This window comes from Zea mays, chromosome 5 (assembly GCF_902167145.1).
Source record: "Zea mays cultivar B73 chromosome 5, Zm-B73-REFERENCE-NAM-5.0, whole genome shotgun sequence".
Taxonomy (NCBI): Eukaryota; Viridiplantae; Streptophyta; class Magnoliopsida; order Poales; family Poaceae; genus Zea; species Zea mays.
In genome coordinates this window covers 100,693,134-100,837,312 of record NC_050100.1, presented here as the reverse complement: position 1 = coordinate 100,837,312, position 144,179 = coordinate 100,693,134, and the positions used below count along the sequence as shown (strand labels likewise).

Sequence of the window (144,179 nt, the reverse complement as noted above, 5' to 3'; positions counted from 1 at the left end):
TGTAAGAACTATATGGACGTCTCAGACGTATGATGTAATCGACTATTATTTCCCCTTTTAATACTATTTGAGCACTGTGTGATGATGTCCATGTTATGTAACTGCTGTGTACGTGAATAACTGATCCTGGCACGTACATGGTTCGCATTCGGTTTACCTTCTAAAAACCGGGTGTGACAGATATGGGAGCATCATCACCATCCTTCACAACATGGAGGACTTGAGCAACATGACCCCGACCATTGTGATTGGGAAAATCGTGGCTTTTGAGATGTCGCGAAAAATGAGTCGGGGAGAGGAGCCAACATCCTCAAGACCATATGCTTTTGCATGTGATGAAAGGAAGGGCAAAAAGAAGGCTCCCACTCCAAGTTCCTCAAGCGAAGAAGAGGAAGAAGAAGAAAGGGATGATGATGAAGATAATCAGCCATGCACATCATCCTCCGAGGACGAAGAAACAATCCGACGCGTCGGAAAGGTAATGAGGATGATCCGCAAGATTAATCTAATGGGTGTGCCCCTGCAGGTCGAGGATCTTCTCTTTAACATTGACAGGAAAAAGCAAAGGAAGAGAGGATGCTTCGCATGTGGGGAGAAGGGCCACTTCAGGGACAACTGTCCAAATATGGCCAAACCCAAAAAGGAGAGGAGCAAAGGCAAGGCGCTAACAAGTGTTAGAACTTGGGATGATTCTTCAAGTGAAGATGAACCTCCAAGGACGCGTAGCCACCGGTCCTCATCACGCTCATCACGGTCATCACACAAATGCCTTATGGCAAGAGGTAACAAAAGCATTCCATCCTCTAGTGATGAAAGTAGTAGTGATGATGAAGGTGAGGGAAAGCCCTCTGTAGATGAGCTTGCGGAAGCCGTAGAATTTTTCCAGGATGTTTGCACTAAGCAAAAAGCTCAACTTAAAACTTTGAAAAATAAGTTGATTAGCTCCCAAAATGATTATAAAGGTTTGCTAGAAAAATTTGAAACTTTTGCAAACTCAAATAGTGAGCTGTCAACTAAAATTGAGCTATTAGAATCTAGTGCTCCATCCACTGCTACCGATGATAGCCTTATTAAAAAGAATGAAAAACTTAAGGCTAAGTTAGCTAGCTCCCAAGAAGCTATTGAAAATTTGCTAGAGAAAATGGAAATTCTTAGCATACACAATAATGAGCTAACTACTAAGCTAGAAAACATTGGTAGCACCCCAGCAGCATCTTTAGTTGAAATACCTGAAATAATTAAGAAAGATGCTTCTACTTCTTGCTTTGATTTAATTGATGATTCTAACTCCTGCAACCAAGTCGTTGTTGAGAATATTGTTGTAGAGAAATGTTCGGATGAGGTTGCAAAGGAAAATGAACAATTAAAGCAAGAAGTGGCTCGCCTTGGAAAGGCTTTGGATGACAAGAAAGACAAAGCCAAACAAATCCGACCTCCACAGGATAACACCACTGCGGGAGTGAACAAGCCTGTAGAGGGAGAAACCGTGATTTGTAGGCTATGCCACATGGAAGGCCACAAGTCTTTCCAATGCAAGGTGATGACCAGGGATAATCAAAGGCAAAAGCTCAAGCAAAAGCCATCAAGCAAAATCTCCAGCACCTACATCAAAAAGGTGAACAAAAAGGATGCTACACCATATTTGATCAAGAAGAAAAAGAATGGAAAGGTGATAGCAATCAAGGCCAACAAGCAAGGCAACAAAGGAAAGGGGGCCAAACGCATCTGGGTGCCAAAGGAAATAATTTCAACCATGAAAAGCACCAAGAAGGTTTGGATCCCAAAAGGGAAGTGAGTGGACCGAAGGTCTGCGGGAAATTTGGAGACTTGGCAAAGTTGGGATGTATATCATGGGATACATCATATTGGATCAAGTTTATTGCCAAGTGGGTTAGTGAAAATTTTGGACCCAAATTTCCCACCCATGACTAAGGTAACTAGATTTATTGTATCTCTTGTTTTTAGATATGCGTATCTATTTACCTTGTATCTAGTTTACCTTTCTTGCCTAGTATTACATTTGTTATTTCCCTTTGTTTAAAATTATGCATACTAGGTGAATCATATGGTAGGATTGCTTGTTTTAAATTCATACATTTAAGCAAACCTACATGGCTTAAAATATTTATTTAAGCACAACACATAGCTTCTATATCACTCCATAGTAAATGATGCATCAATTGAAAATTTTGATTTCTACAAGTTGTATCATTTAACTTATATGTGCCAAAGTTCGGATTATAGATAATTTGCCCCTCTTGATATCAAATCAAAGTGCATGTCTCCAACAAGTATTCAAAACTTGTATGCACATCTTCAGGGGGAGGTTACTCTATAATCTAATACTTTGAGACTAACACCTTTTCAAGTCTATTTCATGTGATAGTCTCATTGTAAGGAAAATGAGGTCCCCGGAGAAAGACAACAATCTTCCACTGCAAAATCTCCAAGAACTCTCATGTCTCTCAAGCTCGCCATTGAATTTCAATCGGTATCTTTTGAGACTACATCTAGTATCATTTACACGTCTTCTCCAATATTTGATTAGACTATATTTCATATCATATACTTCCATGTTGCTAAAAATGCATAAGTGGTTAACTCATATTCTGTTACCTATGCATAAGGGAAGTTAGTCTTTTCAAATCATGTCTTGCACCTCTAATTTTCACATGCTTTTTCCTAAGATCTCTACCAGGGGGAGCTTTTCTTCATCTCTAAAGGGGGAGAAAAACTCTTTCTAAAGGAGAATACTCATTTAGGGGGAGTAATCTTTTGAGGCCAAGCTCTTATTTGCTTCCTATATGCTTTTAATGTCTTCCTTTTCGGTGGTTGATGCCAAAGGGGGAAAAGTTGTAGGGACCAAAGCAATGAAAATGTTATCAAACACCAAACACCACCAAATTAAAATTTTGATCTTTCAAGTGGTTTTTGCATTTTGGTCTAAAATAGGAAGTAAGTGAATTATGGAGTTAGGGGGAGGCTTAAGTCCATAATCTCACATTACGGGGACAAACATGCATCCTAGCAAGTAGATTGTATATTTATATTCAAATGTTTGTAATATTTGCTTGCTTTGGTTGTGTTGTCATCAATCACCAAAAAGGGGGAGATTGTAAGGAAAATGGACCCCGGGCCATTTGGCTTAATAGATTTTGGTGTTTGATGATTAACACAACCTGTGATCTAATGTATTTTCCAAGTGTTTGTGTGTTGTAGTCCACAGGATGCAAAATGGATTGGACTGAGGCTCTGAGGATGCAACACCTCAAAGAAGACATTATAATACCCATATAAGACATTACAAAGTCATATTGAAGACAATTTATATATGCTAAGAGTCCAACACATCAAGAAGTAGAAGTGAGATACAAAGATGCAAAACAAAAGTGAACTTGACAAAGTTGAGAGGAAGGGCTGACTGAATTGGAAGTGTTTCACAAAATCAAATCTACTCAAACTGACATGGATTCAACTCTGAGATGTAGATAATTTTATAAGCTTTCCAAAAAGTCCAAGATCATCAAAATCGGTGTTCGGAGCTAAAAGTTATGGCCACAATACGAAGTCGGAATTGCTGAAAAAAAACAAGAGCAACATATGGGATGTCCGGTGCACACCGGACTGTCCGGTGTGCCAAATTTGCTCAAACTGGTATGGCTTCAACTCTGGGATGTAGAGAATTTCATAAGCTTTCCAAAAAGTACAAGATCATCGAAATCGGAGTTCGGAGCTAAAAGTTACGGCCAAAATACGACAAGCGGACATGGGCTGTCCGGTGCACACCGGACCGTCCGGTGCGCCATGTCCGGTGCGCCATCTTCGGAAGCTCAAACGGCTACTTTTAACGGCTAGTACACGTGGGATGTCCGGTGCACCACCGGACAGTCCGGTGCACCTGTCCGGTGCGCCGCAGAAAGCTGCAGAACTGCTTTCTAACGACTATATTTGAGTTGGGGCCTATATATACTTCACCCAACCGGCCATTTGGAGGTGTGGGAGCCCAAGCAACATACCAAGGCATATTGTAGACATTTCTAAGTGCTCAAACACCCAAGTGCTTAATAGAATCACTCGGTGATTAGCATAGGTGCTTTGCGAAGTGCTTAGGTTAGTTAGACCGCTTTAGCGCTTGCTCTAGGTGAACCCTAGATTGTTGAGTGAGTTTAGATAAACCTCACAACCCCTCGGCTCTTGCGTGAGCCATTGTAACTGTACCGAGTGGGGCGAGAGTCTTGCGAGACCGTGACAACCGCGTTTGTGTCACGGCCGCCACTGTGTACCGGAGGGAACGAGGCCCGCGGCGTTTCGGCCGGAAGCTCGATAGTGGAGACGGCGGGGAGCGTCCGAGAGGAGCCGGAAGCGGAGCACCACTTGCGTGTGGAGAAGGCCCGCGGCTCTCTACGGAGTTACTCGACCGAGGTGCTTGGCCCTCGCGTGGGCTTCCCTTCGCGTAGGGGCACCAACGAGGATTAGTCGGGACCTTGCACGGTTCCGGATACCTCGGTAAAAATACCGGCGTCATCCACGAGAGTTTGCTTCTCTACTTTGCTCTTTAAGTTTCCGCATTTATATTAAGCATTTAAGTTTCAATCTTGTATTCATACATATCTAGTGTAGATTGAAACTTAGCCTTTGTGGTAGAGATATCAACACTTAGACAAAACCTAGTTTGCACATTCTAGTTTGACTATTTGCATAGGTTTTGCTCTAGGGATTTAATTGTGGCCTAGTTTAGCGAAAGTTTTAGAAGTCCTAATTCACCCCCCTCTTAGGCGTCACCCGTTTCCTACATTGTTGATATGATTACTCTATTAATTCTATTAAGCCTTGGGCCAGGGTATCCCATACCAGGGGCTAGGATATCACAATCCACCCCCCTTAGAAAACCGACGTCCTCGTCGGTCAACCTCAATCCAGGAATCTCCCCTCTTAGCCACGTCTGTGTGTCTAGTGTCGTCATATGCCATGCCATGTGACCACTCCAGGCCAACATGCGCCATGCGCCATATACCCGAACCCCCTAGCCCACACACGCCCGTGAAACCTCGAGGGTCGGCTCTGATACCACTTGTAACACCACGTCCAATCCCTGGCCCAGCGATACTTACTCCCGGCAGCTCACTAGGATCATATATTGTCCCCACAGACCAACACGAGTCTTTGTGCGCACTTTGTCCTCACTCATGCGCACCCAAGAAAACTTCCCGGTTGGTCACCCCCTAGCCCACACACACTTAACTTGGAGGTTCTTTCGAGATAGGCTTCCGAAAAAGAAGATGCACCTTGTTGATATGATTACTCTATTTGTTCTATTAAGCCTTGGGCCAGGATATCCCATCCCAGGGGCCAGGATATCACATCTTACAAGTTCTAACTTAACCATCTCACACTAATCAAAGAAAGGGAAATGACCAAACCCAAAGCCCACCCCTTAAAAAGAAAATGGAGTACCCAAAAAGAAGTGATTAATAAAATTAATCAAATCACCTCATCATGAAATAGACCATTAATAAAAGTCATATATCACTAATTAACTAACAAAAGTTGTTAAAGGTTAGGCCCCAAAAAGGTTAAGCAACATCCTTAAACATGCAACAAATGTGTGAAGAGAAAAAGGAAAATCAGGTTTTCCATTAAACTTGAAAACAACCCTTACAAAGATAATAAGTGTTCTCTGTGATGCAAACCTCAAAACTAATGACTCCAATTAGCAAACCCATGCCAAATTACCTCAAGAACAACCTGCAAAAGTTTGAACCTGAGGCGCCACCTTTTGACATATCAAAACACCAGATTTCTCTCGGTTTTGGTAAGAGAGACAAACCGGTTTTGGCACTTTGATTTCTCCTAGTCCTGTGCATATATTCACTTGGGACTTGTACAAAGATGATAGAGCATCACATGGTGAAGAGACATTACACAAGATTTCTGCTGTGATAAGCATGTTAGGGCTGCCTAATGAGCACTTAGACAAGAACAAAAGCAAACAACCACGTGTTTGACCCCGGCAAGCTTCCAGAGCGTGCAACAGCCCGCACCCATGCGCACCCCCACGCACCCAGTCAACCACCGCCACATCACACCCGTGCTATAAAAGGGAACCCAGGCCTCAATGGTTGCCTCCGCACATTGCTAAGCCCCACCTCGTTCGAGCTCGTCTGTAACACCCCGTCCAATCCTAGACCGATGATACTTACTCCTGGTAGCCCTCTAGGATCATAGACCATCCGTACAAACCAACATGAGTCCTTTGTGCACTTTGTCCTCACTCATGCGCACCCGAGAAAACTTCCCAATCGGTTGTTGGGACCATGCTTCGTCGCCGAAGGTCCTGCAGAAAGAGATAGCTTCGGCTGAAGTTGCTCGTATGTGACGCCGAAGGCAACATTCATGAAGTTTCGGTATTACAGCATATCCGAAGATGAAGGGTCGAACTGACTTAAAGATAGAATGACCTTTTAGTCCATAAGGGTCTGACTCATTGTTGTAAATTTTTATGAGGGGCATGATTGTAATTTCTCACAGGCTGTGTCCTGTGCCTATAAATAGTGAACAATATTCCTTTACTGTTCACGCATTCCTGTAATTGCTAACGCATCACTCGGGAATTATTTGTCAAGGCAAAGGTATAAATGTACTTAATCGTTCTATTCAAATATCTTAAATTCATATAATAAAATATGCGAATTGGGTCATTTGTTTTTAATATACTTACTTTTAATGTTTCATGTTCTAACTTCACTTTGTATTAATCTTTATATGTTTAATTACGAAGGTAAAACCTTCGTAATATTTATGCTCGTGATCTTCGTCCGAAGTTCATTAAATCCTTGTGGAGATAATGTTTTGGCGGATGAAGGGCATTGATATTTAACATTTTATGTTGCCTTGTTCTTAATTCATAGCATTTGAGAACAAGTCCTCAACATTGGCGCCCACCTCCGGTGAACTCACTTCAACTTTTTTGAGCTGATGGCCTCGTTCAACATTCAAGTTGGAGCTGCTTCGGCTCCGAAGCTGGTACTCCCGATAACAGGCGGTTCATGCTTAGAGCCAGTCAACAAGAAACAGAAGAAGGAGGCACAGAGAAGGGTACATCATGTCGGGGTGTAGGGACCCTTCATCAAGTCAAGATGGTCTCACATTCCAATTACCTTCTCTCAGGAGGATCTTCAACTCAAGGATTACCCACACAACGATGCTATGGTTATCTCTTGTGTGATCAAAGGATTCCTGGTCCATAATGTTTTGGTTGATACAGGCAGCACAGCTGATATTATATTTGCTAAGGCCTTCAGACAAATGCAAGAGCCCGAAGACAAAATTCATGATGCCACGCACCCCCTTTGTGGCTTCGGAGGGAGGCAGATTGTAGCACTCGGAAAAATCACAATGCCAGTGACCTTCGGATTTGTCAACAACACAAGGACTGAACAAGTTGTGTTTGATATTGTTGACATGGAATACCCTTACAATGCAATTATTGGTCGAGGCACTCTCAATGCCTTCAAAGCAATTCTTCATCCAGCTTATCTTTGCATGAAGATACCTTCGGACCAAGGGCCCATTGCTATTCATGGAAGTCAGGAAGCTGCCAGAAGGGCCGAAGGAAATTGGACAGACTCAAAAGCAATCCATAATATAGATGGAGCTGAAGCTTGTAAGCAATACAAGTTCAGAAGGAAAAAAGCTGCTTCGGCTGATCAGCCGAAGCCCATGCTCTTATGTGAGGACATAGCAGAGCAGAAGGTGCTATTGGGATCTCAATTGTCCGAAGAACAGGAGAAAACCTTGATAAGGTTTTTGTTCAACAACAAAGATGTTTTTGCTTGGTCAGCTAATGATCTTTGTGGAGTTAACAGGGATGTTATTGAGCACTCGCTCAATGTTGATCCATCCTTCAGACCAAGAAAGCAAAGGCTTCGGAAGATGTCTGATGACAAGGCCGAAGGTGCTCGGAACAAAGTGAAAAGACTCCTTAGTACCGGAGTTATCAGAGAAGTAAAATATCCAGAATGGTTGGCTAACACTATTATGGTAAAGAAGGCCAATGGTAAATGGAGAATGTGTATCGATTTTACTGATCTCAACAAGGCCTGTCCGAAGGACGAGTTTCCATTGCCAAGGATAGATTCCTTAGTCGATGCAGCAGCTTCATCAGAGCTTATGAGTTTGCTGGATTGCTATTTAGGCTATCACCAAATCTGGATGAAGAAGGAGGATGAACCGAAAACCAGCTTCATAACCCCCAGTGGAACATATTGTTACCTTCGAATGCCTGAGGGGCTTAAGAATGCCGGAGGAAGTTTCAGCAGAATGACAGCGAAGGTCCTCCATTCTCAGATAGGCACGAATGTGCTAACTTATGTTGATGATATCATTGTAAAAAGAACAAAGCAAGATAATCACATTGCTGATCTGCAGGAGACCTTCGCTAATTTTAGACAGACTGGTTTAAAGCTGAATCCGGAAAAATGTGTCTTCGGAGTGAAGAAGGGGAAATTTCTTGGTTGCCTAGTTTCAACAAAGGGAATTAAGGCTAATCCAAGCAAAATCGAAGCTATACTTCGAATGGAACCACCAAGTACAAAGAAGGAGGCTCAAAGATTGACAGGAAGGCTGACATCTCTCAACAGATTCATATCTACATCAGCAGAGAGAAATTTACCATTTTTCGAAGTGCTGAAGTCAGCCGAAGTTTTTCAATGGGGACCAGTCCAGCAGAAAGCCTTCGAAGAACTGAAGCAATATTTGATAGATCTAACAACATTAACTCCACCAACGCCAGGGGCTCCTTTGTTATTATATGTGGCAGCTTCGCACTCAGCGGTAAGTGCAACACTTGTCCAGGAGAAGCTTGAAGGCCAAGTCAAGAAGCAGGCCCCAATATATTTTGTATCCGAAGTTCTTAGTTTATCAAAGAAAAATTATACAGAATTGGAGAAAGTACTGTATGCTGTTTTGATGGCCTCCAGGAAGCTTCGGCATTATTTTCAAGCTTATAACATAATTGTTCCTTCTTCACAACCTTTGAAGGATATTATGAGAAACCGAGAAGCTACTGGAAGGATTAGAAAATGGGCTGCAGAGCTCAATGAATTTTGTATTGATTATGTCCACAGATCTTCGATTCAGTCCCGAGCGTTGGCAGACTTCATTGCTGACTGGACGCCAGGGGCTCAGGAGGAAGAAATGAATAAAGATGCCGAAGCATGGACAGTGTTTTGCGATGGGTCTTGGGGAACCTTCAGAGCAGGAGCAGCTGTTGTGTTGGTTTCACCTTCCAAAGTTAAAACTTGTTATGCGGCAAGACTTGATTTCAGTTGTACAAACAATATTGCTGAATACGAAGCTCTGCTCTTGGGTCTTCGGAAGTTAAAGACAATGGGGATCAGAAGGGCCATTCTTAAAACTGATTCCCAAGTTATTTCTGGTCATGTTGACAAGAGTTATAAAGCAAGAGATCCGAAGCTTGAAAAATATCTAGATACAGTCCGAAGGATCGAGGCTTCCTTTGAAGGATTCTCTGTTAAAAATACTCCTCGTGGAGAAAATGAATATGCTGATCTATTGGCCAAGTCAGCAGCACAGGGGCTGCCTTTACCTTCGGAAGTATTTTTCGAAACAGTAAAAGCACCTTCGGTCGAGCTTCTTGAAAGAGCGGTCCTCAATATATCCCCTGTCTATAGTGAAGATTGGAGAACTGAAATCATCTCTTTCCTTCAGGGTAATTTTCTTTCAGACGACGAAGCTTACAACAAAAGAATAGAAGCAAGAGCTCGACCATATGTCATAATAGAAGGGGAGCTGTACAAGCGTGGGGTCTGTTCCCCGTTGCTCAAGTGCTTATCCAGATCCGAAGGTATAGAATTAATGAAGGAAATACACGCAGGCCTGTGTGGATCTCACATTGGATCTAGGCCTTTGCTTGGGAAAGTTTTTCGTCAAGGATTTTATTGGCCAAAGGCAGCTTCGGATGCAGCGAATTTAGTCCAAAAGTGCGAAGGTTGTCAGAAATGTGCAAGAGATCAAAAACAACCTTCGTCTTTAACTCAATTAATACAACCCACTTGGCCGTTGCAAAGGTGGGGCCTTGATTTACTAGGTCCATTACCACCAGCACAGGGAAACTTAAGATACGTTGTAGTGGCAGTGGAATATTTTTCCAAGTGGATTGAGGCAAAGCCGCTAGCCACAATAACTTCGGTTACCATTCAAAAGTTCTTTTGGCAAAATATTGTTTGTCGCTTCGGAGTGCCGAAGGCCATTACTGTGGATAATGGGACACAGTTTGATTCTGAAGCTTTCAGAGAATTTTGTGATCAAATTGGCACGAAGATCCATTTTGCATCAATTCGACATCCGGAGTCAAACGGACTTGTCGAACCAGCTAACGGGATCATAATGGCAGGAATAATGAAGTCAATCTTCAATCAGCCCAGGGGAAAGTGGCCAGACGAGTTAATCAAAGTGGTGTGGAGCCATAACACAACCATGTCAAGATCAACAGGCTTTACGCCTTTCAAACTATTGTTTGGGGATGAAGGAATAACCCCGGAAGAAGCCAAAGAAGGATCAATAAGAACGGTAACTTCGGCAGAAGGTGAAGACGAAGCTGATTGCTCTGTGGAAAAAGATGCTATAGAAGGGATCAGACTTCAGGCTGTGGAAAACATCAATAAATATCAAGCCGAACAATAAAATGGCGTGATAGAAAGGTTAAGCTGAAGAACATTGAACCAGGACATCTGGTGCTTCGAAGAGTAGCCAACCCTGAAACAGTAGGCAAATTACAGCTGAAGTGGGAAGGACCCTTTTTGGTAGTATCTTCGTCAAGACCCGGATCCTATAGATTGAAGGATATGGACGACAACGACATTCCTAGATCATGGAATGCGGATGAGCTTCGGCGATATTATGTTTAGTTTGATGTAATTTTTTCTATTCTTTTTGTGGCACCCTTTTCCTTTCCAAAGGGGGAGAAAGGTTTTTAATGGGGCCACAACATGTAATTTTCCTTATTTCCATTCTATAAAAGTGATATCCCCCAAAGAATGTAAATGTAAATGCCAAGGGAAAAGAAAAGAAAACAGGAAGAAGCTCAGAAGTCGTTCCTAAGGGAATGCAGAGCTTATAGCGAAAAGTCAACGCTGATTCCGCTGAAAGTAAAAGGCGAAGAAGCTCCTAAGGGAGGCTTACAGCGAAAAGTCAACGCTAATTCCGCTGAAAGTAAAAGGCGAAGAAGCTCCTAAGGGAGGCTTACAGCGAAAAGTCAACGCTGATATATCAAAAAGTAAATGATGAAGTTGAAAAGTAAAAAGATTTGAATCATTCCCAAGGGGATGAAGGACTATGATTATGGTTTTTGAGCATGTGTCCCCATATTCATTTACACAATGCATTTCATCATGTCATTTGCATTCATAAACATTCATTTAGACATATATAGAATCATCATCATACCACACAAAAAGATAGGTGCTTCGGCAATGAGAAAAGACTTCGAAGAAGGGAATTTTTATGCTTCGTTGTGTATGAAAAGAAGGGAAGGTGTTTTTCGCCTTCGGCTCAAAAAAGAAGTTTCGTCCACAGCAAAGCGGTATGTACACAGTTAGCGGGAATAAAATATATTACAAGGTATGTACAAATTTACATAAGTTTTTCCATAATGATATTACAAAAGTCTCTCCAGAATTTTTGCAGGAAAGAATATTGTAGCAACTATCAAGCTTCAGGTCGTCATATTTTAGCTTCGTCATACTTCAGCTTCGTCATCCTATGTATATTGAAGAACAGAATAAGGTGCAAATTTTAAGAAGAAGGTAAAAGTAATAAATATAAGTTTCTTACCGGCTTAAGATGACTTCGAGCTTCGTCACCTGCCATTTTCCGCCCGCCATTTACCCAAATCTGGGTCATAAATCTATTTCCGATACTTCGGGCTAGGCTTGGAATATCTATCAGATCTGATGATGATAAGCTGAAGTTTGGTCTATTACCAATTTTTCCATGCATGCAACCAGCCTTGAGAAAAGCGGTAGCTGTGCCCCGAGAAGCTACCAGGGCGCAGAAGTCAGCATGACCACCAATAACTTCGTCAAGAGCGTCAACCTCGCCTTCGATATATTCTAATGTGCTGAGCAGGTTTTCAGCTGAAGGTGTAAATTTTTCAGAGCTGGCTCCGATAGAATGAAACACATCCTTCAGCCGCTGCACGCATTGACTGCCGAAGCCTAGACATTTCTCTTGAAGCTCCTTCAAGGATTTTTGCAAATTTGAATTCTTCTCCATCTCAGTTTTAAGACTTGCTTCAAGGTGTTTCTTTTCCTGCTCAAATTTTTCTGATTGTTTGAGCAATTCATTCTTTAAAATGTTATTCTCGGCTTGGACCTCAGCCAAGGAGCCTTCCATAGACTGAATAACAAAGTCTTTCTTCTCTAATGCACCTTCATGTTCTTTAACCATGATTTCAAGGTCCTGGATGGCAAAGTCCTTCTTTTTCAGAGCAGCTTCGTAATTTTCAACTTTTTCTTCCAAATCTTTGATGATAGTTTTGTTCCTCTCCTCTTCGAGATCTTGTTGCATTTTCAGAACCTTACTTAATAGTATACTCTGCCAAAACAATCTTCGTCAGTAAATGACCTAAAAAATAAATAAAATAATAATAATAAAATTTGTTACCTTAAAATTAGCATAGAGCAGGCTTCCGGCGATATGGTGTCGTTGATATCTGCAGAGGTCAGCTTCTAGTTTCGGTAGGCCAACGCTTTTGGAGAGGGTTCTAACAACTTTGGCCTCGGTGCGGTTCCGAAGGCATCTTAGCTTCCCTTCGTTGACCCCACCAAATAGCGTAGCCCCTGGCTTATACCCGCAAGATATGGCATATTTTTTCAGCTCTTCTTTTTCGGCGCCTGTTAGCTCTTGTCCAAGCAAATCTTGAAAGTTAAAATTTTCTTCTTCTAAAATGTCATTGATCTGCTCTTTTCCCTTTTCAGTTGCCGTGTTTACCGTAGCCACAACAGCTTCTTCTTCAGCCATTTTCAGTAGAATATTGTCAATAACTTCAAGAGTGGTTTCCAGATTCGAACCTTCCGTGGTCCCGGCTTCGGCCCCAGCAGCTTCGGCTTCGCCGGTTTCAGCTTCGGCGGTTTCCACTCTGGAAGCTTCGGCTGCGGCGCCTTCGACCTCTGCGGTCTCGGCAAAAACAATTTTTGACACTGTCGCCGGTGGCGGCGTCTGATGAATCACATCTGCTATTTGAATAATTCTTCGTTTTTTCGGCAGTGCAGGACTTTCTGCTGCCGAAGCTTCTTTGTCCTTCTGAAAAAATTTCGTCAGTTCCGGTGCCAGCGGACTTAGCTTGACAGGCAAGGATTCAGTCATTACCTTCAGTATCTCTTCTACTTCGGCATCAGAAGGTGTCGCAGGAGTGTCTTCTTCTTGAACCAACGTTTTTGGTTCTGGGGATGCAGTTTTCCTTTTTCTTGCAGCAACCACCTTCGGCTCAGGGCTCAACTTTTCAGGGTTCAGCTTTTCAGAAATCTCCTTTTTCTTTTTTTGTCACTTTGGTGCTCTCTTCGTCAACGGCGCTGGCAATTCTTTTTCTCTTCGGGCCTCCAGCATCTCCGCCCAGTCGCCCATAATCAGGATATTCAAAGCCTATAGCATCAAGTACTCTGTTTAGCCTTCGTTTCGGCCGGGTGCTGAAGGCTGCTGTCATCAATTGGTCCTCTTTTTTAGAGTAATTTCCAAGAATTTCAGTACTCATTATTTCGATTGTTTCGAGCCATTCTTGGCAGGGTGCCTTGAAATATTTCTTGAATTTATAATAATAGGGCAGTCGGATAAGCTCCCCCTCTTTCTTCTCTCCTTTAAGCTTCGGCATAGCCCATTCCTTCATGGTGGGAAATACTTTGAAAGCCAGAAATTCTTGCACCAAATCCCTAGTGCCAATGTGCTCCGCAATAATTCTGAATTCAGCCAACGCCGTTTGGGTTGGACCGTCTGGTGTCATGCGGCACTGGGGTCGGGTTTCTCCGAAGATTAGTTCAAGAGGGCTCTGTACAAGCTTCTCCTTGTCGTCATCAACTTTGACGTAGAACCATTCCGATTTCCAGCCTGCCGACCACTTGCTTCAATAGCTGATCACAGGAAATTTTGTAGTTTTCCGATATGCAAAGTTGTAACAACCAAAATTTTCATGTAGCCCATCCTTTCTGGCCTTAGTTTGGTAGTGTAGCTCGTGTACTCGGCAGAAACCTTCGGCAAATGGCTCCACTGCTTGGCTTCGGAGAGCCCAAATATAAACACTAAGCCTAACAATAGCGTTAGGAGTTAGTTGGTGAAAATAGATCCCAAATTTCTTCAGCACATCGGCAATCATCCTATTCAAAGGAAATCTCAAACCAGCTTTGAGGAAACTCTTAAAAATCACTATTTCATCTTTTTCTGGCTTCGGGGTAATCTCTTCTCCACCAAAGCGAATCACCTTCTTCTCATCTTCGCTGAAGTAGCCCGACTTCACCGTCTTTGGGAAATCAGCCTTCGAGATAGTCGACTTCCCGAAGTCCAGATGACTAGGCTTGCTCGGTACTACGATATTGTAATCATCGTCAGTACCATCCTCCTCAATATCTGCTTGTTCTGCTTCAGCAGCAGGGGTATCTTCTGATGTCATCAATCCAGATCGCTTCATTGCTTCAGAGATAAGGAACAGTTTCTGCACCTTCGGCTTCGTCCCCCTCGCGCTCAACTCTGGCAGTAGAGCGCACTCTGGCCATTTAATTTTGAATTTCTTGAAAAATTTCTTGGAAAATAATAACCTTCTCTTCCGAAGCTATTTTTCTGACGAAGCAAACACCAAATTGGAGCTTCGTTTGAATGCGAAAATCAAGCTTCGGCTATGGTTAGAAATTTTGGCAGCAAAACAGTGCAATATCAATGAATGCTGTGGTAACTTCACACCTACCCGTCTGTTTATATAGTGCTGCAGGTAAGAAAGTGAATCGTCAGGATTTTTACACCAGGCAAACAATTGCTCGCACCCGCTGAACGGTGGGCCGCAAAAATCAGAACAGTGAACCTGCATGGTGGGACCGCTACACGCTCGAAAACTGTATCGTTTCTCGACAACGAGCTCAGGGAAGGTGTTTTCGGACCTTCGGCTTCCTGAAGCCTAAGAGACTTTTTTCACGGATCAAGCTCGTTACGAAAAACGATCTAGCACCGCGAAGGGGCTACTGTTGGGACCATGCTTCGTCGCCGATGGTCCTGCAGAAAGAGACAGCTTCGACTGAAGTTGCTCGTATGTGACGCCGAAGGCAACATTCATGAAGCTTCGGTATTACAGCATATCCAAAGATGAAGGGTCGAACCGACTTAAAGATATAATGACCTTTTAGTCCATAAGGGTCTGACTCATTGTTGTAAATTTTTATGAGGGGCATGATTGTAATTTCTCACAGGCTATGTGCTGTGCCTATAAATAGTGAACATTATTCCTTTACTGTTCACGCATTCCTGTAATTGCTAACGCATCACTAGGGAATTATTTGTCAAGGCAAAGGTATAAATGTACTTAATCGTTGTATTCAAATATCTTAAATTCATATAATAAATTTGCGAATGGGGTCATTTGTTTTTAATATACTTACTTTTAATGTTTCATGTTCTAACTTCACTTTGTATTAATCTTTATATGTTTAATTACGAAGGTAAAACCTTCGTAATATTTATGCTCGTGATCTTTGTCCGAAGTTCATTAAATCCTCGTGGAGATAATGTTTCGGCGGACGAAGGGCATTGATATTTAACATTTTATGTTGCCTTGTTCTTAATTCATAGCATTTGAGAACATGTCCCCAACATCGGTCACCCATCCCGAAATTGTTCTAGGCCAAGCACGCTTAACCTAGAGATACTTTCGAGACAGGCTTTCAAAAAAGAAGACGCACCTTGTTGGTATGAGTACTCTATTAATTCTATTAAGCCTTGTGTTGATTACTTGTTCTTGAAAGCTATAAATCAAGAACAAGGCAACACAAATGTTAATGGATAAAGACTTTCGTCCTTCAAAATATTATCTCCCTTAGGATATAATGATCTTTGGGCGAAGGTCACGAAGGACGTACCTTCATCATTTTAATGTGCAAAAATATGAACAAGGACATACAAAGCACATAAAGAATATGAATAATCATTTTAAATCATTAGATTATTCACATTATCATTATATAATTATGAACAAACATTAATGATACTTAAATAACATTTGATACCTTCGACTTGACAGAAGGCAATAATCCAGGAGTGACGTGCGAGTGATTACAAATTAGCGTGAACAGTACTGGGGTACTGTTCATCTATTTATAGGCACGGGACATAGCCCGGACAAAATTACATTCATGTCCTTGATAACTAATCATAACCATGACACAAACTATCAGGGACTATGCGGTCTTTTCCTCTTTAAGTCGGTGCCACCCTTCGTCTCAAGCGTGTCATCATGCCGAAGCTCTTTCGATTGTAGCTTCGGCATATATCATCATGTCATGCCTGCTTGCATATCATCTTGCCGAAGGTGTTTTTGCTTAGAGGACCTTCGGCGGAGAAGAAGCCCCCCAACAGTAGTCCCTTCACGGTGCTAGATCATTTTTCATAATGAGCTCGATCCACGAAAAACTCGAAGGCTTCAGAATGTCGAAGGTCTGAAAAACACCTTCCCTGAGCTTGTTGCCGAGAAATGATTATAATATTCCAAGCGTCGAGCGGTCCACCGTTCAGCGAGTGCAGGCGACCTGGCAGTTCGCCTTCCCACCTGCAGCACTATATAAATAGACGGGTTGGTGAAGAGTTACCACAACATTCATTGCCATTGCACTGGTGTGCTGTTAAAAAATTTAACCATAGCTGAAGCTTTCTGCACTGTGCTTTCAAGCGAACACTTCATCGTTTAAGGTTAACTTCGTTAGACGGGTTAGCTTCGTCAAACTGTAAAAATCCATCAAAATGGCCAGAGTGCGATCAACTGCAAGGGTGTCTCGTGAGGGGTACGAAACCGAGGCCACTGAAACGACACCAATTTCAGAAGTAATGAAACGATCAGGTCTGGTTGTGGCTGACGAAGGTACTTCTAATGTCGAAGCTGAGCAGACTGTGATTGAGGGTGAAGATGTTGAGAGTGAAGAAGACTACAATATTCTGATCCCAATGAATCCTAGTCAGCTAGATTTTGAAAAATCTACTGTGTCTGAAGATGACATGCCTATGATGATGAAACTGGGCTATTTTGGAGAGGCTGAAAGCAAACTTATTCGATTTGCTAGAGAAGAGACTACCCTAGAGCCGAAGAAGGATGAAGCTGTGGTTTTCAAGAGCTTCTTCAGAGCGGGGCTGCGATTTCCCCTGAATGAGATGATAGTGGTAGTCCTAAAGAACTTCAAAATATATCTTCATCAGCTGACTCCTAACGCTATTGTTAGGCTTAGCGTCTTTATCTGGGCCCTTCGAAGCCAAGGGATGAGCCCAGATGCTGAAGCTTTCTGCCGAGTGCATGAGCTGCACTATCAGACGAAGGCCAGAGCAGATGGCCTTCACGAAAATTTTGGTTGTTATAATTTTGCGTATCGAAAGGATACGAAGGCACGGGTCCTCAGCTACCGCACAAAGTAGCCAACCGGCTGGAAAAATGAATGGTTTTATATGAAGGCTGACGAGAAAAATAGGGAGAAGCTGATGACCATGGTCATGAGTCCACTGAGTTTGAGCTTAGGAATGACCAGGCCTTTATGCAATATGCAACTAGGGTCACCCTGTCAGCTGGCCGAAGTAGAATTTAGAGTGGTAGCTGAGCAAATCAGTACCAGGGACTTGGTGCAAGAATACTTGGCGAATAGAACATATGCGACGTCAAGTGGCTGGGTAATGCCGAAGAAGAAAGAAGTGGGGAAAATGCATGAACTTGTTCGTCTTGCTTACCGTTTCAAATTTGAAAAGCAATTCAAGAAACCTTGCAAAGAATGGCTGGACATGATCGAGACCATGTGCAACGAAATACTTGGGAATTATACCAAAAAGGAAGATCAACTGATGACCACAGCCTTCGGCACCCGGCCAAAACGAAGGTTGAACTGGGTAATGGACACCTTGAAATTTGAATACCCTGATTATGAAAAGCTTGACAAAGGTACCGAAGGGGTGAAAAGAAAAAGAATTGTCAGCATTCTGAGCAGGCAAGCTGCTAGAATGGTAAAGGAGGATGAGAAGGCTTCAAAGAGGAGAAAGTCCACTCCTGAGCCGAAGACTACAGCTTCGAAGAAGAGAAAGGCTGAAACTCCGGATCCGAAGATAACTGAGGCAACAGAGGAGACTCCTTCGACGCCTCCTGCTACCGAAATAGTAGAAATTTTAAAGGTAATGACTGAATCTTTACCCATCAAGCTGCTAAGTCCTCTGGGGCCAGAACTGACAAAACTTTTATAGAAGAAAGGTGAGCCTTCGGCTACAAAGGAGAAGGCTGACGGTCACAAAAAACGAAAAATTGTTAATTTCATGCAAGCCATCAAGCGGACACCACCGCTGGCCTCGGCATCGAAAATAGCACCTATTGCAAGTGCCGAGGCTACTGCCGAAGCTGATACCTCCGCCGAAGCTGCAGATGCTACCGGAGCTGCCAATCTTGAAAGTACACTGTTAGGAATTGATAAAATTCTCTCGGATATGGCTGCGGAAGAGACAGCTATGGCTGCAGAGAAGGTCATGGCCACAGTGCCTGACAAAGGGAAAAAGATTGTTGCTGCTGCTTTGGAAGAAAGGGACTTTGACCTTCGGAACCTGGTAGGTCAAGAATTATCCGAGGCCGAAAAGAAGGAGCTACAGGAATATGGGATATCCTATGGCTACCAGCCAGGAGCTATGCTCTTTGGTGGAATTGACGAAGGAGCCTTAGGATGTATTCGCGATCGCGCCGGGGCAAAGATAATCGGCACTCTATCGAAGAGTGTCGGTTTCCCGAAGCTTGAGGCCGACATTAGCGGCTACCAGCGACAACATATCGTCAGCAGTTTGTTTTATTCAAATTTCAAGGTAAAATTCTTTTTGCCTAAGTTTCTGTTATATTTGTGATAAATCAAGATTTTCTGATGTCAGTTTATTTTGACAGAGTATGCTGCTAACTAAGGCACTGAGGATGCAACAAGACCTCGAAGACAAGAAAAATGAAATCATAATCGAGGGCTTGGAGAGTAAGATCAAGGATTTCGAAGCTTCTCTAGAGAAGAAGGACTTCCTACTTCAAGCAATAGAGGGCTCGCTTGCAGAAATTCAAGCTGAAAATGCTAGATTAAGCGAGGAGTTTCTCCAAAGTCAAACAGCCTTAAAAGAAAAATCAGAGAACTTCGAACAAGAGAAGAAAGATCTGTAAGCCAAATACGAAGCCGAAGCTAACAAAAATACGAAGCTGCAGAAATCTTTGAAAGACCTTCGGGATATGTGTTTGAATTTTGGTGGCCGCTGCGTGCAACGCTTGAAAGAGGTCTTCAGCTCGGTTAGGGCCAGCTCTGAAGATATTACCCCTTCGTCTGAAGACATACCAAACACCTTCAAGCATATTGAAAATGAAGTTGATGCACTTGATGAATTGATAGTTGGGCATGGTGACTTCTGTGCCTTGCTAGCTTCTCGCGGCACAACTGCCACATTCTTGAAGGCCGGTTGCACGCATCCGAAGACAGTAAACAGACCAACCTTCAGTTTGTCGCCATCAGATTTGATTGATATTCCCAGTGAAGCCCGAAGCATCGGAAACATATTCATAACTCAGATTTGGGCTAAGGGTGGATGAGAGTTGGCTGGGGATGAAGCCCGAAACTTGCTTAAACCGGTACGGAACTTATACTTGTTGCTTGCCTTGATTCTTGTAATTACTTTTTACCTTATACCGTTGTTTGTCTACAGGATGATGGTGCCAAAGGTTGATGACCCAAAGCACATTACGAAGGTTGCTGAAGCTTCTCTTTAGGCCTGCCTGTATAGAGCTTAGGAACATTTGTATTATCTTTGCAAAAAATTGTAATCGAGAATTGAATAATACTATGTATATTTGTCCATACCTTGTAATATATTTTTACCTTTTCATCCATGTACGAATTGCTTTGCTGTGGACAAAACTTGTATCTTTTGAGCCAAAGGCGAAAAACACCTTCCCTTCTTTTCATATACATCGAAGCATTTCCTTGCATAAAATATGCTTGAAACGAAGCTAAGCTTCTTCGTTTTCATCGAAGCACCTTGTCGTCAAAGCCAGAGTATCTCTGTTCGTGCCTTATGTCATGATAATGATGATCCTATGAATGTCTAAATGAATGTCTGTATGAATGCAATGCATGATGTGATGTAATATGCAAATGAATGTCCCAAACGCACATGAAGCCACACCAGACTCTGCATCCCCTTAGGAACGACTTTGGAGTCTTTAAGCTCTGCATTCCCTTAGGAACGACTTTGGAGCTTCTTCACCTTTTATTTTGGTGGCATTTAAGCTCGGCATCCCCTTAGGAATGACTTTGGAGCTTCTTCACCTTCTATTTCGGTGGTATTTAAGCTCTGCATCCCCTTAGGAACGACTTTGGAGCTTCTTCACCTTATATTTCGGTGGTATTTGGCTCTGCATTCCCTTAGGAACGACTTCTGAGCTTCGGAACTTACGCTGCGCTCCCTTAGGAACGACTTCTGTAGCTTCGGAACTTACACTGCGCTCCCTTAGGAACGACTTTTTGTAGCTTCGTCATCCTTTGTGGTGATTACAGCTCTACATCCCCTTAGGGACGTCTTTTGAGCTTCTCCCTGTTTTCTTTTGCACTCGATGGTGCAGACTCTGATTTTACATATTACATTTTTGGGGGATTTTGGCCCTTGTATTGCATGGGGCTAAATAAGAATGAAAATTACAAACTATGGCCCCATTAAAAACCTTTCTCCCCTCATGAAAGGAAAATGGTGCCATAGGAAAAATGAAAAAGATTACATCGATTACACATAGTACCGTCGAAGCTCATCCGCATTCCAAGATCTGGGTATGTCGTTGCTGTCCATATTCTTCAATCTATAAGAACCGGGTCTTGACGAAGATACTACCAGAAAAGGACCTTCCCACTTCAGTTGTAACTTGCCCACTGTATCTGGGTTGGCCACTCTCCGAAGCACCAAATGACCTGGCTTGATGTTTTTCAATCGAACTTTCCTATCACGCCATCTTATTGTTTCATTTGGATACTTATTAATGTGTTCTATGGCCTGAAGTTTGGTACCTTCTATAGTGTCTTTTGTTATTTGATAATCAGCTTCGTCCTCCGCTGAAGCTGTTGTTCTTATTGATCCTGTCTTTGCTTCTTCTGGTGTTATTGCCTCATCACCGAACAGAAGCTTGAAAGGTGTAAAACCTATTGACCTTGACACAGTTGTGTTGTGACTCCACACCACTTTAATCAACTCATCTGGCCACTTTTCTCTGGGCTAGTTGAAGATTAACTTCATTATTCCTATCATTATAATTCCATTTGCTCTTTCTACCAACCCATTTGATTATGGATGCCTTACTGATGCAAAATGAATTTTTGTACCAATTAGGTCACAGAAATCTTTGAATGTTTCGGCATCAAATGGAGTTCTATTGTCCACGGTTATTGCCTTCGGCACGCCGAAGTGACAAACAATGTTTTACCAAAAGAATTTCTATACTGTGGCCAAAGTTATTGTGGCTAAAGGCTTTGCTTCGATCCACTTAGAGAAATATTCCACTCCTACAACGACATATTTCAAATTTCTTTGTGCTGGTGGAAGTGGACCTAACAAATCCAAACCCCACCTTTGCAGTGGTCATGTTGGCTGTATTAACTGGGTTAGAGACGAAGGTTGTTTCTGGTCTTTTGCACATCTTTGGCAATTTTCACATTTTTAAACCAGATCTGCTGCATCCGAAGCTGCCTTCGGCTAATAAAATCCTTGTCTGAAAACCTTCCCCAGCAAAGGCCTAGACCCAATATGAGACCCACATAAACCTGCATGTATTTCCTTCATGAGTTCTTGACCTTCGGTTCTGGATAAACATTTGAGTAGTGGAGAGCAGACTCCATGTTTATATAACTCCCCTTCTATGATCACATATGGCGTTGTTCTTGCTTCCATTCTTTTATTATAAACTTTGTCATTCGAAAGACAGTTACCTTAGAGGAAGGATATAATCTCAGTCCTCCAATCTTCACTATGTACAGGTGATATTGCAAGCACTGCTCTCTCCATAAGTTCGACTGAAGGTGCTTTTATTGTCTCAAAGAACACTTCCGAAGGCAAAGGGAGCCCCTGTGCCACTGATTTAGCTAACAAATCTGCATGCTCATTTCCCCCCCTGGAATATTTTTTACAGAAAATCCTTCGAAAGAAGCCTCCAATCTTCGGACTGCATCCAAATATTTTTCAAGCTTTGGATCCCTTGCCTTGCTGCTTTTGTCTACATGGTCAGAAATAACTTGGGAATCAGTTTTAAGGATCGCCCTTCTTATTCCCATTGCCTTTAGCTTCCAAAGCCCTAACAGAAGAGCTTCGTATTCGGCAATATTATTTGTACAACTAAAGTCCAGCTTTACTGCATAGCTTGTCCTGACTTTAGAGGGCGCTACTAGAACAACAGCCGCTCCAGCGCCGAAGGTTCCCTAAGAACCATCATAGAATACCGTCCAGGCTTCAACATCTTTTGTTGCTTCTTCTCCTTGAGCCCCTGGCGTCCAATCAGCAATGAAATCTGCTAATGTCTTAGATTGAATTGAGGATCTATGTACATAATTAATGGTGAATTCATTGAGTTCCGCAGCCCATTTTCCAATTCTTCCTGTAGCTTCTCTGTTTCTCATTATATCCTTCAGAGGTTGTGATGAAGGGACTATTATATGATATGCTTGAAAGTAATGCCAAAGCTTTCTGGAGGCCATTAACACAACATACAATACCTTCTCCAATTCTATATAATTTTTCTTTGATAGATTGAGTACTTCGGAGATGAAGTATATTGGTGCTTGTCTTTTTACTTAGCCATCTTGCTTCTCCTGTACAAGTGCTGCACTGACTACAGAATGGGAGGCAGCCAAATACAGAAGTAACAGAGTTCCTGATGAAGGTGGAGTTAGAGTTGTCAAGTCTATCAGATATTGCTTTAACTCTTCGAAAGCCTTCTGTTGAGCCAGACCCCATTGAAAAACTTTGGTTGACTTTAGTATTTCAAAGAATGGTAGATTCCTCTCTGCTGATCTTGATATAAATCTATTCAGCTATGCTAGCCTTCCTGCCAATCGTTGAGCCCCCTTCTTTGAATTTGGCGGCTCCATCCGAAGGATAGCTTCGATCTTACTTGGGTTCGCTTTGATACCCTTTGTTGATACCAGACAGCCAAGGAACTTGCCCTTCTTTACTCCAAAAACACACTTTTCTAGATTTAACTTGAGATCAGCTTGTCTAAAATTGGCAAACGTCTCTTGCAAATCGGCAATGTGATTTTCTTGTTTCGTGCTTTTTACTATGATGTCATCAACATAAGTTAGCACATTCCTACCTATTTGAGAGTGAAGAACCTTGGCTGTCATTCTGCTGAAGCTTCCTCCAGCATTCTTGAGCCCCTTGGGTATCCGAAGGTAGCAATAAGTACCACTGGGAGTTATGAAGCTTGTCTTTGGCTCATCCTCTTTCTTCATCCAAATTTGGTGATAGCCCGAGTAGCAATCCAATAAGCTCATGAGTTCCAAAGAAGCTGCTGCATCTACAAGGGAGTCTATTCTTAGTAAAGGGAACTCATCCTTCGGACATGCCTTGTTGAGATCTGTGAAATCAATATACATTTTCCATTTCCCCATTAGCCTTCTTCACCATAACAGTGTTAGCTAGCCACTCTGGATATGTTACTTCTCTGATGACACCAGCACTGAGAAGTCTCTTTACTTCATTCCGAGCACCTTCGGCTTTATCCTCAGGCATTTTCTGAAGTCTTTGCTTTCTTGGCCTGAAAGCTGGAACCACATTGAGTGAATGCTCAATGACATCTCTATTAACACCACAAAGATCATTAGCTGTCCAAGCGAAGACATCTTTGTTGTTGAACAAAAATCTTAGCAGAGTCTTTTCTTGTTCACCAGATAACTGAGATCCCAGCAGTACCCTTTGGTCTGCTATATCTTCACACAGGAGCATAGGCTTCGGTTGATCTGCCGAAGCAGCCTTCTCTCTTTTGTGCTTATATTGCTGACAAGCTTCGGCTCCATCTATGTTATGGATCGCCTTTGAATCCGTCCAACTCCCTTCAGTCCTCCTGGCAGCTTCTTGACTCCCATGAATAGCAATGGGCCCTTGTTCCAAAGGTATCTTCATGCATAAGTATGCTGGATGGAGTATTGCTTCGAAGGCATTAAGCGTCCCTCGACCAATGATTGCGTTGTATGGGTACTCCATGTCAAGAATGTCAAAGACAACTTGTTCAGTTCTTGTGTTGTGGATGTAACCTAAGGTAACTGACATTTTTATTTTGCCGAGTGCCACAATTTGTCTTCCTCCGAAGCCACAAAGAGGGTGTGTTGCATCATGTATCTTGTCTTCCTTCTGGTTCTTGCATCTGTCTGAAGGCCTTTGCAAACATGATGTCTGCTGCACTGCCTGTGTCAACCAGAACATTGTGGACCAGAAATCCCTTGAGGAAAACTGCACGCAAGTCCACTGGACCTATTGGTGTGCCTCGTCATCAGTTGGCTCCAAGACATGAAGTAGTAGCGGCAACAATGATCCAATCGGAGACTTGGAAGCCCAAGTGGAACAGCTTCGGACGGAGCTACGTCACCGAAACAGGGTGTGGGCACAAGACAGTCAGCGTATTGCTGAGTTGGCAGCTGACGTGAGACGCCTGCAAGATGAGCTTGCTGAACGGGATTTGGCGGTCGATTGGGCCGTCAACTCACGTTCGGTTGCTTGGGACCGTGAAGCCAAAGCTCGTGCTCGTGTGGCAGAGCTTAGTGTGGCCCTCGACAACTTGTAGGTGTACTACAATACTTTACATGAGGAAGTACATGTACTGTATGCGCGGCTGCACCCGAACGTGCCTGCTGACCCTGTTGCAATGGGAGCCAGACCATCAGGGACAACAGATGAAGGATCTGATGGGGAGTTGGACCTTTTTAGGCCTCCTCCTTCCATGAATCTAGCTGACGATCGGTCTCCAGCAGCAGGAAATGAAGAACCAAGGATGACGAAGACTAGAATAGTATAGTTTAGATATTATACTTATGTAAAATAAGTAATGAAGTCATGTTGTACGCTTGAGTCTGTATAATTACATTTTGGTAATGTAAAATGATGGTGTGTATTGGCATGTTATATTTTTCCTAAATATTTCTTTGCCTCAGATGCCATCACGAACTCATGCGCACGACGGCGCGGGGACCTCCTTTGGTCAGGAAGATACACCCAACCCACTGCCTGTACCACCAACACTGGCCGAGGCCATCGCTGCCTTGGTCAATGCTACTGCAGATAATACCCGCTTCTTGCGTGAGATGGCGGGTAATCAATTCCAGCAGCATGGCGGGAGAGTTCCTCCACAAGGACCGCATGAAACCTCGTGCCTAGAATTCTCTGAGACGCGTCCTCCACTCTTTATTAAAGCAGAAGACCCTCTTGAAGCTGATGAGTGGATAAGGATAATAGAGCAAAAGTTAGGATTAGTCCGTTGCACAGAAACACAAAAGCCGTTATTTGCTGCCCAACAACTGAGAGGCCCTGCCAGTACATGGTGGGAGAATTTTGTAGCAGTTCAACCAGCCGAACACCAGATCACTTGGGAAGAATTCAAGATAGCATTCCGTGAACACTATGTTCCAGAGGGAGTGCTTCACATGAAACAAGAGGAGTTTATTCAACTAAAGCAAGGAGGAGATACTGTAATGCAGTATCTCAACAAGTTTAACCATTTATCCCAATATGCTATAGACCAAGTGAACACTGACCTGAAGAAAAAGAATTGCTTCATGAGGGGACTCAATGACCGGCTCCAATGGAAAATGGCCACCTGTCTGGATCTTACTTATAGCAGAGCTATCAGCACGGCGCTGGCAGTAGAAGCCAAGAACATAGGCCAGGAAAAATCAAAGGGTTTTGGAGGTGAGAGGTCTAATCAGGGACCTGAGAAGCGACCCAGGTTGGTAATTCGACCTTTTAACCAAAACCGTTCTTCGCCTCGTCCGCCCTCCTATCCGTTTAAACAGCCTGTTTTCATTCGTCTTGCCCCTACCCCCACTTCTACAAATCAGCCAAGTGCCCCTGGTGCTCGTTTCCCCGCTCTCCCTAGTTCTTCAACTGGCTGCTTCAACTATGGAAAGTCTGGTCATTTTATAAAAGACTATCCATATTCGAAGCAGAATAAGTTCAACAATCAACAGAACTCTAGGAGCTCCAATCAAGGTAAAGGAAACATGGCTAATAATTCAGCGGGCAAAAATGTCAAGAAAACTGGGCGAATTTATTATACTCAAGTGGCCACTACACCGGAAGAAGAGCCGGTAATGATGGGTACGTTCCTTGTGTCCAATCACCCAGCAGTTATTCTCTTTGATTCTGGTGCTTCACATACATTCATAAGCAAGAATTTTGTGGAAAAGCATTGCATTCCTTACACTGAATCAAGGGAAGGATTTATTATCCATTCACCTAGGGCAAATATTTACTAAGGAAGTAGCCTTCCATGTGCCAGTAACATTGGCTGAGTGGGAATTTCCCACCAACATGATTGTTTTAAAGGGCCAAGACATAGATGTAATTCTGGGCATGAATTGGTTAGCCCAGCATAAAGCTATCCTTAACACTGACTTAAGGACTATCAAGTTGAGCCATGGCCATGAAGAGGTTCTCCTGTCCATCCCTGTAGCTATTCCAGCCAAACCATTTGGACGGGTCTATGAAGCTGTCGTGCCAGAACTCCAGGATATCCCGGTAGTATGTGAATTCCCGAATGTCTTTCCTGAAGATTTGCCTGGATTACCTCCAGAAAGGGATGTAGAGTTTGTGATCGAACTGAAGCCCGGTATAGCTCCTATTTCTAGAAGGTCGTACCGGATGCCACCAAATGAATCAGCAGAGCTCAAGACTCAATTACAAGACTTGCTTGAGAAGGGATTCATTCGGCCTAGTTCATCACCTTGGGAATGTCCCACAATTTTTGTCAAGAAGAAGGATCAAACACTTTGAATGTGCATGGACTACAGGCCCCTTAATGAGGTCACTATTAAGAACAAGTACCCTCTTCCCCGGATCGGTATCTTATTCGATCAACTTACTGGAGCTCGGGTATTCTCCAAGATTGACCTCAGATTGGGTTATCATCAGATCCGTATTCGACCCGAAGATATACCCAAAACCGCATTTACTACGCGGTATGGATTATTTGAATATTTGGTTATGTTCTTCAGATTGACAAATGCTCTAGCCCACTTCACGTATCTAATGAACTTGGTATTTATGCCTGAGTTGGATAAATTTGTGGTGGTCTTCATTGACGATATTTTGATCTATTCCCAGATTGAAGAGGAGCATGCTAAACATTTACAGATCGTATTAATGCGCCTAAGGGAACACCAATTATATGCTAAATTCAGCAAATGCGCGTTTTGGTTGGAGGAAATCCAATTTTTGGGGCATGTATTGTCTGCAGATGGGATTGCGGTTGATCCCAGCTAGGTCAAGGATATTCTAGAGTGGAAACCACCAACCACTGTACATCAAGTTCGAAGTTTTCTTGGACTGGCTGGCTATTACCGCAGATTTATTCTGGATTTCTCCAAGATTGTGAAACCAATCACAAGTCTGTTGAAGAATGATACAAAATTTAACTGGTCCTCAAGATGCAATGAAGCCTTCAATCAGCTGAAGGTATTGTTGACCACCGCTCCGGTATTGGCTCAACCGGACATTGAAAAGCCTTTTGGTGTGTACTGTGACACATCGGGCAGTGGCCTCGGATGTGTCTTAATGCAGGAGGGCCGAGTTATAGCATATGCTTCAAGACAGTTGCGCTGGCATGAGGAGCATTATCCAACTCATGACTTTGAATTAGCTGTTATGGTTCATGCCCTTAAAATATGGCGTCGTTATCTGCTGCAAAATATCTGCCATATATATACAGATCATAAAAGTCTGAAGTATATTTTTACCTAGTCAGAACTAAACTTGAGGTAGAGAAGATGGCTTGAGCTGATAAAGGATTACGATTTAGAAATCCACTATCACCCATGAAGGGGCCAATGTGGTGGCAGATGCGCTAAGTCGCAAAGCTTCTTGCCATTGTCTTACAGTCAAAACCCCTGACATCACATTATGTCAAGAAATGGAGAATTTAAATCTAGGAATGATACAATATGGAACCTTGACCCAATTAAAGCTTGAGTCAGTTCTTTTGCAAAAGACTGTTGATGCCCAAAGAAATGACAAGGGTATGAAACATATTCCTGAGAAGATAGAAGCCGGCAAAGCTAATTGCTTTAGAAAGGATGATCAAGGCATAGTATGGTTTAATGATTGCATAGTTGTGCCTAAGGATGTGGAAGTCCGCCAGCAAATTTTGGATGAAGCTCATCTTAGTCAATATTCCATTCATCCTGGAAGCACTAAGATGTATCAAGATTTAAAGCAACATTATTGGTGAACAAAAATGAAGATTGAAATTGCACGTTATGTGGCGAGATGTGACACCTGTAGACGTGTCAAAGCCATACATATGAAGACTGCTGGTCCACTGCAATCCTTACCCATCCCAACATGGAAATGGGAGGACATTAGCATGGACTTCATTGTGGGATTACCCAGGACGGCTAAAGGTTTTGACTCTATCTGGGTTATAATTGACCGACTTACAAAAATAGCCCATTTTCTACTGGTCAAGACATCCTATCCAGTCCTTACCTATGCCCAGATATATATTGCCCGTATTCTTAGTTTGCACAGAATTCCAAAGACCATAGTGTCGGACCGTGGACCGCAATTCATATCCAAGTTTTGGGAAGAACTACATAAGTTCCTGGGTACTAAGTTGCTCCACAGTTCGGCATATCATCCTCAAACAAGTGGACAGACTGAGAGAGTGAATCAAATACTTGAAGACATGTTGCGAGCATGCGTTCTGGAATTCCCACAAAAATGGGATGAATGTTTACCATTGGCAAAGTTTTCGTATAACAATAGTTATCAAGAAAGTATTAAGATGGCACCATTTGAAGCATTGTATGGACGACGGTGTCGTACCCCCTTGAATTGGTCTGAACCAGGAGAACTTTTCTCCCTTTTCTTGATTATTTACTCGTTTCCAAACATTCAAGTTGTTCTTTAATTCTCAAATGAGTTCATTGCACATACAAATAAAAGCCAACATGATGCACAATTTAGTAATAGGTCCTTTATTAATTATTTGTTTTCAAATGAGGTGTTCACATGTGATGATAAATAGAGATAACACAAAAGTATAAAGGAAATGATTTATCCTTTTATTTTCTTACAAATTGGGTATTACAAATAGTTGTTGGGGCTATAAATACCCTGCAACTACCACCATTCAAGCCATCCAAGCTTTCCAACCTTCTCATTCAATACTAGAGCCAAAGAATACACTCCAAGACACAATCAAAGCATCAAATCCTCTCCAAGCTCCAAAATCAAATCAAGTGCTTAGTGACTTGAGACAGGGTGATTTGTGTTTCTTTTGTTGCTCTTGTTGCTTGGTTGCTTTTTTTCTTCTCACTCTAAACTTCTCAAGTGTTTTGTAAAGCAAACGGGTGACACCTACTTTTGTGGTGATCCTTGCGTGGTCTTAGTGACCCGTGTGATTAAGAAGAAGCACTCGACCGGTCTAAGTGACCGATTTAGAGAGGGAAAGGGTTGGAATAGATCCGGCCTTTGTGGCTTCCTCAAAGGGGAGTAAGTTCTTTGGAACCGAACCTCGAAAACAAATCACCATGTTCATTTGTTTTGATCTTCATCAATCGATTTGTTTCTCCCCTCTTCTCTCTCTCTAAAGTTCCCTTGCTCATATTGTTTTGAGTTTGCTCCTAAAGTTATCCGCATGGATTAAGAAACTCATAGCAAGAGGAACGATCTTCCACATTCCGAATTTATTTCTAACCCTAACCCCAAGTGTAGTGTGTGTTCAAAGTTTATAATTTTTAGGTTTCGCATATTCACCCCCTTTATGCGACTTTCAGTTGGTATCAGAGCCCGGTACTTCATTATAGTCTAACAAATCGAAGTGATGTCGGGAGAACACGCCAAGAGGGAAAGAAAAATGACGAAAGGACTCCATCGAAGGAGGCCGGCGACAAGCACAAGAAGGAATCCGCTGGCGCCGTCAAGTCACATAGGAAGGGTGACAAGAAGAAAAAGAAAATGAAGAAGGTGGTCTACTACGAGACCGACTCTTCATCACCTTCCACCTCCGGCGCCGAGTCTACATCTTCGAAGCGCCAAGAGCGTAAGAAGTATAGTAAGATGCCCCTTCGCTATCCTCGCATTCCTAAACACGCTCCTTTACTTTTAGTACCCCTAGGCAAACCACTGTATTTTGATGGTGAAGATTATTGTATGTGGAGTGATAAAATGAGGCACCATCTAACCTCGCTCCACGAAAGCATACGGGATATTGTTGAGTTTGGAGCACAAGCACCAAAGGTGGGCGACAAGGACTATAACTCCATTGAGGCCGCTCAAATAAGGCACTTTAATTCCCAAGCCAGCTCTATACTCCTCGCTTCCTTATGTCGAGAGGAGTATAACAAGGTGCAAGGGTTGAAAAGTGCCGAAGAAATTTGGGACGTCCTCAAGATGGCACATGAAAGGGACGAGGTGACCAAGATCACCAAGCACGAAATGATCGAGGGAGAACTCAGTCGATTCGTCCTCAACAAAGGAGAGGAGTCGCAAGCAATGTACAACCGGCTCAAGACAATGGTCAACCAAGTCCGCAACCTCGAGAGCACCAAGTGGAATGACCATGAAATGGTCAAGGTTATTCTTAGATCTCTTGTTTTTCGTAATCCCGCTCAAGTGCAACTAATCTGTGGAGATCCTAGATATAAACAGATGTCTCCCAAGGAGGTTATTTGACAAGTTTGTGAGCTTTGAACTTATGATCAAAGACTCCAAACACATTGTCAACTTGGAGCAAGGCGCCACCCCCACACCCGAGGTGCAACCAATTGCATTCAAAGCAACAGAAGAAAAGAAGGAAGAGTCTACACCAAGTAGACTCCCAATCGACGCCTTCAAGCTCAACAACGAGGAGATGGCTCTTACAATCAAGAGCTTTCGACAAATCCTCAAGCAAAGGAAGGGGAAGGACTACAAACCCCGTTCCAAAAGGGTGTGCTACAGGTGTGGTAAGTCCGGTCACTTTATAGTGAAATGTCCATATACAAGTGACAGTGACAGGGACAACAAGAAGAAAGGGAAGAAGAAGATGGAAAAGAAAAGATATTACAACAAGAAGGGTGGCGAGGCGCACATGGGGCGGGAATGGGACTCCAACGAGAGCTCCACCGACTCCTCCGACGAGGACACCACCAACATCGCCATCAACAAAGGCCTTCTCTTCCCAAACATCGACCACAAATGCCTCATGGCTAAGTATGGCAAAAAGAAGAAGATACATTCTAGAGATACCCCAAATACACTACTTCCGATGATGAGGGTAGCTCTAGTGATGATAATAATGATTGAACTTCTCTTTTTGCAAACCTTACCAAGGATCAAAAGAAGAAAATAAATGAATTGATAGAAACCATTAACGAGAAGGATGATATCTTTGAATGCCAAGAGGACTTGCTCGTTAAGGAAAATAAAAGGTTTGTTAAGCTAACAGAAGCTTATGCTCTTGAAGTAGAAAAATGCAAAAACTTGTCTAAAGAGCTTAATGTTTGCAATGATTCAATTTCTTATCTTAGAACTGAAAATGCTAGTTTAATTGCTAAGATTGAAGAATTGAATGCTTGAAATGTTTCTACATCTACTGTTGAGCATGTCACTATTTGCACTAGATGTAGAGATGTTAACATTGATGCTATGAATGATCACCTTGCTATGATTAAAGAACAAAATGATCACATAGCTAATTTAAATGCAAAAATTGCAGAGCATGAGTTAGAGAATGAAAATTTTAAATTTGCTCGTAGCATGCTTTATAATGGGAGATGCCCTGGCATTAAGGATGGCATTGGCTTCCAACAAGGGAGCCAAAGTAACAAGCTTAATGCCCCTAAGAAGAGACTATCTAACTTTGTTAAGGGCAAGGCTCCCATGGTTCAAGATAGGGAAGGTTACATTTTATACCCTGAGAACTATCCTGAGCACAAAATTAGAAAAACTCATGCTAGGAAATCTCATACTGTTTCTCATCATGCTTATATGTATAGTAATGAGGCTTCTAGCTCTAGGCATTCAACTCATATTAAAATGCCTAAAAGGAATATTGTTAATGCATCCAATGAGCATAGTATTTCATTCAAAACTTTTGATGCATCATTTGTGCTTACTAACAAATCAGGCAAGGTAGTTGCCAAATATGTTGGGGACAAACAAAAGAGTCCCAAGACTTGTTTTTGGGTACCCAAGGTGCTTATTTCTAATGTGAAAGGACTCAAGACAGTTTGGTTACCTAAGAACAAGACCTAAATTTGTTTTGTAGGTTTATGCATTCGGCGGGACAAGTTGGATAATCGATAGCGGGTGCACAAACCACATGACTAGAGAGAAAAGGATGTTCTCCTCATATGAGAAAAATGATGATCCCCAAAGAGCAATCACATTCGGGGATGGAAATCAAGGTTTGGTCAAAGGTTTGGGTAAAATTGTTATATCTCCTGACCATTCTATTTCTAATGGTTTCCTTGTAGATTCTTTAGATTACAACTTGCTTTCTGTTTCTCAATTATGCAAAATGAGCTACAACTGTCTATCTACTAATGTTGGTGTTACCGTATTTAGAGGAAGTGATGATTCAATAGCTTTTAAGGGAGTGTTAGATGATCAGCTATATTTAGTTGATTTCATTGATAACATGTCACACCTGGATTTCAGGGGCACCAAGACCTGGGCGCGAACATAATCACCAGGTGTGCTGGGACCAAGTCTCACACATATGATGAATCATGGCACATGATCGAATGTCACATCTTTACTATATAATAGGAGTTCTATACAAAATAAATAATTACATTATAAGGAGACAACGGTCCAGCAACCCAAAGTTGACTGGGAGACGATGGCCTAGACCTCTCACGAACATATCGCAGCATCCTCCATACGCCTCATCCTGTGGTACCTGTTCTTGACCTGTGGGGGGTGTGAGACAGCAAGAGTGAACTCACATACGTTCATTGCTCAACAAGTTGTGGGGAATAATGTGCATGAACTCGCCAAAGATGGGAGCTCATGTGAAGTTTAAGGCTTACCAACGGAGATGGTTGAAGCTGAGCATTGCTTTTAAAGTTGGTCAAAATTTTATTAGCAATTACTAAGTATAAGTAAATACCAACCCAATTAAGTAGTAGAACAGAAGTAACAACATCACCTGCGATGCAATGCATATGACAAATTGAATTTAAGTTCCATAAATTAATCATGTGAGGGTCCGAGCTGCTCATGACCGTGAGCACGGCTAGTATACTAGTTTTACACTCTGTAGAGGTTGCGCATCTTTACCCACAAGTCATGTTACCCATTTGCCACGGGGTTGTATAGGCCCCATACACCTCTACCAAGGAAGCGAGGCAGGGTAACACTACGAGGCCTTTACAAAGTTCCACTAGCTTCAGAAAAGCCGCTACAGTTTATAGGAAGCTCCAATGCAGGGATCTCTCGCCTGACCGCCATCGCAGCAAAATCAACCAAGGACCTCCCCACACTGACCACTCCCCTACTGCCCTTGCCCCTTTCAGGTGAGGTAGTCTTCCACTAGCTTTCCTAATTAATCAGCCAAGGGCGTCCCATTAAACCCTTGTGGTAGCACTGTTTTCTCGGGTGGTCGCTCTATGTTCCAATTAACATAATGATCTTATCATGAACAGTAAATAACAACTGATAACAAAGTATAATCATGAATAATGTTTATCTCAATGCCCAAAACCACATATAGCACTAGCAAGCACTACCCAAAAAGTTTAGAGGTAAACAAGGCATAAAGATAGACAAACTAAGGTAACCTATTAGGTCCCATCAAAATTAACCTATGCAGATCATTATGATTAATTAGAACATGAGTGGGTAAACAAAGTGATCAAGGGCACAACTTGCCTGGGACTTGAGATTCCAGGTACCAGGATGATCTTCAGGTGACTTGTGACCTCACGCTAGTCTTAGCAATACAAACAAACAGTGTATAGGCAAAATTAACATCACACCAAACATATATGTAAAATACATATTAATAATCTACCTATTGATATAAGATCACAGGAACATGAATTATTAATTTTGGAGTTATAGATTTTAAGTTATGGATTTCCAAAGATTCTATGTGTTTTGTACAAGATTAATTAGGATATAAATTTTAATGTAGATTTCATGTAAAACAGTGGAACTAATTGATAAACAATATTATTACAAAATTATAGGAACTGGAATGGACTAATTTGGACTTAATATGAATTTTCTATGAATTATACAAGTTTTATAATTATTTTTATACTCAAAATCAATTTCTAACTCTCTTTTTCCTATTTTCTTTAATTCCTGGACTGGGCGCACTAATACAGAGAAGGTCGGGGTTTATTATATAAAATCTACCGACACAACCATGACCCGAGGTGGACGACGGGTTCATTTCGGTGAAACCCATGGGCTCTTTAGCAAGATGCATCCGCGAAGGGGTACGGGGCTGCCTGGGCCGTCAGATTAGATTCGGACGGCCACGAGCAGATCTAACCAGTATCTAATTGGAGCCGCAAGTAGTTAAATCGACGGGCTAGATGTCATGGTCTGGGATCTAATCATGACCCATAGATTATGATCGGACGAGCCCCCATGGTTTTGGCTGAGTCGCTATGCTTGAGTCGATCCTGGTCGCATATTTCCGATCCGACGGCCCAAAAATCATCACACCGACCCAATACACCACACGGCGGCGCAACAATCCTCCACGGCGGAGAGATGGCCGGAGGTCGGCGAAGCTACACAAACAAGCCCTAAATCCTAATCCACGGTGTGCGATATGTAATAAGGGACATGGCGAACACAAGGACATGCATATTACCGGTGATGGCAAGGGAGTGAAACGGGTCTGCAGCAGTGGTCCCGCCCGTGGTGGAGCCATTGCACCGATGAGCAATTGGTCGAGCTCGGAAGGCTATCTCTGTCCAATAAGGCCACACACATGTGAGGGGTGAGCCAAAGAAGCTTCGCGACCACCGAGCACCACCAAATCGTTGAAGCGGTTGAAGATTCCTGACAACGGCCAACTGATTCGCTCGCAGCGGCACATGTTCAATCCCCGACACCGGTGGGGAGCTAGGGACGTCACGATTGATGTCCGACCCCGCAACACCGCGCCCAGCTGAAGCTCCCTGGGCGACCGACGTGACCCGCGCGCCCGAGCAGACGGAGAACCCCAGCAGCGGCACCGGCGGCTCCCAATCTAGTGAAGTGCGCGCGTAGAGACCGGAACACCCAATGCCTATGGGTGCGGCTGGATGAGGGTATGGTTATATATAGCTTGGAGTCGGACTCTGAAGACTTGATCCCGCCGCGAAGCTCGGATTCTGTTGCGCTGTCCACGCGAGAACGACGGAATCCAATTGAGACGAGTCCAAGCAAGGAGATGGCTATGATAGGTAGGGCCCACCGTGAAGCGTCTGCGCACGCACCCGGCCAAATCGCTGTGAGACGGATGGAGTACGCGGAGGGTGCTGCGTGGGAGATGGGCTAGCCGATTAGTGGGCTGGCGCGGGGGCTAAAAGTGGAGGTGGGCCGCAGGTGGGGGAGAATCGGCCCAGGCGAGGTTGCCATGCTCTTTTTTTGTTTAATTTCTGTTTTTCCATTTCTTTTTCAAACTGAATTCAAACAAGATCTAAATTATCAAACTCAATTATAATGCCCATTCAAAGGAATCCAGCATGCACAATATAATTTATGATAGTGATTTATCTAACATTTTATTTATTTATGCAAATGTTTTCAATATGCACTCAAAATCAATCATTATACAATATTTATTTTAATTACTTTATTTGTTTGGTAGATGTTTGAAACACACTCATATTATTACTTTCTTTTTAGGAAAATAGAATTTTGGATGTGGGATAACAATTAGAGGTTACTTCAAGAATAAATGTTCATTATCTATTTATTTTGAAAGAAGTTATGTTATATTCTCATTTAAGGGTTTTCAACAATTCTCAAAACACTATCATAAATATATTTGTTTATTTATTTTATTTATTATTATTATTATTATTATTATTATTTTCTACCCAATTCGGGTTTTACAAAACCTACCCCCTTAACAGAAATCTTGTCCTCGAGATTTGTAAGAAAAAGGGATGCAACCAGTTTGGTTTGAAATTTAGTTTAGGAATCAAAAGTTTTGTTTGAAGTTATTTTATACACGTTAGTAGATGATTTGGAAAATATGGATATACATCTGTCTAGCCATTTATTATGTCAGATGAGGTACGGTTATGGCAAGTATAGGTTGTGGCAAGGAAGAGTATAATAAGGAAAGACTTCATCCAGAACTGTGGATCTTGATTTTGCTGGCGATTCAACTTGATCTTTGAAGACTAGAGTTGATGCTTATCCTTCTTTGATGTGGTTGGTCTTCTTTGGCCTTTCTTCTTGGAGTTGCCATCCGAGTTAAGGACATATAGTTAGGATAGCCGGGGTACACGAGGTAGGTAAGTTTGAACAGAGTTTTACTTTGCGTTTTGGAACAAATGGACTATGTAGCCTGTGACGTAGGTTATGTTGTTGTTTACGGACGGGTTGGTATAAGACATTAATTTAGGTTAAGATATGTTTGTAGAGACAGTGTCTAACCTATATCACCAACTTAACTAACCTGTTAATAACGCACTTTAGATTGGACCATATTAGATTACATAGAATCTAGATTAGGTTGGATATAACTAGATTAGACTAATTTAAGTTAGGTGGATCTACTAAGGTAATAGAGTATCTTTTAAGGTAAGATGGATCTATAAGTGTAGGGTAGAGTCTTTTAAGACGAGATGGATATAGTTAGGCTAGATATTTTAATGAGAGATAATCTAGTTATTTTGATGAGCATTTTTTTCCTATATGTATATGCAGATGTAATTGTGGACATTACTCCACAACTCATCACACTCAATCAAAGATCCAAATCAGACAAGTATCATAAGAACAAACATTGCAGCACATAGATACTAAAAAAATTTGTTTTTATTCCTAAGAGTAGGTCTCCTATTCCTAAAGTCACTTTAGGCACAAGATTTCAAAGTGTGAAATCCACATTTGTCTTTTGAAAGAAAAGGTAAGAGTAATCAGAGTAAAGCAGAAATAGATGAGAAAAGATTAAGAAAAGTTTAGAAAAGATTAAGAGCAGCAAAGGTAAGTAGGCAATGGTTGTCCAATTCTATCTAGGTTTCGTCCTACAGTCAATATTCCTCTGATACCACTTCTGTCACACCCGGATTTCAGGGGCACCAAGACCCGGGCGCGAACATAATCACCAGGTGTGCTGGGACCAAGTCTCACACATATGATGAATCATGGCACAGGATCGAATGTCACATCTTTACTATATAATAGGAGTTATATACAAAATAAATAATTACATTATAAGGAGACAACGGTCCAGCAACCCAAAGTTGACTGGGAGACGACGGCCTAGACCTCTCACGAACATATCGCAGCATCCTCCATGCGCCTCATCCTGTGGTACCTGTTCTTGACCTGTGGGGGTGTGAGACAGCAAGAGTGAGCTCACATACGTTCATTGCTCAACAAGTTGTGGGGAATAATGTGCATGAACTCGCCAAAGATGGGAGCTCATGTGAAGTGTAAGCTTACCAACGGAGATGGTTGAAGCTGAGCATTGCTTTTAAAGTTGGTCAAAATTTTATTAGCAATTACTAAGTATAAGTAAATACCAACCCAATTAAGTAGTAGAACAGAAGTAACAACATCACCTGCGATGCAATGCATATGACAAATTGAATTTAAGTTCCATAAATTAATCATGTGAGGGTCCGAGCTGCTCATGACCGTGAGCATGGCTAGTATACCAGTTTTACACTCTGCAGAGGTTGCGCATCTTTACCCACAAGTCATGTTACCCATTTGCCACGGGGTTGTACGGGCCCCATACACCTCTACAAAGGAAGCGAGGCAGGGTAACACTACGAGGCCTTTACAAAGTTCCACTAGCTTTAGAAAAGCCGCTACAGTTTATAGGAAGCTCCAATGCAGGGATCCCTCGCCTGACCGCCATCGCAGCAAAATCAACCAAGGACCTCCCCACACTGACCACTCCCCTACTGCCCTTGCCCCTTTCAGGTGAGGTAGTCTTCCACTAGCTTTCCTAATTAATCAGCCAAGGGCGTCCCATTAAACCCTTGTGGTAGCACTGTTTTCTCGGGTGGTCGCTCCATGTTCCAATTAACATAATAATCTTATCATGAACAGTAAATAACAACTGATAACAAAGTATAATCATGAATAATGTTTATCTCAATGCCCAAAACCACATATATCACTAGCAAGCACTACCCAAAAAGTTTAGAGGTAAACAAGGCATAAAGATAGACAAACTAAGGTAACCTATTAGGTCCCATCAAAATTAACCTATGTAGATCATTATGATTTATTAGAACATGAGTGGGTAAACGAAGTGATCAAGGGCACAACTTGCCTGGGACTTGAGATTCCAGGTACCAGGATGATCTTCAGGTGACTCGTGACCTCACGCTAGTCGTAGCAATACAAACAAACAGTGTATAGGCAAAATTAACATCACACCAAACATATATGTAAAATACATATTAATAATCTACCTATTGATATAAGATCACAGGAACATGAATTATTAATTTTGGAGTTATAGATTTTAAGTTATGGATTTCCAAAGATTCTATGTGTTTTGTACAAGATTAATTAGGATATAAATTTTAATGTAGATTTCATGTAAAAACAGTGGCACTAACTGATAAACAATATTATTACAAAATTATAGGAACTGGAATGGACTAATTTGGACTTAATATGAATTTTCTATGAATTATACAAGTTTTATAATTATTTTTATACTCAAAATCAATTTCTAACTCTCTTTTTCCTATTTTCTTTAATTCCTAGACTGGGCGCACTAATACAGAAAAGGTCGGGGTTTATTCTATAAAATCTACCGACACAGCCATGACCCGAGGTGGACGGCGGGTTCATTTCGGTGAAACCCTGGGGCTCTTTAGCAAGATGCATCCGCGAAGGGGTACGGGGCTGCCTGGGCCGTCAGATTAGATTCGGACGGCCACGAGCAGATCTAACCAGTATCTAATCGGAGCCGCAGGTGGTTAAATCGACGGGCTAGATGTCATGGCCTGGGATCTAATCGTGACCCATAGATTCTGATCGGACGAGCCCCCATGGTTTTGGCTGAGTCGCTATGCTTGAGTCGATCCTGATCGCATATTTCCGATCCGACGGCCCAAAAATCATCACACCGACCCAATACACCACACGGCGGCGTAGCAATCCTCCATGGCGGAGAGATGGCCAGAGGTCGGCGAAGCTACACAAACAAGCCCTAAATCCTAATCCACGGTGTGCGATATGTAATAAGGGACATGACGAACACAAGGACATGCATATTACCGGTGATGGCAAGGGAGTGAAATGGGTCTGCAGCAGTGGTCCCGCCCGCGGTGGAGCCATTGCACCGATGAGCAATTGGTCGAGCTCGGAAGGCTATCTTTGTCCAATAAGGCCACACACATGTGAGGGGTGAGCCAGAGAAGCTTCCCGACCACCGAGCACCACCAAATCGTTGAAGCGGTTGAAGATTCCTGACAGCGGCCAACTGATTCGCTCGCAGCGGCACATGTTCAATCCCCGACACCGGCGGGGAGCTAGGGACGTCGCGATTGATGTCCGACCCTGCAACACCGTGCCCTGGTGAAGCTCCCTGGGCGACCGACGTGACCCGCGCGCCCGAGCAGACGGAGAACCCCAGCAGCGGCACCGGCGGCTCCCAATCTGGTGATGTGCGCGCGCAGAGACCGGAACACCCAATGCCTATGGGTGCGGCTGCATGAGGGTATGGTTATATATAGCTTGGAGTCGGACTCCGAAGACTTGATCCCGCCGCGAAGCTCGGATTCTGTTGCGCTGTCCACGCGAGAACGACGGAATCCAATTGAGACGAGTCCAAGCAAGGAGATGGCTATGATAGGTAGGGCCCACAGTGAAGCGTCTGCGCACGCACCCGGCCAAATCGCCGTGAGACGGATGGAGTACGCGGAGGGTGCTGCGTGGGAGATGGGCTAGCCGATTAGTGGGCTGGCACGGGGGCTAAAAGTGGAGGTGGGCCGCAGGTGGGGGAGAATCGGCCCAGGCGAGGTTGCCATGCTCTTTTTTTTGTTTAATTTCTGTTTTTCCATTTCTTTTTCAAACTGAATTCAAACAAGATCTAAATTATCAAACTCAATTATAATGCCCATTCAAAGGAATCCAGCATGCACAATATAATTTATGATAGTGATTTATCTACCATTTTATTTATTTATGCAAATGTTTTCAATATGCACTCAAAATCAATCATGATACAATATTTATTTTAATTACTTTATTTGTTTGGTAGATGTTTGAAACACACTCATATTATTACTTTCTTTTTAGGAAAATAGAATTTTGGATGTGGGATAACAATTAGAGGTTACTTCAAGAATAAATGTTCATTATCTATTTATTTTGAAAGAAGTTATGTTATATTCTCATTTAAGGGTTTTCAACAATTCTCAAAACACTATCATAAATATATTTGTTTATTTATTATTATTATTATTATTATTATTATTATTATTATTATTATTATTATTATTATTATTTTCTACCCAATTCGGGCTTTACATAACAATGCTGAACTAGTCACTTGCTTAATTGCTAAGACTAATATGGGCTAGCCCTGGCATCGCCGACTTGCTCATGTTAGAATGAAGAATCTTTACAAGTTTCTAAAGGAGAACACATTTTGGGACTAACAAATATTCATTTTGAGGAAGACAGGGTTTGTAGCGCATGTCAAGCAGGAAAGCAGGTTGGAGCACATCATCCACATAAGAAGATTATGACAACTGAGAGGCCACTTGAGCTACTCCACATGGATCTATTCAGCCCTTTCGCTTACATAAGCATCGACGGGAACAAGTATTGTATTTTTATTGTGGATGATTATTCTCGCTTCACTTAGATATTCTTTTTGTAGGAAAAATCTCAAACCAAGAGACCTTGAAAAGATTCTTGAGACGGACTCAAAACAAGTTCGGATTGAGAATCAAGAAGATTAGTAGCGACAATGGAACGGAGTTCAAGAACTCCCAAATTGAAGGATTTCTTGAGGAGGAGGGCATCAAGCATGAGTTCTCTTCTCCATACACACCTCAACAAAACGGTGTTGTGGAGAGGAAGGATATAACTCTCTTGGATATGGCAAGGACCATGCTAGATGAGTACAAGACACCAGATCAGTTTTGGGCGGAGGCGATTAACACTGCTTGCTACTCCATCAACCGACTCTACCTTCACCAAATCCTCAAGAAAACATCTTATGAACTCCTCACCATTAAAAGCCCAATGTTTCCTATTTTAGAGTTTTTGGGAGCAAATGCTTTATTCTTATTAAGAGAGGTAGAAATTCTAAATTTGCTCCTAAAGCAGTAGAAGGCTTTTTACTTGGTTATGACTCAAACACAAGGGCATATAGAGTCTTCAACAAGTCCACAGGATTAGTTAAAGTTTCTTGTGACATTGTGTTTGATGAGACTAATGGCTCCCAAGTGGAGCAAGTTGATCTTGATGAATTAGATAATGAAGAGGCTCTATGCGTCGCGCTAAGGAACATGTCCATTGGGGATGTGTGTTCAAAAGAATCCGAAGAGCCTTCACAAGCACAAGATCAACCATCATCTTCCATACAAGCATCTCCACCAACTCAAGATGAGGAAATGGCTCAAGAAGAAGAGGATGAAGACCAAGACGATGAGCCACCTCAAGAGGAAGACATTGATCAAGGGGGAGATGAAGATGATCAAGACAAGGAAGATGATCAAGAGATTCAGGATCAAAGACCACCACACCCAAGAGTCCACCAAGCAATTCAAAGAGATCACCCTGTCAACTCCATTCTTGGTGACATCCACAAGGGGTAACCACTAGATCTTGAGTACCTCATTTTTGTGAACATTACTCTTTTGTGTCTTCTATTGAGCCATATAGGATAGAGGACACACTAAGAGATCCGGATTGGGTGGTGGCAATGTAAGAGGAGCTCAACAACTTCACAAGGAATGAGGTATGGCATTTAGTTCTATGTCCTAACCAAAATGTTGTAGGTACCAAATGGGTATTCCGCAACAAACAAGATGAGCATGGTGTGGTGACTAGGAACAAAGCCCGACTTGTTGCCAAGGGATATTCACAAGTCGAAGGTTTGGATTTTGATGAAACCTATGCACCCGTAGCTAGGCTTGAGTCAATTCGTATATTACTTGCCTATGCTACTTACCATGGCTTTAAGTTGTATCAAATGAACGTGAAAAGTGCCTTCCTCAATGGCCCTATCAAGGAAGAGGTATATGTTGAGCAACCTCCCGGCTTTGAAGATAGTGAGTATCCTTCACATGTGTATAAGCTCTCAAAGGCGCTTTATGGGCTCAAACAAGCCCAAGAACATGGTATGAATGCCTGAGAAACATTCTTATCACTAATGGTTTCAAAGTTGGTAAAGCTGATTCTACTCTCTTCACTAAAACAATTGCTAAAGACTTGTTTATATGCCAAATTTATGTTGATGCTATTATTTTTGGGGCTACTAACAAGTCATCTTGTGAAGATTTTAGTAGGATTATGATACAGAAACTCGAGATGTCTATGATGGGGGAGTTGAAGTATTTCCTTGGATTCCAAATCAAGCAACTCCAAGAAGGCACCTTCATCTGTCAAACAAAGTATATTCAAGACATTCTCAAGAAGTTTGGAATGAAGAATGCCAAACCCATCAAGACACCCATGGGAACAAATGTCATCTTGACCTCAACACAGGAGGTAAATCCGTAGATCAAAAGGTATAACAGTCGATGATAGGTTCTTTACTCTATTTATGTGCTTCTCGACCGAATATTATGCTTTTAGTATGTATGTGTGCAAGGTTCCAGACAAATCCTAAGGAAGTTCACCTTAGGGTCGTGAAAAGAATCATGAGATATTTAGTTTACACTCCTAAGTTTGGGCTATGGTACCCTTAGGGATCTACCTTTGATCTAATTGGGTATTCTAATGCCAATTATGTCGGATGTAAAATTGATAGGAAGAGCACATTAGGGACTTATCAGTTTCTGGGAATATCCCTAGTGCCTTGGGCTTCAAAGAAACAAAAATCAGTAGCTCTATTCACCGCCGAAGCCGAGTATATTGCTGCAGGACATTGCTGTGCACAATTACTCTGGATGAGTCCCTCTCCTATGTGATAATGAGAGTGCAATCCACATGGAGGATAATCCCGTTAAATACAGCCGCACTAAGCACATAGACATCCGGTATCACTTTTTGAGAGATCACCAACAAAAGGGGGATATCGAAATTGCTTATGTTAGCACCCACAACCAATTAGTCGATATCTTTACCAAGCTCCTAGATGAAAAGACCTTTAGCAAGCTTAGGAATGAACTCAATATCCTCGGTTCTTGGAACTTTGATTGAAATCTTGCACACATAGCTCATGTATATACCTTTGATCATATCTCTTTCATATGGCACAAATGCATATTTCTTATTCTTCTTGTGCTAAGGCTAAGACTAATGTGCTTCTAAGTGTATTTCTATCCTTAGTCTTAGATTGAAAGGGAAATGGAGTATTCAGCAAAGGCAAGGCTTCCACTACGACTCTGTCTGTATCATTTATCCTTTGCCCTACTCATGAACTTTCATTCATATTTTTTGGGAGAGAGTAATAGGCATCTCGTTCTCTTTGTTTTTGGCGCTTAATGCCAAAGGGGAGAGAATATTAGGCCCAAAGCAAAAGGACCGCACCACCACCCTGTTTTCTAAAAACCTTACACTGTTTTCTAAAAACCTTTTCGAAAAGGGGGAGAGATTATTCAAATTGCAAAAACCCTCTTGACAGCTAAGGGAAGAACTTCTACAGGGGAGCTTTTATTTAGCCAAAGGAAAAACATTTGAAAAAGGGGGAGAATTTTCAAAAACTTGAAATGCCTTTTGAAATCATATTCTTATACCATTGGCTATTTTCAAAAGAATTTTAAAAAACATTTCCAAAGGATTTGCAAAAACAACCTAAGTGGTGTAAATGTGGTCCAAAATGATAAACTAGACCAAAGCAACCATATATGTCTAAAATTTCATTTCAAAGTAACTTATGCACATCTATCAAAATTGCAAACTAGTTACATTTCTACACTTTACATTTGCTTTGGTTTGTGTTGGCATCAATCACCAAAAAGGGGGAGAATGAAAGCGAAATGGGCATAACCATTTCCTATAATCGATTTTGGTGTTTGACGTCCATCACAAACCATATGGACTAACTAGTTTGCCAAGTGAATGTTTCTCTCAGGTTTGGAGCATACAAGATTTGGTGTAGCCTATGGCGCACCGGACAATGTCCGGTGTGCACCGGACACTGTCCGGTGCCCAGGCCCGAGCACCTCGCGAAATGGCCACTCTTGGGTTTTCTTAGCGCGTGTCCGCTATAATTCACCGGACCGTTCGGTGTGCCACCGGACTGTCCAGAGAGCCAATGGAGCAACAATCAACTTTGCCTAACGGTCGACTACGCTGACTGCAGCACAGTCAACATAGCAGAAGTCAGTCTGCAAAGTCAGAACACACCGGACTATCCGGTGCCGCAAGAAGACAGAAGACTTCAATGGTCAACAGCTCCAAACCCCAACGGTCGGCTGATGTGGCACGCAAGGGACAGTGAACAGTGTTGTGTCCGGTGCACCACCGGACTGTCCGGTGTGCCCATCGACAACAACGACTGGAATAGTGGTTGGGGCTATAAATATCCCCAACCACCACCAGTCAAGCCATCCAAGCTTTCCAACCTTCTCATTCAATACTAGAGCAAAAGAATACACTCCAAGACACAATCAAAGCATCAAATCCTCTCCAAGCTCCAAAATCAAATCATGTGCTTAGTGACTTCAGAGAGGGTGATTTGTGTTTCTTTTGTTGCTCTTGTTGCTTGGTTGCTTTTTTTCTTCTCACTCTAAATTTCTCAAGTGTTTTGTAAGGCAAGCGAGAGACACCTACTTTTGTGGTGATCCTTGCGGGGTCTTAGTGACCCATATGATTAAGAAGAAGCACTCGACCGGTCTAAGTGACCGATTGAGAGAGGGAAAGGGTTGGAATAGACCCGACCTTTGTGGCCTCCTCAATAGGGAGTCGGTTCTTTGGAACTGAACCTCGGGAAACAGATCACCGTGTTCATTTGTGTTGATCTTCATCACTCAATTTGTTTCTCCCCTCTTCTCTCTCTCTCTAAAGTTCCGTTGCTCATATTGTTGAGTTTCCTCCCAAAGTTATCCGCATTGATTGAGAAACTCATAGCAAGAGGAACGATCTTCCACACTCAGAATTTATTTCTAACCCTAACCCCAAATGTAGTGCGTGTTCAAAGTTTATAATTTTTAGGTTTCGCCTATTCACCCCCTCTAGGTGACTTTCAGTTAGGATGCACACGACGTGTGGCAGCGAGTCAAACCATGTGACCGCCCATCCCTCGTCAATAAGTGATAGGCCTTCCTTGAGGTACTACGCGCCCGCGCCGAGACGACGAGAATTAGCATTCTTAAGGACCACAGTCCAGGCTGCATCGCACCTGATCAAAGCAAGGAATGGATGACACGAAGGGTGGGTTGGGGACTTAAAGATTTGTTGGCAGGGATGGGAAGGCCATCAAAGATATCACGCGAGGCCTAATGTGGCTCATCATGCAGGAGGACACCAACGGAGACGGAGAAACAGGGTCGCCAACACGTGGTCATGATGTCACCTCCTAGAAGATCCAATTGGCGTCGGGGAGCGGTTGACGACCCCGTCAGCGCTGCGGAAGAGGGGATAAGGGGAGGGAGTTGGGACGTGGAGGGTTTGACCACGAGTTAATTACAAAGAAATATAAGTGTTTTTTTGCAAAAGTGATAACGCACAACGACGGTGGAAACTGGCATTTTATAGTAGTAGAGAAGAGATTATATAGAAGTATAACAAATGATTTATTTTGGCTCTTATGACAGCCAGACCAATGCTAGGTTGATCTCTAGCAAGAAAATGCATTTTTAGAGAGATATTAAACTATTTGCATAGTGAACAATATATGTGTATGAGATGTAAACTTTTGTTTCTCCAACAAATAATGTCTATGCAAATTTATGCATTGGGGAGAGAGAGAGGACATGCAAATTTGTATAACCTATTTGTTCATAGGTACTTTATCTCTTACGAATGTATAGGCCGTTGAAGACACATACCCTATAGTGGACATATTTTTTAGGGGGTGTTTGTTTTGGATTATAATCTATCTAAATTTTTTAATCTAACTTATTTTGAGCTACCATTTAGTTCAAAATAAATTAGATTATACTACCTTCATTCTCAAATATTTATCGTTCACTAGTTTATTTTTGAACTAAACTGCAACAAACAAATAAGACAATTAAATAAGAACGGAGAAAGTATAATCTAAAGTTTGAAATAAATTACCTTATATAATATGGAGAAATAGATTCTTGTTTGAATGCCCTTTTTGTGCGGTCACAATATATGATGCACGTGCCCGTTCATCCTTCCATCTGATGGCTGCCAATCCGTACCACAGTGCTCCACATAGAGATGACAATGTGTACATGTACGCGTAAATAATCGTAGATAATTATCCGTTGGATACGAATATGCTGAAATTTTGCTATCTACGGATACGAATATGAATATAATAAAATATCTATAGATAATTTTTCGCATGTATGGATATCCAGTATCCATATTCGTGACCTAACGAATATTTGACATATGGGTCATCCAAATTTAATATATTATCCTAAATTTCTATTTTTTAATTTTTATCCATGACAAATTGTTTGGTGCTGAAATTATGGTTTGATGTTGCTAAATAATATTCTTTAAATGTAATAAAATTGTTGTTTAATGTTGAATGTTAAAACTGCAGTGCATGGACGGGTCGTAGGGTAAAAGATACCTGGCAGGTGTAGTCGTAGGGTAAGAGATATCTGGCAGGTGTAGGTATGGTATAGATCCATACACACGAACCTACATGTGTGGTTTATGTGTTTGTCTCAGGGTACGGAATCATGGACCATATATTCGTGTCATAACCGTCTGATTGCCATTTTGCCATCCCTAGCTCCACAGCACCACTTGCTCCTGCCTCCTGCTGCTTCTTCCCGAGTTCCCGTGCCGCCGCGAGCGCTCCCAACCAAGCAACGAGACAACAACAACAACCCTGCACCGCCGCAGCACTTGCGCCGTCCGGTCCTGTCCTCCCGCGGTCTCGACGCCGCCCCCTACCGTCCTACCTTATCGCGCACCGCTCCATGGCCGCCAAGTGGGCCCAGAAGACCGTCGTTATCCCGGCGCATCGGCGGGGCTGCCACCTCATCACCCCCAAGGTCCCATCCGCGCTCTCGCTCTCTCTCTCTCAAGTCTCACCCGCGGCTTCCGTACTCGCACCTCGTGCTCTTGGTGCTGAGATTCCCTCATGTTCCACCGGGTGGTGCTGCAGATTCTGAGGGAGATCGAGGGCGACCTGGCCGGGTTCAAGTGCGGTCTCGCGCATTTCTTCCGTATGTTGACACATATTACTTATTTATTATGCGTTTCTAGACATTTCCATATTGGTTCGCACTTGCCTACGTGCCGACATGTTAAGTTGCTGTTTGTAGTATTACAGAATACAGATAGTTTTCTGTAGAATCTGACAGGGTGGGTGGGGATAGAATTGATGGAAATTTAGTGAACTGAACTTCACTGCTGCATCAAAATTTGGCAGCCTCAAGGTGTCTTTTAGTGAAATCACTCTTCTGCTTATTCGGTCAAACCAGCATAACTTTAGGTGTATTAGTATGGCTTATGAACCTTTGTGTATAAGCCATGTATTGATTGCATTTAGGGGATGGAAATTCTGTGTAGTAAGCTGAAACTGTGCCATCGCTTCTTATCTTGGTTTTGGAAATTAAGTGCTCTAAGTAAATATAAATTCTTTTGGATTCTTATCGGAGACGGACTGAACACAAGATTTTTTCTCAGAAGAAAGAACAGGCATCTAGATGAAGACAGTTGCGTTCTGTGCAATACCTCCAGTGAACAAACTTGTCGGGGACCATAATTAGGAGTACCCTCAAGACTCCTAATCTCAGTTGGTAACCCCCATCAGCACAAAGCTGCAAATGCCTAATGGGCGCAATTCAGGTCAAGGATCCGTCCACTCAAGAGACACGATCTCGCCTTGCCCGAGCCCAGCCTCGGGCAAAGACAGCCGACCCAGGAGGATTCACGTCTCGCCCGAGGGTCCCCTCAAGCAACGGGCACACCTTCGACTCGCCCGAGGCCCAGCTCGGGCAGGCTTCGCGGAGAAGCAACCTTGGCCAGATCGCCTCGCCAGCCGACCGGATCGCAGGAGCATTCAATGCAAGGATCGCCTGACACCTCATCCTGACGCGCGCTCCTCAGTCGACAAGGCCGAAGTGACTGCAGTCACTTCGCCCCTCCACTGACTGACCTGACAGGAAAACAGCGCCGCCTGCGCCGCTCCGACTGCTGTGCCACCCGTCAGGGTGAGGCTGACAGCCGTCAAGTCCGGCCTCAGGCGCCATAGGAAGCTCCGCCTCGCCCGACCCCAGGACTCGGACTCAACCTCGACCTCGGACGACGGACTCCGCCTCGCCCGACCCCAGGGCTCGGACTCAACCTCGACCTCGGACGACGGTCTCCGCCTCGCCCGACCCCAGGGCTCGGACTCAACCTCAACCTCGGACGACGGTCTCCGCCTCGCCCGACCCCAGGGCTCGGACTCAACCTCGACCTCGGACGACGGTCTCCGCCTCGCCCGACCCTAGGGCTCGGACTCAGCCTCGACCTCAGAGGAGCCTCCGCCTCGCCCGACCTTGGGCTCGGACCGACCACGTCGCAGGGGGGCACATCATTACCCTACCCCTAGCTAGATCAGGCTACGGGGAACAAGACCGGCGTCCCATCTGGCTCGTCCCGGTAAAACAAGTAATGATGGCACCCCGCGTGCCCCATGACGACGGCGGTTCTCAGCCCCATACGGAAGCAAGGAGACGTCAGCAAGGACCCGACAGCTCCGACAGCTGTGCTCCTACAGGGCTCAAGCGCTCCTCCGACGGCCATGATATCACATGAACAGGGCGCCAAAACCTCTCCGACAGCCACGTCGGCCTGTACATAGGACTCTGGCTTCCCTCTGCTAGACACGTTAGCACATTGCTACACCCCCATTGTACACTTGAGCCTTCTCCTTACATCTATAAAAGGAAGGTCCAGGGCCCTCGTACGGGAAGGTGGCCGCGCGGGAGGACGGGCTGACGCACAGGCTCTCTCTCTCCCCGCGAACGCTTGTAACCCCCTACTGCAAGCGCATCCGCCCTGGGCGTAGGACAACACGAGGCCGCGGTTCCCCTTATTGTTTCCCCCTTGTGTTCCGTCTCGCGCCGACCCATCTAGGCTGGGACACGCAGCGACAATTTACTCGTCGGTCCAGGGACCCCCGGTGTCGAAACGCCGACAGTTGGCGCGTCAGCTAGGGGCCTGCTGCGTGTTGACGAACAGCTTCCCGTCAAGCTCCAGATGGGTAGTCTCCATCAACCTCTCCAACCCGGGACGGTGCTCCGTTTCGGGAGTCTCGAGTTCATGTCCCTCGACGGCAGCTACGACATGATACTCCTTCCTCCGCCGCGCGACAACGACAATGGCGGCCGTCAGCCCGCCCGCCGGTGGCAAAATCGACGACGTCTTCCCCGCGTGACGGAAGAACAGCATCCGGGTCTGTCCCGTCACCTTCCCCGCCGACGGAGGAGGAGGCGGGGCAACCATGGCCAAGCAGGAGGCGGCACCTCGTTGGCTGTCGAGCGAGTCGACGGCGCCGGCGCCCCAGCGGGGGACACGTCGGGCGTTGACCTCGCGTCTGAGACGAAGATGAGCGTCGTTTCCCCGCAACACGCCAACCCCAAGCAGACGGACGACGCCAGCACGCTCGCGAAGGACTTGCTGGGCGTTAGCCTCGTACCCGAGATAACGGTGCAGTCCGTCCCCGACGCGACTTCGTCACCATCCGTCGATCAAGAGGTACCGTCCGTTTTTCATCCTGTGCCTTTTAGATTCAGCTTCGACCCACCAAGCGACCCCGCTTCGGTGGATGCTTTCATAAAGGCATATCCGAACCTTCCGGGGTATCATATGTGGTCAACCTGGGACCGACTGACGGCCGTCTCGACCTACGGGCCCCCGGGTTCCGAGGAAGATGACGAGCCCGACTATGGTTGAGATTTCTCCGGGCTCGGTAACCCCAGTGCCATGCGGGACTTCATGACCGCATGTGACTACTGCCTCTCCGATTGCTCCGATAGTAGCCACAGCCTCGGCGACGAGGACTGTGGCCTAAGTCGCGAATGTTTCCACGTCGATCTAGGGGGTCTCGACGAAGACAACCACCTTGGTATGCCGGAGGACGGCGATCCCCCTAGGCCTGCGCCTCGCGTTGACATCCTTCGGGAGCTAGCTGTGGTCCCAGTCCCTGCAGGGGGTCAGGACGCACAGCTCGAGCAAATCCGCGAGATGCGGGCCAGGCTCGACGAGGAAGCAGGACAACTTGTGCAGCTCCGGCAGAATATCGGGCAGGAGTGGGCAGGCCGAGCACCGGCCGGAGAAGCGCGTCATCTGGCCCAGGACGTCCAGCACCGCATCGCCAACGATGCCAGGGCGAGGCTGCCTCCGGCTTACAGTGGGGTCGGCCAGAACCTGGCTGCAGCAGCAATACTACTCCGAGCGATGCCGGAACCATCCACCACCGAGGGGCGGCGTATCCAGGGTGAGCTCAAGAATCTCCTGGAGGATGTCGCGGTCCGACGGGCCGAAAGCTCTGCCTCCCGAAGGCAAGGGTACCCCCCGGAGCATCGCGCCGCGACTTCCCGATTCATGCGGGAAGCCTCGGTCCACACCGGGCGCACGCGGGACACAGCGCCTGCGGCCCCGGGACGCCTCGGCAACGAGCACCACCGCCGCGACCGTCGAGCCCATCTCGACGGTAAGGTGCGCCGAGGCTACCACCCCAGGCGTGGGGGACGCTACGACGGCGGGGAGGATCGGAGCCCCTCGTCCGAACCACCCGGTCCGCAAGCTTTCAGCCGGGCCATACGACGGGCGCCGTTCCCGACCCGGTTCCGAACCCCGACTACCATTACCAAGTACTCGGGGGAGACAAGGCCGGAACTGTGGCTCGCGGACTACCGGCTGGCCTGCCAGCTGGGTGGAATGGACGATGACAACCTCATCATCCGCAACCTCCCCCTGTTCCTCTCCGACGCCACCCGAGCCTGACTGGAGCATCTGCCACCTGCGCAGATCTCCAACTGGGACGACCTGGTTAAAGCCTTCGCCGGCAACTTCCAGGGCACATACGTGCGCCTTGGGAACTCCTGGGATCTCCGAAGCTGCCGTCAGCAGCCGAGAGAATCACTGCGGGACTACATCCGACGATTTTCGAGGCCGCGCACCGAGCTACCCAACATCACCGACTCGGATGTCATCGACGCGTTCCTCGCCGGTACCACTTGCCGCGACCTGGTGAGCAAGCTGGGCTGCAAGACTCCCACCAGGGCGAGCGAGCTGATGGACATCGCCACCAAGTTCGCCTCTGGTCAGGAGGCGGTCGAGGCCATCTTCCGGAAGGACAAGCAGCCTCAGGGGCGCCAGCCGGAAGACGTCCCTGAGGCGTCCGCTCAGCGCGGCACAAAGAAGAAGGGCAAGAAGAAGTCGCAAGCGAAACGCGACGCCGCCGACGCAGACCTTGTCGCCGCCGCCGAGCACAGGAACCCTCGGAAGCCTCCTGGAGGCGCCAACCTATTCGACAAGATGCTCAAGGAGTCGTGCCCCTATCATCAGGGTCCCGTTAAGCACACACTTGAGGAGTGCGTCATGCTTCGGCGCTACTTCCACAAGGCCGGGCCCCCGGCGGAAGGTGGCAGAGCCAACAACAACGACAAGAAGGAGGAACACAAGGCAGAGGAGTTTCCCGAGGTCCACGACTGCTTCATGATCTACGGTGGGCAGGTGGCGAACGCCTCAGCTCGGCACCGCAAGCAAGAGTGCCGGGAGGTCTGCTCAATGAAGGTGGCGGCGCCAGTCTACCTAGACTGGAACGACAAGCCCATCACCTTCGACCAAGGTGACCACCCCGACTGCGTGCCGAGCCCGGGAAAGTACCCGCTCGTTGTCGATCCCGTCATCAGCAACGTCAGGCTTACCAAGGTCCTCATGGACGGAGGCAGCAGCCTCAACATCATCTACGCCGAGACCCTCGGGCTCCTGCAGATCGATCTGTCCACGATCCGGGTCGGCGCGGCGCCTTTTCACGGGATCATCCCCGGGAAACGCGTCCAACCCCTTGGGCAACTCGATCTGCCCGTCTGCTTCGGGACTCCCTCCAACTTCCGAAAGGAAACCCTCATGTTCGAGGTGGTCGGGTTCCAAGGAACCTACCACACAGTGCTTGGGAGACCATGCTACGCCAAGTTCATGGCCGTCCCCAACTACACCTACCTCAAGCTCAAGATGCCGGGCCCCAACGGAGTCATCACCGTCGGCTCCACGTACCGACACGTGTACGAATGCGACGTGGAGTGCGTGGAGTACGCCGAGGCCCTCGCCGAATCCGAGGCCCTCATCGCCGACCTGGAGAGCCTCTCCAAGGAGGTGCCAGATGCGAAGCGCCACGCCGGCAAGTTCGAGCCAGCTGAGGCGGTTAAGTCCGTCCCTTTCGACCCCAGCAACGACACCTCCAAGCAAGTCCGGATCGGCTCCGAGCTCGACCCCAAATAGGAAGCAGTGCTCGTCGACTTTCTCCGCGCGAACGCCGAGGTTTTTGCGTGGAGTCCCTCGGACATGCCTGGCATACCGAGTGATGTCGCCGATCACTCGCTGGATATCTGAGCTGTAGCCCGACCCGTGAAGCAGCCTCTGCGCCGATTCGACGAAGAAAAGCGCAGAGCCATAGGCGAGGAGATCCACAAGCTGATGGCTGCAGGGTTCATCAAGGAGGTATTCCATCCCGAATGGTTAGCCAACTCTGTGCTTGTGAAAAAGAAAGGTGGGAAATGGCGGATGTGTGTAGACTACACTGGTCTAAACAAAGCATGTCCGAAGGTTCCCTACCCTCTGCCTCGCATCGATCAAATCATGGATTCCACTGCTGGGTGCGAAACCCTGTCGTTCCTTGATGCCTACTCGGGGTATCACCAAATTAGGATGAAAGAGTCCGACCAGCTCACGACTTCTTTCATCACACATTTTGGCATGTACTGCTACATTACTATGCCAATTCGGTTTGAGGAACGCGGGTGCTACATACTAAAGGTGCATGAACCACGTGTTCGGAGAGCACATTGGTCGAACGGTCGAGGCTTATGTCGATGACATCGTAGTCAAGACGAGGAAAGCCTTCGACCTCCTCTCTGACCTTGAAACGACATTGAAGTGTTTCAAGGCGAAAGGCGTAAAACTCAATCCCGAGAAGTGTGTCTTCGGAGTCTCCCGAGGCATGCTCCTGGGGTTCATCGTCTCCGAGCGGGGCATCGAGGCCAACCCGAAGAAAATCGCGGCCATCACCAACATGGGGCCCATCAAGAACTTGAAAGGAGTACAGAGGGTCATGGGATGCCTTGCGGCTCTGAGCCGCTTCATCTCGCGCCTCGGCGAAAGAGGCCTACCTCTGTACCGCCTCTTGAGGAAGGCCGAGTGCTTCACTTGGACCCCCGAGGCCGAGGAAGCCCTCGGGAACCTGAAGGCGCTCCTTACAAGCGCGCCCATCTTGGTGCCCCTCGCTGCCGGAGAAGCCCTCTTGATATACGTCGCCGCTACCACTCAGGTGGTCAGCGCCGCGATCGTGGTCGAGAGACGAGAAGAGGGGCACGCATTGCCCGTCCAGAGGCCGGTCTACTTCATCAGTGAGGTACTGTCCGAGACCAAAATCCGCTACCCGCAAATTCAGAAGCTACTGTACGCGGTAATTCTGACGCGGCGAAAGTTGCGACACTACTTCGAGTCTCATCCTGTGACTGTGGTGTCATCGTTCCCCCTGGGAGAGATCATCCAGTGCCGAGAGGCCTCGGGTAGGATTGCGAAGTGGGCGGTGGAGATCATGGGCGAGACAATCTCGTTCGCTCCTCGGAAGGCCATCAAGTCCCAAGTCTTGGCGGACTTTATGGCTGAATGGGTGGACACCCAGCTTCCAGCAGCTACGATCCAACCGGAACTCTGGACCATGTTTTTCGACGGGTCGTTGATGAAAACAGGAGCGGGCGTGGGCCTGCTCTTCATCTCACCACTCGGGAAGCACCTCCGCTACGTGCTGCGCCTCCATTTCCCGGCGTCGTGCAGTGTGGCCGAGTACGAGGCTCTGGTCAACGGGTTGCGCATCGCCATCGAGCTAGGGGTCCGGCGCCTCGACGCTCGGGGCGACTCGCAGCTTGTCATCGACCAAGTCATGAAGAACTCCCATTGCCGCGACCCGAAGATGGAAGCCTACTGCGACGAGGTTCGGCGCCTGGAGGACAAGTTCTACGGGCTCGAGCTCAACCACATCGCTCGACGATATAACGAGACTGCGGACGAGCTGGCTAAGATAGCCTCGGGGCGGACAACGGTCCCCCCGGACGTCTTCTCCCGAGACCTACATCAACCCTCCGTCAAGACCGACGACACGCCCGAGCCCGAGAAGGCCTCGGCCCTGCCCGAGGGTGAGGCACTACGCGTCGAGGAAGAGCGGAATGGGGTCCCGCCTAATCGAAACTGGCAGACCTCGTACCTACAATATCTCCACCAAGGAGAGCTACCCCTCGACAGAACCGGGCTCGGCGACTGACACGGCGCGCCAAGTCGTTCGTCTTGCTGGGTGACGGAAAGGAGCTCTACCACCGCAGCCCCTCATGCATCCTCCAGCGATGCATATCCATCGCCGAAGGTTAGGAGTTATTACAAGAAATACACTCAGGGGCTTGCGGCCACCACGCAGCACCTCGGGCCCTCGTTGGAAACGCCTTCCGACAGGGTTTCTACTGGCCAACCGCGGTGGCCGACGCCACTAGGATTGTACGCACCTGCCAAGGCTGTCAATTCTACGCAAGGCAGACACACCTACCCGCTCAGGCCTTGCAAACAATACCCATCACCTGGCCGTTTGCTGTGTGGGGTCTGGACCTCGTCGGTCCCTTGCAGAAGGCACCCGGGGCTACACGCACCTGCTGGTCGCTATCTACAAATTTTCCAAGTGGATTGAGGTCCGACCCCTAAACAACATCAGGTCCGAACAGGCGGTGGCGTTCTTCACCAACATCATCCATCGCTTTGGGGTCCCGAACTCCATCACGGACAACGGCACCTAGTTCACTGGCAGAAAGTTCCTGAACTTCTGCGAGGACCACCACATCCGGGTGGACTGGGCCGCCGTAGCCCACCCCATGACGAATGGGCAGGTAGAACGTGCCAACGACATGATTCTGCAGGGACTCAAGCCAAGGATCTACAACGACCTCAACAAGTTTGGCAGGCGATGGATGAAGGAACTCCCCTCAGTGGTCTGGAGTCTGAGGACGACGCCAAGCCAAGCCACGGGCTTCACGCCGTTTTTTCTAGTATATGGGGCCGAGGCTATCTTGCCCACAGACTTAGAATACGACTCCCTGAAGACGTGGACATACGACTCCCGAAGCAACCAGACCAACCGAGAAGACTCATTGGACCAGCTGGAAGAGGCTCGGGACATGGCCTTACTACACTCGGCGCGATATCAGCAGTCCCTGCGATGCTACCATGCCCGAGGGGTTCGGTCCCGAGACCTCCAGGTGGGCGACTTGATGCTTCGGCTACGACAAGACGCCCGAGGGCGCCACAAGCTCACACCTCCCTGGGAAGGGCCGTTCATCATCGCCAAGATTTTGAAGCCCGGAACATACAAGCTGGCCAACAGTCAAGGCGAGGTCTACAACAACGCTTGGAACATCCGACAGCTACGTCGCTTTTACCCTTAAGATGTTTTCAAGTCGTTCATATACCTCGTTTACATACACAAATAAAGCCTAACCATCAAGGAAGGGTCAGCCTTGCCTCGGCAAAGCCCGACCCTCCCTCGGGGGCTAGAAGGGGGGTACCCCCTCTGCGTCAAAATTTTCCTCGAAAAAAGTCTTCCACCAAAGCGACTTTCGTGTTTCCCGGCTATATCAGTAACAGAACCCCGAGAAACGAATAAGAGTGCATGTAAGTGGCAAGGCCGACCGAGCCGAGGGATTCCTACGCCTCTGGGATACGGATACCTCACTCGTCACCTACCGCGAAAAATAACTCTTACTTGGGCAAGCAATCCTGCTACTGACGAACGAGTCCGGATACGCGAAACAGGAGGAAAAGAGACACAACTTTATATCACGACGACAAAGTGTTCAGGGCTCGGCGGCCACGAAAGACACATACATATTCAAAATAAACTGCTTCGGCAGAATCAGGCATCGCCCGGGGGAGGAGCTGCACCCTCGGCTTCGTTTCCACCCTCGGCGAGATCCGCCCCGACCTCGGACGGCGGCGCAAGCGGAAGGATTTCCACCTCGAAGGTGGTCGCCAGCACCGCGCTTGGGCCCGCGGCGGCCGCGTCAAGCCTCTGAACTTCGGCCAGGGCAGCTTCATCTTCGTCGGGAAGGCAGTACCCCTCGCTGACCCGCTCCAGATCCACATCGTAGTGGGAAGCGAGCACGACGAAGGCCCGCCTCACGTCGTGATGCAGCGCCTCGCGGAGTCTGCCGCGCGCGTGGTCACCCAAGGCCTGCAGGCGACTCTGGGGGGAGCTTCCCGAGGGGACATCGTCAAGACCAAAGACCTGGCAGAAGGCTGAGATAGCCTCGGACATGGCCACGCGGTCGGCCTCCCTCTGCTCAGCCGCCTGGGCAAGTGCCTTGGCAGACTCATTGAGGGCAGACTCGAACTCTGCGAACAACCAAAGCAGAAGTCTTCAAACACGAGTTGAAGAGTGAAGCTGAATCAAAATCTCAAAACAGCCAAGACATACCTTCAGCCCGGGCACGCTGCTCCGAGGCTGCGGCTTGGGCGGACTGAGCAGACCCGACGGCCATGGCCAGGTCCGCCGCAAGGGCTCCGGCCCGAGCAGACGCCTCGGCTAGCTGGCCTCCAAGGGCCTCAGCCCGGCTTTCAGCCTCGGCGGCCCGGTCCCGAGATTGGTCCCGCTCACCGATGACCTGGCCAAGCTCCAACTGCCGCCGCTGCGCCTCTGCGCGTGCCGCCGCTGCCTCTGCCCCTAGTTCGTCACAGAGCAACCGAAGGTCCGCCGCCTCAGCGCTCCATTGGGAGAGGCGCTCGGTAGCCTCGGCAAGCGCGGTCCTCAAGAACCGCAGCGAACCCCAGACGTCGACCTCGCGGCGGATGAACGACGACTTGGCGGTGCTCAGATCCGTCAGATCCTGAGGAAGGGAAGCGGGGCGTCACAAAGAATGCCTTGATCACGTCAAAGGTATGCCTGAAATCCTTACCTGAAGGATCCTGGGAACGTCCCTGGAAAGGACCTCCAGGATCGACCGAAGCGACCCCATCGTTGCCTCGACACACTCACGAAGCTCGTCCCGAGACTGCTCTTCCCGCTCATCGTCAAGAATGAAGAGGGGTTTCGAAGCGCCGCGGGTCCAGAACCGGAGCGCCTGCCCACGCCGCTCATTGGGATCGCGCCGTGCGAGGACAAGGTCGCGGCTCCCCAGGACGGGTCGCGGTTCTGCGCCCCCCTCCTCCAAGGCATCGGCACCCCCTGCAGTCTGCGCATCGGGTACCTCCTTGGCTAAGGGGGTAGGCTTTCGATCGCCGGCCTTGAGTAGCGGCACCTCGGCCATCTCAGCATCGGTGGCGACAGGTGGCTCCACAGCCAGAACGGCAACGGCCTCGGCAGAAGCCGGTGCCGGCGTCGGCAACACGTCAGGTGGGCTCAAAGCCGCGGCCGCGCCAGCAGTCCCCCTTGGCACGACGGCTGCCTCGACGGAGGGGTCAGCCTCGGGAGCTCGTCCCACGACAACTTGTGCCGCCTGAGCCCCCTGCATGGGGGCATCTTGTGTAGAGGTCAGCCGGCCGGCGAGGCCCGGTGCGGCACCGGCTGCAGAAGCTGGCGCCGTCTTAAGGACCTTCCGGGGAGCCAGACCGGTCGAACCGTGCCTCCGTTTGCTGGGAAGAAAGGGAAGAGCAGGATCAGGACACACGAAGGAGCCGGGAAAGAGGTATCCTCAGATACTTACCCACTCCGGGCCACGATCAATCGTGCCTGCGGGGAGGCCCCTCGAGCCTCGGTCCCCACGGGCACCACCAAGGTTTGCCCCGCTGCCGGCTTCGGCACCATCCCTGACTCGGGCGCTCGGGGCGCCGAAGGGAAGGTCCGCCCAGGCGCAGACACGGCAACCTGAGGATCAGCCTCCTATGCTGCCGGCACGGGCAACGGCTCTTCAGGGACAGGCGGGTCGGCCTGACTCCCCGGGGTCACCTCGACCACCTCGGCCAAGGGGTCAAGTACCCCCTCGGCCTGCCCCTGTTCTTCGGACCGGGACCCTGATACCCCGGCCCTGGATACCAACGGCGCCAGCCCACTCGGGGGCTGGCTCGACGACCCCTGGCCCAGCCGCAGATCTGGGCTAAGGCCGAGGCGGGCCGCCATGTCGTCATCTTCGTCATCATCGTCGTCGTCGTCGTCGTCAGGCGTCTCCGGCGACGGCTCCCTCGGGAGCCCGTCCCTCTCCTGCTTCCGACGACGCCTCTCCAAGGCGTCTCGAGCCCGCATCCGCTCGCGGGCCCGAGCCTTTTTCGCGTCCTTCTTTTCCTTCTTCTTCTCCGCAGCGACCCTCCGCGCGGCTCGGTCCTCCGGGACCGGTGGCAAAGAAGGCTTGTGAAACCCCAACTCCTGGAGACGGACGAAAATCTCGGCTGTGAGAACCAAGGGCAATCTGACACAAGAAGGAAGAAGGAGCGGACACTCACCAGGGATATGCACTCGTGCTCGGGACGCATCGAGGGCTGGGTAAGGGCACCGGCATCCAGCCTCCCTACCGTGTCGGCTACCCGCCTGTGGAGGTCATCGGCGGGGAGGGGGACCGAGGACATCTGCGAACCCTCCAAGTCGACCCCCGGCGCCATCTCCGAAAGCAGCAGCCGCCGCTCCGTCAAGCGGAGCACCCTCCGGCGATGGATGGCGGCAACCACCCCCGCGACGATGAGCCCTCCGTCTCGCAGCTCCTGCAAGGGGCTGGAGATTCTTCTGTCTCTCGCGCGGGGCCCCGTAGCGCCAGTTGCTGCCGGCGGCAGTCACCACTCGTTGAGAAAACGACGGGAGCCTCCCATCGTCGTTCTGAAGGTAAAACCACCGGCGCTGCCACCCCTTGTTCGAAGACACAAGGATGGCGGGGATGTACTGTTGCGCACGCGCCTGCCTCAACTGGAGGATGCAGCCACCGGCCCGCACCGCCATGCGAACTCTCCTTTCCCCCGTCGTCAAGGAAAAAGGCTCCGCAGAGAAGAGATGGGTCCACAGATCCCAGTGGGGGTCAATCCCCAAAAACCCTTCGCAAACCGCCGCGAAGATGGCTGCTTGCGCGATGGAGTTGGGGCTGAGATTGTGCAGCTCCACCCCGTAGAAATGCAGAATCGCCCGCATGAAACGACTTGCTGGCACTCCGAACCCCCGCTCATGGAAAGAGACGAAACTCAGCACATACCCCGACGGTGGGGACGGGGCGGCTCCGCTCGGAGGGGCCATCCACTCCGGCTGCGGGTCACCGGAGAGGGGACAAAGCAAACCATCGGCAACAAGGGCCTCCAGATCGTCCACCGTGACGGTGGAGAAAGGCCACGGGTCGCGCGGCGGAACGACGGTTACCCGGTCGGCCATCCCCAAGCGAAGGAGGGACAAGGTGCGCGGTTTTCTTTCTCTGGCTATTCCCTCAGGTTGCGAAAACCTAAGCGGGAGGCGAGCAGCAGAGTAAAGAACCACCACTGGTCCCTCTTCTGAATATATAAAGGCCCGGGCGAGACCCGTTCAACACTTCGCCCGAACCCGCCGCGAAATTCAAAACTCGAAGGCGAAACGCCCGTTCCTCGAACGGCACGCGCAACGGCTGCCCCGCGAACCACTCGTCCCGTCGCGTTAACTCCGCAGCAGGGCGCGCGACACCTTTGACAGGCGAAGCGGGCGACGCTTCACCTCCGCCATGATGACCGCGTCAAAAAAGGTACGCCACGTCGTTCAATTTCGTATCCTTTTCCTCTTCCCCTTTCTCTCTCTTGCTACAAGGACCGGGAAAGGGGATACTCCAAAAGGGATCCTTCTCCGCGAAGGAAGCGGGCCCCGAGCCCTCCTACTGATCAGAGGTTCGAAGGCTGGCCCCTCGGAAGGGTTCGACGGCCGCCTCAGAGCACTCGGGTTCCGCGCCCACTACTGGTCAGGGGTTCGAAGGCTGGCCCCTCGGAAGGGTTCGACAGCCGCCTCAGTCCACTCGGGCTCCGCGCCCACTACTGATCAGGGGTTCGTAGGTTGGCCCCCGAAGGGTTCGACAACCGTCTCAGAGCACGCAGAGCGAGGGATGACTCTGGGTACGTCCGATACATGGCCGAGGCTCGGGCTACGCTCCCGAGGTACCCTAAGACATTTCCGAGACCAGCAGGAGCGATTCTGTAACGGAATCCCATCAGAGAGAGGCATCGAGCCCTCGGACCCTATCAAACGGGACAGGGTCCGGCAAATCACCTGCAGGTACTTTTGGAGCGCGCCTCTGGGCCACTAGCCGACCCTTATCGAACGGGGCACGGGCGTCCACTCGGATCACCTGTTAGCAACTCACTGGAGACACCATGTTCGGCGCCCTCCGAGGGCAACATGGCGCTTTCCCCCCCTCCTCCTTGCGGAAAGGCGACGAAGGGGCGTATGATAAAAGCCGAGTCAGTCCTTGACCGTCGTCTCTCTCTGTGCGGAGGCTCGGGGGCTGCTCTCGCAAACCCGGCTCCGGCCAAACCGTTGACAGCGTCAACATACCAGCTCGAGAACTCGGAACCTGACTATGCACCCGGGCTACGACCAGTTCGCATGAGGGAACAACCAGACCGGCCGAGGCATCACGAAAGGCATTAAGACCTCGAAGGAGTCAAACCACTCCTCCGAGGCCTCGGGGGCTACACCCGGCGGGTGCGCTCGCGCGCACCCACCGGAACAAAATGCAACCGAGATAGGCCGGTCCCCTTGCAAAAAAGTGCGACAAAGCCTCCAAGCGAGTACCCACACTCCCTTCGAGGCTCGGGGGCTACTATCGGGGACCATAATTAGGGGTACCCTCAAGACTCCTAATCTCAGCTGGTAACCCCCATCAGCACAAAGCTGCAAAGGCCTGATGGGCGCAATTCAGGTCAAGGGTCCGTCTACTCAAGGGACACGATCTCGCCTTGCCCGAGCCCAGTCTCGGGCAAAGACAGCCGACCCAGGAGGATTCACGTCTCGCCCAAGTGTCCCCTCAAGCAACGGGCACACCTTCGACTCGCCCGAGGCCCAGCTCGGGCAGGCTTCGCGGAGAAGCAACCTTGGCCAGATCGCCTCGCCAGCCGACTGGATCGCAGGAGCATCCAATGCAAGGATCGCCTGACACCTCATCCTGACGCGCGCTCCTCAGTCGACAAGGCCGAAGTGATCGCAGTCACTTCGCCCCTCCACTGACTGACCTGACAGGAAAACAGCGCCGCCTGCGCCGCTCCGACTGCTGTGCCACCCGTCAGGGTGAGGCTGACAGCCGTCAAGTCCGGCCTCAGGCGGCATAGGAAGCTCCGCCTCGCCCGACCCCAGGGCTCGGACTCGACCTCGGACGACGGACTCCGCCTCGCCCGACCCTAGGGCTCGGACTCAACCTCGACCTCGGACGACGGTCTCCGCCTCGCCCGACCCCAGGGCTCGGACTCAACCTCAACCTCGGACGACGGTCTCCGCCTCGCCCGACCCTAGGGCTCGGACTCAGCCTCGACCTCGGAGGAGCCTCCGCCTCGCCCGACCTTGGGCTCGGACCGACCACGTCGCAGGGGGACACATCATTACCCTACTCCTAGCTAGTTCAGGCTACGGGGAACAAGACCAGCGTCCCATTTGGCTCGTCCCGGTAAAACAAGTAATGATGGCACCCCGCGTGCTCCATGACGACGGCGGTTCTCAGCCCCCTACGGAAGCAAGGAGACGTCAGCAAGGACCCGACAGCTCCGACAGCTGTGCTCCTACAGGGCTCAAGCGCTCCTCCGACGGCCACGACATCACATGAACAGGGCGACAATTTACTCGTCGGTCCAGGGACCCCCCGGGGTCGAAACGCCGACAAAACTCCCTTCCATCTCTCTTTTAAATGCCCTTTTAGCCTTATTTACTGCAATTTGCTAAACATCCACTGGGATTTGTCCCTCCAGTCATTGGACATGATCATTGACGCCATGGATGTCTTTGGAAGAGCCATCTTTTAGAGAAATCGTGATAGTAGCCTGTTGGTCAATCTGGAAGCACAGAAATAGCATCATGTTTGACAATGGAAGTGTCTCCCTAGATCTCTGGAAAGCTACTTTTCGGGAGGAGCCAACTCTAAAGGCTCATCTTATTATTTGAGTAGAGAATTTCCAATAGATTTTTCTGTTTTCTCCATTTGAACCTAAGGCCTTGTAAAATGTATGTACCCTCTAATCAATGAAAAATTTAGGTAGGGGGCTCCCCTGTGGTTCTGTTAAAAAAAACTATGTTATATATATATATATGTCTGAATCATTCATCGAATCTGTGGTATTGCTAGTACTAGCACAGAAGTTCGATATTGATTCAACATGTTCTGAAAAAAGAAATAACTCAATGTAGCCATGCTACTGCACAAGCAGTTTGCCTAATTTGCAATAAAGGCCGTGGCCTTTTTTGGTCACATATATTCATGAGCTGACAAGCATGTAGATAAGAACTATTCCCTGCATTTTAGTGTTAATTAATGTTTTTTTTGGTTTTGCAGTTCAGCACACAAGCGCATCGCTGACCATCAACGAGAACTATGACTCTGATGTGCAGGCTGACACTGAGACTTTTCTTAACAGAATTGTTCCAGAGGTCAGTGGCCTAAATTTTTCTCTTCTCTTTTAAATGCTACAATTAAAATGCTGCTTCGTTATGTCATCGTTTTCAGGGCCACAATGCTCCTTGGAAACACACTATGGAAGGTTAGTTAAGTCTCAATCGTGTTACTTTTTGCAGAATTTCACTGAACTTTTGGGTAACGTATTCATAACTACTCATGTGGATCATTGGTTATGAAAACCGTACTGCTTTCTTTGTGACAAGACAGTGAGATTTCTGTTCTAATTACAGGACCTGATGACATGCCAGCACATATTAAATCTTCTATGTTTGGTTGTTCCCTAACGTACGTGATTTCTCACTTCTTATTTCTTCCCTCCATTATGTTATTCTTCTACTGTGTAGAAGTTTTTAACAGTTTGCATCTTGCTCTATGCAGGATTCCTATAACTGATGGACGTCTCAATACGGGCACTTGGCAGGTGAGGGAATGGACATCTGATATTCAAGCTTAGTTCATGTATCTCAATTTGCATTGGTATACCATGATTAGGTAACACCTGACAAACGGGTATGAGTAGGGGTGGTAATGGATCACGATCCAAATGTCCTTTCAGAAAAATTAAGGCCCTTAAATAATTTTAGTTCAAAAATGAATAAGAATAGGGTCCGATCGTAATCCGATTCGATCCTTAAAGTTTGTAGTATAAAATCTAGAGCCATTACCACCTCTGTGAGCGTAGGAGCCATCTGAATAGTATAACAAACTGCATGTATTGATTGTATTCAAATTGCCAAATCTTGTTTGGGTTTTGTTTCAGGGCATATGGCTGTGCGAACATCGAGACCATGCCAGCCCTCGCAAAATTGTGATTACTCTCAACGGTGTTTAACTTGAAGATCTTATATGCTGCCAGGAAATAGGGCCAATGCATTTTGGACCTGAATGTGTTTCAGTTACCATGTACTATGTTGAGTTGTAATGTATGCTATAAATTCCAATAAATTCATCGTTACTATTTCGTATGTGATTATTGGCTTAGCCCCTTAGGTGACCGTTGAACTTATCTTTTGAACACTACGCTTTGCAGTATTTCATAGAAATTGGTGAATGTACAAACAGGAAAATTGTCATATGCTTTCTATAATAAGAGGGCAGTTATAAAATAAGTCTTAACAAATGTGGGAACTGTGTTGTTCTTCAACAAGCATTTAAGGAGGACTAGAAAATTAGGCGCCTGTATCTCGGTGGAGCGTTTGCTTGTCAGAAACCTTCTTTCAGTCCCGTCTTGAGGTACCGATTAAAAAACTAATGCTCCTTATAGCAAGTACTCAAAGCAATCTCCTTAAATTGGTGCTACAAATTAAAATATAGGGCTCTATATTGGAAAAACTACTCTGACAGTGTCTTATTTTATAAAATTTGGTTAAAAAATTATAGAACACCCTCTCAAGTGTCTTAAATATACTACAACATAGTAAACTGCCCTATAATCTAGATTTGATGTTTTACTGTTGGAGCGTGATGTTTTATTGGTGCCTAAATTCTATAAAATATACTCATTTTAAATTATAGGACATTTTTATAGGTCATGTTGTTGGAGATGCTCTTAAAAAACATGAGTGTTAACAAGTCATGAAGGCAAAGTGTTGACGGTGAGCAAGGCGCAATGGCGACAGGAGAGGCACCGAAGCTGAGGAGCACGAGCACGATGGCAGCATCAATGACGATGTCGATGAACACCTAGATGCGGAGCTTGAAGATGAGCGAGCAGAGCTCGAAGACAAGCATCCGCTGCAACAACCACTCATTGAGGTACCTAACATTCTAGTCCGACATCGACGCGCCCTGCTTGTGGCGATGTGTCGACGACGCATCTGCCAGTAGCCCTTTCGGTGCCCCATCATCGCTCGCGCCAACTGATGAAACAGAGATTAAGGATGTCAACGGGTTTGCTCCCCGATGGGGACTCATCCTCGTCCCCGCAAGACCAACTTTTCCCCGTTCTCTGTCCCCATCCCCGCTCGTGGGGAGAGATTTTCTCTATCACCATCCCTGTCGGGTATACATGGACTCGATGGAGAAAAATACCACCAAAACCCCTGATAAACAATATAATGACACACAAACAAGTGATAATCACATAACATGAAAACTCATAGTTCACATTACAACGGCTACAACACACATGATAACACCACATCGTTAATACAGTAATAACCATTAAACCATAGTCCACAACTCTATAGTTATTGCACACAACACAGACCAGATCCAAGTTCTGTCCATACACCATAGTCCATACTCCAACTATCTAATAGACAAATGAACACTAGAATTTAACATTACAGGTCCATCAAGGGTACATAAATAAGATGACACATGACACGATGATAGTACATCAAACACATGCACCATGCTCTCAAAGTCTGAACTAACACCTTTGTAGCAATATCACATTGCCAGATCAAAATGGAGAAAGTAAATTTCAATGTATATTTATGAAGACACAAATAAATGAAAATTACATTGCCTTTATAATATTACCTGCATCCCTTCTGATATGTCTTGAAGAACCGTGCAAAAGCTCGAAGGAAGACCATTTGCATCATCTGTATTTCACAAACATAAAATTTCAGTTCAAGTTAATAGTACAACCAACCAAATTAAATGTTTTGTATACCTTTATATTGGTTTCTAAGCCAATACCTACCACATTAAGGCCTCTAGCATATCAAGAGTAAGACGGTTGTGATGCTCACTAAGAACTCTTCCACTTATGCATAATGCTGACTCTGAAGCAACAATGCTCACTAGAATGGCATAAATATCGTGTGCAATCATCCTCAAGGTAGTATATCGTATCCCAGCTACCTTCCACCAATCCAATACATTAAAATTTTCTTTTGTAGCTAGAACATAATCATCCTCCAAATAGCGATCAAATTCAGATTTTAGACGTAGAGATGATGGCCTCTTCTTAGGAGCACGAGCATTAAAAGGAGACATAACAACTGGAGCTTCAATGGATTGCAATGAAGTAGCTGGTTCTTTGCTACTTCATCATCTTGTAGTTGGTACTCATTCATCAAATCACATAATAATTTGGTGACTTCTCTAACATGATCCTCACACTCATCACCGGTAATACCCATGAGCATTTCAAAACAAACTAATAAAATTTCAGTTTTAAATCGAGAATCAAGAAGTGTAGCAATGCCCATTAGACCTTGCACATCAAACCGGTACTGATCAAACTTCTCATGCATCCTAATTGGCATTTCTTCTATGATTGCATTGCCACAACTTGACCATTGTCTCGTATTCATTTTGATTTCACAAATCTTTGGAAACATGATATTGACAGTAACATATTGAGTTCCAGAGAACATTTCACTTATTTCATAAAACATGTGCAACCTCTGAAAGGGAATTAGGCTTACACCTATTTTACTAATTGATTTTGGTGGTTGAATTGTCCAACACAAATAATTGGACTAACTAGTTTGCTCTAGTCTATAAGTTATACAGGTGCCAAAGGTTCACAAAAGGCCAATAAAAAGACCAAGAAAAGGGTTCAACATTAAGAGCAAGGGACAACCGAAGGCTGCCCTGGTCTGGCGCACCAGACGGTCCGGTGTGCCACCTGAATTCAACACCTTCGGGAATTCTCAGAAGCGCTCCGCTATAATTCACCGGACTGTCCGGTGAGCCAGCGGAGCAACGGCTACTTCGCGCGCAACGGTCGACTGCAACGCATTAAATGCGCGCCTGCGCGCGCAGAGGACAGAGCACGCGCGGGTGGCACACCGGACAGTCTACAGGACTTGTCCGGTGCACCACCGGACAGCCAGGCGGGCCCACAAGTCAGAGCTCCAACGGTCGGAACCCAACGACCAGGTGACGTGGCTGGCGCACCGGACAGTGTCCGGTGCGCCCGTCGACAGCAGCCTTCACCAAACGACTAGTTTGGTGGTTGGGGTTATAAATACCCCCAACCACCCCACATTCAAGGCATCCAAGTTTTCCACCTTCCAACTACTTACAAGAGCTAAGCATTCAATACAAGACACACCAAAGTGATCAAATCCTCTCCCAATTCCACACAAGGCTTTAGTGATTAGTGAGAGAGATTTGTTGTGTTCTTTTGAGCTCTTGCGCTTGGATTACTTCCTTCTTTCATTCTTTCTTGCGAACAACTCAATTGTAACCAAGGCAAGAGACACCAATTGTGTGGTGGTCCTTGCGGGGAAGTTTTGTTCCCGTTTGATTGAGAAGAGAAGCTCACTCGGTCCAAGGGACCGTTTGAGAGAGGGAAAGGGTTGAAAGAGACCCGGTCTTTGTGACCACTGATAGTCGCCTAGAGGGGGGGTGAATAGGGCGAAACTGAAATTTACAAAAATAATCACAACTACAAGCCGGGGTTAGCGTTAGTAATAATAAATGAGTCCGCAAGAGAGGGCGCAAAACAAATCGCAAGCAAATAAGGAGAGTGACACGTGGATTTGTTTTACCGAGGTTCGGTTCTTGCAAACCTACTCCCCGTTGAGGAGGCCACAAAGGCCGGGTCTCTTTCAACCCTTCCCTCTCTCAAACGGTCCCTCGGACCGAGTGAGCTTTCCTTCTTCTCAATCAACCGGGAACAAAACTTCCCCGCAAGGGCCACCACACAATCGGTGCCTCTTGCCTCGGTTACAATTGAGTGTTGATCACAAGAGCAAGAGAGAAAGAAAGAATGCGATCCAAGCGCAAGAGCTCAAATGAACACGGCAAATCACTCTCTCTAGTCACTAGGGTTTTGTGTGGAATTGGAGAGGATTTGATCTCTTTGAATGAGTCTAGAATTGAATGCCTAGCTCTTGTAAGTGGTTGAGAAGTGAAAAACTTGGATAGCAATGAATGTGGGGTGGTTGGGGTATTTATAGCCCCAACCACCAAATGTGGCCGTTGGGGAGCCAGTCTGCTCGATGGCGCACCGGACAGTCCGGTGCACACCGGACATGTCCGGTGCCCCTGCCACGTCATCAGTGCCGTTGGAATCTGACCGTTGGAGTTCTGACTTGTGGGCCACCCTTGATGTCCGGTGGCGCACCGGACAGCTCCTGTTCATTGTCCGGTGCGCCAGTATGGGCAAACCTGACGTCTGCGCGCGCTGCGGCGCATTTAATGCCTCTGCAGGTAGCCGTTGGCGCGGGATAGCCGTTGTGCTGGAGTCACACCGGACAGTCCGGTGCACACCGGACATGTCCGGTGAATTATAGCGGACGAGCCGTTGGCTTTTCCCGAAGCTGAAGAGTTCCTGAGGCCGCTTCTCCATGGCGCACCGGACACTGTCCGGTGTACACCGGACAGTCCGGTGAATTATAGCGCGAGAGCCCCTGGAAATTCCCGAAGGTGGCGAGTTCGAGCTGGAGTCCCCTGGTGCACCGGACACTGTCCGGTGGTGCACCGGACACTGTCCGGTGGCACACCGGACAGTCCGGTGCGCCCAGACCAGAGGGCCTTCGGTTGGCTCTTTGCCCTTTTGTTGAACCCAACACTTGGTCATTTTATTGGCTATGTTGTGAACCTTTGACACCTGTATGACTTATACACTAGAACAAACTAGTCAGTCCAATATTTGTGTTGGGCAATTCAACCACCAAAATTATTTAGGAAGTAGGTGTAAGCCTAATTCCCTTTCAATCTCCCCCTTTTTGGTGATTGATGCCAACACAAACCAAAGCAAATGTAGAAATACATAATTGAACTAGTTTGCATAATGTAAGTGAAAAGGTTACTTGTAATTTGAGCCAATATAACTACTTACAAGATATGCATGGAATGTTTCTTTCTTATTTAACATTTTGGACCACGTTTGCACCACATGTTTTGTTTTTGCAAATTCTTTTTGTAAATCCATTTCAAAAGATCTTTTGCAAATAGTCAAAGGTACATAAATAAGAGTTTGCAAAAGCATTTTCAAGATTTGAAATTTCCTCCCCCTGTTTCACATGCTTTTCCTTTGACTAAACAAAACTCCCCCTAAGAGGGATCCACCTCTTAGTGTTCAAGAGGGTTTTGATATACCATTTTTGAAATACTACTTTCTCCCCCTTTTGAACACAATAGGATACCAGATGATAAAGACTTTTGGAAAGCACTAAGTTTTTGAATTTGGTGGTGGTAATTTGGTGGTGGTGGTGCGGTCCTTTTGCTTTGGGCTCATTTCTCCCCCTTTTTGGCATAAATCGCCAAAAACGGAGTCATTAGAGCCCTCGAAGTGCTATCTTCCCCTTTGGTCATAAATAAATGAGTTAAGATTATACCAAAGACGAAGTCCGGTCCTTTTGCCTTGGGCTCATTTCTCCCAAAGACAAGGTCCTTTTGCTTTGAATGCTCCCCCAAATGATGGAGAGAAGCGTGGAGTGACGGCGAAGGATGATTTACGGAGTGGAAGCCTTTGTCTTCGCCGAAGACTCCAATTCCCTTTCAATATACCTATGACTTGGTTTGAAATAGACTTGAAAACACATTAGTCATAGCATATCAAAGAGATATGATCAAAAGGTATTTAAATGAGCTATGTGTGCAAGCTTAGCAAAAGAAGTTTCTAGAATCAAGAATATTGAGCTCATGCCTAAGTCTGGTAAAAGATTGTTCATCAAGTGGCTTGGTAAAGATATCGGCTAATTGATCTTTAGTATTAATGTAAGAAATCTCGATATCCCCCTTTTGTTGGTGATCCCTAAGAAAATGATACCGAATGGCTATGTGCTTAGTGCGGCTATGCTCGACGGGATTGTCGGCCATCTTAATTGCACTCTCATTATCACATAGCAAAGGGACTTTGGTTAATTTGTAACCGTAGTCCCGCAGGGTTTGCCTCATCCAAAGCAATTGCGCGCAACAATGTCCTGCGGCGATGTACTCGGCTTCGGCGGTGGAAAGAGCGACGGAATTTTGCTTCTTTGAAGCCCAAGACACCAAGGATCTTCCCAAGAACTGGCAAGTCCCCGATGTGCTCTTCCTATTGATTTTGCACCCTGCCCAATCGGCATCCGAATAACCAATCAAATCAAACGTGGATCCCCGAGGGTACCAAAGCCCAAACTTAGGTGTATAAGCCAAATATCTCAAGATTCGTTTTACGGCCGTAAGGTGGGATTCCTTAGGGTCGGATTGGAATCTTGCACACATGCAAACGGAAAGCATAATGTCCGGCCGAGATGCACATAAATAAAGCAATGAACCAATCATCGACCGGTATACCTTTTGATCCACGGGCTTACCTCCCATGTCGAGGTCGAGATGCCCATTAGTTCCCATGGGTGTCTTGATGGGTTTGGCATCCTTCATCCCAAACTTAGCAAGAATGTCTTGAGTGTACTTCGTTTGGCTAATGAAGGTGCCCTCTTGGAGTTGCTTGACTTGGAATCCTAGAAAATACTTCAACTCCCCCATCATTGACATCTCGAATTTCTGTGTCATGATCCTACTAAACTCTTCACATGTAGACTTGTTAGTAGACCCAAATATAATATCATCAACATAAATTTGGCATACAAACAAGTCATTTTCAAGAGTTTTAGTAAAGAGTGTAGGATCGGCCTTGCCGACTTTGAAGCCATTAGCAATAAGGAAATCTCTAAGGCATTCATACCATGCTCTTGGGGCTTGCTTGAGCCCATAAAGCGCCTTAGAGAGCCTATAGACATGATTAGGATACTCACTGTCTTCAAAGCCGGGAGGTTGCTCAACATAGACCTCTTCCTTGATTGGTCCGTTGAGGAAGGCACTTTTCACGTCCATTTGATAGAGCTTAAAGCCATGGTAAGTAGCATAGGCCAATAATATGCGAATTGACTCAAGCCTAGCTACGGGTGCATAGGTTTCATCGAAATCCAAACCTTCGACTTGTGAGTACCCTTTGGCTACGAGTCGAGCTTTGTTCCTTGTCACCACACCATGCTCATCTTGCTTGTTGCGGAAGACCCATTTGGTTCCTACAACATTTTGGTTAGGACGTGGAACTAAATGCCATACCTCGTTCCTCGTGAAATTGTTGAGCTCCTCTTGCATCGCCACCACCCAATCCGAATCTTGGAGAGCTTCCTCTACCCTGTGTGGCTCAATAGAGGAAACAAACGAGTAATGTTCACAAAAATGTGCAACCCGAGATCGAGTAGTTACCCCCTTATGAATGTCGCCGAGGATGGTGTCGACGGGGTGATCTCGTTGGATTGCTTGGTGGACTCTTGGGTGTGGCGGTCTTGGTTCTTCCTCATCCTCCTTTTCTTGATCATTTGCATTTCCCCCTTGATCATTGCCGTCATCTTGAGGTGGCTCATCTTCTTGATTTTGCCCTTCATCAACTTGAGCCTCATCCTCATTTTGAGTTGGTGGAGATGCTTGCGTGGAGGAGGATGGTTGATCTTGTGCATTTGGAGGCTCTTCGGATTCCCTAGGACACACATCCCCAATGGACATGTTCCTAAGCGCTATGCATGGAGCCTGTTCTTCACCTACTTCATCAAGATCAACTTGCTCTACCTGAGAGCCGTTAGTTTCATCAAACACAACGTCACATGAGACTTCAACTAGTCCAGTGGACTTGTTAAAGACCCTATATGCCCTTGTGTTTGAGTCATAACCAAGTAAAAAACCTTCTACAGTTTTAGGAGCAAATTTAGATTTTCTACCTCTTTTAATAAGAATGAAGCATTTGCTACCAAAAACTCTAAAATATGAAATGTTGGGCTTTTTACCGGTTAGGAGTTCATATGATGTCTTCTTGAGGATTCGGTGAAGATATAGCTGGTTGATGGCGTAGCAGGCGGTGTTGACCGCTTCGGCCCAAAACCGGTCCGGTGTCTTGTACTCATCAAGCATGGTTCTTGCCATGTCCAATAGAGTTCGATTCTTCCTCTCCACTACACCGTTTTGTTGTGGCGTGTAGGGAGAAGAGAACTCATGCTTGATGCCCTCCTCCTCAAGGAAGCTTTCAATTTGAGAGTTCTTGAACTCCGTCCCATTGTCGCTTCTTATTTTCTTGATCCTTAAGCCAAACTCATTTTGAGCTCGTCTCAAGAATCCCTTTAAGGTCTCTTGGGTTTGAGATTTTTCCTGTAAAAAGAATACCCAAGTGAAGCGAGAATAATCATCCACAATAACTAGACAGTACTTACTCCCGCCGATGCTTATGTAAGCGATCGGGCCGAATAGATCCATGTGTAGGAGCTCCAGTGGCCTGTCAGTCGTCATTATGTTCTTGTGTGGATGATGAGTGCCAACTTGCTTCCCTGCTTGGCATGCGCTACAAATCCTGTCTTTCTCAAAATGAACATTGGTTAGTCCTAAAATGTGCTCTCCCTTTAGAAGCTTATGAAGATTCTTCATCCCAACATGGGCTAGTCGGCGGTGCCAGAGCCAACCCATGTTAGTCTTAGCAATTAAACATGTGTCGAGCTCAGCTTTATCAAAATCTACTAAGTATAGCTGACCCTCTAACACACCCTTAAATGCTATTGAATCATCACTTCTTCTAAAGACAGTGACACCTATATCAGTAAAAAGACAGTTGTAGCCCATTTGACATAATTGGGAAACCGAAAGCAAGTTGTAATCTAATGAATCAACAAGAAAAACATTGGAAATGGAATGGTCAGGTGAAATAGCAATTCTACCCAAACCTTTGACCAACCCTTGATTTCCATCCCCAAATGTGATAGCTCGTTGGGGATCTTTGTTTTTCTCATATGAGGAGAACATCCTTTTCTCCCCGGTCATGTGGTTTGTGCACCCGCTGTCGAGTATCCAACTTGAGCCCCTGGATGCATAAACCTACAAAACAAATTTAGTTCTTGACTTTAGGTACCCAAACTGTTTTGGGTCCTTTGGCATTAGATACAAGAACTTTGGGTACCCAAACACAAGTTTTGGAGCCCTTGTGTTTGCCCCCAACAAATTTGGCAACTACTTTGCCGGATTTGCTAGTAAGCACATAAGATGCATCAAAAGTTTTAAATGAAATGGCATGATCATTTGATGCATTAGGAATTTTCTTCTTAGGCAACTTGGCACGGGTTGGTTGCCTAGAACTAGATGTCTCACCCTTATACATGAAAGCATGGTTAGGGCCAGAGTGAGACTTCCTAGAATGAATCTTCCTAATTTTGCTCTCAGGATAGCCTGCAGGGTATAAAATGTAACCCTCGTTATCCTGAGGCATGGGAGCCTTGCCCTTAACAAAGTTAGATAAGTTCTTTGGAGGGGCATTAAGTTTGACATTGTCCCCCCTTTGGAAGCCAATGCCATCCTTGATGCCAGGGCGTCTCCCATTATAGAGCATGCTTCTAGCCAATTTAAATTTTTCATTTTCTAAGTCATGCTCTCTAATCTTAGCATTTAGTTGAGCTATGTGATCATTTTGTTTTTTAATTAAGGCTAGGTGATCATGGATAGCATCAACATTAATATCTCTACATCTAGTACAAATGGAAATATGCTCAACATTAGATGTAGAGGGTTTGCAAGATTTTAGTTCAACAACCTTAGCATGCAACATATCATTTTTAGTTCTAAGGTCGGAAATAGTAGCATTGCAAACATCAAAATCCTTAGCCTTAGCAATTAGTTTCTCATTCTCATTTCTAAGGCTAGCAATGGAAACATTTAACTCATCAATCCTAGCAAGCAAATCAACATTATCATTTCTAGGATCAATGCAAACATGAGAATCTACCTTAGCAATTAATTTAGCATTTTCATTTCTAAGGTTGGCAATAGTGTCATGGCACATGCTTAGCTCATTAGATAATTTGTTACATTTTTCTACTTCTAGAGCATAAGCATTTTTAACCTTAACATGCTTCTTATTTTCCTTAATAAGGAAGTCCTCTTGAGAGTCCAAGAGTTCATCCTTCTCATGTATAGCACTAACTAATTCATTCAACTTTTCTTTTTGTTGCATGTTGAGGTTAGCAAAAAGAATCCTTAAGTTATCCTCCTCATTTTTATCATCCTCATCACTAGATGTTTCATATTTAGTGGAGGACCTTGATTTTACCTTCTTTTTGCCGTCCTTGGCCATGAGACACTTGTGGCCGACGTTGGGGAAGAGAAGGCCTTTGGTGACGGCGATGTTGGCGGCGTCCTCGTCGTCGGAGGAGTCGCTTGAGCTTTCGTCGGAGTCCCACTCCCGACAAACATGGGCATCGCCCCCCTTCTTCTTGTAATACCTCTTCTTCTCCTTTCTTCTTCCCTTCTTGTCGTCGCCCCTGTCACTGTCACTAGACATAGGACACTTTGCAATGAAGTGACCGGGCTTACCACACTTGTAGCAAACCTTCTTGGAACGGGGTTTGTAGTCCTTCCCCTTCCGTTGCTTGAGAATTTGCCGAAAGCTTTTGATGATTAGGGCCATCTCCTCGTTGTCGAGCTTGGAGGCGTCAATTGGTTGTCTACTTGGTGTAGACTCCTCCTTCTTCTCCTCCGTTGCCTTGAAGGCCACGGGTTGCGCCTCGGATGTGGAAGGCTCATCAAGCTCGTTGATCTTCTTGGAGCCCTTAATCATGCATTCAAAACTAACGAAATTCCCGATGACTTCCTCGGGGGTCATTTGTGTATATCTAGGATTGCCACGAATTAATTGTACTTGAGTAGGGTTAAGGAAAATAAGGGCTCTCAGAATAACCTTAACCACTTCGTGGTCATCCCATTTTGTGCTCCCGAGGTTGCGCACTTGGTTCACCAAGGTCTTGAGCCGGTTGTACATGTCTTGTGGCTCCTCCCCTTGGCGAAGACGGAAGCGACCGAGCTCCCCCTCGATCGTTTCCCGCTTGGTGATCTTGGTGAGTTCATCACCCTCATGCGCCGTCTTGAGTAGGTCCCAAATCTCCTTGGCATTCTTCAACCCTTGTACTTTGTTGTATTCCTCCTTGCTTAAAGAGGCAAGGAGAATGGTTGTGGCTTGAGAGTTGAAGTGCTCGATTTGGGCCACCTCGTCCGTGTCGTAGTCCTCATCCCCTATTGATGGTACCTGTACACCATACTCAACAACATCCCATATTCTTTTGTGGAGAGAGGTTAGATGAAATCGCATCAAATTACTCCACATAGCATAATCTTCACCATTAAAAGTTGGTGGTTTGCCTAATGGGACGGAAAGTAAAGGTGTATGTTTTGGAATGCGAGGGTAGCGTAGGGGGATCTTACTATACTTCTTGCGCTCTTGGCGCTTAGAAGTGACGGAGGGCGCATCGGAGTCGGAGGTTGATGTTGATGAAGTGTCGGTCTCATAGTAGACCACCTTCCTCATCCTCTTGTGCTTGTCGCCTTTCCGATGCGGCTTGTGGGAAGATGATTTTTCCTTCTTCTCTTTGTGGTGAGAAGAAGATTTCTTCTCCTTCCCTTTGTTGGAGGAGCTCTTCTTCTTCTCCCTCCTTTTGGTGCGGGACTCTTCCGATGAAGTGCTCCCGTAGCTTGTAGTGGGCTTTTCGCCGGTCTCCATCTCCTTCTTGGCGTGATCTCCCGACATCACTTCGAGCGGTTAGGCTCTAATGAAGCACCGGGCTCTGATACCAATTGATAGTCGCCTAGAGGGGGGGTGAATAGGGCGAAACTGAAATTTACAAAAATAATCACAACTACAAGCCGGGGTTAGCGTTAGTAATAATAAATGAGTCCGCAAGAGAGGGCGCAAAACAAATCGCAAGCAAATAAGGAGAGTGACACGTGGATTTGTTTTACCGAGGTTCGGTTCTTGCAAACCTACTCCCCGTTGAGGAGGCCACAAAGGCCGGGTCTCTTTCAACCCTTCCCTCTCTCAAACGGTCCCTCGGACCGAGTGAGCTTTCCTTCTTCTCAATCAACCGGGAACAAAACTTCCCCGCAAGGGCCACCACACAATCGGTGCCTCTTGCCTCGGTTACAATTGAGTGTTGATCACAAGAGCAAGAGAGAAAGAAAGAATGCGATCCAAGCGCAAGAGCTCAAATGAACACGGCAAATCACTCTCTCTAGTCACTAGGGTTTTGTGTGGAATTGGAGAGGATTTGATCTCTTTGAATGAGTCTAGAATTGAATGCCTAGCTCTTGTAAGTGGTTGAGAAGTGAAAAACTTGGATAGCAATGAATGTGGGGTGGTTGGGGTATTTATAGCCCCAACCACCAAATGTGGCCGTTGGGGAGCCAGTCTGCTCGATGGCGCACCGGACAGTCCGGTGCACACCGGACATGTCCGGTGCCCCTGCCACGTCATCAGTGCCGTTGGAATCTGACCGTTGGAGTTCTGACTTGTGGGCCACCCTTGATGTCCGGTGGCGCACCGGACAGCTCCTGTTCATTGTCCGGTGCGCCAGTATGGGCAAACCTGACGTCTGCGCGCGCTGCGGCGCATTTAATGCCTCTGCAGGTAGCCGTTGGCGCGGGATAGCCGTTGTGCTGGAGTCACACCGGACAGTCCGGTGCACACCGGACATGTCCGGTGAATTATAGCGGACGAGCCGTTGGCTTTTCCCGAAGCTGAAGAGTTCCTGAGGCCGCTTCTCCATGGCGCACCGGACACTGTCCGGTGTACACCGGACAGTCCGGTGAATTATAGCGCGAGAGCCCCTGGAAATTCCCGAAGGTGGCGAGTTCGAGCTGGAGTCCCCTGGTGCACCGGACACTGTCCGGTGGTGCACCGGACACTGTCCGGTGGCACACCGGACAGTCCGGTGCGCCCAGACCAGAGGGCCTTCGGTTGGCTCTTTGCCCTTTTGTTGAACCCAACACTTGGTCATTTTATTGGCTATGTTGTGAACCTTTGACACCTGTATGACTTATACACTAGAACAAACTAGTCAGTCCAATATTTGTGTTGGGCAATTCAACCACCAAAATTATTTAGGAAGTAGGTGTAAGCCTAATTCCCTTTCAACCACCTCAATGGGGAGTAGGTTTGCAAGAACCGAACCTCAGTAAAACAAATCCGCGTGTCATACTCTTTATTCGCTTGCGATTTGTTTTGCACCCTCTCTCTCGGACTCATTTATATTTCTAACGCTAACCCGGCTTGTAGTTGTGATTAAGTTTGTAAATTTCAGATTCGCCCTATTCACCCCCCTCTAGGCGACTTTCAATTGGTATCAGAGCCCGGTGCTTCATTAGAGCCTAACCGCTCGAAGTGATGTCGGGAGATCATGCCAAGAAGGAGATGGAGACCGGCGACAAGCCCACTACAAGCCACGGGAAAGCTTCATCGGAAGAGTCCCGCAACAAGGGGAAGGGGAAGGAGAAGAAATCCTCTTCCCACAAGTCGCATCGGAGTGGCGACAAGAAAAAGAAGATGAGGAAGGTGGTCTACTACGAGACCGATACTTCATCACCTTCCACCTCCGGCTCCGACGCGCCGTCCGTCACTTCTAAGCGCCATGGGCGCAAGAAGTTTAGTAAGATCCCTCTACGCTATCCTCGCATTCCTAAACATACGCCTTTACTTTCCGTCCCATTAGGCAAACCACCAACGTTTGATGGTGAAGATTATGCTAGGTGGAGTGATTTGATGCGATTCCATCTTACCTCACTCCACAAAAGTATATGGGATGTTGTTGAGTTTGGTGTACAGGTACTATCCGTAGGGGATGAAGATTATGATGAGGACGAAGTGGCCCAAATCCAACACTTCAACTCCCAAGCCTCAACTATACTCCTCGCTTCTCTAAGTCGAGAGGAGTATAATAAGGTGCAAGGGTTGAAAGGTGCTAAGGAGATTTGGGACACGCTAAAGACCACGCACGAAGGAGACGAGGTGACCAAAATCACCAAGCGGGAAACGATCGAGGGGGAGCTCGGTCGCTTCCGACTTCGTCAAGGGGAGGAGCCACAAGACATGTACAACTGGCTCAAAACCTTGGTGAACCAAGTGCGCAACCTCGGGAGCAAAAAATGGGATGACCACGAAATGTTTAAGGTTATTTTAAGATCACTTGTTTTCCTTAACCCTACTCAAGTTCAATTAATTCGTGGCAATCCTAGATATACACTAATGACTCCCGAGGAACTAATCGGGAATTTTGTGAGCTTTGAATTGATGATCAAAGGCTCAAAGAAGATCAACGAGCTTGACGGCCCCTCCACGTCCGAATCACAACCGGTCGCATTCAAAGTGACGGAGGAAAAGAAGGAAGAGTCTACATCATGTAGACAACCAATCGGCACCTCAAAGCTCGACAATGAGGAGATGGCGCTCATCATCAAGAGCTTCCGCCAAATCTTCAAACAAAGGAGGGGGAAGATTACAAGCCCCGCTCCAAGAAAGTGTGCTACAAATGTGGTAAGCCCGGTCATTTCATTGCTAAATGTCCATTATCTAGTGATAGTGACAGGGGCGACGACAAAAAGGGGAGAAGAAAGGAGAGGAAGAGATACTACAAGAAGAAGGGCGGCGATGCCCATGTTTGCTGGGAGTGGGACTCCGACGAGAGCTCCACCGACTCCTCCTCCGACGAGTACGCCACCAACATCGCCGTCACCAAGGGCCTCCTCTTCCCAAACGTCGGCCACAAGTGCCTCATGGCAAAGGACGGCAAAAGGAAGAAGGTAAAATCAAGATCCTCCACCAAATATGAAACCTCTAGCGATGAGGATAATGCTAATAATGAGGAGGATAACTTGCGCATTCTTTTTGCCAACCTAAACATGCAACAAAAGGAAAAATTAAATGAATTGATTAGTGCTATTCATGAAAAGGATGATCTTTTGGACACCCAAGAGGACTTCCTTATTAACGAAAACATGAAGCATGTTAAGGTTAAAAATGCTTACGCTCTAGAAGTAGAGAAATGTGAAAAACTATCTAGTGAGCTAAGCACTTGCCATGAGATTATTGACAACCTTAGAAATGAGAATGCTAGTTTAATTGCTAAGGTTGATTCAAATGCTTGTGATGTTTCAATTCCCAATCCTAGAAATGATAATGTTGATTTGCTTGCTAAGATTGAAGAATTAAACATTTCTCTTGCTAGCCTTAGGAATGAAAATGAAAAATTGCTTGCTAAAGCTAAAGAATTAGATGTTTGCAATGCTTCCATTTCCGACCTTAGAAGTAAAAATGATATATTGCATGCTAAGGTTGTAGAATTAAAATCTAGCAAACCCTCTACATCTACCGTTGAACATACTTCTATTTGCACTAGATGTAGAGATGTTGATATTGATGCTATTCATGATCATATGGTATTAATTAAACAACAAAATGATCATATAGCTAAATTAGATGCTAAAATTGCCGAGCAAGAACTAGAAAATGAAAATTTTAAGTTTGCTCGTAGTATGCTTTACAATGGGAGACGCCCTGGCATTAAGGATGACATTGGCTTCCAACAGGGAGGCAATGTCAAACTTAATGCCCCGCCTAAAAGATTGTCTAATTTTGTTAAGGGCAAGACTCCCATGCCTCAGGATAACGAGGGTTACATTTTGTACCCTGCCGGTTATCCCGAGGACAAAATTAGGAGAATTCATTCTAGGAAGTCTCACCCTGGACCTAATCATGCTTTCATGTATAAGGGTGAGACTTCTAGTTCTAGGCAACCAACCCGTGCCAAGTTGCCTAAGAAGAAAACTCCTAGTGCATCAAATGATCATGACATTTCCTTTAAAATTTTTGATGCATCCTATGTTGGGGGCAAGCACAAGGGGTCAAAGACTTGTGTTTGGGTACCCAAAGTTCTTGTATCTAATGCCAAAGGACCCAAAACTATTTGGGTACCTAAAGTCAAGAACTAAACTTGTTTTGTAGGTTTATGCATCCGGGGGCTCAAGTTGGATCATCGATAGCGGGTGCACAAACCACATGACAGGGGAGAAAAAGATGTTCTCCTCCTACGAGAAAAACCAAGATCCCCAACGAGCTATCACATTCGGGGATGGAAACCATGGTTTGGTCAAAGGTTTGGGTAAAATTGCTATTTCACCTGACCATTCCATTTCCAATGTTTTTCTTGTAGATTCCTTAGATTACAACTTGCTTTCAGTTTCTCAATTATGCAAAATGGGCTACAACTGTCTTTTCACAGATGTAGGTGTTACTGTCTTTAGAAGGAGTGATGATTCAATAGCATTTAAGGGAGTGTTAGAGGGTCAGCTATACTTGGTAGATTTTGATAGAGCTGAACTCGACACTTGCTTAATTGCTAAGACTAATGTGGGTTGGCTCTGGCACCGCCGACTAGCCCATGTTGGAATGAAGAATCTTCATAAGCTTCTAAAGGCAGAGCACATTTTGGGACTAACAAATGTTCATTTTGAGAAAGACAGGATTTGTAGCGCATGTCAGGCAGGGAAGCAAGTTGGTGCCCATCATCCACATAAGAACATTATGACAACTGACAGGCCACTGAAGCTCCTACACATGGACCTATTCGGCCCGATAGCTTACATAAGCATCGGCGGGAGTAAGTACTGTCTAGTTATTGTGGATGATTATTCTTGTTTCACTTGGGTGTTCTTTTTGCAGGAAAAATCTCATACCCAAGAAACCTTAAAGGGATTCTTTAGACAGGCTCAAAATGAGTTCGGCTTAAGGATCAAGAAAATTAGAAGCGACAACGGGACGGAGTTCAAGAACTCTCAAATTGAAGGCTTCCTTGAGGAGGAGGGCATCAAGCATGAGTTCTCTTCTCCCTACACGCCACAACAAAATGGTGTAGTGGAGAGGAAGAATCGAACTCTATTGGACATGGCAAGGACCATGCTTGATGAGTACAAGACTTCGGATCGGTTTTGGGCCGAGGCGGTCAACACCGCCTGCTACGTCATCAATCGGTTGTATCTACACCGAATCCTCAAGAAGACATCGTACGAACTCCTAACCGGTAAAAAGCCCAATATTTCATACTTTAGAGTCTTTGGTAGCAAATGCTTTATTCTTATTAAAAGAGGTAGAAAATCTAAATTTGCTCCTAAGACTGTAGAAGGCTTTTTACTAGGATATGATTCAAACACAAGGGCATATAGAGTCTTTAACAAGTCCTCTGGATAAGTTGAAGTTTCTTGTGACGTTGTGTTTGATGAGACTAACGGCTCTCAAGTAGAGCAAGTTGATCTTGATGAGATAGGTGATGAAGAGGCTCCGTGCATCGCGCTAAGGAACATGTCCATTGGGGATGTGTGTCCTAAGGAATCCGAAGAGCCTCCAAATGCACAAGATCAACCATCCTCCTCCACGCAAGCATCTCCACCAACTCAAAATGAGGATGAGGCTCAAGTTGATGAAGAAAAAGATCAAAGAGATGAGCCACCTTAAGATGACGACAATGATCAAGGGGGAGATGCAAATGATCAAGACAAGGAGGATGAAGAACCAAGGCCGCCACACCCAAGAGTCCACCAATCAATCCAACGAGATCACCCCGTCGACACCATCCTCGGCGACATTCATAAGGGGGTAACCACTAGATCTCGTGTTGCACATTTTTGTGAGCATTACTCTTTTGTTTCCTCTATTGAGCCACACAGGGTAGAGGAAGCACTACAAGATTCGGATTGGGTGGTGGCGATGCAAGAGGAGCTCAACAACTTCACTAGAAACGAGGTATGGCATTTAGTTCCACGTCCTAACCAAAATGTTGTAGGAACCAAGTGGGTTTTCCGCAACAAGCAAGACGAGCATGATGTGGTGACAAGGAACAAAGCCCGACTTGTGGCCAAGGGATATTCACAAGTCGAAGGTTTGGATTTCGGTGAAACTTATGCACCCGTAGCTAGGCTTGAGTCAATCCGTATATTATTAGCCTATGCTACTTACCATGGCTTCAAGCTTTACCAAATGGACGTGAAGAGTGCCTTCCTCAATGGACCAATCAAGGAAGAGCTCTATGTTGAGCAACCTCCCGGCTTTGAAGATAGTGAGTATCCTAATCACGTATATAAACTCTCTAAGGCACTTTATGGGCTCAAGCAAGCCCCAAGAGCATGGTATGAATGTCTAAGAGATTTTCTTATCACTAATGGCTTCAAAGTCGGAAAGGCGGATCCTACTTTATTTACTAAAACTCTTGACAATGATTTGTTTGTATGCCAAATATATGTTGATGATATCATATTTGGGTCTACTAACGAATCTACATGTGAAGAATTTAGTAGGATCATGACACAAAAATTCGAGATGTCAATGATGGGGGAGTTGAAGTATTTCTTGGGATTTCAAGTAAAGCAACTCCAAGAGGGCACCTTCATTAGCCAAACAAAGTACACTCAAGATATTCTAAGCAAGTTTGGGATGAAGGATGCCAAGCCCATCAAGACACCCATGGGAACCAATGGGCATCTCGACCTTGACACGGAAGGTAAATCCGTAGATCAAAAGGTATACCGGTCAATGATAGGCTCTTTACTCTATTTATGTGCATCTCGACCGAATATTATGCTTTCCGTATGCATGTGTGCAAGATTCCAAGCCGACCCTAAGGAAGCTCACCTTACGGCCGTAAAACGAATCTTGAGATATTTAGTTTATACTCCTAAGTTTGGGCTTTGGTATCCTAGGGGATCCACTTTTGATTTAATTGGTTATTCGGATGCCGATTGGGCGGGGTGTAACATTAATAGAAAGAGCACATCGGGGACTTGCTAGTTCTTGGGAAGATCCTTGGTGTCTTGGGCTTCAAAGAAGCAAAATTCCGTAGCTCTTTCTACCGCCGAGGCCGAGTATATTGCCGCAGGCCATTGTTGCGCGCAACTACTTTGGATGAGGCAAACCCTTAGGGACTATGGTTACAAATTAACCAAAGTTCTTCTTCTATGTGATAATGAGAGTGCAATCCGCATGGCGGATAATCCCGTTGAGCATAGCCGCACTAAACCCATAGCCATTCGGTATCATTTTCTAAGGGATCACCAACAAAAGGGAGATATCGAGATCGCATATATTAACACTAAAGATCAATTAGCCGATATCTTTACCAAGCCACTAGATGAACAAACTTTTAACAAACTTAGGCATGAGCTAAATATTCTTGATTCTAGGAATTTCTTTTGATGTCTTGCATACATAGCTCATAAGTATACCTTTGATCATGTCTATTTTATATGCTATGACTAATGTGTTTTCAAGTGATTTTCAAAACAAGTCATAGGTGTATTGAAAGGGAAATGGAGTCTTCGGCGAAGACAAAGGCTTCCACTCCACTCATAACTCATCCTTCGCCGTCGCTACGAGCAACTCTTCGTCTTTGGTATAATCCTCACTCACATGCTATTTACCAAAGGGGGAGAAAGTAGTTCAAAAGGGCTCTAATGATTCTGTTTTTGGCGATTTATGCCAAAGGGGGAGAGAGCATGAGCTCAAAGCAAAAGGACCGCACCACCACCAATTTCAAAATTTTTAGTCTTTCAATTTGGTTTTAAAGAAGTATTTTCAAATTGGTATCTTATGTGTGATATAATTTCAAATTGGTATACCCTCTTCAAAATTAACATCAAAACCCTCTTGAACACTAAGAGGAGGATTTCATTAAGGGGGAGTTTTGTTTAGTCAAAGGAAAAGCATTTGAAACAGGGGGAGAAAATTTCAAATCTTGAAAATGCTTCTCAAAATCTTAATCATTTACCTTTGACTATATTGCAAAAGGACTTTGAAAAGGATTTACAAAAGAATTTGCATAAACAAAACAAGTGGTGCAAGCGTGGTCCAAAATGATAAAAACAAAGGAACAATCCATGCATATCCTATGAGTATTTATATTGGCTCAATGCTAAGTAACCTTTGCACTTACAATTATGCAAACTAGTTCAATTATGCACTTCTACACTTGCTTTGGTTTGTGTTGTCATCAATCACGAAAAAGGGGGAGATTGAAAGGGAATTAGACTTACACCTATTTTCCTAATTGATTTTGGTGGTTGAATTTCCCAACACAAATAATTGGACTAACTAGTTTGCTCTAGTCTATAAGTTATACAGGTGCCAAAGGTTCACAAAAAGCCAATAAAAAGACCAAGAAAAGGGTTCAACATTAAGAGCAAGGGACAACCGAAGGCTGCCCTGGTCTGGCGCACCGGACTGTCTGGTGTGCCACCGGACAGTGTCCGGTGCACCAGGGAACTCCAAGTTGAATTCAACACCTTCGGGAATTCTCAAAAGCTCTCCGCTATAATTCACCGGACATGTCCGGTGCACACCGGACTGTCCGGTGAGCCAGCGGAGCAACGACTACTTCGCACGCAACGGTCGACTGTAACGCATTAAATGCGCGCCTGCGCGCGCAGAGGACAGAGCACGCGCGGGTGGCACATCGGACAGTCTACATGACTTGTCCGGTGCACCACCGGACAGCCAGGCGGGCCCACAAGTCAGAGCTCCAACGGTCGGAACCCAACGACCAGGTGACGTGGCTGGCGCACCGGACAGTGTCCGGTGGCGCACCGGACTGTCTGGTGCGCCCGTCGACAGCAGCCTTCACCAAACGACTAGTTTGGTGGTTGGGGTTATAAATACCCCCAACCACCCCACATTCAAGGCATCCAAGTTTTCCACCTTCCAACTACTTACAAGAGCTAAGCATTCAATACAAGACACACCAAAGTGATCAAATCCTCTCCCAATTCCACACAAGGCTTTAGTGATTAGTGAGAGAGATTTGTTGTGTTCTTTTGAGCTCTTGCGCTTGGATTACTTCCTTCTTTCATTCTTTCTTGCGAACAACTCAATTGTAACTAAGGCAAGAGACACCAATTGTGTGGTGGTCCTTGCGGGGAAGTTTTGTTCCCGTTTGATTGAGAAGAGAAGCTCACTCGGTCCAAGGGACCGTTTGAGAGAGGGAAAGGGTTGAAAGAGACCCGGTCTTTGTGACCACCTCAACGGGGAGTAGGTTTGCAAGAACCGAACCTCGGTAAAACAAATCCGCGTGTCATACTCTTTATTCGCTTGCGATTTGTTTTGCACCCTCTCTCTCGAACTCATTTATATTTCTAACGCTAACCCGACTTGTAGTTGTGATTAAGTTTGTAAATTTCAGATTCGCCCTATTCACCCCCCTCTAGGCCACTTTCAACCTCTTAACCACATCATGGGCAAATGTCAATTCTTCTCCACTAGGGCAGCATTCATATTGTTTATCAACGTGCATAGCATGCATAAAAATAGCCTTATAGGGAAGGGCAACACTAAACACAACGAATGTTGAGTTCCAACTAGTTTTGCAATCATGGCACAACTTCTTAGTTATAGGGACTTTCACAAACTTAGCAATTTCTTCAAACTTTTCAACTTTTTTGGTGTTGCTGTTCAAAAAGCTACGCTACCATGAATCCTTTCAATAGACTTTTGTATGATATCTAAACCATCCTTCACAATCAGGTTGAGAATGTGGGCACAACATTACATGCGCAATGTGCTACCAAAGATTTATTCAACTCTTTAGCGATAATCTCATCACTATGTGGACTTGGCACATAAATGAACCTACAAAAGTGAGCAAGCATGCTAGTATTTTAGCAATAGTGAACATGCAATTGTAAACAAACAAGTAATATATTTTTTAGCAAATAACAAGTCACATTACCTCATCACACATTAGTAGGCGACCTAGATAAAGACGAAAAAATTAACACTATATTTTAGTTTTTGTTGGATACATTGGCTTTTAATATTTGTTTTATTTCAATAAGACTTGCAACACTTTGATTCCTACAACATCAGCTAGCTTCTACCCAATTCAACACAAGATTCAAGGCCCCCATACAAAATGACGTGTCATATGTATTGTGCTTGTGTACAGGGCTTGCCCACTGTTGAGCACCATATGTGCCACCTAGGAGAGGCTGGACGGTCAGCATTAGGATTAGATTAGGTGGTTAAGCACTCTTTCTGTGCGCGTTTATCCATCTAAACTCGTAGATTCTGTTGGGGAATGTCTAGGAACGGGTCCAGACCTCCCCCTATATATGGATAGGTATGACTGATTACGGGCACCAACAATCGAACCAAATCAATTTATCTTTTATTCCGTTACTTTTGTGCCCTAGAAGTACCAGTAACATAGTCTTCCTCATCCCATCTTCACCTCTCTTCGACTCTACGTTGTCTGGATGCATCTTGGGTGGCCTGCCAACCCTAAGACAACCCTAGGATCTCTCCTCCCTGACGAGGTGCCTTCGGGGGGTCAGATACAGGTGGTGTTGGCGAACGTCGTCACCCCTGCGCACGCGTGGACTATCCGGCTCGACATAGGAAAGACTCGCTCCTGCCGTAGGGTCACGGACCATCCGACCCTAGGCCAAGGACCGTCCACATCGTCGTAGAGAGCACCACCGCCAGTACACCTTGTTAGTGATTAGCGCCCAGATCGGCGCCAACACACTTTTTGGCGACTCTGCTAGGACACATAATCAGGTGTGAGTTGGCATAGATTGGCCCCATATGGCCTGTTCTAAGGACCACTCCGATGTTTACCCATCAATACCATTGAGTCGATTATGGAGAATCTAACGGTTGAAGATCAATTGGAATTCAAGGAGCACAAGAAGTAGCTGATCAAGGAGGCTAAGGCGAAGTAATTGGCAATTTCAAGGTGGACAATCATCAGAAAGTCGTTCGTCTATGAGAGACTGACCTGGCATCGCTGCAATCTACTGCAACTACCCCTAATGTAAGTAACACGAATGATGTCCAAACTCTTCGATCTTACGTAGATGAACAGCGGGAACAAATGCAACAAATATTAGGTGGTACGCAAGAGGATTACAACAGGTTAGCATGTGCGTTTGATAAATCTACTATGACCAATTTCCATTGCACGATGTTAAGTCTAAAGAAGACACACAAGATTCATCGGTTGTAAATGGGCATGCCTAATCCCAGCCATTTTATGGGATGCCGATGAACTCCTAAACCAGACAACCACATCCTCCACCACCCGTGTGGGAGCAACTCGTGCCCCTGCACATGGTCGGACAGTCCATGCCTAAGGCTGGATGGTCTGGCCCAGCGGTGGTTGGTCATGTCCTCCACGACAAACCGTCGGTACTCGCGCTAGGGACGACTAACATGCTTGGACTGTCTAGCTCTAATCGCGAACCATCCGAGTATGTCAACGGACTATCTGTCTATAATGCCGGACCGTCCATGATAGGGTATGCAGAATAATATGATAATTACTATCATAAAAACTCCTACTCACCCCAACATAACCTCTCTCTACCTCAAAATCATGGTATGATTCTACCAACGCATGGGTATGAATCTTTTCAGCCCCTAGAAGGCCGAAAAAGTCTAATGTCCAATATGGGGCACCTAGAGCCAACATTAATGCCCTACAGAACCCAAACCCATGAGCCAGGGAACGACACATAGAAACACAAGCACCCCCACCGTTGTACCAAAGGGCTAGTGCATTACCATCGTCCGCCATTGATATAGTGAGAGAAGAGATAGCTGGGGCATTCCGAGACAAACCCGGAGTTAACATGTCCCATGGGGGCAGTCTTATTGAAGGCCATATGACAGCCGATTCGACTATGACCTATACTCACAAGGGACAAGGATACCTGAATTTATAAATTTTTTGGGTGACCAGGGTAGAAGCACACATGAGCATATATGCCAATTCTTAGCACAATTACGAGAATTGGCGATAGGGGGCATTCCGCGTACGTTTATTTTCATTGTCCCTAACCGGTAGTGCTTTCACATGGTACGCCACCTTGCCATCTAACCATATTTACTAATGGGGGATTTAGAGCAAAAATTCCATGATCATTTTTTCTCCAAGAATTATGAGTTAGACCTGGTCGATTTAGCAACCCTACGATAAGGAAAGGATGAATGGGTTAATGATTATATCCAGAGGTTCTGAGACACTAGAAATCGATGTTTCCAAATCCACATTGTAGAGAAATAAGCAGTAGAGTTAGCCCTTAATGGGTTGTGCTAAAGGAAAAATTAGAAGGCATCCGAGTTTTTACATTAGCACAATACATCAGCGTGCTTTGGCTTATGAGAGCTGGAGTATAGATACACCTCGAGCAGCATGTCACAATATCAATTTAGTTAATTATGATCAAAGCAGCTCAAACACCAAGCCAAAAGAGGTGTATGCCGCTGAGATGGTTTGGCTAGCCAAGGCCAAACCATCATCCCGTACCTCTCTGTAGGCTGTCCAAAAGAATCAGCAAGAAGAGGTAAAATTTACTTTAATGTTGCCAAATGTGACAAATATTTGATGAATTAGTGAAAATCGCCAACATTAAAATGACTCATACCATCCCACCTGCTGATGAATTAAAAAGGAAAGATTATTTTAAATGGTATATTTCGTTTTCTCATGCCACTAAAGAACGCAATGTATTTCATTCGCGAATTCAATAGGCCATTAACGAAGGCCTGTTAAATTTTTAAGAAATGCAGGTGGATAAATAGCCCTTCCCTATTAACACCATAGATTTTGATGGTAAGAAAATCTTGGTTCGGCCAGAGGTGGTCGATAAAGAAAAGGGAAAGGGTATCCTCATTAGCGATCCTCAGGTCCTCGATGAAAATAGGAAAATTCTCTCTAGGGAAGTCATTACTAAAAAGATGACAGATGGGGGAGAGATGCTGAAGATCACCATCAAGTCCTCCAACACTAGGGGCAGGCGCAGACAGGTGGCGGGGCCAGGGCCCCTATTCTGCATATTGTGAACGGTCCAGCCCAAAGGCGTGGACGATCCAGATCTCCGGCGGATAGTCCGGCCAGTGTGGGCAGACGGTCTGGCAGTGACCAGAGGCAGCAACGACTACATACCTTCAAACCCCGACAACCTAAAATAGGTACGTGCAAACAAAATACAGCTAAAGCACCTGGTCGACTCATTAAAGTCGGCCCAACTTTGACCAACTGTTGTCTAAGTATGTCAACAAAAAGGCTAGTTACAATGATCGGCCGGTAAAGTGACCCTATTTGCCCACCCGAGGCAGGCAGGCAAAAGCAACTGGGTCATCTCAACAAACAAGGCCGAATAAATCGACCCAAAATGTTGTTCAATTAGTCCCAAACGCACAACTCACTTCAACACCATGGACCCCTCCACCTCAATATCCACCCATGCCATACCCACCTCAATTCTCATACCCTCATACATACATGCCCCTCCCATATGTTCGAAATCACATGTGGAGCATGTCGCCATACCCTTATGAGATGCAGCCACACCCAGCTTGGGGGGCACAAGAAACATATGTGTTTGATAGGCTGGCACCACCAGTACATGACCGATTGGGTCCTCCCCAATCTGGTCATCAGGAACAGTTTTTGCAAGGTTGCCAGAATACCCGGCCCCAAAAGCCAACCAATCCGGTAGGGGGCATAGGGAAAAAACTCCCACATCTATAGAATTCGCCCCATGTTCCAAGGAAGGAAAAGGACAATAGCTGGTGACATTATTAGAATAGGCACAACATGGGTCATCATTAATGGTTATAATGAATGGACGATGACCTTCGGTAAATTGGTCGAAACTAATAAAGAAAAAGATAAAGTCAATACCTGTAAAGCCCTAAAATTTGTATAAGGAAAAAAATTATTATTAATAATAATGAAATAAATAAATACATGGAGTTACATAACATCGTTTTGGGAATTATGTGTTTTCCCTTTTCTTTGTGAATACTCACTTAAGAGAGATAAAGTAGTCAAATAACAAATAAATAAATATAGAAATAGGCATCTCATGCTAAAGTTTTCTTGTATGTTGCATTTGAATTCAAATGTATGAGACAAGTTTAAGTTTGAAAAGTATAATTTGTAACCCCGAAAATTCCATTTTAGAGTCTATAACATTTTTTCTAAAAGATTGATGATCTTCAATTCACTAACCAAAACAGAGTATTTTTTTCCTTCATAAAAGTATAACATAAAAACTTTTCAGAGTATTTAAGTAACTCTTACTTGATTCTAAAGATAAGTAAGTAGTGAATATTCAATTTTAGTTTATTATTAACTTCTTGATCCTACAAAAAAATAATATTTTTCTAAAATGAATGATATGTGTGTGCATAATGGAAACAATTGCACTAGGGATCAAAATAATTAAATATAAGCATATGAAAATAAACATAAATAAATTCATATTGTGATCTTTGTGTGCTGCATATTATTTGGATATTTAAAAAAACAAATCACAATCAGATTTGAATTTGGCATGTGAAAATAAGGGGGGAAATTGGAAAAAAGAAAATAAATAAATAAAAAGAAAAAAGACAGAAACCTGTGCTGGGCCGACTTCCCTCCATTCGGCCCACGAATGAATTTCCCCAGCCATCCGCGCGCCGACATGTGGGTCCCTGGGTCCAGCGATTCCCCTCCTCCCGCGGCCCAGTTTCCTTTGCACGCGCCTCTCTTCGCTCTCGCTGACAATTGGGCCCAGTGCGTCAGCCACTTTCCCCAATCCCGTGCCCGTGAGTCCGATTGACCCGGGCACTCGTCGCGGATGACTCGCTGTCGAGTGGGCCCCTTTGTCAGTTCGTTCTTCTCCAACTGAACGCGCGTTTGGCGGACGAAAATCCCTCTCCGTGGTTTCCAGGCGGGTTGTTTCACCGGAACTTGGGTATAAGAACCCAGTAGCCGTGACCTTCTCTCCGCATTCCATCCAAGCACCGCCACCATAGGTCAACTAGGTGTTTTGTCGCACGCGCCGAAGCTTCGCCACGAGGGAGAACAGAGGAGAAACCCACCGCCAGACTTAATCTCCATGGGCGGGAGCCGGCTCGACCTCGGCGACCAGTCCAGAGGGAAGAGGAGCGCGTAGGGTAGATGTGCGGTGGGAGATTCAGGCTCGGGATCATGCGGTCCAATGGGAATTCGTCGCCGGCGTTCGAGGTTGCCGCCGCCCGCTCCTCACCGTGGTCTGGGCACTGGGCTGCATACATCTGGGTGTTACCCTTAGATCAATTCGCCTTGCTCTCCTCTACGCGTAGCGTTCATCTAATCTAAGTTTGGACATTGGAATCGTATCTCGGCTCGCACTGGCCATGGCGCCGCTGTACCCAAGAGCGGTGTTTCACCGGGTCGGCGTTGGGAAGTAGTGGACAGCGTGGTGGTCGTTGGTCTAAAATGAACGGCTGTGATCAAACACTGTGTAGCGATTCGGCTGGATCAATTGGGACCGTCGATCGTGGGATAGAGGGGCGAGATTGGACCGAGGATGTAAACCTTTAGTCATTGGATCTGGGCCGTCAATTTTGTATCGGACATATCAAGATTCGTACCGATTCGTAGTGGCCGGATTTCTAATCTGGGCCCTTGGGACTAGATCGGATGGCTCAAAATCCATCATACCCCTTCAGCCAGGGGATTATGTATAAGAGACCCTGGACATTTTAATAATAACCCGAGGTCCTTGCACCAGGAATCATAGTCTTAGGGGAATTGTGATTTAGGCCCCTGATCTTTTAAGAAATATTGTGCCTAGTCCGTAAGCTTAGGAAATTCTAGAAAATAATTTAGAAAAGTGTTTTTGTGTATAAAAATATATCCAGAACTTATTTAATTCATAGAAATTTCATTTTAACTTCTTTTTAATCCGTTTCAGTTGCATTAATTTTGTTTTAATATTGTCTATCAACTAATAGCACTGTTTAGCCAAGAAACTTGAATTAAAATTGTTCATTTGGATTAATCTATTCTAAGCACTAAATAATTTCGGAAATTCATAACTTAATAACCGTAGCTCCGAATTTAGTGGTTCTTGTTTCTACGATCTCGTTACGCAACGTAGAATATTGTTATGCAGTTTATTCTTATGTTTGGTGTGATGTTAATTTTGCCTATACATGTTTGTCTGTATTGCTACGTTTAGCAGTGAGGACACGTGTCATCTGAAGAGCAAGTTGGTACCTAGAATCTCAATTCCCAGGCAAGTTGTGCCCTTGATCACTCTTTTTTACCCACTCATGTTCTGATTAATCATAATGATCTACATAGGTTAATTTTGATGGGACCCAATAGGTTACCCTAGTTTGATTATCTTTATGGCTTGTTTACCACTGAACTTTTTGGGTAGTACTTGCTAGTGCTATATGTGGATTTGGGCATTGAGATACACATTTTTCATGATTATACTTTTGTTATCAGTTGTTATTTACTGTTCATGATAAGATCATTATGTTAATTGGAACATGGAGCGACCACCCGGGAAAACAGTGCTACCACAAGGGTAGTATGGGATGCCCTTGGCTGATTAACTAGGAAAGCTAGTGGATGACTACCTTACCCGAAAGGGGCAAGGGCAGTCGGGGAGTGGTCAGTGTAGGGAGGTCCTTGGGTTGATTTTGCTGCGATGACGGTTAGGTGAGGGATACCTGCATTGGAGCTTACTATAAACTGTAGCAGGTTTTCTGAAGCTAGTGGAACTTTATAAAGGCCTCGTAGTGTTACCCTGCCTCGCTTCCTTGGTAGAGGTGTATGGGGCCCGTACAACCCCGTGGCAGATGGATAACATGACTTGTGGGTAAAGATGTGCAACCTCTGCAGAGTGTAAAACTGGTATATCAGCCGTGCTCACGGTCATGAGCAGCTCGGACCCTCACATGATTAATTTATAGTACTTAAATTCAATTTGTCATATGCATTGCATCGCAGGTGTTGTTATTACTTTTGTTCTACTACTTAATTGGGTTTGGTATTTACCTATACTTAGTAATTGCTAATAAAATTTTGACCAACTTTAAAAGCAATGCTCAACTTCAACCATCCTCTTTGGTAAGCCTTAAACTTCACGTGAGCTCCCACCTTTGGCGAGTCATGCACATTATTCCCCACAACTTGTTGAGCTATGAACGTATGTGAGCTCACTCTTGCTGTCTCACACCCCCACAGGTCAAGGACAGGTATCGCAGGATGAGGCGCATGGAGGATGTTGTGATGTGTTCGTGAGAGGTCTAGGCCGTCGTCTCCCAGTCAACTTTGGGTTGCTGGACCGTTGTCTACTTATAATGTAATTATTTATTTATTTTGTATAGAACTCCTATTATATAGTAAAGATGTGACATTCGATCCTGTGCCATGATTCATCATATGTGTGAGACTTGGTCCCAGCACACCTGATGATTATGTTCGCGCCCGGGTCTTGGTGCCCCGAAACCCGGGTGTGACAATACCGCTAAAATAGTTGTCCTCAAATACTCCATGCCCCGATGGTGCCCATTGGGACTAACACACTCTCAAAAGTGCAAGTTGTAGCGCCTAAGAGCAAAATGAAGAAGGCAAGAGAAAGCAGAAAAAAATATTCAATGATACACACCCTAAGTAGACACCACCACAAAAAAGGTGGAGGCCTAAGGCCGTTGAAATAAAAGTGAAAGTTTCCTACAGGGGGACATATAGGAAACACCTGTAAATTATAAACTTTGAACACAAACTTCACCCGAGGTTAACGTTAGAATGAGTAGTAACGAAATCAGAGTGCGGAAGATAGTTCTTCTTGCCACGAGTTGCTCAATCAATGCGGGTAACTTTGGGACCTAATTCAAAATGATTGCAAGCAAGAGAACTTAGAGAGAGGGGGAGGAAGAATCAAATCGCAATACAAGATTAACACAAAGACAAGGATGATTTGTTTCCTGAGGTTTGGTTCCAAAAAACCTACTCCTAGTTGAGGAAGCCATGTAGGCTGGGTCTCTTTCAACCATTTCCCTCTCTCAAAATGTCACTTAGACCGGTTGAGTGCTTCTTCTTAATCTCGAGGGTCACTTAGACGTCGCAAGGATCACCACACAAGATGTCTCTTGCTAGCTTTACATGTTACTTGAGAGTTTAGAAGGATATCAAGAAAGCATGATCAAGAAACCAAGCAACAAAGAGCGACAAATGAAACACTAGCTCACACTCTCTAGAATCTATCACAAGGCACTTAATCACTAATGAAGACAATCACTATAGTTGCACTTGGAAGATCTTTGATGCTTGTGTGGGGCTTTGGAGTGAACTCTAGCTCTTTGCAATGAATGTGGGAGTTTGAATGACTAGATGCCTTGAATAGAGGTGGTTGGGGTTGTATTTATAACACTCAACCACCACATAGCCACTACCAATTTTCTGCCACACGCGGACGGTCCGCGCCACTAGGTCATACGGTCCGCCCCTGCATATCAACGACTAAAATCCCAACGGTCAGTAGTAACGGCTATAAGTGCATTAAATGTGTCGTCAAATGTTAGAAAAACAGTGATGGAGCTCCGACCGTGCACCCTAGACGGTCCACGAGGACGCTAAAAATAAATTTTACCGAACCCGTCAACTTTGGGGTTTTCTGGTTTTCAACGGGCAAACGGTCCGCGCCTGAGGGCTAGACGATCCGCGCTTGGTCTCAGACAATACTCTTCTCTCCTTCGAACAGTTCAGAGTAGAAGATCTGAAATTTGCGTAGTTCCTGTCCGAGGTGCACCGAGGTGTCGCGAACGGTCTACTGGATGGGCCTGGATGGTTCGCACACAGGCGATTTTCCAAAAATCTCTCATGTCCGGAAATCTACATTATTTCGGACAGTCGACTTAGAATTGAGATGGATAGACTTATGCACCTATGAAATAATCAATTAGGCAAACTAGTTAGTCCATTGGGTTGTGATGGTCATCAATCATGAAAATCCATTTAGAGAAAACGGTGAAGGCCATTTCCCTTTCAATCTCCCCCCTTTTTGGTGATTGATGCCAACACTGTAACACCCCTGGTGTTACGAGAACTAAAACTTTGGCATGACATCATATGCATTGGCATTTCATTATGTATGCTACACCTAGTTTGCATCCACTAGGCAAAAATTTCAATACAAACTTGTGATGTGATGATCTGACTTGATCAAAGAAGTCCTTGACCCTAAGATACGGTATTTCCCCAAGGATTAGAAGCATGTGGACTTGTGAGATGAGCATTAGAGGATGATCTCAAAAGGTTAGTAGAAATGCTCAAGAAAAATTAAACTTAGAGAGCTTAAGTGCCACATGTACCCTAGAACCCTCTAAACCCTAATTTGGAACCCTAAAACCCTAATTAGTGCCCTATTGGGTGATTTTGAGTTCTGTGCACTTTTAGCCGAAAGTGTATATATCAAAGTGATAGAGTGACAAAAGGTAAGCAACTTTCATGTTTGGGATTTTCCAAGTTTTGTGGAGAAAGTTGGGGTAAATTGCAAAAGAGCCAAGAGTACCCATATGCTTAACTCTAAAAAGCAGAGTTATCAAGCCGACTTCAAGCCCCTATATCTCTTGATCTATGAGGATTTTTCATGGGTCACTACAAGAAATTTGTAGAGCTACTATATTAGTCCAAGTTTGATTAAGTGATCGAGCCCTAGAACTGTACAGAAATTGGAATAAAATGCCCTAGAAGTTGGACTGTCAGTCGAGTCAGGCACTAAAACTGGACTGTGAGTGGTCACTGATTAACTATGAAGCCGAATTATGCATAATCCAAGGAGTATCCGATCAAGAACCTTATAACAAATTTGAAGCTGGTATATAGGGCAACAACTTTGATGTAGTCGGATTAGTAGTTCATCACATGAAAATCGGAGAATAAAGCTCCTCAAGTTGCTCTGTCAGGCCGATGAATGAGCCATTAAGTATGTGCAACAACTGAAAAAGATCATGGATTCGCAGAACCTGTCGCCAGTGATCTCCACGCCATGATTTGGGCTTGCCTGAGAGATTTATGATGTGATAGCATGGACAACGCAAGGGGGGGGGGGGGTAAAAGATCTCGCCGCAGAGGAGAGCTCGAGCCTTATCACCGGACTATTCACTGCGCCACTTGCCACGCGATCGGCCGAGATGCCATCACCGGAGTTCACCGCTCCTCACAGTTGTGCCACGTACTTAAGGGCATTACCACATGGCAAGAGGTCGCAGTGGATAGCCCATTTACCACCCTGAGTCCTTACCCCACTGAGCGCCACAGTAGCCGTGCTCCGGTGACTCATTTCCTCACCGCCGCGAGCTCATCTTCGCCCAAATTCGTGGCACTCGTGGTCGCTCTCTATAAATTGTGTGTTTCCCGCTTTCCCCCACTTCGCTATCTTGTTACGAACCCAGCGCACCACTCCTCGCTCTCGATCATCCACCATATCTCGCGAATTCCCATTTCCCCCAAATCGGCTGGGAATGCCGCCGTGAGGCATCACGCCGTGGCCAGCCGATCTCAGGTCCATTCATGTCCCTCTGGTCCACATTTCTACATCCTCTGGTGCTAGTGAAACCTCTGATCTAGACCAATTGAACACTATCGTACCGTAGCTTATGGAATGTCGTGTCGTCGTCCGGGAACGCCGTCGCAAACATATCTCACATCGACCGACTGTTCCTGGTTGTCTCCCTCCAAATTTGCGCGAGCACCATAACCCTAGTAGGTCACTGATTCTTTCCGCGTCCCTAGATTAAACGTGAGCGGCTCGAGTAAACTGGTAAAGGCACGCCAGTGATCTTGCTCCGTCGTTTTCGTGGGCAACTACGAGTTAATGGCGCTCTGGTCGAATTAAGCCCGTGTGTGTGTTCGGGTTGCATCCATGATGGTGTCTGTGCGCTCGGCACCACCGGAGCATGTCACTGTTGGTGAGTACACGCAACTCCGGCCGTGTATTCGATCGGTGCGTAGCCAGGGACGTGAATCATGAAGAAATAGAAGCACGGGGGCCTATTTGCGATTGTCAGTGAGACATCGAAATAGTGTCCAGGGATTCTTTACCAGTTATTCAAATGGCCAGGGACCTTTGCACGAAACCAATCGCGCGGGCGCGTTCTGCCTGTCCGTGGGCCAGTCGGGCTGGATACGACCCGTTACTATTCATTATTTCTTCTTTTCTTTTTACTATTAGCTTGGAAAATTTGTAGGAAATAGTATAAAATTGGTAAAATCATGAGACCAATTTTGCTAGATTCCTAAAATCAAGTAGTATTTAATAAAAATAATTCCAAGATTTTATCCTAACACTATAATTATGTAGCGTTTAAATGTGCTTAAACCAAGCCTTTTAGAATTTTAGAAATAAATTAGTAATTCCAAAATTTGTGAAACTTTTTGGGTAGGCTTAAAATGATGATTGGAGATCTTGGGTGAAGTTTGAAATCATTTGGACATTGTTAGACTAGAAACACAATAACTAGCTTCATAGGATTAATTACTTAATACTAATTCTAAAGGAATACCTAATTAGAAAACCTTAGTGATTAGTTTGTACCGTGAAGGAATGTTGTATTCAAGATGCAACTTATTATATTTTTATTGTGTAACTACATATTCATGACATAACATAAGCATTCATGTACATGTATTATCATGTATAGAACACGAGGAAGAAACCATAGTAGAAGAAGAGGTAGTCTCCCAGACTGAAAATCTTCCAGCGAAGAACAACTTTTACTTCGACATTTGTGGTGTGGAACCTGAACCTCCTGCAACACAAGGCAAGCCCCGGTGCATTATCCCTTTTCCTTGTTGTTTTAAAATCTTTATCACCTTATATGATGCATTAGGTGATAGGAATTGTGTGATAAACAGTTGATGCATTTCCTTCCTTGGAAAATTAGTTACCATTCCTTGTTTGCCTATTTTATTTAAACAAGTTTTCTAATGCTTAGCCTTTCTTTAGAAAACAAAATATATTGTTTTAAAACAAAAGGTGATGCTTCACACTAGATGGGGATTTTTACAAAGAAAAGACTTATGATGGTAAATCCATCATGGCCATGATGGGTTCAACATCTGAAAAGTGTACCTCTGTCAGGTACCAAACTTTGTGTTTTAAATAATAAAGATGAGACCAGGCGGGTGACTTGCACGAGAAGGGAGTCTCAGTGTAGTGTCTCCGTCTGAGTCGTTTAAGGACCGAGCCGATGTAGGCATGCTGATCGAGGACCTTTTAACTGGCCACTTGCCTCATCATGGGTAAACTCTGCCTCGGTCAGACCAATACCAGAAAGGCCACCACACATTGGGAGTGGAGAGATGGTGAGAGTAGCGTGTACCCTCCGTGGCAAGAGGCTGGACGGTGGAGTATCTATGCTCTCGGTTGGCGTGGACCCGTTCTGGTCTTGAGAAACCTGGGTGTGAGTTGACGTATGTAAGGGGTGAGTGCTACATATGTCGTGTGGTTGGAGATCCTTAGTTGGGTATTAATCGATTCAGATCGCCATTACCTCTCGGACATGAAGACTTGGTCACTGCCCTACACGTAGCAACAAGAACGGAAGGGATGATAAAAGATGGCTAGTATAGGCCTAGTGTTTGATCTAGAATAGAAAGAAATCTAGATGCATGTAATTACTTAACCTAATAAGTAAAATAAATTTTTAAGGATCCACTCATAGTAAGCTTTTATGCAAAAGAGTCTTTGAATCTTGATAAGCTTTACCTTGAAGCCCAAAGACCAGCATATCCTTGAGAGTGTTTTTCGTTGATGGGTAAGACTTGCGAAAGTACACTCCGTACTTAGGGTTTTCAAACCCATGTTGTTGTAGGTGATGAAACTGCTGAGTTCTATTGTTTCTGTTCCAAGGTGGTTCCCAAGCAGGAGGAGGAGAATGAAGACTTACTTGGGGAAGGTGTTTTTCCTTCCTCTGTGATGTAATAATAAGTTTACGCACTCAAGTACCCGGATATGTAATAACCAACTCATTCTATATTTTACTTATGAATGTAAATTATGTTATTGTAATCCTTTCCGCTTACTCCGATGTTGTGTAATGTCTACGTGATGGGTTAAGCGCTCTTAGGCGATGTGATGGAGATAAAAATAACTAAACTTGCTTAGTCATTGTGCACACCTGCATGACTGTCTGAGGTCCTTAGGACAAGGACATCTGTAGGTGGGCCTAATACCTTGGGAGGTTCCATGACAGCTAGTATCGAAGCAAAGCCCATTTCTTCGGACATTACTTAGTGCTTCAAAAGATTTTAAAATACTTACCTTTGAACATTCTTTCATTCTTACCCTGATTCTTTCTTATACCAACTTATTTTTGAAGTCGGGTAAAGAGGGCCAAATAATAGATTATACATAGGAGGTATGGGATCAACGAGAGGTTGATTCCATAATCGTAGGTCATGCATGCATCATATTTAAACAATACTAAGTAATCTTCCCCTCTTATGGAGACATGGCACGCACCAAGACTACCTAGAGGAAGGCGACCGGACCTCGGGGTGTACCTCGGCACCAATTGGCTCCTCGACATGAGGGGAGCAGTAACAGAAGTAATGATCTCATAGGGGATCTGGAGGTCAGAGTTGAATGACTAACGATAGAACTACGCCATGGAAGCAGGGAGCACGCGCGTGATAGCCGCCGTATTGCTGAGCTATCAGTAGAGGTTAACCGTTTGCAGTGGGAGATTGTGGAGCGAGACAGGGCTGTAAATTCACGATCTATAGACTGGGATTGCGAGGCAAATGCCTGAGCCCGGGTGGAAGAGCTAAGCATAGCCCTGGAAAATCTGCAAGCGTATAATAACACTCTGCACGAGGAAGTGCACGTGATGTATGACCAGTTGCATCCGAACGTGCCACTAGAGGTTGCGGTGATGGGAGCCAAAACATCAGGAGCAGCTGGCAGAGGACCTTATGGGGAGTTGGATATCTTTGGAGCCCCTCCTTCCACGAACCTCGCGGATGATCGTTCTCCCGAAGCTAGCAGTGGAGCGGGAGTAGCCAAGGACGTGGATAACTAGAGTAGTATAGTAGTAGGTTGTTTCCTTATGTAATCTAAATAAGGAAAAGTGAGTTGTATAAGTTGAGTATGTATAATTAGAACCAGTTTGGAATAATGTAACAGAGGTTGTGTACTCGTGGCATGTAATAATCAAGTATGTTTTCTTCTTCAGATGTCGTCTAGAACTTGTGCTCAAGATGGGGCTAGAACTTCCTGTGGTGGGGAGGAAACTCCGAACCCACCGCCTGTACCTCCCACGCTGGTAGAGGCTATCGTTTCCTTAATTACTGCCACTGCTGATAACACTCATTTTTTTCGAGAAATAGCTGGGAATAAAATTCATCAGCAGGGAGGCAGAGGTCAACCCCAAGGCCCCAGAGACACCACATAGCTAGAGTTTTCAGAAACTCGTCCACCTCTTTTTGTTAAAGCGGAAGAACCTTTGGAGGCGGACGAATGCATTCAAGTCATGGAGCAAAAACTTGGATTGGTTCGGTGCACAGAGACCCAGAAGCCCCTGTTCGCTGCCCAGCAACTGAGAGGTCCCGCTAGTACCTGGTGGGCAAACTTTACAACTATTCAACCTAAAGGACATCTTGTCACGTGGGCAGAGTTCAAGCAGGCGTTCAGGGAACACTACATTCTAGATGGTGTTTTATAGATGAAAGAAGAGTTTGTACGCTTAAAGCAAGGAGGAGACTCGGTGATGCAATACCTCGCCAAATTCAACCATCTCTCCCAGTATGCTATAGAGCAAGTTGACATAGATCTAAAAAAGATGAATTGCTTCATGAGAGGTCTAAATGATCGACTACAACGAAAGATGGCCACTTGCCTAGATCTCACTTACAGCAGGGTCGTGAGCACAACACTTTCGGTGGAAGCCAAGAATTCGGGGCAGGGAAAGACAAAGAGATATGGGTGTGAAGGGGGTGAAGGATCCTCTCAAGGATCCGAGAAGCGGTCGAGGTTGGTTATTCGTCCTTTTAACCCAAATCGCTCTTTTCCTCATCCACCCACCTATCCTTTCAAGCAACCAGTTTTCATCCGTCCCACTCCTGCCCCTGCTCAAAACAATCAGCCGAGTGCCCCTGGTACTCGTTTCGCCGCCTTACCCAGTTCATCTAATAGCTGCTTTAACTGTGGGAAGTCTAGACACTTCATCAAGAACTGTCCCTATCCAAAGCAAAATAAATCCAATTTCTAGCAGACTTCTAGAAGCACATCTCAAGGCAAGGGAAATGTGGCAAGCACTCAGGTAGGTAAAAATACAAGAAAACTTTGGTGAGTCTACTATACTCAAGTGGCTACCACCCCGGAAGGAGAGCCACTGATGATGGGTACGTTTTCCGTTGCCAATCATCTCGCCGCCATTCTTTTCGATTCTGGTGCATCACATACTTTCATGAGCAAGATTTTTGCTGAGAAGCATTGCATACCTACTATTGAATCAAACAAGGTTTTTGTTATTCAATCACCTGGGGGTCAAATTTTTACTAAGGAAGTAGTCTTCCATGTACCCGTGAATTTAGCCAGATATGATTTCCCACCAATATGATAGTTATTACGGGGCAAGACGTAGATGTGATTCTAGGCATGAATTGGTTAGCCTAGAATAAGGCTATTATCGATGTCGATCAAAGGACTATTCAGCTAAGTCATGGACAAGAAGAAGTCAAGTTGTCTATCCCTGTATCTGTCTCAGTTAAAGTATATGGACAAGTTTTTGAAGCCGTAGTGCAAGTGATATAAGACATCCCGGTTGTGTGTGAGTTTTCGGATATATTCCCTGAAGATTTACCCGGATCACCTTCGGAGAGGGATGTGGAGTTTGTGATTGAATTGAAACCCGGTACGACTCCTATTTCTAGAAGATCGTACCGTATGCCCCCAATGAGTTGGCAGAACTCAAGATGCAATTACAAGACTTATTGGAAAAAGGATTTATCAGGCTGAGTTCATCGCCATGGGGATGTCCAGCCATTTTTGTCAAGAAGAAGGATCAAACCCTACGAATGTGTGTGGACTATAGACCCCTTAATGAAGTGACCATTAAAAACAAGTATCTCCTTCCCCCGATCGATCTTTTATTCGATCAACTTACTAGAGCCCTGTATTTTCTAAAATTGATCTCAATCATATCAGAATTCGACCCGAGGATATACCCAAGACAACTTTCACCACTCGATATGGGTTATTTGAGTATTTGGTTATGTCCTTTGGATTGACAAATGCTCTAGCCCATTTCACATACTTCATGAATTTGGTATTCATGCCCGAATTAGACAAGTTTTTGGTGGTCTTTATTGATGACATTTTGATCTATTCAAAGAATAGAGAGGAGCATGCAGAACATTTGCGGATTGTTTTAACACGTTTGAGAGAACAACAACTTTATGCTAAATTCAGCAAGTGTGCGTTCTGGTTGGAAGAAATCCATTTTGTAGGACATATTTTATTAGCTAAGGGAATTGCAGTTGATCCCAACAAGGTTAAGGATATTCTGGAATGGAAATCTCCTACCACAGTGCATCAAGTTAGAAGTTTCTTAGTACTGGCTGTTTATTCCCGCAGGTTTATCCCAGATTTCTCCAAGATCGTTAAACCTATTACTGAGCTACAGAAGAATGATGTTAAGTTTGACTGGTCTCCCAAGTGCAATGAGGCCTTTGAATAATTGAAAACATTACTGACCACTGCACCGATTTTGGCTCAACCAGATATTGAGAAGCCATTTGATGTATATTGTGACGCATCAGGCATTGGGCTTGGATGTGTTCTGATGCAAGAAGGACTTTTAATAGCATATGCCTCAAGGCAGCTGCGCCAGCATGAGGAACATTACCCAACACACGGTTTGGAACTGGCCGCAGTAGTTCATGCCCTTAAAATTTGGCGTCATTATCTACTGGGAAATGTATGTCATATGTATACTGATCACAAAAGTTTAAAGTACATTTTCACCCAGTCGGAGTTAAATATGAGACAGGGAAGATGGCTCGAGCTGATCAAGGACTGTGACCTAGAAATTCATATGTCGTGTGGTTGAAGATCCCCAGCTAGGTATTAATTAATTCGGATCGCCGTTAGCTCTCGGACATGAAGACTTGGTCACTGCCCTACACGTAGCAACAAGTGTAACACCTCAAATCTTATTTTGGGATTCATAAATGTTTCTTTATTAGATTGAGTTAGAATGGATTTTAATAAAGTACATTTTTTCTAAATTATGTAAATAGTAATACTAAAATTTTGGTGGTTCAAAATTTAGAGTTAAAACTTTAAACTAGGAGTTGACTTAAGAGAGAAAACATAAAAAGATTCTCCCTTGTTTAATCAATAAAACTATTCATTATAGATTACGTTCGTAGGAACCTTAGAATTTTATATTCACAAAAAAATTAAAGTATATTTTAATAAATATTATACACTAGAAACTATCTTCTTAAAATACTTATTTTTTGTGTGTACGAATGACATATTTAAAAACTTTTGCTTAAATAAGATAATAAACAAATAGATACAATCGTGCTGGCATTTTGATCTATCGAATTTAGATTTTAAAATGGTATATATATCTCTACTAATCCTTAAGGAAATAGTGTAGACTAGCACAACCATGCCCCCGCCTCCATCTCGACCGTCTGATTTCCAACCCCGCCTCCATCCGAAACCGTCCGATTGCCTCCTCTCGCTCCCGCTCCCGCAGCCGCACCCGCTGCCACAGGCACCCGACCATGCGCGCAGCTGCCCCCGCGTCCCGCCCCACCCCACCGGCAGATCGCAACTTCGTTCTTCTTCCCACCCCGCAGTGAGACCCGCCCCATTCCATGGAAGGCGATATCCGCGACCATGGTATGTGCGTACCATTCCATACTTGGCGACCATGGCTTGCACACCTCGTCCCTGCACCCGCTGCCCCGCGATGCCTCCCTCCCCCCATTCGCGTCGATCCACCATTCCCGCGGTAGGAAGGAGCCTGCCCCGCCCCTTCAACGCACGAAGCCAGATCCCCCGCCTCCGTCTCCCTCCCATGTCTCCCAACATGCCCTCGCGGCGACTCTTGCCAGGCATTCCTCCGCGAAAACCGCATCCGCTCCAAGGTACTACGAGCGTCGCCTCCCCTCTTCTCCCCACCCCCGAACTCCTTCGGTTTCTTGTATTCTCCGCAACTCCGCGAAACGTCCCTCTGTGAATCGTGGATTTGTGCTGGTTTCTGTTTGATCTGGTAGGTGGTTTTCTGAAAATCTGGGAATCTTTCTGTAGGGGAGTTGATCGAGAAGCGTTGGTGGACATGGGTCAAATCAAGTACTCCGAGAAGTACTTCAACGACACCTATGAGTACAGGTAAGCACGAAACCCTCACCGCCACGATGTGCACCTTTTCCCGTATCTTCCGTCCGCTTTGGGTGGCAAAACCCTAACCCCTTTTTCCGCGTTGGCACGTCGGCGAGCGCGTTGGGGAAGCGGCGGAGGTCCGCGGGGCAGACGTATGCGCAGTTGGTGAGGGCCAGCTCCTGGTTCGGCGTGCTGACTACCTCCATGGACGTGCCCCCGCCACCGCCCTGGCCCTGGTAGTACCTTCCCGCCATGGCTACGGCGCCGCTGCGGTGGTGAGATCTCGCTCGAAGGAGGAAATCGTGCAGGCGCGTGTGATGTCTCACTGCTCGCAAAGACGAAGAAGAGGGAGTCAGTTCTGCTAAGGCCGCAGGCGTGTACAGTGGCTCACTTTGGTCTGAAGGAAGAGCCTTTGGGCCTGGCTCATGGGCCAAATGCGGTGCACCGGATTCTTTCGAGGAAAAAGTCCAGCTTACGGCTCACGCAGCCTGATGGGCCAAACGCGGTTCACCCGTATGAATGGTACAGGCGCGAATGCCCACAATTTTTGCACTTATTGATGGTTAGTTTTGATGTCAAATTTTACTCATGGATCTAACCAGTAAAATGATAGATTCGGATTGGATGTATTTTTTTATCCATGCGTGTCCAATAAACCCAGAATACTAACTTTAATTTCTTGTTTATACATGATTTTAGTCCTCCCGCCCGAGGTCGCCAAGCTCCTCCCCAAGAACCGCCTCCTATCCGAGGTAAACGCTTGCAGTTCCACCTGCATTTCTGTTGATTGCATTATTGCCCTGCTGGTTTGGTTATTTGATGCCCAGATGATTTTTTGGTGTGGGGATTTTTCCCCTTCTCTTCTTTGCAGAACGAGTGGCGCGCGATCGGAGTGCAGCAGAGCCGCGGGTCGGTGCACTACGCGATCCACCACCTGGAGACGCACATCATGCTGTTCCGCCGCCGGATCAACTACCAGCAGCAGTAGGAGGCGGCTTCCGCGCAGATGCTGGCCAAGTGAGCCCCCGGTGGCCGGAGCTACGACCAGGAACGTTTAAAACCCTAACCCCCTTTCCATCTCTAAAAGGGGCGTCGCTGTTCTGTTGATCAATTCCTCTATGCTGTTAGTTGGAAACTTCGGGTGTAGTTGGTCGATTTGCTGGTGTGTGCCTTGTGTTCGTGGAAATTCCTGTGAAGGAACTGTCATGTGTTAGGCTATTACCGTGCCCATTTTATTAATACTATGTGTTGACTGTGATCAAGATGGCACTCCCAGTGATTATATTTAATCTGTTTAACGTGATCTTTGTAATGGTGTGATCTGGTTAGTAGCGCCGATATCATGTTTAATCTGTTATGTGTGATGATCAGTATGGTCATGGTGATTTTGCCTAGTGTGTTAGGAAAGAGTAGATTAAATGGTTGAAATCGTACATGAACGAGTTCTGTTTATTTAGTGTCTTATTATTATAGCACGTGATGCCAATGAATTTCGATGTTTGCAGGTCTCGAGGTCAAGCCTGGTTCCACTGTTAAGTGTGAGCCTGAATATGGTTTTATGCTGCACCTTTCCCAGGTAAAACTTGTTGCTACTGTACTTACTTTCATCTGTACTTATTGTGAAACCAATTTAATGGTCTATGTTATCATTCAAAATTGCCTTATGTTGACACTATGTAGTGTCAATATACCATGTTTCAGTTGTTTGATATAATGCTAAAGTGTTAGCATTATATCAAACAACTGAAACATGGTAAACTTCATTGCCTTATGTTTGTTTGACCTATTTACCTTATGTTGTTTTACTGCACATATAGATTATAAACACAGCATCCCGCTATGGCGCTATTAAGTATTAACTGTTCATTGGCTCAGTTGGAAATAAAATCTAAACCAACGGACACTCAGGGATGGGACACTATGATTACATAACTAATGCTAACACTTTAGCATGGTCAATTAACACATAAATCACATGCAAGTTATTCTTGAGTTTAAATGGGTTCAAATTTACAATGCTGCTATTTATCTGCAATCAACAAAATATTTATTGCATGAAACTTTAATCAGCTTGACCTTATAACTGGAGACTGGAAATTTTAGATATGTTTTGTGGTCCTAAAAAATATTAATTTACCATAGTCTACATTGTTACTCCTGTTGTTGGCATGTCCCTTTATTTGTGCTCACTATAGTTCTGTATGACTTATATAAATTAGTGTTTATGCTTCATAAGGGTTAGTTTGTTAACGTTCACTTGTATTTATGGATCTGAACTTTAATGAGTGGTTTTATTAGACATTCGGATGCTTGATCTTTTAGTTATTCTTGAGTTTAAATGGGTTCAAATTTACAATGATGTTATCTATCTGCAATCAACAAAATATTTATTGCATGAAAGTTTAATCAACTTGACCTTATAACTTTGGTGTTCATTAAACTGCTATCTATCTGCTATCTATAGTGTGTTTTTCCTGATCACAATGATTTGTATATATAATCATCGTTCGTGTTGGTACATAGCCATATTCATACTACTTGTAAAATGTATATTCTCATAGAGTATATACATGAATGACCGGAGTACCTGATTGCCTAATACTTGTTGCAGGAGAACCGGTTGAAGCAAGTGCAAGAAATGCAATCGAATTGTGATAAAGGCCTCAAACACATGAGCTGTGAAGCTCCTCTGCTAGGACCTATGGCTGAGCTATGGTTAGTTCATCATGACATTTTGACCACAAATTGGTTTGCCTTTCCTTGCGTTATCCATTCCACTCAATGCTTGAGCAAGTGTCTAATTGAAATATGTCAACAGGAAGCTGAAGAACCCAGATATTTCTGAGAGCGAGTGGGCGGTGCAAGCCGCCGCCGCATCAATCTACTCGACCTGCAACATGGCCATGAGAACAGAGAACGTGTCTTGCTTCTGACCTCACACTTGTAGTTGTAGTTTAGTTTCTTGCTTTTGCTAATTTTACCTCAAAAGTTAGGCCTATTTTATTACCTTTAGTCTTTGTGAATTGTGACCCCTTGTCCATTATACTAGCGACACATAAGTTTGGAGGGATCTATCATTTTTTCTTTTGCACTTTTACGTCTGCAAATATGGTTCTATTTGTCACTTCCTGTTGTCCTGATTGGTCATACCTTTTTGTTTCATAACTAATCATTTGGTTGAGTTAAACTGCCATTGACATCCTATAGGTCATTCTGTTCTGTTTCCATTATGTTCCAGAAGGATATAGAAACCACCAACAGGAAGCTCACTCTAATCAAATCACACTTCAGCTTGCAATATATACCATGTCGAAGCTTGCCATTTGTAGTATATCAAGGATATATAAAGATAGAGATATTTTCAGTCAAAACTTTGTTGGTACATAGAAATACTTAAAAACATTTGTGGTGATACACATCCTGGAGCCCATCAAACTGATTATGCTGATATACAATTACCTTGGACGAGAAGTTCAAAAAAATGCAACACATGGGCACCTAACTATGCTTAACAATTCACAAGTACTCAAAAGAGCTAGGCACATATGTATTCTCCATTTGTCTCATCCTCATGTGTCTGTGTTTTAGAGATTTTGGAGTGAGATGATCCTGAAAGTAATGAATAAACATGTTGTATTTTGTCAGCATCAGTTCAAGTGATTCATGGGACAAATACATGATAAAAGTGATAACACTTCCTATCTCTATGTTATTCCCTTTAATATTAGTAGAGATAGATATATTTACTTTTACCGTCAATTGTGTTGTGATAGCTATTTCCTGCCAATGTGTATGATAGGATGTGTCATGCGTGGGTTGATATATGTTAACTGAATTGGCAAAATACTTGATATATGTTAAAATATGTTGACCCCAATGATCCACCAAGATTTTCCTTTGGCATGATATATGCTTCATACAACTTTTTTACTCCCGTCGCAACGCACGGGCACTCACATAGTATATATATATATATATATATATATATATATATATATATATATATATATATATATATATATATATATATATATATATATATATATATATAACAAAGAATAGAAATAGAAAATAGAAAACTAAAAGAAAAAAGGAAACAAAAAGAGATGACGCACGTACCTGCCTCATGTTTCCTGGGCGCACGCGTGTCTGATCCTAGCTACTGCCATGTGGGCCTCAAAGCATCAGAAGCTTCCTGAGTTTGTTGGGATTAGGCCATAGTTTTCGCTGCACTGTTAGTTTGTTGCGCACCTTGCGTTAGGTGCTGCCGTTTGGCATCGAGGCTTCTCCTCCTGCGTATAAATCCCAACCTCTCGAGACTTTTAACCACCGTTCTGTAGCATCTAGGCAAGTTTTCCTAGGCGCCGAGCGAGTTGCCGAAAACATGAGACTGGGGAATAGCACAGTCGTGGTAGAAGGAGAGTTGTCGCCGAGGACCATAGCTGCCGCTGCTGGGAAAGAAGAAAGCTAGATACAAGATGACCACACCTAGATCCCACATATTACATCAATATACTCCGTAGTTATTTATATGACCCCGATCTAACCAATCAGATTCCGTGTGCAACTCTACTAATTTATTAAACATGTGACATATTTTATGTTAGGCGTCTGATTTATTCCATTTAAATTGCGTTAGGTTAACATATTAATTTTGCGTGCGTGATAATAACATTGTTTTAATTATGACACATGTTTTAAATAGTTAGTTAGTTAATTAATTACTTGTTTAATTAATGTTAATTAGCTACATAATCTAGTTAATCTAATTTATATTTTGAACCTACGTATTTTATAAATAATTGTTAATGATTAATATCAACTCAAATATATTAATTTAATACCTACTTAATTTAAATGCAATATCTGTTAGATCATATCTATTAAATTTACCGCCTCTAAAATACCGTTTTATCTATAAATTCTTCGTTTTAACACCGATTTTAATGGTTCTGGAAGCTACGATTCAATAGCGACGTGTATAATATCCTTACGCTGTTCCGGTATTATGCATTGGTGTAATGTTACCATACCTATTATTTGCTTGATTGTATATATTGCTACGAGTAGTAGCGAGGTCACGAGAAACCTGAAGACCAAATTAGAGAAGTACCTGAAGTTGCACCAAAAAGGCAAGTTGTGCCCTTGATCACTCCTTTTTACCTAATAATGTTCGCTATTAATCAATGTGACATGCTCAAGTTAATTTGATGGGACTTAGGTTTCTCTAGCATTGTTTATCCCTCACCTTGCAAACAGATGAATTATTGGGTAGATTTGCTATTGCTCTACCTGGTTTTGGGAAGCTACTGTTTTATTATGATCATGTTCCAATTATGATGTTGTTTAATTATTGTTCATGATAAGGTCATATTGTTAATTGGAACATGGAGCGACCACCCGGGAAAACAGTACTACCACAACGGTGGTATGGGATGCCCTTGGCTGACAAATTAGGAAAGCTAGTGGAGGACTACCTTCACTACAAGAAACTGGTTAAAGAACGTGGGTGAAAAATCGTCGAACTTAATGTAACAGGCCGTCGAACTTACCATAAGAACGTGGGTTTACCGACGTATATAGCCGACGGCGATTTTTGGACGAACTTAAAGAAGTAAGTTCGACGGCCCCCACGTTCTTAAGGTTAAAAACGTGGGTACCGTCAAACTTAAGGTTAAGAACATGGGTTTTTAAGTTCGACGGGGGCCGTCAAATTCTTTCCCATAAGTTCAACGGCACCCACGTTCTTACATTTAAGTTCGACGGGGCCACGTGGCCGTCGAACTTATAGGTCCTGCATGGGTCGGCGAGGGCTGCCATTAAGTTTGACGGTACCCACGTTCTTAACCTTAATATCACATGCAACATAGAATATCACATACAATACAGATTTCAAACACATGGATATATGTTCATATCACAAATTCACACAAGTCCAAATACATAAGTTCACAAATTCACATAATTAAGTCCAAATACATAAGTTCACATCCATAGTTCACATTTGTAGTTCACAAGTTCAAATACACAAGTTCAAACATTAGCTCCATCGCTCTCGATCAGGACATCGGATTGTTGTTTGTAACTCCACCACTAGAATTGAGTCATCTGTCCGCAAAGTTATCGTGAGGGGGAGGAGTCACTTGATGAGTTGTGGAATCCTACAAAATAAACCAAAATTCTCATAAATATACAACTGGCATTAAGAACTAGCTCAATATGACAAAGGCACCAGTCAACGGATTGAAAGCACAACGACACAAGTCTTTGGCCATACTAGCTGTCTTATCCTGGATTTTGTCAGTGTCAAATTAACTTAAACCTAACCAAGTTTATGGAAAATGGTACCATCGTTTTAGACCCCAAGTAACTGAGTTTGTGGAAAAAATGGTATCAACGTTTAAGACCCCAACTAAGTATATTCGAAAAATCAACTAGCATTGAAATCAACTAGCATTAAATTTAGGAACGTACCGCTGGTGACGGAAGTGGCTGTGTCGGCCATGGGGGGCGTCCCCAAGGCCCCATTGGATGTGTAGGATATCCCCATGGTGGTGGTGGCCAATATCCCATACCTGGTTGTGGAGGAGGAAGAATCTGTCCTCTAGGGGGCATCGACCAATGTATGTCCATCTGTGGGTTTCCTTGTCCGGTCTCAGAACCCTATAACCAAATAAAACGATGCATGATTATAATTGTAAATGAAAGTAAATATACTACAAAACTATACCTGTGTTTCATTGGTGTTTGTCCAGGTTGTGACGGACGGGTGAACTGGGGTCCCATTTGAGATCCCATCTGAGCACTATACATCTGCAAATACAATAAGCTTGAGTTTTATTTTAAACTAATGTATATATAGAGTTTATACTAAACAACTGAATTCTGAATCCGATGGAAAACATAAAGTGCATTGGAACATGTAGGATTAGAGTGGTTGATAGATACAGAAGAAAGACAGAGCTAAAAAGCACTCGCGCCACCATAATCTATGTGCATGATTTTTTTCTTTATTTCTACAACCAGACCATTTTAAAAAACTTGGATGTAAAAATGCTGTAAACGATAGGATGCTAGCTGATGTCGAAGTTGGTTTACCAACTGAAGTAACAAGCAAGTTACCAACTGAACCATGAGTTAGGCTTTACCAACTGAATTCACAATTCACTGATGCAGGCAACTAGCAGATGACAGAAATTGCGATCACAATTCACTGATAGTTCCAGAGATCTTGCAGTGAATTAGAATGGCACAGATCTCTACCAGACTACTATTTTCCCTGAAAACGAGAGGAGGGGTGGTTCATTTATGTTTTACTTTATGATGTTCAGTGGACCTATAGCGTAGCATTGAGAAAATGACATAACACATGGAATCTGATCATAACACATAACAGGTTTAGCTTCCATGTAAGTTTCACCTTTTTTTCTGTTTTGATTCTGTTTATCTGCAGCAGCAATGTGCGATTTAGCCAGATTAGGCCAAGATGCTGAGTAACTGAATGAAACAGATGAAATAATTACATAGTGTTAGATTTATGGTTTTTTTGATCTGGTGCTTGTTGATACTGGTATGCATTCTTTATGATGCTTGGACTTCTTTAGATATAGACAATCTTGGCAGGAAAGGAAAAACAAGGGGCGATGAAGAATTTTCAAGGGTCCGATATAGTCATTGACTAGTACACTCTGTTGCTTTTCCAGTTGGACCATGGGTACACGTTAAGACCCAACTAACATTGTTTTTAATACTAATGGTTACCTAGTGAAAGCATCTATAGAGTTTTTGAGTCCATCATTGGGGATCAGTAAATTTCATAAGAAGACCAATCCTTTTTCAGCTGACATTTGTAGTTCATTTGCAAATAATCAATTACTGATTAGCTACCTGCCTGCTATATGTGATATTTACTGGCATTATTCATAAAACAAGCTAAGTGAGGGGAAGTACAGAAATAACTGTTTGGTCAACTGTAACCTTCCAGCTATAGAGAACAGTGTTTGGACAATTCTGAATGATGATTATTTGCGATCATACAGAAAAGAGCTGGTTGTAAGCATAAAAACCATTGATGGCCTTTTACATGTTCAAGAGGAGAGATATGATGTCTAGAAAATGGTGTGAACCGGTCTTGTAGCTGTATTCAAAAATTCACTTTTGAATTTGCTCGATCAAAGGAGACCACTGGATAGAATGGAGGTCTTTGGTGGGCAACCTGTACCATCGTTTATAATTGTGGATGAAGAGCTCCTGATTTTGTGAATGTTGACTGGTAAGTGGTAAATAGTAGATATATTAAGTACAGTTTCTTGGTGTCTTGGGTAATCCTTGATCTATCTAATGCCACAGTGCCACTGCACCAGAGCAGCTGAGAACTTTCTTGTAGAAAGCCCATGGCAGCTTGGCATTAGACAAGTGTGTCGACGTTCTTTAATTCTTTGAATTTGCCCCCAGGCTGCTTGGCTAACGTTAAGGGTTTGTCATTGTCTCACTTAGCCTAGATTCAACTAATCACATCCTAAATCTAAAGTGGTTGTGCTTGTGCAGTTAAGGGTATGTTCATATCACAGGCTGTGACAACCTCCTAATAAATGCAGAAATCACTCAACAATTGACCAGACCGATTTTGGGCTGTCTAAGGCTCAGAGCGAGTTAGATAAAAAAATATGGGCAGATTCTGAGATTGGGTAGATTCTGAGCAGATTACTAAAATTATTACCTGCATCAGCATTCCCTGCATCATCTGAACTTGTTGAGATAGTTGTTGAACTTGTTGTTGTTGTCTTAGTTGCTCATCAAGCTCTGATTCCCTCGAAGTTGAAGTTCGAGATCTACTCCCCACCGAGGAAACTGACCGACGACCAAAGCTATCGCAACTCACAACCCCATCACTGATCCCCAACCTAGAAACATCACAAGTTATGAACCAATAGTTTTTATATATCACAACTTTGATCTTATCATACCTCCCATGTGGTAGCCCACCACCAGCAACATATGCTGCATCCGGATCGAAAGGTGCCTCCCTCCAATCTAGATCATCGTCTCCTGCTTTCCTCCTAACCTCCTCGGCATAACGAGTCTACAAAACAATTTATGTTAATTATAAATGAGTCACAAGTTAATTAAGAATAGATAGTTATTATTTACACCTACCAGCTTTTCTATCGCGCTGTCGTCACATAAAACTTCTGGATGCTCTGGATCTGGACCTCGGTGTCCCTCCATGTAAACGTCAATGAATCGGGGTTCAACACTATCACGAGCCTCCTGCAGTAAGATACATAATAAAATATACAAATTTGTCTGAGGGAAAAAGACTAAATGTTACTTAGCTCATCATACCATTCGTTGTGATTTCCCAATAAATCCATCTGCTCCAAATCGATGGAGGCCCGGTTTGCTCTTCCGGTTCAAACGATTTCTATCTGAAATCACTTTGTACTCATCTGAGGCCCAGTACTCGCAGAGCTTGACCCAAGCTTCAGGATGAGCAGTGAGCCAGTCCACTTCACTTTGTTTGTACTCCTCAGCTGTCAAGTGGATTTCACATGCCTGCTTGTTGGTCATTCTTTGACCCTTCACTTTCTTGAAGTACATGGTAATAGCTTTGACCCGTGCATCTGACATTGAACCATTTATAACTTTTCTAGCAGCATTGTGGAATACACGTTTTGCATGTTCTTCGTTCGCTGTTTCGTCCAATCTAAATTGTTCCTGCAAAATGAAGAAGCAATTAAATTCATTTATAGACGCCCACGATAAGTAAATTTAAAAGACATAATAAACTCACCCAAAATGATGACCACACTGCGTCTTGGTGAGTACGGTCGGGTCCATATGGTTTGAGGCCCCAGTGAGCCCAGTGATACGCCCCTATCTCTGCCCCGTTGAGTTGTACCACCCCTGGATAGTGAAAACGAGCTATAGATCCCAGCACTGTGTTAACTGGTGTCCGGTGACCTTTGCCACTCCATGCCACCTCCACCCAGCTCCTCTCTCCTGCAGGGTTTATGACCCTACGTTGGTCCAAGGGTTGTGTCGGTGGAACTCTAAGGGACCGCCGAAACCTACAAAATTGTAAATTGTGCACTGGTAATAATATCAATCCAACAAAAAATAGAACTCCTCGTCAAAATAAAATTACCTGAAGTTCGTTGCCTGTGTCGTTGTAACAACCTCATCATCGGCCTCTCCATCGGCCTCTCCATCATAGTCCTCCCCATAGTCATCATCATCACGCATCGGTGAACCTTGGCGTGCCAGCTCGTCCTCCTGCCTAGGTGCATTGTGCTCTACCGCCTCGCGCGCTTGCTCAAATGCATTGTGGTCCTGCTCTAGCATAGGTCCACTTGAGCCTATCGCCTCACGCTCTGGCTCAAGTGCATTGTGGCCTGCCACATCGCGCTCTTGCCCAGGTGCACTATGGCCTGCCACCTCGCGCTCTTGCCCAGGTGCACTATGGCTTGCCACTTCGTGCCCCTGCTCCTCCATGCAACCAAGGAGCTGCTCTAGCCGTTGCCTTGACGCTGTAGAGCCCTACAAACATAATCAACAATGAGATATATCAAGTACTCGATGTATACGTAGAAGAAAGGAAAATAAAACAAATTAAATACCTAGAACAACATAGAGGATGTATCCCCACCACCTGAACCCCTAGTCGACCGTGACCTCGAGGAGTCACCACGGTCTCCGCGCTTCTTCCCTTTGAGCTTGTCCATGACCCTCATCATCTGCACAAATTTCATTACAAGAATTTAAATATATATACTTTTAGTATTGAAATAGGAATGCATATACAAGAATTTAAATATATATACTTTTCAAAAATCATCGGCATCAGAATCTGCTTCAGCAACGCGCTGCTCAATTATTTCAAGTCTTTGTTGTTTTTCAAAAATTCTCTGTGACTTACGAGTCCTTGCCCTAGAAGGACCTGGTTCTTCTGCCATCAAATCTATGGCGAGACAAGCTACTTCATTGAGCCCTAAATCCTCAGATATAGTAAATTCTCTATTTTCTGGCTGATCGCCTTCTTCTTGATAAATATTAACAGAATCATCATCTTCGTTATTTGTGTTGTAATAATCATATCATAACGGATGGACTTCAGGATTAATTTTGTATACAACCCAACAAGACTTCAAGTTTTCATGAGGATATGTTAGATAGTACACCTGTTGCGCTTGATGTGCAAGCACAACATTGCTATAATCGCTGCCTTTAAACCGTGATTCATGCTTTACCTCCACAATTCCAAATTCATCCTCTCGCATTTGTTGAGGACCAAACCATTCACAATCAAATAACACAAACATGAACTCTTTGGCCCCACCAAGAGTGTACTCCGTTATGTCTTGAAGAACACCATAATAGTCATGAGTGCCTCCGTCTGCATTTGTGACACTTGCTACTACTCCACTGTTTGTCGTGGCTGCCTGCAGGCGGATTTTTTCTAATTTTGATGTTCGAAAACGATATCCATTAATATCATAGCGGCTATATTTTCTTGCTTTCAACTCACCATGTGATATCTGTCGCAAATCATCCGAGACTAGAGAGTCAAGTTTCTTACACTACATAGAGCAGAAAAAAAGATATAGGTAAATAGCAAGTCATATGAGCAAACTAAGTACACAAAGGAAAATTATAAAGAGATAATTACATGCTCATGGAACCATTCAACGAAACATGGACCTCCATTCATCCCTTTCATACGTAGATTATCCAGTTCCTTTGGTGTAGGTTTGTGGCCAGCTAAATATATGGAATCAAACATTTCCAAGTATGGATCAAGTTCCTCCATGGTGTACAAGTAGAGCATGGTGAAATTACGCTCTCTTATGTCAACATAATGTGCAGTAGAAGCCCCGACCCCTTTCCCCTTCCAGAGAAAAACACTAAGGTCGGTCGAAGGACCTTCTTCTTCAGTATGATACCGTGTTGACTGAGCATTCACGTTGTTAGTGTGTGATAAATACTGACTTGAGAAGATTGTGATCTCTTTAGCTGCAAAGGCCTCTGCGATACACCCCTCAGCCCTTGCTTTGTTCCGCACAGTAGCTCTAAGTTTTTTCAATTCTCTTTCTTGACTATACATCCATCGGAACTACACTGGTCCTCCTACCAATGCTTCATAAGGTAAGTGCACTAGCAAATGTTGCATCACATTCATAAATCCAGGCGGAAATACTTTTTTCCATCTTGCATACAAGCACCGCGATTTGTTTCTCAAATTGAATCATCAATTTCTTTGAGATATGCTTAGCACATATATGTCTATATATGTAACTAAGTTCAGCAATCATCTTCCACAAAGGAGGCTTCAAATAGCCACGGAACATTACCGGCATAAGTCTTTCCATCAAAATATGGTAATCGTGAGCCTTCAAACCATTTAATTTATTAGTGTCAAGGTTAACAGTACGTTTTATGTTAGCTGCATAGCGGTCTGGAAACTTCAACTTTTTCAACCATTGAAATACTTCTTTTCGCTCTTCCGGCTTTAGACAGTATGGAGCTCGTGGTGTCCTCTCCTTTCCATTAGGATTTAATTTGACCTCAAGGCTAGGGCGATCGCAAAGATTAGTTAAATCTTTCCTGGCATTGATGTTGTCTTTTGTTTTACCCTTAATGTTTAGACACATGCTTATGATGCTTTCAGCAACATTGCGCTCTTGGTGCATCAAATCTATGTTGTGTGGTAAAATCAATACCTTCGCATACGGAAGTTCCCAGAGAAAAGAAATATGAGTCCAGTTGTGATCTTGACCATAGCCTTCAAACTCATGACCTTCTGCAGCCCTTTGAAGGGCACGATGTTGTATCAGGATATCTTCACCCATTAAACGTTTTGGTGGACCATCTTTAACTTTTATGCCTCTTGTAAATGACTTCGTATCATTTTGAAACGGGTGGTTGGATGGAAGAAACCGTCGATGACAATCAAAGAATGAGACCTTTTTACCATGCTCCAATCGATATGCTTGTGTGTCCCCCATGCATATGGGACAACACAGTCGACCGTGGACACACCAGCCAGACCAAATACCATATGCAGGCAAATCACGAATTGACCACAAATATACAACACGTAAGGTAAATTCACGTTTTAGATGACCATCATAAGCCTTTACCCCTACCCATAGCTCTTTGAACTCTTCAATCAATGGTTGCATGAATACATTGATCTTCTTTCCAGGATGTTTAGGCCCTGGAATAATAAGGGCAAGAAATATGAACCCTTCTTTCATGCATTTGTTGGGAGGGGGGTTGTAGGGCATGATGAAAACCGGCCAACAAGAGTATGAAGTTGAACTATTGTCGTAAGGAGTGAAACCATCAGTGGACAAGCCTAGACGAACACTCCTAGCTTCTCTTGCAAATTATGGGTCAAAATGATCCAGAGCCTTCCAAGCATCGCCATCTGATGGATGCATCATAATGTCTGGATCTTGGCTCTCACTGTCTCCTTCCTTATGCCACAACATTAGCTTCACAGTTTCTGGGGTTAAAAACAGACGTTTAAGCCTTGGGGTGATGGGCATATATCGAAGCTATTTAACTGCCACTTTTGTAGCAAAAGTAGCTCCATCCTCTTTTAGTACCTCCGCATATCTTGATTTACCGCATATCTGACAATGGGTGGCCGCTTCATATTCCTTCCAGAACAACATGCAATTATCTTCGCACACATCAATCTTCTTATACTTCATCCCAAGACCGGACACGATCTTTTTAGACTGGTATAAGTCTTTTGGCATCTTATGGTTCGATGGGATGAGATCAATAATCATATTGATTATATCGTTATAGCAGTTATTCGAGAAGTTATACTTTGCCTTCATTGCCATAAGACGTGTAACCACCTACAACACGGTCACAGTGGTGTCGTCATGCACTTTTTCCTCTGACGCGTGAAGAAGCTTATAAAACTCCTGCACTTCCTCTGGTGTACCCTGTTCCGAGGCCAATGTTGGATACTCTCTACTAATATCAGCAACCAAGTCATCCATCCGATCCTCCTCCTCATCATCAATTCTTTCTGACTCTGTGATATTCTGCTCTACTTCTCCATGTGAGCGCCACACAAGATAGTTAGGCATAAACCCATTCTTGCAAAGGTGATGCTCCAGTTCTTCGATCTTTCTCACATACTTAAAATTCCGACACTTGGTACACGGACACTTCACCACATGAGGTCCACCGGAAAATGCGAGATCCACGAATTGTTTTGCAACCCTAACCCATTCCTTTGAGTGACCTAGAGTCACACTATTGAATCCATCATACATCGCCCTTCTTCTATTGTCATCCATTTCCAAAACTAAATAACTCAATGTATAAAAAATATGTAAGTAAACATCATTAAGCATACAAACATAAATAAAAAATGTGTAAATAAACATCATTATGCATACAAACATAAATAAAAAATGTGTAAATAAACATCATTAAGCCCTTCTTCTATTAGGAAGAATCACTAGACATAAAAAAATTAACCAAACATTGAAACTAACATCGAATAATTTACAATGAACAAGAAATTATGCATCAATTGTAACAACTACCCAAAAATCATGCATCAAATTTTAACTAACAAACTAATTCTAATAATATGCATCAAAGAAAGAAGAAAAATACCTTCACGGAGATCGTCAAGGTGGTGATGATCGAGGAGACGCAGGCCGGCCTGTAGTTAGAGTGGAGAGAGAGACCAAAGACTAGAGTCAAATGGGCCTACAATTAGATGGAAACACGGCTTTAGGTTTCATAAAAAATGCAACAGTCAATGCAAGGAGGTGGGGTGTTGCTTGCTGCTTGTGTACAGTGCTACTGCTATCTATACCATCGTCGACAACCACAAGCAGCTGCAAGGACTCCTTGGGGGATCTGTGGACAGCAAGGGGCAGTCCAAGATAGGTGCAGGGTAACTCCTTAATATTAAGCCAGAGTTTCCACCAATAACAACCTATCCTCATCAGAGCAATGAATGGGAACAATGGAGCTTTTGGATAGGTTAGTATGCAGTCCAGAGATGTGGCCAAACATATCAAGAATATGTTTGATAACAAGTAAATCAGTTTAAAAAGACCTTAAAAAAGGACTGCATCATCTGCATAAAAGAAAATCCGATGTTTGGCATGATGGACAGCAAGGGGCTAAAGCAGATGGTTATTCGTAGCATAATTAACCAAAGAATTCAGAATATCCATGACTAAGATGAAGAGCATGGGAGAGAGAGGATAACCATGGCGAAGGACTCGATGATAAATTGGCAACCCAGGCTCCCCATTCACAAGAATGTGGGTGGAAGAGGTGGAATAGGCTTGTGACATTATTCTGCAGTGTACTTGTGACATTATTCTGCTTTATCATGGTTTATGTTTTGGTTGATTATTTTTACTTTATTGAAACTGCAATGTGATGCACTGGAATTGGTGAAGAATGCTCAGGAAGATGGAATAGGCTTGCCAAGAAGATTATCTTGGATGTGACATTTATTTTTATGTTCCTAACGCCTTCTATAGATTAGCAGCTGAAGAAAGTCATGGTTCATTTTCTTTATCTAGGTTGTCCATTGCTAGAAGTGCCTGATTACGTGAACCCTTTGAACTTAAATACTTGTTTTTATTGTGTGTGTGTGTTGGGAGCATTCTATGTTTAATTTGAAATAGTTCAAAATCTTTCTGATGACTCATCCAATTTATAGTATCCACAGCCTCAGTTGTGCAAATTTGTGTTGCATTTATGCACCACCTATCTTTTCCGTGTAGGTCATCTACAAGATAAAACTACCAGGTAATGCCATTTTAGGTGAAGGAAAGCCAGAAAACCAGAACCATGGTGGAACTTGGAAGCACATCGTGTTGTGCATGGTGGAACTTGCGGCTATAATACACTGTAAATCTTTTATGGTTGCTATGGTGATTGGATAGAGAAGCACATCGTGTTGTGCATGATGGAACTTGGAAGAATAATAAGTGAGATCAGGTGATGGTCAATGGTTCCTGCATTGGTCAATTTTAGGTTGCATTTGCTGTTTCAAGGCTTCTTACATGTCCAATCAATTATGCCCTTATTTTAGGTTGCTCAATGCCAAGTCAAGATGTTTTTTGTTCTTCTTGTGGAACAATATTTGCAAAAGCAAAAAAGGGAAAAACAATTGGATGTGCAAGAATAGTATGAGGCTGTCCTTGCTCCTGCTCCATGGCATTTAGCTGCAAGATGTTGGGGAAGGAGAAGACCTATAGGAGACTAAGGTTGGAGGCAAGGGAGAGAAAGGAAGGAGGGCAGGAGGAGAGGCGGAACAACCCGTCTCCCTCCATCTCTCTACCTTCTTCTCCTGCGCCCCTATCCATCGCACCACCCACTGACCGGCCGGTGGCATCCTTATTACCATAGCATTTCGCTAGTGCAGCAGCAGCAGTGGAAATTGTTAGTAGTACTTACACGGAGGCGAGCCGAGCTTGGGCGGCCTTGCGGCGGAGGATGACTAGCGACCGCGGAGGACCGCGGAGGACGATGGCAGAGAACGAGCTTGGGCGGCCTTGCGGCGGCGAGGTGCTGGCGGCGGCGCGGTTGGCGTTGGCTGCAGGGCGACAGCGCGGTGAGGTTTGTCTCCGGGGCGGCGAGCCGAGGACAGGATTTGGCGGGCTGGCGGCGGCGAGCCGACCTTGGGCGGTGTAGCGGTGGCGGTGTAGCAGTCGGCGGGGCGGCGGTCTGTGTTTAGGCGGCGGCGCGCTGGGCAGGAAAGCGCTGGTGAGAGAGAGGCTCGGGGCGCGCGGCACGAGTTAGGGATTTAGGTGTCTTGGGTTAAGTTCGACGGTGTCCAGCTGGCCCACGAACTTAACTTAAGAACATGGGTACCCACGTTCCTAATGAGTTAAGTTCGACGGTTTTGGCTGGGCCCACGAACTTAATTTAAGAACGTGGGTACCCACGTTTTTAACTAAACCCATGAACTTAACTCATGTAAGAACGTCGGTACCCACGTTCTTAATTTTACCCACGAACATTTATCAGTTTCTTGTAGTGCTTACCCGAAAGGGGCAAGGGCAGAAGGGGAGTGGTTGGTGTAGGGAGGTCCTCGGGCTAATTTTGCTGCGATGGCGGTCACATGAGGGATCCCTGCATTGGGCTTCCTAGAAACTATAATGGGTTTTCTGAAGCTAGTGGAACTTTGTAAATGCCTCGGTGTGGTACCCTACCTCGCTTCCTTGGATTAGGTGTATGGAGTCTGATCAACTCTATGGCAAATGGGTAACACGACTGGTGGGTAAAGATGCGCAACCTCTGCAGAGTGTAAAACTGGTATATCAGTCGTGCTCACGGTCATGAGCAACTCGGACCCTCACATGATTAATTTATGGAACTAAACTTAATTTGTCATATTGATTGCATTATGGGTGTTGTTATCAATTTTGATCTACTACTTATTTGGGTTGGCATCTAATTACACTTAGTAACTGCTAATAAAATTTTGACCATCTTTAAAAGCAATGCTCAGCTTTAACCATCCTCTTTGGTAAGCCTTACACTTCACATGAGCTTCCACCTTTGGTGAGTTCATGCACATTATTCCCCATAACTTGTTGAGCGATAAACGTATGTGAGCTCACTCTTGCTGTCTCACACCCCCACAGGTCAAGAACAGGTACCACAGAATAAGGCGCTTGGAGGATGCTGTGATGAGTTCGTGAGAGGTCTAGGCCATCATCTCCCAATCAACTATGCCTGGCCTAAGCCACGAGCTACTTGAGAATCAGTTACCTATCAAACCAGGTTTCAGACTATTCAAGCAAAAGCCAAGACCATTTCATCCTGACTTGCATCCTAGGATCAAGGCCGAAATCCATCGACTTTTGGAAGCTAACTTTATTATACCTTGCAGATATGCGGATTGGGTCTCTAATATTGTGCTGGTGGAAAAGAAGGACTCCGGTAAGCTCACAATATGCATTTCGTAATCTAAATAGAAAAACTCCTAAAGATAAATATCCTATGCATGTTGCCGACATTTTAATTAATAATGCATCAGGAAATAGAGTCATTAGTTTTCTTGATGGTTGTGCCAGATATAATCCAAAACGACCTTTATATGTCTAGACTTTATTAGTTTGTTCGACTGGGTCGTCATGACATTTGGGTTAAAAATATAGGTGCCACTTATCAAAGGGCTATGAATTTAATCTTCCATGAGTTGTTAGAAAACATTGTGGAAGTAAACATAAATTATGTAGTAGTCAAATCGGCTACATTTGATTCTCATCTAGCCGATTTGCACAAAGCCTTTGATAAAATGCGTAGGTATGGGCTAAAAATGAACCCACGCAAATGTGCCTTTGGAGTGTCGGTTGGGAAAGTCTTAGGATTTATCATTCATGAACATGGTATAGAGGTTGATCCCAACTGAATAAGGGCTATTTGGAGCATAGGAGCACATACTACTAAGCTTGAAATGCAAAAGTTTCTCAGCAAAGTAAATTATTTACGAAGATACATTTCTAATCTTACCGGGAAGGTTGATGCTTTTACTTTCATTCTTTGGCTTAAGGATAATGCCGATTTAACTTGGGGGCAGAGTAGCAGTGTGCTTTTGATCTTATTAAGGATTACTTGTCTTCGATTCTAGTGCTCAAAGCATCAAAGAGTGGATTCCCTTTTAGGTTATATATCGCAGCTAAAGATAAGGTCATCGGAGCTGTTCTGACTCAGGAGAGCGAGGGAAAGGAGCATGCCATAACTTATGTAAGTCAAAGATTGGTGGATGTTGAAACAAGGTACTCTTTTATTGAGAAATTATGTCTATGCTTGTTTTATGCACACATCAAGCTTAGAGATTACCTTCTGTATAACTCTTGCACCATTCTGTGTCAAACTGATGTAATCAAACATATGCTGCAAAACCTAATCATGACTTGGCCTATGAATCTTTGACATCTATGAAAGACCATGTCATAGCTGCTTTTATTGTAGAGCATCAGATCGATGATACTCCTAAGTTAGATATGTCATATCTCACTCTTATTCCCTGGACTATGTATTTTTATGGATCAGTTTGCAAGGAAGGACAAGGGATTGACATTGTGTTTGTTTCACCAAGGAATGCCACTTTGGACTTCTCTATTCGATTAAAAGATTATTGCACTAATAATCAAGCCGAATACGAAGCTCTCTTGTTTGGTTTAGAACTTTTGAATTATATGGGAGTAACACATGTAAAAATATTTAGTGATTCTCAACTGGTTGTACAACAAATTTTAGAAAAGTATCAATGTTTAGACGATATGCTAAATGATTACCTTGATAGATGTTGGGACATAGTGCACTCATTTGGCGAATTTGACATTCGACATATATCTAGAGCTGAGAATTCCAGAGCAAATAGCTTAGCGCAAGAAGCCTCATGTTATCACATAACACGAGGGAGTTTCATATTTCTAAAAATTCGATAATCAGATATGCGCTGAGTTCCTAGGTCATGGAACCGGATACCATCCGTCCATGAGCCCCAGACTGTCCAACACAAGCAGAGGCATCTCCCTAATCGATTCGATTGATGATACAATCGATACATTTGATTGGAGGACGTCGTTAATTGTACTTACGTAACCCAAGTGTCAAGACGGATAGGGGTGTTTGACGGATGGCCTTTAAATATGTTCTCAACAATAATGAATTGTATTGTTAAACTCCTAGTGATGTTTTTCTTAAGTGCTTGGATCCTGATGATGTTGCACTAGCTATGACCGAAGTGAATGAAGGCATTTGTGGTACTCATCAATCGGCTCCTAAGATAAAGTGGCTTTTGAGAAGATCTGGTTTCTATTGGCCTAACATGATAGACGATTGTTTTAAATACTACAAAGGTTATCAAGTATGTCAAAAGTTCGGTGATGTACAGCTAGTGCCTACCCCCGAACTGCATCCTACTATTAAACCTTGCCTTTCAGGGGATGGGGTTGAGACTTCATCAGAGATATTCATCCTTCATCTTCAAAATGACATTAGTTTGTGCTAGTTTCCACAGACTACTTTACTAAATGAAAGGAAGTCGTTGCTCTAAAGAACATGACACACAAAGAGGTAATTGAGTTTGTGACTGAACATATTATTCATAGACTCAGCATTCCCTAGATTCTGACCACCGATCAAGGGACTTCTTTCATGTCAAAGGAGGTACACAAGTTTGCTGAATTATATAAGATTAAATTGTTCAATTATTCTCCATATTACGCGCAGGTTAATGGTCAGGTCGAGTCAAGTAATAGGATATTGTAAACCCTGAATAATGCTTTAAGAAATTTTAGCTAGTTCTTTATTACTTTATATGAATAATAGTAAAAGTCCACTTGAATCTGAGTTTTATTCGGAGGCATATTTCTCTTCTAAAAAATACATATTAAACAAATATGTATAATATATATATATATATTATATATGCATCATGCTGGAGTTTATTTGATTGTGCACATATTTCGAGAAATTAATTCTGAAGTGAACTAATTGGATTGGGAAAATCAAAAAAATCTAGAAAGAAAGTTATAATTAAGTAAAATATCCCCTCCATAAGTAAACAATAGGAAGTAAAATAAATAATTTTGAGGCAAACAATAGGAGTTATATTCATATTGAGACTTTATTGTGTACTTTAAATCTGAAGTTCAAAGCAAGAATTCAATTTTTGTTTGAATCTTTGAGATTGGAATTAGAAAAGAAACTAGAAAGGATAAAAAATAAAGGGGAATATAAAGACAAACTGGGATGTGTCTTTCGTCATCGGCCAAGTCCACCCGGACCCACGCAGCCTGTTGGATGGATCGGCGCCGACACTGGGGTCCCACCCGTCAGCGCAGCACTCCACTTCACTCTTTCCTTCTCTCACTGTCAAGCCGGGCCCGCTCTCGAGCCAACCACACCAGCGCACGTGCCTTGGTCTGTCTCTGCCCGGTGACCCCCACGTTGTCAGCTCAATCTTCCAATCTGCCACCGGATAGACATGGACGCTAGGGTCGGCAAGGTACAGATTTCCAACCGAATCACGCGATCCTCAGATTCCCCAACACCCTTTGTGCTATATAATGGTGAGGTCACAACCTCATTTCCTCCATCTGTGCTGTCGACCGAGAGCCGTTATAGTCGTCGGGGGGACCTGGGAAGCCGCTGAGTATGAAGCGGGAGAGCTTCGGGCCATCGTCGATGACCCGCGTCTTCAAAACCATTGGGGCCCTAGAGTCAAGCCAGGAGGCTTCACCAGGCTATGCAGAGCGTGTGCAAGGCTTCGTCTGTGCGAGTGTGCGCGGCGAGTCACCGGAATTGCTCGACGGAGATCTAATTCCGCCACCGGGCCACCATTCACACCGACAGACTTCATCACCGCCTTAAATCTAAGTAAGTTACTCCAAAGGTAGTTGGTAGATCTCCAGTTTCATGTAGGATTATGCTGCATGGAGAATCGTGCGGTGGGTCGCCAGATGGGTTGGCTCCGGCGAGCCTGCCACCGCACGGATGCTGGTGCCGTCACGCTGGGCGACTAGAGGAAGGGGATGATGCGAGGACCATTGATCTTGCAATATGCAGCTGCGACTAGATCCTTGGGTACCGGTTCGAATAAATCTAGTATGGACCGTTCGATTTGAATCTAACGTGTATAGTTCGATCTTGGTGTTTTAAAGTAGAACCGTTGATCGCTGATCTCATGACGGTCGTTTGATACCGGTTCGGTCGCGATCAAATTAATCTTGGCTGTAGAAGCTTGACCTGGGCGGCCAGAATCCACCCATACCCCTTCGCGTGGCAAGCTTTATAAAGAGCCCCTGGAGATGTTCTAAACTAACCCGCAGTCCCTTAACAGTAGAGAATAATTGCATCGGGGTCCTCGGTATTTATATATTACACCTTTTTAGTTATTTCAGGTATAAAATCAATAATAGAATATCCATAAAACTAGAAAATCCATAACTTGTATGTTGTAGCTCCGATTTAATCTATTCTAATTGTGTTACCTTCGTATTAAAATTGTCTACATGTTAACAACATTTTCTTTAGGGTTCTTAGAAATAATTAAGTACTTGTTTATTAGATTGACTTTTCTAGTAAGGGTTAATGTGACATTATAAATCAATCTATGACTATAGTTTAAACTAAAATATTATTCTAATAAAGTTATGACATAGGATAAAAATGAATTAGTTATTTTGGAATATCATTCTCATGATTTATTAAAAACAATATAGAACATAATTTATGTGTTAAAATCCCTTGAATCGTTAGAAAGCTATATCTTTTTAATGATAACTTCGATTTTAGTAATTCTCGAACCTATGATCTCGTAGCATCACGAAGAATATTCTTACGCTATTTGTTCTCATGTTTGGTGTAATATTATTTTATGTACTTTTTGTCTATTTGTATGTATTGCTACGAGTAGAAGCAACGTCTCAAGTCACCGAAAACCAATTTGGTGATGTACCTGGGATCTCAAGTCTAAGGCAATGCCACACCAGGATTTAAGGGACATAGCTAGGTGCATCTCATACATACGCCAAAGAAGACAACATATATAATAACAGAGTGTATAGAGATAAATGTCACAATATAATCAGAGTACTTATTACATAGCGGAAGTCTTACAAAATAAAATATAAATATAGATCAAACTAAAATCCATCCTTGGCACCAGAAAGTCAACTGGGAGACGCCACCTAGATCGATTCGAACTCCTCGTTGTGTGGCTCCACTTGAACCACCTATACTTCTCCTGTGGGGGGTGTGAGACAGCAAGGGTGAGCTCACATATGTTCATCGCTCAACAAGTTGTGGGGAATAATGTGGCATGAACTCACCAAAGGTGGGAGTTCATGTGATGTGTAAAGCTGATCAACAATAGGGGTTTAAAGCTGAGCATTGCTTTTAATAAGTTGGTCAAATTTTATTAGCAGTTACTAAATGTAAGTAAATACAAAACCATAATAAATAATAATAGAATAAAATTAATAATAAATCCCATGCAATGCATATGACAAATTGAGTTTAAGTTTCATAATTTAATCATGCGAGAGTCCCGAGCCACTCATGACCATGAGCTCGGCTAGTATACCCGTTTTACACTCTGCAGAGGTTGTACCTTGTACCCACAAGTCGTGTTTCCCATATCGACAGGGTTTGCAAGGCCCTTAGACACTACCGAGGTGAATGGCTAGGGATCCACTACGAGGCCTTTACAAAGTTCCACTAGCTTCCAAAAACCCGCTACAGTTTATGGGAAGAGCACTTACAAGAATCCCCCGTCTGTCCACCATCACAGCAAAATCAACCCAAGAACCTCCTTGCATGCAACTCCTCTACTGCCCTTGCCCCTTTCGGGTAAGGTAGTCTTCCACTAGCTTTCCTAATTAGTTAGCCAAGGGTTCTCATTCCTCCCTTGTGGTGGCACGTGTTTCTCAAGTTAAGCTCCATGTTCCAATTAAAGATAATGATCTTGACATGAACATAAATAAAATAACAAAATAATTGGAACATGGATATAATGAAATATTAACCCAAAATCATGTAAAGCAATAGCATAACTACCCAAATGATTCAGGGGTAAATAAGAGAAAATTAATAAACAGACTAGGGTGACCTATTGGGTCCCATTAAAACTAAACCTATACATTGAATAGTGATAATAAAGAATATTATTGGGTAACAAAAGTGGATCAAGGGCACAACTTGCCTGGCACTTGAGATTCCAGTTAGTAGGGTGATTCTTCAGATCCTCGTGACCTCACTGCTAGACGTAGCAATACAAACAAACATGGTATATACAAAATTAACATCACACCAAACCTAAGTACAAGCTGAATAATAATAATTTACGCGTCGCTAAGTGATCGTGGGATCGAGAACCACTAAAATCGGAGTTACAGTTAAGGAGTTATGATTTTATAGAAGATATGTGTGATTAAAATATTAAACTATATTATAAATTGGTTAATATAAATCATATGAGAGGTTATTCTTATACATAATTATCTTCAACTTTAATCTCACTTATAAATTGATCATAGATCATCTTCTGTTACATTGATAAGCACATTAACATGACTAACCAACATAAGTTAAATAAATATCTAATTATAAAAGAATGAGACATGGTATAATGAATGTTGTTATTATATAGTAAATATTTATACGAGACTAACGCAACTGGAACGAGTCATTTTGGAATTAAAATGAGGAAGTTATGAATTTCCGAAGTATACAAAATTAATTGAGTAATTCATTCTAGTTTAGGTTTCATGTTAAAACAGTGATACCAAGTAGTAGACAATATTAATACAAAATTATGGGAACTGGAATGGACTAAAAAGGAGTTAAAATGTATTTTCTAGGAATTAAATAAGTTTCTGTAATTAATTTGGCACTATTAATCATTTTCCAAACGAATTTCTCAGTTTTAATAAGTGTCTAGTCTGCGCTCTAAATAAACAGAAGCACAGGGGTTAAACTATAAACTTTCCTAGACTCAGGCGAATCCCTATGCGGACGGCGGGTTAGTTTCTGCATTTCACGGAGACTCTTTTGTTATTTTGCACCGGCCGAAGGGAACTAGTCACCTAGAACGCCCGATCTAAAAGGAACGCCACTGATTAGATCAGCTCCCTTCGTGAACCAGTATGCGATAGAGACCATCAGATCAAGTAACAACGGTCACGATATAATGAATCTAGATCCAATCGAAACCGTCGATTAGATCCAATGGTCCAGGGTTTAATGCGCCGCGATCTAACGACCCATGGCTAAAGGGGACGAAGGGGTGTCACCCCGGTCTAATCTTGACTGTATATCTCATGATCGACGGCAGGCAACTTGTCTGCTACCTCCGCCAACCCGACCGGCGGCGCTAACACCCCGCACGACGGCTCCATCGTCGGCGCTACGCAAATCCTAATCTCTTGCTCTCGAACTTTGCTCGGAACAACACTGCACAAAGGGAATACTGTTGCGAATGTATTAACGAGGTCCGTACCGAGAATCGCCACACGATCGTTCTTGGCCACGGCGGAGTGCGGCACGCCAAGCTCGGTGAGAATTTGTCACGGCCTCACCCTTCGCAAGCCCCCGGCGAGGCCACCAATCGCGACGACGCAACCTGGTGACAAACCTGGCCCAGAGATCGATGGATAATGTTGTCAATCTCCGGATCCACAAGGCAGCACCGACCACACCCCTTTTCTCTTCACAGCTTGCTGCTTCTATGCGAGACTACCCGGTGACTTCGAGATGGCAAGGAAGGGTCTGCGGGGAGCACCGTGGCCGGTCCTTATTGCCCACCCCAACTTGGATTAGTTGGCGAGATTCCCGGAGGGTCGCCGAGGTGGCCACGGTATGCTAGCGCGTTCGTTACGGTGAGAGGGGGATGGATGGAGTCGGCGCATCGATCCATATATCCAGGGGGCTCCCTGAACGGGTCAAGGTCGGCATTGGGGGAAGAAAGGTGGGATTTGCGTGAGTACGCCACAACCCGCGGAGGCGACGATGCGCATGGTTAGAGATCCGGTCATTGCGGACCGAGCTCGAAGACATTGCTGACCGGCGGGTCCCACTGGCAGCGATGGATAGGGAAAACGCATACGGTTGAGCAGCGGGAGTGGGGCTGGTCGCTAGGAATGGGCCAGGTTGTCAACGAGCAAGGAAAGGGGTGCAGACGCTTTGGTTCTGCAAAGATGGGCCCACGAGTCGGTGGCGTTGGGCGAGCCTGGCGCGTGTGTGACTGACAGGCGGGGCCCACATGTCGGTGCAGACTGATAGTTGGGCCGCACATGCTGGAGAGGGAAAACGGGAGATGGGCCGGATCTTAGGGTTTGATCCCACATGTCTTTTTCCCTTTTTTTTAATTTCTTCCTTTCCCTTTTCTAATTTCTTTGATTCAAATTTAAATGTGAACTTGCACTCATATTAAATGTGCCAATTAGAACATACTAGTGTTGAAGGATTGTATACCTTTATTTTACTTGTTTAGTGTTTTCTTCCCTTTCCTCAAATCCTAGAATTTCCTTCTCATTCTCTATATTCTATCCTGTTTTGATTTACAAATTTAAAATTCAAATCCAAGATAAAGTTTAGGAATTCAATTCTTCAATACATACTCAAAATAAATTATGATGCAATAGAGGTATATTTATTTTAATTAATTTATTTGCTTGACAAATGTTTGAAATATGAGACACACTCATATTGTTTTCTTTCTTTATAGAAAAATAGTATTTTGAAGGTGGAATAAAAATTAAAAGTTCCTTCAACATTAAATATCCATGTAAATAAATGCTTATGGTGCATCATTTATTGAAATGAATAGTCATTTAGTTGAATTGAAAACCTTTCTACTACTTCTTTTCTAATATAATTCTTGGCTTTCAAAATTCAGTCCTCAAATTTCAACACTCAAGTATAATTTGAGATATCTGAATTTGCTATTTTATTTCTTCATTTATTTTATTATTATTATTTTATACCAATTTTGGGCCTTACAGGCAAGTTGTGTCCTTGATCACTCTTCTTTACCTAATAATGTTCCTGTTAATCACTGTGACATGCTCATGTTAATTTGATGGGACCTAATAGGTTTACCTAGTATTGTTTATCCCACACCTTGCAAACAAATGAACTATTCAGTAGATTTGCTCTTGCTCTACTTGGTTTTGGGAAATTAATGTTATATATGATCATGTTCCGTTAATACTGTTGGTTTAATTATTGTTCATGATAAGATTATTGTATTAATTGGAACATGGAGAACCACCTGGGAAAACAGTGCTACCACAAGGGTGGAATGGTACGCCCTTGGCCATGTAATTAGAAAAGCTAGGGAGAGATTACCTTACCCGAAAGGGGCAAGCGGGGAGGCATCACTTTAGAGTATAGGGAGGTCCTCGGGTCGAACTATCTGTATAGCTTTTTAGACGAGGGATTCCTATGCTTCCTTCTTTCTGAATTCGTAACGGAGTTTCTCAGACTAGTGGAACATTGGAAAGGCCTCGTAGTGCAACTCTGCCTCGCCTCCTCGGTAGAGGTGTATGAGATTCATGACCCTATGGCAAATGGGTAACACGACTTGTGGGTAAAGATGTGCAACCTCTGCAGAGTGTAAAACTGGTATATCAGCCTTGCTCACTGTCATGAGCGGCTCAGACCCTCACATGAGTAATTTATGGAACTAAACTTAATTTGTCATTCACATTGCATTGTGGGTGTTATTATAAATTGTGATCTCTTATTTATTTGTGTTGGTATCCACTTATACTTAGTAACTGCTAATAAAATTTTGACCAACTTTAAAAGCAATGCTCAGCTTTAACCATCCACTTTTGTAAGCGTTACAATTTACATGAGTCCCCACCGTAAGTGAGCTCATGCACATTATTCCCCACAACTTATTGATTGATGAACGTATCTGAGCTCACCCTTGTTGTACTCACATCCCCCAGGTCAAGAACAGGTACTGCAGGATAAGGAGCATGAAGGATGTCGCGATGCGTTCGTGAGAGGTCTAGGTCGTCGTCTCCCAGTCAACTATGGTTGTTGGATCATTGTTTTCGTATGATGCAATTATTTAGTTATTTTGTATAGAACTTCTATTATATAGTAAAGATGTGACATTTGTTTCTGTACCATGAGTCATCATATGTGTGAGACTTGATCCTAGCACACATTTGATTTGCGCCTAGATTTGCCATTAAATCCAGGTGTGACAGAAGTGGTATCAGAGGAATCTTGACTGTAGGACGTATCCTAGATAGAACTGAACAACCCCTTTCCTACTTACCTTTACTCTGATTCTTTCTTAACTTTCCATAACCTTTTCTCATCTAAGGCTGCGTTACTCTGATTACTCTTAACTTTTTCTCTTCTAAAGACAAAAGTGGATTTCACACTCTGAAATCCTGTACTAAAAGTGACCCTTAGGAATAGGAGACCTAGTCTTAGGAACAAATACAAAACTATTTTTATAGGTATCTATGCGCTTGAATGCTTGTCCTTATGATATCTGTTTGATTTGGTTCTTTTATTGAGTGTCATGGGTTGTGGAGTAATATCCACAATTGCATCTGCATATACATATAGGCATAAAAATGTTTATAAGATAACTAGACAACCTAGATTATCCCCCATTAAAATGTATCTAGTGTCACAGATCCATCTCATCTTAACAGATTATATCTTATCCTTGGAGATTCATCTTATAAGCATAGTTATCCCAACCTAGAAACAAAACAACAAACCAAAAAAAAATCCGCCTAAGCTCCTTCAACTTGTGACCAACCACTAGGCTATCTATTCCGCCTACTAAATTATTTCTCTTGCAAAATTATCTTACCCTATGTCTCTAACCCAGATGGTTAATGTAACGCCCTGAATTTGAGAATTAAATTTTTCTTTCTCCAGCACTCACCAAATTCGGGCGTTACCTTTCCTTTTTTTCTTTTCTTCTCGCTATGCCTTGCCCCTTTTCAATAATCCTAAAGAGAGTTAACTCTATGTCGTGTATTAATAAATCCTAGAAGTGGATATTCTTTGGTTGTTGCATCATGACGGACCATGTTTTTTGCTTGTGGTTGAGTGATTTTGCGAAAAGTATTTTTGGGTGGAGTTTAGAGCTAAATAGGAAAATAGAAAAAAGGGAAAATCCCTCCCCCTCTCCTTGTGTCCGAGCAAGGCGCGTGGCCCAGCCAAAGCCCCCCCTCTCTCACTTTCTCCCCCTCCCCCGTCCTGGGCCCAGCCTGGCTCGGCGGCCTAGCCGCGACCTGCCCTCCCCCCTTTCTCTCCCCTTCCCCGCGCGCGCCCCGCGGCCCAGCCGGCACTTGCGCGCTAGCGGTTTTGGCAGCCGCCGCCGCTGCCTGTGGGGCCCGCCTGCCATTGCCTCAAGCACCCCCATGCTGCTCATCTCTCCCACCTTCCTCACCGCGATGTGCGCACCCACCTCCCTCCCTCTCTCCCGTATGGTTTTCGCTTCCCCCGGACGCCGGTTCCCGCTCCTCCATGACCGTCCCCGTCGGAGCACCGCGGTTCGCCGTCATCCACCCAAGGTGAACCCCTCCCCACCCCCTTCTTCTTCCCTCTCTCCTCGTCCATGGCCCATGGCGCCCACCTCGCCGGTGGCGCGCAGCTTGCAGGAATGCGGCGCAGCCTGGCCCCTACACGGCACGACAAGGCGTGGCGCGCCCCCACCTCCCCTCACGCCCCCTGGTCTGGCACGGCCCCGGCGCTCGGTGCGGCCCGGCGCAGCTCGCGACGGCCTGGCCCTGGCACAGCCCGGCCCCTGGCGTGGTGCACAGGTTGCCCAGCGCGGCCCCGTCTGGCGCACAGCGTCTTGGCGCGGCTCGCCATGCTCCCGGCGTGGCGTGGTCTAGCCCCTGGCGCGCGTGCAGCTTGCTCGAGCACGGCGCGGCCTGCGGTCGGCGTGCCCCGGCACGGCTTGCGCGAGGGTCGGCAGCGCAGCCCCGGCGTGGCTGTCTGTGTTCCCATGCGACGTGCCCCCGGCATGGATGCCTGCGCAACCTTGCTCAGCGTGCCTCGGCGCGATGTGCCCCGGTGTAGCCCCTAGCGTTACCACGCGGCACGTTCGTCGAACCGCTCGCACTCAGTAGCCTGCGCGCCTTCATAGCATTCACTAGTGTTCACGTGCGTGCGGCACGTTGTTGGGTTTCCGACAACGTCCATCTACCCTCACCCCCATATACTACCCCGTCTACCCCCTAGACTACCCCATCTACCCCCCTAGACGACCCCAGTCTAACGTCAGTAATCCACTTCACTTAGAACAGATCACATTAATTATTTTACATAGTTAAATGACGACTAACCGAGTAGTGGGCCAATCAAAACCAAGTATAACTCTATTAGTGCATGTGATTAATACATGTTAGTATGGCTAGGTGGAATTAGGCGTTATAATGATTAATCGCACGCTTGCACGTAATATTTCTCGACTATAGCTTTAGCCGTTGCGATTCCTTTTTCTTTTTCTCGTAATTACGAATGCAAACCATATGTCATGTGCATATTCAATTGATCTGCTCTCTTGTATGGTGTACTGTTTATTTCCTAATTCAAGGATATGGATGTATGTTTGCACTCGCTTAGATAACGGTCTAGTTGCGGAGTCCGAAGAACTCGCAGCAGAAGACCCTGAGCAGCAGCTGGTTGGTGGAGGCAAGTGTCCCTTGACCCATCTATGTCCTATACATTCTATAATTCACTTTCCGCATTTACACAGTTTATACCTAAGGATTGACTATCTTTTGTTATCATGTCCTTGCTTACCTATTTGGGTTGGGCTATTTTGGTTTAGCTTCATGCTAGTGCTTCACATTAATCAATGAACATGATGAGATTTATCAATGATACCATGTTTCCCTTTTTATTATGATGATATACTTGTGGCATTTAAGGGGACTCGAGCGGTTCCTCGAGTGCCTCTCCGTAAGGACCTGTTCGTTGGATCGCCGCCCGGGAAAACAGTGCAACCATGAGGGTGGTATGGGACGCCCTTAGCTTAATAATTAGATGAACTAGGGTGTAGTTCACTTCGCTGCCGTGCCGTTAATGGGGCTCGGTGTATGCGGCTCTCTCTGCCAAGGTTGGTTTGCCCCTTGGGTAGAAGTGCGATACATTTAGGAAACCTAACCGGCGGCTATAGCCCCGGGGAATCTTTGTAAAGGCTATGTAGTGATACCCTACCAGGCCACCTAGGTAGTGGTCAATGGGGAGTAGCTCTCTCCAGGCAGAAAGGGAATCGCGACTCGTGGGTAAAGTGTGCAACCTCTGCAGATTGTTATGAAAACTGATATATCAGTCGTGCTCGCGGTTATGAGCGGCCAAGGGAGCTCCATTGATTAGAGATACTTGATCAGAGATGTTTGGATTACAGGTGGTGATGGGGATGATGATTATGACTATGGTAATGGTAAGTGGTATTCTTTTCGTTTGGAAAGGGTACTTTTGGGTTAATAACTTGGGTTAATATTAAAATATGGCTCTCTACTAGTAATAATGACCTGACCAACTAAAAGCAACTGCTTGACTCAACCCCACATAAAGCTAGTCCACTACGGCAAAACGGGACATTTGCTGAGTATGTTGATGTGTACTCACCCTTGCTTTACACACCAACCCCCCCTCCCCAGGTTGTCCACGATGCAACCACTGCTCATGAGAAGATGAAGCTATGGAGGAAGACTTCCAGGAGTTCCAAGAGTACGACGAGTTTTAGGCGTGGGTTAGCGGCAACCCCCCAGTCGGTTGCCTGTGATGGCCGCGAGTATCTACGTTTCGTTTTCGCACTTTGATTATTGCTAAAGACTATGTGGATGTATCAGACATCATGATGTAATCGACTCTTATTACCTTTTTATGTTATTATTTGAGCACTGTGTGATGATGCCAGTTATGTAACTATTGTGTACGTGAATTGCTGATCTTGGCACGTACATGGCTCGCATTCGGTTTGCCTTCTAAAACCGGGTGTGACATAGGTGGTATCAGAGGCGTGCAGTAGAATGGTCGTTCTAAGGATTATAGACCCCTATTATCACCTTGACTTTGGTATCCCTTCAAAAGTTGGTCATATCGACCAAACCTATGTTCTACTATATATATTATACCTTGCTGAAAAATTTGTTTTATTCTAATTCCTTATTTTTTTATGGTTTACTTCTTGGTCATGTTAGCTATGTTCTCACTCTTATGCTTACGGTGCCTTTTGTAGATGGCTCGTCTTAGACACACTGCACGAAAGTCTGTCATCACCTTCTTGCCTTCTTGTCTCGCCGAGCATCCGCTTCGCCGTCCGGTGACTGGTCAGTCTAGCCATTTGGAGAGGCTGCACCACCGTGTGCACGAGGAGCAGGAGCATCGGCGACAGGAGCTGGAGCAGCAGGGCTCTTCTTCCCCGCTTCAGCAGGGAGTGGAGTCTATGAGGAGCTGCACCTGTGCTCCCGCTGGAGGCGCCCCCTGCACCACCACTAAGCGCCCCAACCGCTGGAGTAGCTATCGGAGGAGACCCCGACGACGGAGGTGGCGACAGCAGCTTGAGCTTTAGCACCGACCTTTTAGCCTAGCAGGAGCCGAAAGGATGGGATGCTTGACCCATCACTCGTGACGCCGCTCACGGGTGTCACTTCCACGACGTGCTCGACACCCTGTTGCGCCACGCACTCGACTGGCGCACTTGCTCCATCGAGTATCGCTGTGTTGTCTTCCAGCACAGTCGTGGGGTTTACCCAGACCGCTAGGAGGCGACTTGCTTGGTGCGCCGTCCAGAGAACAATCTGCGGGGTGCGGAGGTCTGCTCGGAGCACTACTCTATCTCTGAGCGGGACTCAGCTAAGGCGGCCATGCAAGATGCTGCACGGCGTGCGTTTTTGCACTACTGTTTAGTGTTCGGTGGGGTAGCTAATGGTCTCAACCTAAGGTATTACCCCCGCTGTCCATCTGCCAGCACAGGAGGCGTGGTTGTCTCACCTGTCGGCAAGGACAATCCTAAGTTGAGCAGCACAATCAACCTAGTCGCCGTGCTAAACACGGAGCTGGTCCATGCATTAGATGAGCTGGGTAGGGCTCGTGCTAAGATCGCCCAGCTGCGAGCTGAGCGCGTGGAGCGTCGTCACCTGGAGGATGGCTCTCCCTCTCCCGTCGGGACTCAGCACCCGTACCGCTCACCTTGGTGTTGTGGCGGAACCACCCGAATTATTCCAACTTAAGTGCTTAAGTCCCACCTTAAAGGCTAGACCACACTTAAATAGGAATAAGACGTCAGTCCCTCGGATCTAGTCCGACGAGGCCACTAACAGGATCAAGTACCACGTACTCACTCGAAGGTGAGGCACAAAGCAAATACAATAAAATATAAAACCATATATTAAGGAGTATTAAAATTTATTACATCATCATTGGAGTTTAGCAAAAGTAGTGATCATTGTTCGGGTTGCAGCGGAATATAACTAACGATAAATAAACGGAGGGATGGGGGAAGCCTGTCCCATCACTCCCCATGCTCCTCCTCTGCCGAGGTAGGGTCCCACTCGACTGTCCAATCCGGTGGCAAGATGGACAGCCAAGTCACTCCAGCAACCATGTCCTCCAAGGAACCTGTAAAAATTATGCCACAAGCAAGGCTGAGTATACTAATACTCAGCTAGACTTACCCGGTGTGAGGAGTCTACTCCTCTATCTCTAGACATGCAGCTGTTTGGCTGAGGGGGTTTGGTTTGCCAAAAAGCACTAGCTGAGTCTAAAATCATGTTTAGCTTTTCAAGTTTTAGTGTGACTCTCTTAAGACTAAATGTGTACCTATCTAATCATACATGGTATCAAGCATTTAGCAGTCAACATCTTTTGCCACTCAACTCACTTCCACTTCTTACTCAATGCAGTACAATGGATCAAGCAGTCTCATTAGCTGCGAGAAGCAGACGATTCGAATCGAGTTTTTATCCTTGCAAGGTAAACCTAAACACACGATGTGGCGAGGCACTCTGTCCCCACACACATCAACTGTCCCCATCGATTCCCGGGCAACAGATTAGGGCTCAACGCCTTGGCGTACAATGCCTCACTGACCACGACTGCCGTCGTGCAGTGACCGCACTTGTACCCACCATAACCGGAATGGGAGACCACGTCTCAGGTCGTGTGAGGGGTAAAGTCTGCGGGCAGGTTCACTCAGGTACTAGTCTTACCGATTTACCATATTTCTCAGCATGTGCTTAGTACGTTCAAACGCTTGACACAGGTATCCACACGTTAATCCTTATTCCAATTTCTGTCTCGTAAACAACGCATCCCCATGGATCCGTGTCCACAGACCAACATCATTATGATATGAAAATGGATACAACCAATTCCTGACCTTGCGCGAGTGCTAGAAAAATCACTCGACTTCTACCGAGATCCCTAATTAGTAAAACAGCTACTCGACCTAGCATACTAGTATCCATCTCAAAGGAAAATCTTGAGTTCATGCAACTAAGGTTTCAGTCAACTCCTATACTTAAGTGCACAGTACAAGCCTACAAACATTAAGTGCTGTAAAATAGCATAATATAATTGGTTATGCATAAAACCGGGGCTTGCCTTCCAAAGCTGGGGCAGGCAGATCCTCGATGGCAGACTCTAGTGCTGGCTCCTGGACTACCTCCTGAGCAACTCCTTGCTCCGGAATGAGGATGTACTCCCCGTCAGCGAGATTACAGTCTATCGAATGCAATGAATAAGATAGATGCATATTAATGACATGGTAATTTGTAAAGCCTATGCACAGTAAAAAAGTACTAAGTTTAGTGGTACTCTAGGGTTTCCTTTGGGTATACTTAAGGGTTTTATACTCTCACCTTTGAGATTTTGAATGAACTTACACTCTTTAATTATATTTTTATGTTCCATGAGATCCTTGGAAGGTTTTGGTTGTACATTATCTATTTCTCCCAAAATTTCCCTTTTTCTTTCTATTGTGCTTCTTATTAAGCATTTTTGAACCATCATGGTCAGTTAACATTCTCCAAAAATGTTAAAAGAAATTACAGTGGGTAAACAATTACCTCTGTGGGTTATTCTAAAAATTTGAGGTTGAAATTAATTCAGATACTGCTTGTGCAAAATTAACAAAAGTAAGGGAAAAAGGGCACTATAACTCTAGTTTCTGTGAGGTTTCGGGGTCAACATTTATTTTTGCCAAGATTCCTAGGGAATAATAGGTCTTTGTTTTAAAAATCACAGAAAAAGGCCTACTGAATATTTAGTTGTGATTTTCTAAAGTTTAATGCCAAAAAGGTACTTATAACTAACTTGCTATTTGAAAAATGTCAAACAAAAGAACTTACATTTTTTCTAGATTTATAATAACATATTATGAGCTATCCCAAGGTTTGGGGTGGTTTCTCTTCAGGATCATTTTTCTAAGGTTTTTCTAAATTTTCATTGTTTTCACAAAATAAAAGGTAGTGCATTTCTTTTGTACTAACAGAGGGTTTAACAAAAATTTCCAGTGAGCTATGTTGAATAAGTGAGCTAGCAAAAATGTGGTTGCTCCCTGGTTCTCAAATTAAACTACCTTTTTCTATTTTCTTTAACTTTTGGCTAAAAGAGTTTAAATGGTAAACCCTTCCTTAATTTGGTGTACTGAGGAGTGTACTATTTTTAAACAGATTAGGGAGTGGTTAAGTACTTCTCTGATTTTTCTTAACCCCAGTCTAACAGTGTAGCTATTTTTCCCTCTTTTATTTAGCCTTGGGCAAGAATACTATTTAATTCAAAACTTTAAAATCTTCTGCAATACTTAGGGGGTTTTGTATTTTTCCTAAGTAGTTTACATTATTTAGAACCTAGCAAAATTGTTTTGACTAAATTTGGTTGAATAAAACTGAAGTTAAGGATTTTACAAGCTCTGTTTGTATTTAAAAGAATAATGTTTTAAAGGTTTTCTGAAAAACCAGTTTACACCGAGGACACTGGGCTTTTTCTAAAACAATCATTTAACTTATGCCCCTGCGCAACTATTCACCTGAGTCTCTGACCATTCAAAAACCCCCCTGACTTCTTTTCCTTCTTCCGCGAGGTCCCTCCCCCCTTTTAAACAGTACCCGCGGAAGTAAACAGGGCGGCGCAGCTTATCGACGGCGAGGGAGGTCCAGCGAAGGGTGGGGTTAGCTCCGGGAAGTCCTTGCGGTCACGTCGAGGTACGGCTCGTCGTCGGTGATGGCCGGAATCGGTCGGGCCACATGCGTAGGCGGTCGGGCTCGTCGGCGGCGTGTGCTCCGTCCTGCTCACGGCGGTAGGGTTCAATCCAAGGGCACGGGAAGCTTCACAGGGTGCTAAGGAATCTACCCGTGCAAGGAATCGAAGAAAGACTCACCGTGGAGCTCGGTCTACGTACGCCGGCGATCTGGTGAGGTCCAGCGACGTTGATCCGGTGTCTCCGGCGAGGTAGAGTTCGATTCCTGGCTCTAGGAGCTTCACCGAGACACGTGCAGACTCTCTCGGGGGTCGGACGGGACGGGGAATGGCTAGGATGGCTGGTCTACGGTGGTTGGTTCTCGGGCGGCCGCTGGCACGCCGTGTACAGAGCAACGGTGGTGAACTGGCGCTCCGGCGAGGTTGAGAGCGAGCGGAGGCATACGGTTGAGGCCTCGGTTGGCTTTATAGGCGCGGGTGGGGGCACGGGTTCGGCTTGGTGCGGCGCGGTGCGCACGGGGTCAAGCGCCGGGGCATGCTCTGGCGATGCCAGGGCACGTCGAACACGTGGACGTTTGTTTCTGCCCCTGTTCAAACGTCTGCAGAGATCGCAAGCGTGCGAATCTTGCCATGAGTCTTGCGCAGACCTCTTCCTGGCACTTATGGTTATCTCTTATATGTGAGTTCCAATGGAAGATACGCCCTAGTTCAGGAGATATGCAGACGCCAAATCGGGGTTGTCACACTGTTCACCCCGAGACAAAAGGGATGTCAAATCATGTCAAACGGTTTTGGCTCGGGTTCAAATTTTTCCAGTGGGTTCCTTAGGTAGTTTGGCTCCTTTTTGATATTCAGACCAAGTGGTTTTGGCGCCATTAACTAGGTGAACACTTCTGATTTTTAGCTTAGGGTTGATTTTGGACTTAGAGAAAAGTGGAGAGCTCTAGTGTCCTCTCTACTTAATGGATTGATTTGGGGTCTTTAAGGGGCCTTTTTGTAATGTTTCCCTTACTGTTTTTGTAGATACATTGGTGTACTTAAACTTTGGTTAAGGGTTAAAGACAAGCATTTGCCATTTGATTAGCTTTCCCACTAATCTCTTGCTTGGTGGTCTAGTGCTTTAAGGGGGTCTAGGGTTTAATCCTCTTTTGTCCAAGGTGAGAATTGTATAAAATTCTTGGGTATTGCTTTTGTCCTAAACATTTCTTAGTTAATCCATGGTTTCCAAAGTTTTGGGGCTCCTTCTCCTCCACTTAAACACATGTGATAACAGGTCATGAGTGCTTGTAATGAGCCAGGGCCTTGGGTAACACCTGGGGTGTTACAGCCCTCCCCCCTTAAAGGGATCTCGCCCCGAGATTTGGGTATGGATCCTTTAGAGGGGTACCAAGAAGGAGTGTTGGTGTGTTGCATTTTCCTTTAACCAAGTTTCCCTAAGTAACTGCTCTTCGAATGTCATTCTCTTTGCAACTTCAGAAGGAAGTCCTTTTAGAATTCTTTCCACAACTCACTCTACTCTTAATAACCAGGTTTTTCTTAAATTTAGATTCAAAGGGCAGGTGGGGGTGGGGTTTTGGATTATGTATCGACTCCTTTGGGCAGAAAGTCGGGGAAGCGAGAACGTAGAAAATCCTCAGTCTCCCAAGTAGCCTCTTCTACTGAATGGTGGCTCCACTGAATCTTATACATCCTGATCGACCTTGCCCGAGTTGATCTCTCCTTTTGGTCCAATATCCTGACGGGGTGCTCTTGATAAGACAAGTCTGGTTCTATCTCCAATTCTGGTTCTGGTAGCACTTCCGTGGGTAAGCGGACACACTTCCGTAGCTGAGATACATGGAATACATCCTGAATTGCTGACATATGAGGTGGAAACTTCAATTGATATGCTACAGGCCCACAAGTATCCTTGATTGCATAGGGCCCAATGTAGCGAGGAGCTAATTTGCCCTTGATTCCAAATCTCTAAACACCTTTGGTGGGTGACACCTTAAGATAAACATGATCTCCCACTTCAAATTGTAGAGGCTTCCTCCTCTTGTCATGATAACTCTTTTGTCTAGCCTGAGCAGCTTCTAGGTTCTTCTTAATGACTCTGACTTTCTCCTCGTCTTCGAGTACCAGGTCAGGTCCAAAAATTTCCCTCTCTAGCTTGTGACCAATTTAGCGGTGTCCTACACCTTCTCCCATACAAGGCCTCAAAAGGTGCCATCTTTAGGCTGGACTGGTAGATATTGTTATATGAGAACTTCACCAAGAAAAGGCACTTATCCCAATTCTTACCATAATGTAGCACACATGCTCGCAACATGTCCTCAAGAATTTGATTCACTCTCTCTGTTTGACCATCTGTCTAAGGATGGTACGCTGAGCTTCTAATCACAATGGTTCCAAGTGACTTTTGGAGCTGCTCCCAAAAACGTGCTACAAACAGTGCTCCTCTGTCAGATACAATAGTCTTCGGAATTCCATGCAAACGCACTATTTGATCAATATAGACCTTTGCATATTTCTCTGTCTTGTGGGTGGTATGCACTGGCAAGAAATGAGCTCTCTTGGTTAATCTATCCACAATGACCCAAATAGAATCGTGGTGCTGGGATGTGTTGGGTAAACCCACTATAAAATCCATGCAAATATCCTCCCATTTCCAAGATGGTATGAGAAGGGGCTGTAAGGTGCATGCTGACTTCAAATGACTGGCCTTGACTCTTTGGCAAGTGTCACATTCAGATACATACTTAGCAATTTCTCTTTTCATTCTGGTCCAACAATACAGACATCTGAGATCATGATACATCTTGTTACTATCGGGGTGCATGGAGAATTTGGAGAGGTGAGCTTCGTCCAATATTTTCTTCCTGAGTTCTGAATTTTTAGGAACAACCAATCGGTCTTCAAACCATAGAACTCCCTTGCTGTCCTGACGAAAGTATTTGTACTTATCCACCTTTTGTTCGAGCATATCTTTGATGACTTGAACACCCTTGTCACCAATCTGTGCCATGACTATTTGCTCATGTAAAGTGGGCTCCATTGAGATATAACTCAAGGTACCTGAGGAAACAACTTATATGTTCAGCTTGCACAATTCGTCACACAGAGTGGCGATCTTGGAGTCCATAATCACACAGTTGCACTAGGCTTTCCGGCTTAAGGCATCTGCCACAACATTGGCCTTGCCAGGATGGTAATGTACTTCCAAATCATAGTCCTTGATTAATTCCAACCATCTTCTCTGTCTCATATTAAGATCAGCCTGAGTGAAAATATACTTGAGACTCTTGTGATCAGTATAGATATTACAATAAGCTCCCATCAAGTAATGTCTCCAAATCTTCAGAGTATGAACTACGGCTGCTAACTCCAGATCATGTGTGGGGTAGTTCTGCTCATGAGGACTGAGTGCTCGGGATGCATAATCAATAACTCTGTTGTCTTGCATCAAGACACATCCCAATCTAGTGCTTGAAGCATCGCAATAAACCTCAAAGGGTTTGGTGTTGTCAGGCTGGGCTAACACGGGTGCTGTTGTCAGATGCTGCCTCAATGCATGGAAGGCATCCTCACATTCCTGACTCCATTCATACCTTACTCCCTTCTTCAACAATTCAGTCATTGGCTTTGCAATCCTAGAGAAGTCCGGAATAAATCGCCGATAATACCCTGCCAATCCCAGAAAACTTCGGATCTGCCGTACAGTGGTAGGGGGCTTCCAATCCATCACTTCTTGCACTTTTTCAGGATCAACTGATACCCCATCCTGGGAAATGGTGTGACCCAAAAATTTTATTT

At 44.8% G+C, this 144,179-nt stretch overlaps 3 protein-coding genes and 1 long non-coding RNA gene across 4 annotated transcripts; 2 read left to right on the top strand and 2 right to left on the bottom strand.

Annotated features, from left to right (window-relative positions):
- Window positions 1-37,818: 37,818 nt before the first annotated feature.
- Window positions 37,819-47,179, bottom strand: LOC118471951 (uncharacterized). The gene is made up of 3 exons (XM_035958887.1): window positions 47,104-47,179; window positions 39,910-40,341; window positions 37,819-37,992 (listed from the first exon to the last, which is right to left on the bottom strand). The coding sequence occupies exons 1-3, from the start codon at window positions 47,177-47,179 to the stop codon at window positions 37,871-37,873; spliced, it is 630 nt and encodes a 209-aa protein (XP_035814780.1). The 3' UTR covers window positions 37,819-37,870.
- A 497-nt stretch (window positions 47,180-47,676) lies between these two features.
- LOC100276717 (uncharacterized) lies at window positions 47,677-64,755 on the top strand. The gene is made up of 7 exons (NM_001150439.2): window positions 47,677-47,957; window positions 48,071-48,131; window positions 63,627-63,721; window positions 63,798-63,831; window positions 63,980-64,034; window positions 64,128-64,170; window positions 64,510-64,755. Exons 1-7 carry the CDS (start codon window positions 47,883-47,885, stop codon window positions 64,579-64,581), a joined length of 435 nt encoding a protein of 144 aa, NP_001143911.1. The 5' UTR covers window positions 47,677-47,882; the 3' UTR covers window positions 64,582-64,755.
- A 39,867-nt stretch (window positions 64,756-104,622) lies between these two features.
- LOC103626749 (cyclin-dependent kinases regulatory subunit 1) lies at window positions 104,623-105,971 on the top strand. Its single transcript, XM_020537705.2, has 3 exons — window positions 104,623-104,678; window positions 105,361-105,418; window positions 105,538-105,971. The coding sequence occupies exons 1-3, from the start codon at window positions 104,623-104,625 to the stop codon at window positions 105,652-105,654; spliced, it is 231 nt and encodes a 76-aa protein (XP_020393294.1). The 3' UTR covers window positions 105,655-105,971.
- A 7,569-nt stretch (window positions 105,972-113,540) lies between these two features.
- Window positions 113,541-113,839, bottom strand: LOC103626748 (uncharacterized). Its single transcript, XR_553119.2, has 3 exons — window positions 113,823-113,839; window positions 113,633-113,748; window positions 113,541-113,569 (listed from the first exon to the last, which is right to left on the bottom strand). It is a non-coding gene; the product is annotated as an uncharacterized lncRNA (long non-coding RNA).
- Window positions 113,840-144,179: the final 30,340 nt, after the last annotated feature.

What these genes read in the sequence shown, in the direction of transcription:
- LOC103626749 (XM_020537705.2), top strand. Translation starts at nt 104,623, where the DNA reads ATGGGTCAAATCAAGTACTCCGAGAAGTACTTCAACGACACCTATGAG. An exon ending in GACACCTATGAGTACAGGTA is followed by an intron (nt 104,679 to 105,360) that starts AGCACGAAACCC and finishes TTTATACATGAT; the next exon opens with TTTAGTCCTCCCGCCCGAGG. An exon ending in AGAACCGCCTCCTATCCGAG is followed by an intron (nt 105,419 to 105,537) that starts GTAAACGCTTGC and finishes TCTTCTTTGCAG; the next exon opens with AACGAGTGGCGCGCGATCGG.
- LOC100276717 (NM_001150439.2), top strand. Translation starts at nt 47,883, where the DNA reads ATGGCCGCCAAGTGGGCCCAGAAGACCGTCGTTATCCCGGCGCATCGG. An exon ending in TTGGAAACACACTATGGAAG is followed by an intron (nt 63,832 to 63,979) that starts GTTAGTTAAGTC and finishes TTCTAATTACAG; the next exon opens with GACCTGATGACATGCCAGCA. An exon ending in TCAATACGGGCACTTGGCAG is followed by an intron (nt 64,171 to 64,509) that starts GTGAGGGAATGG and finishes GTTTTGTTTCAG; the next exon opens with GGCATATGGCTGTGCGAACA.
- LOC118471951 (XM_035958887.1), bottom strand. Translation starts at nt 47,179, where the DNA reads ATGTACACATTGTCATCTCTATGTGGAGCACTGTGGTACGGATTGGCA. An exon ending in ATGGAAGGATGAACGGGCAC is followed by an intron (nt 40,342 to 47,103) that starts GTGCATCATATA and finishes ACCCTCATGCAG; the next exon opens with CCGCACCCATAGGCATTGGG. An exon ending in TCACTCCCTTGCCATCACCG is followed by an intron (nt 37,993 to 39,909) that starts GTAATATGCATG and finishes ACACCCCCACAG; the next exon opens with GTCAAGAACAGGTACCACAG.